Genomic DNA, 115,293 nt, shown 5'->3' on the forward strand with positions numbered 1-115,293 from the left:
GTGCTTTCAAAACCTTGTTGGTAGGTAACAGCTTTAATGGCCTTGCAAGCCTGCATTTGCTTTTTGATCACTGTGATTTGAAGGCACTCAGCACTCCGGTAGACACTCTCACTTCTTTCTCTCATGGAGAAATACATGATATTTTTTTTGATGTGAAGAAAAGCAGAAGCTAATTTTCCAGGATGGAATGTGCCTGAGGTGTGGTGACCACTTCAGAACTGTGCCATTAACAGTATCGGTCAGGATGTAATCCTGCAACACTGAAGTGAATGGGCACTTCAAGTACTAAGATAAGGTGGCCACTATTGAAGAGGGACCAACATTTCACTGTCAACAGTTGAAAGATGAAACAGAAAGGGCAATCGATGTACAGCAGTTCTTAAATACTTCTCAAATTGGTTAATGAGTTGTTCTGATCAAGTAGGGGTTTTTTGCTGCTTCTTGACCAGTGCTTTCTGTCAGGCAAAAATGAAACATTCTCAGAAAAGACCCTTGGGAATATTTTTTCCCCTTTTTTAAAATTTTTTTTTCTTTATCTTTCTTTTGTTTTAAATAAGCTATGAGACTTTTTCCCCCCTTCTTTGTTATTCTTTTAATATTAAAGTTATAAAATATTCATGTTGTGGGCTAGAGCAGTGGATGGTTTGAAATGCTTTCAAAGTATAATTTAGGCAAACAAAGTAAAAGTCTTTCCTCTTTCAGTAATAGTCATCTCAGTGATTAGTGGCAAAGAAGAATATGAAAACATTGTTTGAGTGGATTTTTATATAAATGGAGGGCCTGAGAGAAACTGTGGTAGATTTCCTTACCTAAAATTCCTAGAATCACAGAAGTGTTACTAGAAAGGGACTTTTAGATGGTTTTTTTCCCAGTCCATTACTGAAAGAGTAGCTGAACTCATTCCCTGAAAATGACAGCAATATTTCACAGATAAGCTCGATTTTGTAAGGTAAGTTGTTCATCCTCAATCCAAAAATATGAAAGAAGCTTTAAAACAACAGTGATGAACTAAATTGCAAACAGTATCTTTTACTGCTGAATTACAGTTTAATTTCACTCTACATAGGTACCATTCGATAAAATCCCCAGATCATATTCTTAAAACCATAAGAAAATGGAGGCACTGTACAGTTTCTGTGGAGGGAAAATCAATAGAAACAGGTTTCTAAAAAGCGGGAAGTTGACAAATACTGGCAAAATACATCTTCAAGTATGCTTTATTTGCAGGTGATTAAAAATATTTTTAGGCAAAAAACTAGTCAATCTTATCCAGTACAAGATAGAACATGATTTAGTGCCTAATGCCAGACAGACCGGAAAATGTGTCGATAGGACTGGTGATGCAGTTGTTGATGAATTACATGTGATTAAATGGCCCACATTCATATAGTAAAAAGAGACCTGATACATACATATGAGGAATTATAAGCACTTAATATTTCAACAATAAGCAGGAGATTTGGTACGAAAAACAAGGGACTCAAGGGGATGGGAAAGCTACAGACATCTTAGTAGTATCAGAAGCTGTCGACATTTTTTTTAAAGACATTAACTTGCTCCTGCAAATTACTGCACTCTTGAGAATATTATTTGCAATTTAAAACTTATCTAAAACATCACCAAAAGGTAACACGAATTCCTATTTTTTAAAAATTATTTTGTATTAAGAATTTTGCAAAGAACTGAAATATGGCATGGCCAAGAAGCATGAATTATCCACCATTTCAGAGACTTTGCATTCATCACATTTAAATACTAGGTGTCTGATTTCTGAAAGTCTCATGCAAAATCCAGCTATAAAAACTCACCACAGAATATTTTCAAGGATAAAAAGCTAATGTTTTTTAAAGCTCTGACAGACATCCAGTTGTGAAGGTGAATTTCAAAACTAATGATCCACATTTTCAGAGGACATTCAAAAATATAGTTGTTGAACTTCCTGTAAATGCCCAGCTCTTATCTACACTTTGCATGGAATATTTACCAAAGCTATAACATTGGACAGTTAATGGAATATATCACTGCCTAGAGTAGCGCCAGAGGTAACATCAGTATCTTTCCATAACTGCGTAATGAGAATTAAATAATCACAAAACAAATTCCTATTATGAAATGATTTTTTTTCCTCATGTACAATATATATATTCATTTATATTGAATATAAGTCCAGTAATACTATCACAGTAATGTGCTGTAGTAGTCTTTCATAGTGAGAAAACTGCCCTAATCATCTTTAACATGCAAAGCTTGGAAGAACCAGAAATTCACAGTAAGTAATACAATTTGTATATGCATCTTCTGCCATCCTAAAGTTAACCAGAACACTCAAGACTGTTGCTTATTTTTTTTTCTATGTTTAACAAAAGCTACAGTTCTGTATACTGTACATTCACAGTGGGATCCCAGCCCCCTGTACTATCTGCAAGAAAGATCAGGTTACCACCCTCCATCAGAGTAAACATTCTAGTATTTAATATAATAATCTTGTGATCAGTTGTTCCTAGCTTGAAGCTCAGCAGTTCAAGACTTGATAAAATTCTCCTTTTCATCTCTCTGCGAGGTTTCTTGCTAACGCATTTTGTAGTCATTAGATACTGACATTTCACACAGCTGTCCTTTAAAATCCAAATCTACTGTGAAATCCAGGTCACGCTGTAAAAAGATTTAAATGCAACATGTAAGTAAGACCATAAGTTTAGTGTATTAATTCAGTTATCATTGCTTGGGTTGAAAAGACCAGCAGATTCAAGAGATTCCTGTGGTGTTTTCTAACTTCTGGTTTTAAATGGTACTAACACTGAGAAAGCAGGCTGTAAGATGTTTAATAGCATTCACCATAGAATCTGTGCTTAGGTCCTATTTCTGTACTCTTCCTGAGGTGGATTTAATGTCCTGGTTACTTCCTGGTTCAGGAAGCTTCTGAAATGCTGTTATCATATGTATCCTATCAAAACTTTTATCTCCCACTGAGATGCTCTTAATTTAGGCTAAAGGGCTTTCCCACTAGGGGGTTGTTCCAGACTAGATCTAGTAAACTTTCCATTGTACAGTCATTTTTTATCTTATAATGATGCGTTTTTAGGGAAGAGGCACTACACAGCCCTACAGAAAGAAGCTGTGTCTATGCAAGCTTTTGAAAAACTCCATGTTTCAGAAGAACAAAGCAGTAGCAAATCCTTTTGAACCGAGGTGGTCTCTCTGTCTTATGACAACTATCAAGAGCACATTTATTTTAGCACCCAAATCTGCATTCAGGTGCTTACTGTTGTGTGAACAAATTTGAGATATTTTATTCCTTTTTCCCCTCACTGAAAATTGATACATTCACACTGAAAGAAAATATTCCAGTCCCCCTAGGACAACATAAGGGTGGGGAAACTGATTATTTTCCTCTTGCAGCAAGTAGCCTCAGGAGTAAATGTGTTTGTTTTAATGCCAAGTTTATTTTGTGTTTATTTCTCCCTCTATATCAACACTACCATATCTAATCTGTATTTGGTATAAAAATGGAAAAGCAATGAAAAAAGGGAAGACAATGAAATGTTAAGACTTGTTGCAATTAACAAATGCAGTTTTTCAACAATTACAACTGCATAGATGGATAACAGGTTATTTTAACTGCTGTTTACTGTAATAGAAAATGAAGAGATCCTGCTGAAGAGTTTTGGCAGACAATGGTCCAGTGTTTCTCCCAGAAGCCATAATTCTCATGTCTGGTTCTACCCAGCCATAGGTTGTCTATCAGACCATGTCTCGCAGTCTCCTTACCAATTAAAAGAAGCGCTAGAGGGATTCAGCCCATAGCAGGGAAACTGAGGAAGTTTTCAGCGGTCATGGTAGTGTGATATCCGTCATGATTTAGCTTTAGTCTTAAATAAAGCATCTGTATTTTCTATGGAAAGGCACAATTTTTAAACAATCCTTTCACTCAATTAGTGAGTTCAAGTACATTTGATCAATGAGTTTATACAAGCATTCCTGTGAAATGTGTTACCTAATTTCCTGTTGGACTGTCCTTGGGCACTCAGTGGCAAATCACTCAGTGCCCATAGATGTGGAACTGAAGTACTTACTCTTGATCACCCTGTGTTGGCAGAAGGGATCTTTCCACTGATTTCAGTGACACTGTGACAAAACCCTTGCCTGCTTGCGTCACAAAATGTGAGTAAAGTTGATTGCAGAGGGCAGCTGACTCAGTGATGTATCTGAATCCTTACTCCCTTCCCATGCTAGCCTGCTTGCAGGCTGACTTCTGTAACATTAGCACTGCTTTACCATTGCTGTCATCAGCTCTGGTGAGGCTGTGACTGGAGCTCTTCCTAATAAACATGAATGCCTTTAGCACACTTACTGTTTTACTCCTATGCATTTTCTTTATTGCTGATCATAGCTTGTGGTCAGTAGAGGTGGAATTAGGACCAGGGATGCTGACTTACCACATTTTTTGCATTTGGTTTCATGGATATAGTCCCATAGATTTCTTCTCCTCGTCTCACAGTTAAATAGTCCTCCAAGTAGAAGACAGTTTGCTTCCAGTGAGTATAAGGAGCATCAGGTGCTAAAAATATATATATATGGGTATCACTTATAGAAATTTCTTAAATGCCTTGCAAATCAAATTATTACTTGGAAACAATTGGGAAAAATCCTTTCTTTTCATAGAATACTTTATGTACTATATTAGCAAATATGCTTTAGAACAAAATTCTGTTGGCTGTCTGGGAGTTGTCTTCCAATTTTTACTGGAATGTGTCAGATGTGAATCACACCCAGCAAGAAAGATTCCACAAAAAGGGTTACAGGGCAGGATAGGCACATTTTTATGCTTTTCTTTCAACCCACACATGTTCAAATTGGGAAAATCTTTACCACTAAATGCTTTGAATTTCAGAAATCGAAATTAGTTCAAAAAGCAATGATACAAAAGCATGAAGGAAAGGTCCATCAAAAATTATTAATCACAGTATTGCAGATGAAACATTTGACTAGTGATCCCAAACCAGCAAATTTTTTAGTTTCCAGGATTGAGCAGATGAAAGGGCATTTGCACCTTGATCTCTTTTGGGACTATTAAAAGGCATTTTGGGCAATTTGCCAGAGATGGAAATTGGTCTAAATTAATTTCTACTCTTGCTTATCAAAATCACTTTGACAACCCTTTGCTATTTCAGGTTTTTAATTTACTTCTTTGGTTCTATTTCTGATTTAAGTTTCAATCTTTGGCAGTGCCTAATGAACTTGTACTGGTCACTTTTTGTTCCTACCATTCTTGCAGTGAAGAGCATCTAGGAACCTAAGAATAGCTGTAGGAGCTCAAAGACTTCCTAACTTGGCAAAAAAAGCCTCTGATAAATTTATTTTTCTTCTATTTGTATCCCCCAGTCACATGAGGTCACTGTATGGTATAATTATTAACACTTTAATAAAATAATGATTTTATTTCCTTTCAGCATCAATGAAAATTGTTTGTGACTGGGAAAATACTGATGCTTTTTTAAAAAACTGGCAGGACAGGAATTTTTAACTCTTTTATAAAATTCTAGAATCAGAAGACCTACATAAACCAACTTTTTTCAGAAACTGTGCTGGAAAATTGATATTGACGAAAGGAAAAGGATTTTTACCAGATAAATTCTGTCTATGTGTCCAGACAGTTTTAATGACTGTTAATCCCAATTGTTAAATGAGATATCTTCTTGTAGGAGTTCTGATCCAGACTGTTTACCATTTGGACATGGCTGTATAAAATTTCTAACTGAAAACATGTCAGACTAAAACGAAATTGAATTTATATTCTAAGTCATAACTGCTGCTTTGTACACACCCCCATAGTTGTACACATGCCCTTGTGTAGGGCCATGTTCCCTAAAAAAGCCTGACATAACTGAAAACTTGTGCCCTAACAACAGGAAGTGTGTGTAATGCAGGCCCAGGTCTCCAAGTCCACCCCAAATTCAACACTTATTCATAACTTATAAAAATACACATCAATGAAGCATGTTTTGACATGTCCTACAAACTGGTGAATTTTACTGAATTCAGTGCAGCTTTGCCAACAGACACCAGCTGAGAATCTTTACCAGTCTTCTAGAGAGTGGTGACCTTCAGCAGCAGATGGCCAAACAACCTTTTTATAGAGTAATTCTTCTGCACTGCACCTACCATATCATGGTAAACTGAACAGAGGCAGAGAAACACTTCACCCTCCTGTCTACACAAAGGCTGTCTACAGGATGAGGTTTGTGCATTTATTGCAAGACTCTCTGGTTTATTCAGTCTGGTAAATAATGCCTTAAGGGAATGCAGTTATTCTATTAAATATCTGCTCATCAAGGCAAGTTAGAGTTTCACATCTGGGTTGTTAGAGACAACTCACATAATCAGTATGTGTGTTTTTATAGCTTGGAAAAAAATGGTAGTTTTGTTCTAGGCTCTGGGGCAAGTTTTGTTGGGTTTTGGATTTGGGGAAAACTAGGATGCAGAGCTTCTATTTCTCTCTGAGACAATAATTCTCTGTCTAATCTGAGAAATTTGACATAGGATTTAGATATAACTGGTGAGGGATATATATTCACAGGTCGTATTCACATTCCTGCTGAGCTCTAAGCTTGATAGCCATTGTGAAATTCTGCCTCTGTTTCCACAGAATTCCTATAAGCTGTTGTCCTTTCCCCATCCTGCTCACATCCCCCAAAATTACAATAGTTTTTATCACTGAAATTCAAATGTGGTGATACATTAAACCTTCCTGTACCATCTAACCAGCAGCACTGATAGACTGATAGCAACAGATATGAAATTAAAAGAAATATAGATTACCTGTAGAAAATCCCATCTTCTTGTGGCACTTTGTAAATTCAATATTAAAATAGGTGACCAAAGCATGAATGTAATCATTGCGTTGAATTTGGAGGCAGAATGCAGAAGTAAATTCCAATTCTTCAGTCTTCACTGTATAAATATCTACTTCCTGTTTGGAGGAGAAAGAAATGACATTTACACGCAGATGTCTCTGACTCTCGGGTTAAGTGTTAAAATGAGGTACTTTAGTATTTCATTTAATGATCAGACACAAAGATGACTGGCAGCTTTTTAAAACTGTATGAAATCAGAGGTATATTCTAATATATCAAATCATAAGCAAATGAGGCAGTTATCTGACTAAGCTGACAGAGAGGGCACTCACTGAAGAGTGTGTGTTCTTGGGAATGGCAGGGAGGGGCTGTAGGAGCTGGAGAAAATCAGGGTAAAAAGGTGCTCTGATAAATACAGGTAGATGTTGAAATGGATATATAGGTCCAGTTCGAGTTCTTTTATCATCAGGGACTGTCAGCATGAGGAAAGATGCCAGAGTTGGGTTTTTAGTAAAAATAACCTTATTTGTTTTTGCATCTCTGGAAAGGAAAGTGATTTGACAGTGTCAAGCAGTCAAAACATTTGAGGCACAAGAGGGGCCTTCTTTTTGATGGTGATGCTTTCTAGTCCTGTGTCAGGTAACTGACTCCAAACAGTGAGCACAGGGATCCTGCTCTTGAACAAGACAAACAAATTATGTCAATCATACTATAGCTTGATTGCAGTAGTTGGAAGGGACAATGTAGTCTTCAGGATTGCTTATTTCCATCAATATTTAAATCCCACTGCTCAAGGCTTAAACTCTGTTTTTCAGATGGATCTGATTTTCCCAGCTAGGTACTGCTTTTATCTAGGTTGTTTCCAAAAGTTGTAGTGATGATAGGGAAGATGGCAAGTCAGAAGTACTATTCTAATGCTGTGGGAAATGTATGCACTTTCTGGTACCTTCATTACTCATTCTCATTGCTCTGGTACCCTTATTGCTCATGCACACAGGGAAACAGAATTTTTGTAGGCAGAAATCCAAATTTTCTCTACCAGCTGAAGTCAGGAATTGTTTCTCTGACCTCACCAGAATTTCTTAGGACTTGCACTACAAGAATGGAGAGCAGAGTCTAGACTGCCCATTAGAGGGCTCTTTTAGCCTCTTTTAGGGCTCTTGCAGAAATTGCCTTCTGTAATCTTTGTAGGACTGCAAAAAGAGACATAGAAAGATGCAGCCATATTTCAGTTACTAAGGTCTTTGCATGGACCACATATGTGTTTCTGAGACTTGGAAAACTTATGGGGAGACGATTTAAGCAAGCCATAGCTTTGGCCTGTCTGGTTAACATTATTGTTCAAGAACAACTTAACCATAATAAAAATTACTCTACTGCATTGCAATGACACCCTGAGGCATTAGTGTTTCTCCTATGTGACCTATGCATATAACCAGTCATTTAAAGCTGCAATAACCTTAAAATGTTTTTGGCTTTTCCCCCTCAAAAGAGTGTGAGAAAAAAGCATGGTAGGAATGAGAACTTCTGAGGTCTCCTGGCAGAGTTCCACAGCAGCCTGCAGAATTTGCTTTGCCAATTTGCTAAACTGGACTGGTGGGTAATAGCTGCAGACTTCTGTACTTTTTGGTGTCTTTTTAGTGATCTTACTGTGGGGAAATTGGGACTTAAGTGTAGTGGTGAGGCACTTAAAAGGGAGCTAGCTTCCTCTCTTTGAGCTGTGTTTGCTGTGCAGGGTAAAGTGGAATCAAAAGCGCTAGGAAATATTTTCATTAGAGAAGTCAGTAGAAATTTCTCAAAAATATTAAAAAGATATCCTAAATAAACTGTTGGTCATTTTTTCAGTCCTTTTTTTTAGGACAGAAACATAGCTTTTATACAACACAAGGTAAGAGATGTTTTTTATTAATTAATGTAATTCTGAGAATGGCGAAGTCTGGTTTTGGTGATCTCCTTGAATTGTACTCTGGCAACCATATATTCTTATATAAAATGGCAACACTCATCACAGCTAACTGCACAGGAGACAAATGATAGAAACTGGAGTTAAGGTTGCTTGTAGAGTGCCATGGCACCTCTTTCCTGTCTCCTTCCCAGTCAGGTTACTCAGCTAGGACTTTGTGAGCATGGAAATAAGCTAAGTGTGCAAATCTCAGTGGATGTCCAGGTTTGATGGAGTTCTTTCATTTGTTTCTTTGTTTGTTTTTGGATCAGAGAAGAAAACACAACTGTTTTACTAAGTATGAAACAAACTTTTCCATATTTTTGGCAGTGTTACTGAAAGCAGTAGGCCCCCAGCAGGACACCTCTACACTTATTCCTGAGTTCCCTTATTGATTCTGGTGGTTTGAAGATGTTTTGTTCTCACTGGCTGATTTGCTGTGGACATTAAACACAGGACTCCTATTTGGTAGGACAATTCCCGTGTCCCTCAGATGTATTTAAGAGGTCATGCAAAAGAGAATGGCTCTCACAGCAGAGAGGATGCTGCATTCCCTGCATGCACCACCCCTAGTGCATCTGTGGTCCAGTGCCTAAAGTTCCTTAAAGCATTCAGGACTTGGGTTACATTCAGTTTCTGAGGAGTAAAAAAGAGGAAATTTTACTCAAGTCTCCAGCATGTCTGGTAAGTGCCATGGCTACACAGCATGCACAGTTGATGACTTATTTTGCTGATTCTGTAGAACTGTTCAGAGCATCTAAATTAAAATTGAATAATTGAAATAACTGCAGACGCACAAGGCTCTGACTGGTCTCTGAGGAATGTATGTAGTGACTGGTCCATCCAATGACTAATGTAGACTCATCTGGTAGGCACCCTAAATTAGCTGGCTTTGGGTTGAATACAACCCTAAAAATCCCTCTGTGAATTTAATATGAACAAGCTGTGCTATCCAAAAGTGCTGTAATAAAACATTTGAATAATTAAACATTATGGCTTTGTTTATTCTCAAATGTTTTCTTAGGGTAATATTATTCTCTGAATTCACAAATATTTTCAGGAGAAAAGAAATGCATTTTATATAAATAAATCATGTGCAAAAATAAATTAAATTTAAAAATATATAGCTACAGAGTCTGTTTTTCCTGCTTTCATATTGCTATCTTGAAGATAAATCTCCCTCCTTCATGCTTTTCATTGACAATTTTCTCTTTGCTTAGTGATCAGTTTGTGAGATTAACGACTGATTCTGGAATGGAGGGTGGTTTGTGCTTGTGTACTTATTACCTGCTTTGCTCTCATGGTGCCTCTACATGGTACAGCACCATTCAGTTTATGGACAAAAATGTCAAAACTAAATATAAAACCAGAATAGAAACACTTGGAAAATTGTTGTCTGTCATCTTAAACGAAATTACTTTCAAAGACCTTCTAAATAAAGCGTTGGATTTGTGCTTCAATTAAGGGCGTGCAGCTTTTTATTCCAGAGCAGCCAGCCCATTTTGCTCCCTGATCTCTTTCTCTCTGGACATATTTCATAGAGTCTAAATAGCTGTTTCTTTTGTGTGTGCTGCAATTTTAAATTGCTCTGGTTGAGGCTGTTTTCAGGCACAGCCATCTTGTGTTCCCCTCAGTGCAGATGGACTGTGCATGCATCCGTACTCATGCAGAGTTTCTGCTTCTGTTCCTTTCTGCTGCTTCCAGTAAAGGTTTTGCATACTGGAGGCACCGCTTTCCCTTTTGCATATGGGAATATTTTATTTAATTGTTTTTCATTGGCAAAAAGTGAAAGGGAAAAGATAGAACTGTTTCTTTGGGATAAATGAGCTCTTGGATTCATGGACCTGGTACCACCAGTGCTATTGATGCAGACAGCCTTGTTCAGGACAGTTGTCCCACATGAGGATTCCTTCACCTGAAGGGAATTTTAGAGCTTTCAAGTGTTCCTGCAGGGAGTTCCTTCATTGTTAACATGATCTTGTGAACAGGGTTTAGTGACCTTTCTGTCTCGGATGTAGAGCAGGGTACCAGTTAAACTCTGGGTGCAGATGTTGGGGCTGAGAGAGAATTCTATATAAGGCTAAGAATTATGAAGTTAGAGAAATAAATTGAGTTCCAATTCTGATCACATGTTCTGCAGTTAGTTAATTCATCATCAATTCAGAACTGATGCTTCAGACTTTCTTACTGCAAACAGAATCATTTACCCCTTCTCCTCAGCAGCGCTCAATCAGTAATTTCCAACCTCTATTTACTAAAAGGCAGGGCAATTCAAATTCATATCTAAATATACCGTGTCTCTCTTCATCCAGTATTTGCACATGTAAAATTTGTAAGACACAAGGAACATCTTGCTTTGGGAAATTCCATAAGAAATCAAGGTATCAGTGTTCATGCTCAGGTCATGTGACAATATTGAGCATGTGAAACATGCAAGAACTGGCTAATCTAAAACTGCACAATTTTCCTTCATAGTGTGGCAGCATTCTGCAATGATGCCTTCTGCAGCTGCTTCAAAGTAAGCAAAACATAAGCAGCAGGTCCCAAAAGAACCCTGCAGTTAGGGGTAAACAGTCACAATGAGGTACATTCAGAATTACCAAACCTTTATTAAGCAGGCGTTGGTCACCACTTGCTTTGGATCTACTATGTCCACCAAGGGCTCCTTCATGGCAACATCCCTAATACAGGTCATGTCAAAGCCGTACACATTCTCCCACCCTGTCAGTGCAAATGGATTCATCAAGGTTAGCAGCAATAATAGAAAATATTTTTTGCTTCTCAAAGCATTTTTCTTTTGAAAGAATTTCTACCATCCCCTAATTTTCAGATGTCTCCTTCAGCTCTTTGCTCCCTGCTCCAGCTGGGGCATCTATGTCATCATTGCTGTTTTCCAGATAATGCAGTTCTGGCAAAATAAGCCCTCAATGTACATCTTTGAACAAGTGGCCCTTTATTTTTTGGTGTCTCCAAAACTGTTTTAAATGAGATTTGTCAAGGATTTTTGTGGCTTTAGACACTTGTGATTGTTGCCCAAAATCATCTGATGTCAGGCTGAGTGTTGGGGTTTGTTGTTGTTGTTGTTGTTTTTCTCATAGATTGCCACTCAACTGGCAGCTTACGTGCTCTTTTGATTATTTAAGTAGTTTTAGTTTCAGCAAGTAAATTACTGGCAGGAGTAGAATTGCAGGTGGGTTTCAATAGTTGGGACTCCAAGTTTAAATCTGCACATACCTCATGACAGAAAAGCAAAAGGTTCACTTTGAAAAGATTTAAAAGCCATGCCAATCCTCTATATTTGAATTGTTCTTCTGAGTGTTCCAATAGATGCTTCTTATCATGTTGAGGATTTTTTGCACAAAATTAAAACATTGAAAAATGAAGAAGTACACTGGCTTTGCTTTTAAGGTTGCTTAACAAAGTGAAAACAAGGACCTTCAAATAAGTGAAATCTTTGTCTTCTGAAGCATGTAAGTCAAGGTCCATTCAGTGCTTAATCTCAAAATCTAAACTGAATACCATGAGTGTTTTTATAAATGGCTTGAACAAAAAACAAAGTAAACAGATAAACACATTTGTGAGCATGTTTGAAGTGTCTCGTTTTTTTCAGAGCATAGCATTTGAGCTACTGGGGTTTCCAGAGGAGTATGACAGAAAATGTCATGTGATATAAAAATCTGCATATTCCTAAATTGGAAAAACATGGACATGAATGATTCTTTGGTATCTCTTTATCATCTCTTTATTGGGTTGCGAATTTCTCAACATTTCAGGGGAGCTGAAACTTTTGTTTCAGGCATCATGAGCATGTGAGAACTTCAGATTACATTTTAAGAAGTCATGTATTTCTATGTGATGACTCAGAAAAGATTAACTAGGAAACCCTGAAGAAACAACTTATTAATTCTTTATTTATTATTGAGGCCTCTATAATTTACCGCACCTCAGCCCACATGGGATACTTTTGAAATATGTGGCCCAATCTGTCTTAGGGACAGAGCTGTCACAAGAGGTAAAAAATAAAATTATATGTTTTACATTTTGCAGTAAATCACAGTAATTGACTGTAGTGGTACTCTCTGGCATTAATCTTCAGTTAGAAAATCAAAAGTTAGATTTTTTTTAGAAACCTCCTATTGCGTTATTTCTTTATCAATATAATCGTTCTTGAACACTCTTTAAAATGCTCAGGTCTGCATCTCATATGAAGCCAAGACTCTATCCTCCTTAAGAGAGAAAAAGATGAAAAATTGAAATGTAAGGAGACACCATCAAGGATTTATAAATGGAAAGGAGAGACAAGGTGGTGCAGATAGATAGTGGGACAGAAATAACTGCAGACACAGAGGTATATAAGGTAAGGAGGGGAAGGGAAATCGGAAGTGAAATCAGAAAGTAAGGTGTCCTAAAGGAAAACAACATTTTAGAAAAGGAAAAGATGACTGTACATTTTTTCACATGGCTCAAAATGAAACAATTTGAAAACAGATGTATTGTCTGTGAGAAAAGAAAAATATCAAAGTCTAGAAATGAAGGCGTTCAAAAGCAAAATGAAAGATTTTAGGCCAAAATGGCTCTGATTCCTTTACAGAATGGATGCCTCATACATCAATTTGAATCTGTACATTTTGTAAGGAGTTTAACTGTCAAGGTCATCACATAGCTGAGGAGAAAAATCTAGGCTGTGCTTGAGGGGGAGATATAATCCTTCCTGGCACCTACAGAGACTTCTTGTCACCTCCCCACTGCACTGGGCTCGCTTTTGACCTAAAATAACAATTTTGACCAACTGGCAGTTCTGTGTATTAGCACTGAATTTGTTTATAGAAACACCAAGCCTCTTTTCTGGGAGGAGGTGAGAGTCAAGGAATGAAGAGTTAGGCATTTTTATGTAAAGGTTGTCTGAACCCACTGATTTAACCCAAATTATCTTTGGTTAATAAAGCTGCTAAGGAATTTTATGGTTCTTTTTTTTCCCATAATGGAAAATACCTTTAAGTGAAGCTGCTCAGCTTTGAAAAATAAATAAAATCAAGAAATGTTGAAAGGAAAAGAAGAATGAAATAATGTAGAACTTGTTCATTTGATCACAGCAGGAGCCTGGACTAGGTCACTTGTAGATGTCACTAACAGCAGCAGTTATTCAATGATACTTCAAGAAAACTCTCCCAACATTTTAAAAGCAAAGGAAATGTCAATTTTATGCATCTATGAAGTATTAAAAACCCCAAAATTATAACCCTTTCTTAACATATAAGTGAAATTTAAATTTCTGATCCTTATTTTTAATTTAAAAATTCTCACATTAAATGTTTTTTAAAAACCTATACCTGTTGTGTGTTTTTTTCTTTTTGACAAGCAATCATGGAGATATAATTTTTTCTAGGTTTATTTCTTCACAGGTACAAATTATTTGCATCTTACTACTTTTATATTTTTCATTATGTTAAAAACAAAAATAAGGGCCTGAATGGCAAAACAATATTACTGGGCTTTGTGGCTGTTATGATGGATTATATATTTATCAAAACAACAACAAAACTAAATCTCCTTTAATCCACATTTTAAATATAGCTAGAGGTATTAATATAACTCTAAGCAAAGTCTTCATCAGTTTATACATGCATTTCTCCTTAGTGCTCTTTAAATTACTGCAAATTTCCTGAACTTATCAGGAGACCAACATTTTCTCAGAGTTCACATTCATATTGGAATTCTGGCCTGCAGAGATCACAGTATGCCACTGGAAATGAAAGATTTTAGGGAAATAACCACAGAAAATGTTACTGGCAGGTGCTTACTCACAGTGAATTTTGAAGTCCTTGTACTGTCTGTCTTCAATTGCTACCACGTACAAAGCAGCTCGGTCTGGAAACATTAGCCCTCCAGGTTTCTGTTGATGAATTGTGGGGAAATGGATCTCGTAATCTATTCACCTGACAAAGACATCACATTTTGAACTGCACATACAAAAACCAGACAAGCACCCCTTGCATGCCTTTATTGTTTTCCTTCAGATTTGCACACCAGCTTTAGCCTTGCAGCCTGCGGCAATGTCATTAGACAGTGTCTAGGCAAATTTGGCCGGCCAGCACTTAATCAAAAGCAAAGCTCTTTCAGTGAGGTTCCCTTTGTCATCTCCTCGTTAAAGCCTGGGAAATGGCACTTGGAGATGTGACTGTGTCTCGTTATGGCGACAGTAGGGAAGGGAAAGCTTGTAGTCAGAAAATAAATGGTGACTGCTCCAGCGAGGAGCACGACATGCAGAGCACCTACCAGCCACTTGTCTCGTGCGAAGATGACTGTGTTTAACATTGACTCATAGAACAGACAGTAACCCATCCACTCGCTGATGATGATGTCTACTTGATCCACAGGTAATTCAACTTCTTCCACTTTACCTTTAAATATTGTGATTACTGAAAAGAGAATCCAAAGAAATACGTTTCACATAATAAAACACCTGACTAAGATCCTTACTGGTGAATGTCAGGCTGACCTTTTCAATATGATTCTCTTCTTGAATGCCTGTCCATAAGGCATGACTTCACGTGACTCAATGCACTTCACACTTCAAAAACTATTCCGAGTATGTATAATAAATAACATTTTTAGTAGCAGTATAAAAGAAAAAAAAAACCAAAAACCAATGCAAAAACCAAAGGCCAAACAAAAAACCCCACCATGTCTAAAAACAACAGAAAAATAGGTCTTACCTGGTTACCTGTATGATCTCATTTTAAAATGCCCTTTAAAATTTGGCAGATTTCTAGATCATTGACCAAGTACAGCAAAGAATCCACTTAGAAGCATTTAAACATCCCTGCAGATTTACACACTAATGCTTGAATGTTGGGCCATATTTAGTTCACTTGTAACAAATAATTTTGTTTTAGGACCACTACACAAGTCATCACTCATTCCTGCTTAAAAAAAATATCCTATTTACAAATGTATTTTCAGCTTGTGCTAGATAATTTTCAGAGTATGTTTCTCTCATGTTTTTATTGCTTGTTGCAGTGGATAAAGTCTCATGGTTCTGGATACTTCCTTGAAAAAGGTTACACATGCACTTGAAATTTAGGAATTAGGTGAACATTTTACTTTCCATTACTAATTGATAAGATTACTTCACTACTCTTAATTAATGGCAATTTTTAATGACAGCAGTTTTTATTGATTAAATGGTCAACATTCAGTTTCAGAAAAATAAAGGTAATTTCATTTAATTTAATTTAACTTAGCTAGAACTAGGTTAGCTGGCTGAGTGTGGAAATGTGGGTTGGGTGATTTTTAGAACTCAGCCCAGGGAAAAGGAGGTTTTGTCTTTCCCAAATACATGCAGTACTAGTATCACTCTAACCAGATGTGGCCACTTTATTTGCATAGCAAATTTTTTAAACCAGACTGGCCCCCTAAGAAATTAAGAACACTCTGACTCAGACTGGTACCACAAAATATCAGCTATAAGAGGAACCTGACTGGAAAAGAGCAGGGTTCTCTTCTCTTTGCCATTATTTAAACTCATTTCTTTCACAGTTAGTAATTCAACAGTTCATCTCTTGTTATACTGAAGACTCTTCAAGTCTTTAAGCTCTAGACATGAGTTCTCTTTTCTCCCAAGAACTTCCACTGCCCCAATTCTTTTGGAGTGAATTTTGGCACTGTTGACAATTGCCAGAGTGACACACCTGACTTTGAAGCCCCCTGTTTACACCCAGAACAGTCACAGTGTAAGCAGCAGCGGCAGCAGCACTGGTTCCTCCCACCTCCCTTCACTTCATAGGGCATCATGTGGGGACAGATCATGCTGTCCCCAGATGTATTGCATGTATCTGTTCTGGAAGCAGTGGGTTTTCCCTTGGTTCAGCCCCTTTTGCTGACTCTGCATTGCTCAAAACATTTGGGGGGGTGGGGAAAGGAAAATTTCCATGAGCAGCAAGATCCTTTGGCTCAGTACCTGGCTGCGTTAAAATAGAAGTGAATGTGGGTCAGTGTGGAGTGTGAAAGTGTAAATGTTGGTTCAGGGGTGCAGTTTGCAGACCAAGCAGACTGCTGAACCTGCCAAGCCTCCCCTCAAAGGGAGGGGGCTCTGCTCCTGCCTCCACAGTTTCCCAGTGCCTTTCTCCTTGTAGAAATGGGAGGAAAAAGCAGAGATAAAAACCTTCTGGAGAACACTGGAACCTTCTAATTTATTCTGACAGTGGTTCCTTCACACACAACTCCTCTGCTGGAAATCCAAACACAAATTGATCTGCGGTGTGCTATTTCTGTCTCTAGCCAATGAAAGCTGTTCTGGGAACGCACAGCCTCTGCATCCAATGTTTAGGACAACCACAGAGGTCACACCTCACTGCTTTAGTGCCTTATCCCTACTGTGGAAAGAGTATTTTCTGCTCCTTTGCTTCCCTCTTTTCCTGAACCAAGAGCTGCATAGGTTGGCTGGCCCCTTGTATCCCACATCACTGCTGTTTCACACCACAACACCTGAATGCCCGTGATGTACAATAAATATTCCTCCCAGAGAGCTCGGGGTAGTCACAAACTGCCAGTGACAGCAAGAAAAATCAGAGCAGATGTGACCCAACACAGAAACTCATTCCTGCACATGTGCCAGCAGAGCATCAGCGCAGACACAGCTGAAAGTGGGGGCACTGGGTACAGCCCAGCCATGACCTGCTCTGCAGCAAAGGCAAGCTCTTCACAAAAAAGCACTTTAAACAGGAGCTGTCTCACGGCCTCAGTTAAAAAAAGGCTGACTTTTTAGGTTGTTACAAAGATATCTTGAGTGCTGTGATTTGGAGGAGGATTGAAGGCATGAAATAGAACTTGTTGGGGATTATTTTTTGCTAAGGGTTTTCAGCAGCTTGGGGTTACTTCTAGGTTTTTGTTGGTTTTTTGTTGTTGTTTTTTCTTTTTTTAATTTAGAGTTTCCACATACTTGGAAATTTCATCAGCTTTCTTTTCAATCAAAAAGAAGTTTTATATGATATTTTTATTTTATGATTTGGACATTTTCATTTGTGTAAGTGTGCGTTTTGATAAGGTTTTGAAAAAAGTATTTTCTTAAAGTGGGGAGTCAGAAAACTTAGCAAAAAATTTTTGCTTTAAACCTTATCTCAATTTGCATGTCAGTATGGGTGTTTGTATTTCTATTCTGCTTAAGAGAGAAGGTAGAATTCGAATGGCAGAATAATTTGATAAGTTCAGTTCTAGCATAGGGTCTTCCTTCTGCTTTGTTAAACCGAACTTCCCATTGATCATTTGTATTTCCTTTTTTTGTCTTTGATAAATACAGAATTGACAGTAATTCCTGTGAGGAATTGTTGTAGTGCCTAGAAAGAGGGGTTTAGTTTCGTATTTACATAAGTATATTCCGCAAAACTACCATTTACATGTAAAACACACAACATTAATTAATCAGAAAAAGCAAAACAGTTATCTTCTCTTTTTCCTGAAAAAAAAATTATATATGTCTTACTGTTGTCCAAGTGGTTGGCCTTGATAATTTTTTCTGAGTAGTCAGATATACTTGAGCATTCAATCTAGGAAAAAAAGAAAAGAAGAAAAGCAAGATAAAGAGCAATTTATGTGTTAGAGAGCTCAGCTGTGTGAATGAAAACTATCTACTGAAGGCAGCAAAGACTCTACAAAGCACGTAACCATTGATAAAGAGTAAATCAAACCTGTGGGGAGGATCATAATTAATGATGTTTTAATATTTAAATTGCAGTCTGTGTCTGAGTTAAAGTGGCTCCTGTGGAAAAGATTGATTTAAAAATTATTGAAATGTGAAAAAAGGGGTTTTACCTACAAAATGTACATTATTAATTATATTTAATTTACTCCTGATACTATAGAGTATTGCCTCCTCCCCCACAACAGTCTGCTGAATGGAATGAATTAGGATGATGCTACATTTCCATATATATTTTTAAACAAAATACATTCAAACTTTGTCAATAATATTAAAATTCAAACATGCCAATACTGGTCTATGCCAAGAAGCAATTGTTTTCTATGTGAAAAACCTATATCTTTTAGAAAAGTTGCTATTCCAACAGAATGCAATCATTTAACATACAAGAAAGGACTGGAAATTTTCTATTTAAAAGAACATCCAGATCTGCATGGCTTTTTCTCTGAGCAGTTCTGTGCTTTTTCTAGGAAAATAATTACAGAGTGCCTCGAAGTTTTAGATCTGCCCTTAAACTTGGTAAAATCTGCGTACTAGCATAAAAGCATGTTTGCAATGACCTCTAATATCTTTTAGAGAAAAACTACATTCCAAGAATCTCTCTGGGTTTTGTGGCCCTTGAAAATCATGAAAGCCAAAGTTGCTTGTAATCACTGAATCAGTTCCTAATTTACCTCTTCCAAATTTGGCATTAAACGGACGATACTACTTTGCATAATCCTTGTCTCCCTAATTCCCCTGTGGGAATGTCAAATAGAACTATATTATCTCTAATGAAGTGGTTTATATAGCCAGTGAATCCCATTTAATCTCTAAAAGCTAAATTGTGCTTGACCTCTGAGACAGCACTCACAGATGGCAGGACAGCAGACGCAAGGACACACAGATCCTTTATTCTTTTTATATTGTGTGTGAAACAGACATAATAGCAGCCATAATATCAATCCCAGTCCCCATGGGAGCACATTGATTCTGCTTAGCTTGCCTGCAGATGTAAACCATTCCTAAAATGTGTCTCAATGGCCTGAGCATAAACCAAAACTGGCTTGTGGAAAGGAGCACCTGAGTGCCGGTCCAGAGAGTTCAAGGAAGAAATCCTTCGGGGTGAGTGACATCCTTTGTTTCTTCCAAAGGAACCACATCCAGGTCCTTCCCTTACTGTACACTGTATGGACTGTATGCCCTGTCTATATTACTGCCATTATACTCATTTTCCCTGTCTTTATTCACATCTGTCTGGTATCTTCAAATCCATTGCCCATTTTGGATGGTTTTTAAATAAAGCAAGCGTAGGTAGGTGTTTGGAGGCTGCTTCCCAAACTTTCTAAAGAACAAGGTGCAAAGAAATAAAAAGTTCTCTCTCATGAATGACAACAAGTTTCCAAAAATCAGTTTCAGATGCAAAGAAGCAAAAGAATAAAACCCCCAACATTTAAATGTTTCATGAAGGAATGCATATTTCAGACAAAAAATTGCTTTAGGGTGGCCAAAGCTATTCATCTGCATTTTGAATCGGACTCCATTCTGTGGTTGAATTTTATTTTAAAAAGCAACCCATTTCAGAAAAAAGAAAACTGAATTCTGCAGGTGAAGAAATAGAGGAAAAATTGGTGTTGTCAGATTTTTTTTCTCAGTTTTCTTTCAAGTCAGTGATCTGCTCAAATCTGCCCTATTTAGCAAAGCATTTGGATTTTATGAAAAGCACATGTTCCAATAGAGAAAGTCTGTACCTGAGTTTATAATCACAGAATCATAGGACAGTTTGGGCTTGAAGAGATCTTCAAAGGATTGCCCTGATTCAAGCAAAAGCTCTTGTTCTTGGCCATGTTGAAAATCACAAGGTTCACACAGGCCCACTCCTCAAGCCTGACAAGATTCCTCTGTGTGGCCTATTTTCCTTCAAGTACATCAGCTGCACAAAGCAGTTTTGTGTCATCTGCAAACTTCCTGAGGGTGAACTCAATCCCACCATCTATTGTCCTTAATGAAGATCTTAAATAGCAGTGGTGCCAGCATGGACCCTTGAATTGCTTCAGCTGTGTCTGGTTCTGTGTGTGTATATTCACCTCTGCTTTCATTTTACTTCTCAGTCTTCAATCTACTGCTGCAAATGTCTCCTCATTTACTGTGGTCTCTTCCTGAAACAGTCACAAGATCCCCAGATTTCCCCTGGGCTGTGTCCTCATCACCACCTTTTTATACAAAGCAGCTGACATCTAACATCAGCCTTCATTTTCTGTGTCTGTTTAACTCCTTCCTTCTGCACTGTTGTTTGTCTGAAATAGCACAGAATTCACTGCAATGACTGTCCTGAATTTTGTATGACTAAATGTAGCAGATGAACCAAGGCTTCAAGGGATATTTTGTGTATTTCTGTGTCCCTCACTGACCCCTCCCAAGCAACAAGAGCTATGTGCCAATTCTATCTCTGCATTTCTTACAACAGCTCCCCTGCTAGATTAACATCACTGCATGGCACCCTCCCACAAGGGTTAGGGCTCAGAGCAGGTAAAGAAAAATGAAAAAGTGAAGTGGCTGGTTCTGCTCAGGTTGTAGAAGAGATCCCCCCATTCCAATAGGAATCTAAAAGTATCCCAAAAGGGCTTGCAAAGAAAGTAAAGTCAAACTCTTTTCTGAAATGCACAGGGATAAGACAAAGTCAGTAATCATGAGCTGTGGCAAGGGAAATTCCTGCTGATTGTAGGCCTGGAATAGGTGCTGAGAGAGTATTTAGAGTCTCTGTACTTGGAGATTTTCCAAATTGGACTGGACATGTCCTCGGCCAACTTGATACAGCTTTAAGTTAATGATTGTATGATTTACATCTCTTGAGGACCCAGAGATAATTCTAGCTGTTGGCTTAGGTAGTGGCAAGGAATAAGTTCCAGCGGTGGGTAAGAAGGGATAAGAAGAACCAGACAGAGTAGTGGATGAATTTGAACCCCAAGAGGGAAAGTGTGAGTAAGAGGAGAGTAATTTCTGTAGTCAAAAAACCAACACTCTGCATTTGTCAACAGTTTCTACATCATGCTATTTGAAAAATCACATTTAACTCTAGAGAAGAAACTGGAACATCGCAGCTCTATGTAATAACTCATAGCAAATGTTTGCTTTTTAAATGGAACACTCACAGTTTCCAATTGCAAATATGACCATAAATTCTCAATTTGACTATAAGATTGCCACTGCTAGGTCTGAAATGGCTGCTTGTCCAACACAAATCCACTCTGCAGCTTGCTGTGTTCAGGGTTCATGGTGAGACAGCTCATCTGACAAGAAGGTTGAAATTCTTTGGCTGTAGCACAAGTTTCACACCTAAGGGAGTTCCTCTGAGAGCTAAGTTCCATGGATTGCACACCCACCAGCTTCAGCGATGAACAGTCCATCGGTGAGCTGGCAGTCGTGTGCCACTCAGCTCTATAAAGTCCTGAGGTAAGGACTGAACTCTAAAGAAGTCCAAAGGGGAAAAAAACCCAGCAAGACCCAAACAGAAAAAAAACCCCTCACAACAACAACAAATGTGGAAAAGTATTTACTTTTCTTTTACTTGGTGAATTTTCTGCCAGTGAGCTGGCTCACTGTAGAATCAGATAAGCACCAGTGCCAGCGCAAGGGAGGGAGGAAGACCATATGGCCAGGGATCTGAGAGATGGGAAGGTGGGAGCACATCACCATCATTTTGTATATGCTTATACTTCTAGAGCACTGCAACATCTTTGCATGAGACATGCATTTCTGCATCACAGTAATCTGCTGGTTTATCCTCCCTGAGGCTTTGAGATAATAAATCATATTAACAAAAAATACTTGGTTTACAAGAAAATACCTTCCAGCTGCCTATTGCGGGCTTAAACTCCAAAACTTTTTCCAGCTATCTATAGTTTCAGGCTCTAGTCTGATAGTCAGATGAGATAATCAGAATTTACACTGGATTTTGAAAATATAAGCCTGAGAATTGAAATGGCATTTCTTGTATCATTACCAGTAATAAAGACACACAGTTTGGGTACTTAGTGACATCAGTATCCTCAAATGCACAGATGCACCCAATTAAGTTTTAGTAAACAATTTTGTTGAAGTACACTGAGAAACAGGATCTATTTCCCCTTTATCTATGTTGCATTATGTCTTCAGGGCAAACAGAAGTCCAAAGCAAAAAGAAACTGCATTTGTCATTTTAGAGTCAGTAAAAATAAGTTTGAATATACTTAGTAAGCAAATCTGTGCTCTCCATAATGACTTCTCTGCAGAGAACAGCACATTCATGCTCCTAAAGTTCAATGTATTTAAGGTAATAATTTCCTTCTGCCTCTGAAAAGTGTTATTGTTGGCACAGAAAACATGCACATGCTTTCTTGCACAATTTGCTGAGTTGTAATATGCAGGGAAAAGTGTATTAAGGAAATGTGTTTCCAAGACTACAAAGTTGCAGACCCTGAAAATTAAAATGCAAGATAGTTCCCTTAACCCCTCTGAGTAGGAGTGAGTCTCTTTAACATTTTTTTCAGCCAAGAAGAAATGTGAATATGTACCAGAACACCAAAGGTTCCACATATGAAAAGATATTTACATCCCCTTTTGGAAAAGGTGCACTAGTGCAAGTCATAGAATACAACAGAACTGCACTGAAGTCACTATAAACCAAGCCATAGATGAGCTTGGAGAGTAGAATTTCAAACCAAGACAAGTAAGAAAAGGTAAATCACAAAGCCAAATTGTCAGGCAAAATGCACAAACATTGAGAGAATGTGAGAGAAAGTCTTCTTACCCCATATACCTTCTTGGCTCCTGCCTTTGCAGCAAACATGGAGAGGATTCCCGTGCCACTTCCAACATCGAGGACAATCTTATCTTTAAAAACATGTTTATTGTGATACATTGAGTTTCTATAGGTTAATGTGCGCACTTCATCTTTTAACATTTCCTGTGATGAAAATAAAAGGATTGTGTCACTATTTGAAATGCTTATATGCTTTCCACAGTGCTGCTGAATGCATTCCCTTGCTGTCATTTAGGCATAATTAACACACAACATGAAGGGTTTCTCAAGAACTTTGGGGTGCACACATCAAAGCAACTGTTAAACGCCAGCTACTTAGAGCTGAATTATTAAGAAGCAGCATGATGTCCCTTGTATGATTTTATTCTGCTATTACTTCACTGTTGCAATCAACAAGCCGAATGTAATCTAACCACAGCACTGCCCTGGGAATAGACAGAAGCCATACAGAAATCCAAACTTTCCCTTCCTCCTAAATCATGCACAGCCCAGAGCCTCAGTGGAGGGACCTTCTGGGGTTCCTCTTCGAACAGAAAAGAAATGGCTTCAGAAGACATTATACAACAGCAGGCTTGACAACCTTGCCCAATGTGAGGCAGAAGCCCACAGCAGAGCTTAGAAATTCTGTATTCTAAGGTCCTCCCTCACTGCTCTTTCCACTCATTTTCCTGATCAATTTCCAGAAGATATTAATGTATCACCGAGACTACTATCTCACTAGTTTGAGGTATCATTGTTAGGGCCTGATTTTTGATACACTGATAGCAGCAGTAATTAATTTAATTCCACTGATACTTTGCTTTCTCTTGTACATCTGTCAGTCTACATCAAGAAAGAGGACCCAGCTCAAGACCCAGGTGCCATTTTTAAGAGAAGGGTAGACTATTCAACATAGACTTTAGTTTTCTGAAAATGCTTCTGTTATGTCTGGAAGGCTGAAGGTTTGCTTATTCTATTGCCTAATTTCATAGTTTAAGCAAGTAGACAAATGAGTTTTTCAGTTTCAGGATGAAAAGGATCTGTTCACTGCCCACCAGTCTGGGGCAATCATGAACTGGATTGTTACACGTATCAGCTGCTTACTTACCTGTCTTGGCAGGACACTATGTGTGCTCAGTAACTTCAGATGAATAAAAGGCCACTTTTATCATAAAGTATGGTTTGGTATCAGGCAAAGAGCAGTCCATCACCACTGGAAAGGTGTGAGTACACCTTTGTGTGTGGCAACTGTTTCCACACATATTAAGAACAAGAAGGTAACTGGGAGTGTTCAGCATGGATTTGGAGATGACTGAGCACTTGGTATCTTCCTATGGTGAAGTAATGGACCTTGTGAATGAGGGAAGAGGAATGAGGAAGAGAATGGTTTTTATCTTGATTTTTTGCAAAATTTTCAACATTTTTTCCCATAACATCCTCACTGAAAAATGGATGAACTATGGACCTAGTGCTGTAATGAGCAGCACAAGGTCCATTTGGAGGCCAGTCACTAGTGGTGGTGACAATATCTCCCCAGGTGTCAGTATTGATGCCTTTTAGCATGATTTTTCAGGTGGATTCATCTCTTCCTAGCAGAACTCAATCCTCAAAAAGGGTCCCATAGATATAAAAACGAAAAACTTTGTCATTGACACCAGCTGCACAAGCAATTGTGGAGCTGTGATAACATTTCTCCTCAAGTCCTTGTTTGTGCTGTTGAAATTGAAGCAAAAATCCACCTGGCACACCTTGCTGTTGATGATCATCCTGAGAGCTGCCCAGTGACACTTGCTATGCTCCAGGTCTCACTGGTGCTCATGTAGAACAGCAGCAGGCTCTAAAGGCTGGTCTAAGGGATGGACAAATGCCAGCAGCCTCTCCACAATGTCCCAGATCCTAATGCCTTGGCAGAAGGTCTTGTCAGCAGATGGGGCCTCTGTACCCAGCAGGTGAGAGCCTTTGCAGCTATCGCTTGTCACTTGCTCCCAGTGTCTCTGCCTGGCTCAGAGCCAGCTGGTCCTGGAGGCTTGTTGGACAGAACTTCCTGCCCCTCAGCTACAATGAAGACACTGACCCTGTTCTGTAGCCAGAGATCTGCAGGTGGATCAAGAGCCTCCCTCCTGTTCCCAGAAGGCACAAGTTTCCAGCCTTCACCATCAGAGGAGTCCCCACTTCCAAACCTGGTACGTACAGACTCTGCCTGCCTCTCCTTTCACTACAGTTGGGGTTTTAGGCTCTTGTACCTTCATGCTCTCAGAGAAGATCTAGTCAATCTCTTCCTCATGCCCCTGATGCTTCAAAGCCTGCCAGCCTCCTCTAGCAGCTCCTTTACTTGTTGACACAGATCCTTTACCAGTGCACACCTTCTGCAGGCAAGGAGGAAACTTCCCAGCCTCAGCAAGAAGCTCTCTGCACTCCCTGAGACCTACATGGCTGTATCCTTCCATCAGGAGCTCCATTTGACTTAAGGTCTCTGATGTATCTTCAAAATTTTCTCCTAGGTTTCCTTCCCACTCAATTGTTTCTCTATAGTCTTCCATTCCTGGACTGAATTTCTGAATGCTACAATGGCAAGACGTTATTGGCAGATAGAAATCTTTTATGTTTACACCCCACAACCAATTACTAGAGTAATGGAAATAGATATTGTTTGTTATGCTGTTTGTGAGGAATGCACTGAGTCATTTCACATTTGCTTTTTTGCTTCTAAAGATCTCATCCTCTTAAGTCACAAAAATATCAGCAGGGCAAGGTATCAGTGACTTCTTTAGAACTTGTCTACAGCCAACATTTTGATATTAAATGGTCCATCAAGTATTCTTGAAATTCTCAAGAAATTCTTTCCAGGAGTGTATTTAATGGAGGTGATTTGGCTTAATGTCCCCATCAATGCAACCTATGCATTCAAGTTACATACCAGGAGTCAAGAAACTGTTTGGCTTCCCATGTCAGCTGAGTGGCTGTTCTGTTGATGTCTGCGCTCAAACACCCAAGAGAACAAAATCTCCAACTTAGCAATGAGGGAGTGCCCATGGTTGTGGCTGGGCTGGTTTGCAGCCCTCATAAATGCACTGCACTGATGCACTTGTGAAATTCACCTCTGCACGGACAGCTGCAACAAGAATCTAAGTGGGACAGAGGTTTTGAGTGCAAGTCTCTAGAGAAATGGGTGATATCTTTGGCACTTAACCAGACTATACAATAGTCTGAGGAAAGGCAGAGGAATATAATCATGAGCAACTGGGATACAGATAAGTAAGTAAAATATAAAAGAATTAATAATAATTATTATTATATTGTTAGTTATTTAACAATTGCTGAAACAAAAAGAAAGGTTACCTCATGAATTCCAAAGTGAGCATACGAATCAAAGTAATAATCCCTGGATGTCATCTCTTCTGGATTGATGAGCTTTGCCATCTTGCCTCGGCCCGGGCAGCTGGGTTGCAATGGAGCATGGATGACAGACTGAACTGGCTTTGGAACAACAGCAGGCTGAGGAGGCTGGGATGGAATGGTGCAAACCTAGGAGAACATGGAATATTGTTAAGAGGCATCATTAAAATAAAACATTTCTCTCTATGTCTAGCATAGTGATGTTATCGTTAGTGCTATTATTGTAACTATCTAGTAGGTAACAAGTCCAAAGACACCTGGTGTATCGTAAGTGAAATTTAGGCTGCCTCCTTTCCTGGATCTTTAACTAATTTGATGTCCTGTAAAATTTCCTTAATGGATTTTTCCTTAATGTTTCTCTACAGATACCTAAATTAGTGCAGAGTAATGGTAAATTATGGGTGTTGGCTGAAGTGGGTTATTGCAAACATTGACACAAAGCAGTAAAGTGCTCCTTTTTCTCCATTAGTGTCCTATTCTGTCAAACTGCCACAGCTTTGTGAGAGGCAGGTTGCAATAAACACATAGTTCCCCTGCAAAGAAGAGCTCATGAAAAAAGGATTCCAGACACAGTGTTGCCAACAGGGGCAGAATTCACAATCGATTCTTAATTATCAGGTAAGGTGCCTGTTTATATTGATGAGCTAGGTCTGGGAAGGCCATCTGAAAGTCCCTGATGCTATCTGAAAGTCTCTCAGCATGTCCAGGAAGCACTACAGGGAGCTGTGTGGTCTCTTAATGAAGTTTCCTGTTGTTGGGAGATGCAGGAGTTATGCAATTCCAACACACCATGTCCCCCAACACCTAATTTTTTATTGAGTACTGCATCTCCAACACCAGCATTCTGACAGCCACAGAATTCTCACAACCCCTTGGTCCACATTTGATAGCTGTAGCACATAGGACAGAAGACAGAATGTTTTTCAAATATGAGGTAAAACACACTCTGGTCTGGCCCATGTGTGGATCTACATTTTGAATCCTTAATATGAAGCAAAATGCTGAAAACTGTGAAAGACTGAGCAATATCCTACACCTTCACCTATGGTGAAGTCACCTGCAAATTATGGGTCAACAACTTCATATATTAAGGTCAATCCTACTTAAAATATATCATATCCTTTTGTACTTTTGGGGGTTTTTATGACTCAGTAGTTTCTCAGTGGGGACCAGAGTTGCCTGAGCCTCTTCTCACTACTTTGATGAAGTTCATGCTGTCTTCTATAGCTTAGTACTGTGAGGCATCAATCCCCTGTACTGTCTCTGAATAGCATCAATTAGCCTAGTTCAGTTTGCTTCAATTAAAAAAAAAAAAAGAAGAAGAAGAAGAAAAAAGCCCCCACATTTTGTAGATTTCTATGTCTCATCTTTTGATGGCTTCTTTGGTCCATCTGTTAAAAAAGTAAATGCCATTGGTTTATGTTCCTGTAACATTTTTCATCCCCAAAGATACAGAAGTGCTTTATTTATGAGCCTTTTCTATTTCTGGTATTTTTTACCTTATCACCTCAGCCTGTTCACCTCAGCTAGTTCGCCTCCCACACAGAATACACTTGCTCCCAAGTGGGGTTTGTATTTCTGTTTGGTCTAGTTTCAAAAATGTCCATCTACAGTCAAGTAATTTCTCTTAAGACATTGCTTCATTGCCTGTTCATTGCAAGCAGTAATACTGATAACTTAGTCTGTCAAAGTGTTGCTCTTAATATTCAACTCTTTCAAATATAATCCTGGTACTTTTAATTACATACTTGAGGTTATATCTCAACCTTTTTCTCCATTGGCACACACCCTATGTAATTTCTGCAGTTACCTTTCTCAGCAGTCCTTTCTGTATTTGTCTGCTGGATTACAAAGACTTAAACTGTAGGTGTTTGAAATTCTGTTTTATTAGAATATGAAATCTGTAATATGAAATCCTACACTTTCCACTTACCCTCTGCATTTTACAAGCATTTTAGAAGAAAAATACATACATTTGTATAAATTAAAAATAAAATACTCACTGAATTCTGTTCCTGTCTTAGGTAAGAATGTCTCCAGACACATGACAGTGCATCACATGCAATTGCTCAAAAGATATGTAATGGACAGAAGTTGTAGCAGTTTTTGTAAAGGAAACCAGGGGGCTTCTAGCATTTCTGTTGCTGTCAAACTACAAATTTAGATGTGGTTTGCTGTACAACAGAGAGCACTTGCTACAGGAAAAGAGACTGATCTTGAAGGCAAATCTCCTCTCTGGATCTCAGGCAGTATCAATTCTACTCCTGGCTGCATGGAAGGGTCTAGACTGGATTATGAGAACCAGGTTACTCTGACTAAAGATACTGAATGAAATTAAACCTAAAACTTAAGCTAGGAAAGTTGTCTGAATTAATTTCTTTCCTGCAAAAGAATTAACATCACTGTTTCCTAGTCGGCAACTGAATTCTGCTATGGCCAAGGGGTGGCAAGATAACTTTTTATTAAGCTACTGAGTCAGTATTGCGTATTTGACTTACAATACTTTTCAGACGTATCCAAACTACCTGAAGACTTACTGCTCTCAACTGTGCATCTACATCCCTGTCAGGAAGAACATATCCCACCCAGCAGAAGAAGTAGAAGCCTATTAGTTCTGCTTCTCAGCTGCCTTAGTTTGTAGCCAAGCAGCCTGTGGAAAAATGTGTTGATGGTGGTTGTTTGACAACATTTGGCTCTGAGTGCCAACAGGTCCATCCTGTGATGTGGGTACCACAGCCTCATGCAGCAGGGGCAGTGGAAAACTGCATAGGGGTGGTGATCTCAGCCAGCAGCACTCAGTCACAGGGATCTTAAACCAGCTGCTTCATTTCTGTTTTAGGCATACTAACACAATATTAACTTCCTGATTCAAATGGTGTAAATTTTGCAGCATCTGTAATATCTCCTGCTGAAATTTCTATGTGTAGCACTGTAATTCTGAAATTCCAAAACCACATCACAATTTTAATTTTGTGAGTGGGGCTCAGGAAATCCCTCTTTCAGTAAGTTGCCATAGACTCTATGAAAAATTTCACTTGAAAGGGACTTATGCCCTATGACAACAAATATCTGGGAAAAACATAAACACAGTGGACAACTGCAGAATAAAGAATTGCAATGAAAGCTATTATTTGTATCAGAAACAATAAAGTCTTTCAGTGTGCAGCTCTGAAATTGTAAACCAGACACAACTATGCTTTTAGGGATATGGTATAATTGCTTAAGGAGAAAACATGCTTTTAAGACAACAGCTATCAAGGAAAGACAACTTCCTATATTCTTTCCAGAACTGAAAAGAATCCTTGATGTGATTTGCAAGCTTAGCATATATATATAGCCTACATGAGGAACAACTCATCTGTTGAATAACACCTGAAAAGGCAAAGCATCTGGGCTGGGGGCAAGCCTCACATCAGTGTAAAGAATCTAAAAAACTCTCTCTGCAGAACCCATGTATGGATTCTGGCCAGCTGCACACAATTCCAGAACACTGGCTTGCTGCTAATGCAGATGAAGTCTGAAAGAATGGAAGCAGCTGCTTCAGAATTCATTCTTCACTGTGCTAAACATGCAGCCCTCTATTTTTCCATCTCCCATGTGGTACTGAAGGTGGAAGTGGGGGTCTGAAGGATCTGAGAAGCAGTCTATTACTGCTTTGCGACTGAAGTCCTACCTTTGTGTACCATTTCAACATTTAAATCAAATTAAATTAGGGAAATTCTTCCCAACTTTTAAAAATCAAATAAAATTTATTTCCTCTTTCTTTGTGGCCAGGGTTGGTACGCTGCAGGTGATCAAATGTACTAGCACAGGACTGGTTTCCTTAAAAGCTTTGAATTCTCACAAAAGACAAGATTTGTAAGCCTCATTGTTTCTCAGAATCCCACAACTCACAAGCTCCTGATGTAGGCTTCTGAAACATATACAGGCACTTCAGTGACACCTCTGTGTGACTTTGAGACATACAGAGCTGCCCATGTGTGTCAATGGGTACTATTGAAGTTCTTCTTTGAAAACTGGACCTAATCCTACATGGACCCACAAGGCTGTCTGGGTGTACAACTTCCAAAATACAAAAGAGAACTGGGTATTCAAAAATCATGATCTATTTTTGAAAATTTGAGCCTTTTAGATATATCCATCTGTCTACAGAGAGACAAGATGGTGAAATATGCACAATTCATTTTCTAGGAGGTTTGTGACAAAAGCTGTGGTGTGTAGAGTAAAAATAAACTTGAATTTCAATTCTCCTTTCTGATATTACTATGGAGACATCGGGCTGGAGGTTAAAATTCCAATCCTTGCAAAACTGTTGTTCAAGATGCAGTATTTTATTCTTGACAAATTCTTAGTTATTTATGGCATTTTTATGACATTGAAGTGGTTAACTTCTGCTTGGAAGTGCTGAACTTTTCCTTAAGAAACTAATTAAAATGGAATTTTAACTTATTCAATTTCAGCATCATCTTCCTTTTAAACAAGAGGTTTTATCATATCTAAATGTCGATTTTATTTATTTTTTGAGCCAGATAGCTTTTTATGTCAGAACTACTAGAATAGAATGTGCCTAACACCATTTTAATTAGTCTGAATTTAATAATCAAGACTTCTGGAGTGCAAGAGACTATCAACTGGTATGCAATCACCATAGCGATTCCAACAATACAGCTTCTTCCTGCTGCAGATATGAAAGCACAGCCAAATATAAGAGGTATTTGCTATCCTCCTGCCAAAATTTAGGCTTCAACAAAAACTTCTTGGCAGTCATCATGCAAGTTAAAACCTCCTTTATCTTGTATTGTTTTGAAGTCTCTGTCCAAGCTTATCTTAAGTGATCTTTGAACAGGGCAAAGAATCTAATCCATTATCACAGAAGTTTTAACCTGATTTTCTGAGGAAATGAAGCTCTTACAGTATCTTGCCTATGCCTCTCATTAATGACTCCTGAGTTTGTTCAAGCCAGTCTGATTTGACAGAAGTGTGGAAATATCAAATACAATTATATTTTGGTACATTTCTTGAAAACCAGAAATTAGGCAGAAGGATAAGTGATTTGATGATCCACTGAAATTGAAGCAGATAGAATTCAGTTGTCATACTTTCTACCCGCTCTAGGTCGATTAAGCCACCTGGCTGGTGTTATATGTGCAGTGTGAGGCCTCTGGACTGGATGAGCAGTAATGAAGGTGTACAAAGAAGACCAGGCCTTGCTCAGAACTAAATTAAGACCTGGGGGCATAAAGAGGACATACTTGCAGGAAACCAGGCTTTTTTAGCTCCTCTGCACATGGGAAAACCTTTCCATGCTGAGGATAGGAAGTTCACAAGGAATGCAAAATGGCAGGAAATCAGGGAGTTCCAACATTCAACTACAGACAGATGCAGCTGTTTGGGAACAAGGATCCATCTATCTATCTATCTATCTATCTATCTATATATATATATAGATATATATTTTTATATATATGCCTGTATTAGGTGCATGCTTTCAGGACTAGGACCTCTGAAGACCAGTAAAGAACATTTACTTAGTGGAAGCTTTATGTTGTCTAAAAATCAGTATGAAAGTGCCAATTCTTCAGCAGCTATAAATCTGCTTTCTGCTTGATGAAAGTCAGGCTCAGTCTGTTTTAAGTTGCATGCAAGTATGAGTTCAATGCAAATGAAAATATATTGAAACTAAAACTGAATCAGGCAGACTCTGTAAGAAAACTGGGAGAGAGAACTGATTCTTAAAATTACTTGTTTTGAGGCTACCCCTTGTTCAGCCACTTCAAAGTGAGGCGCTGCTCTGAACTTTCTACATGGATTGTTTGGAATTCCAGATCAACCTGTCACAGACAAACCTGTCCATTTTTTATCAGCAGGAAATTCACTGTCTTCTGTACAGAGAAGCATAGCTCAGAGGGTATTACAACTGTGACACCCCTACGAAATGGTGATAGGAAAAATATTGTGAAAACACTGGTGCTTTAGAATAAAGCCTCTGTCCAGAACAACTGAGACTGATCAGTTGTACAAGGAACTAGATTATACCTTAGATGTCCAAATCCTCAAAAATTCAAAGGAAAAGATGCAAGCTGGTCATCAGTATGATAAAGTTGTGGTCAGCACACTTAGGCTGCAGCAGAAATAACACCAAGTAGCAAAAAAAGCAGGTAAAGATTATAATGTTTGCAAAGTTGTTACTTATTGTGCAGAAGCTAAAAAGAAATTTAGATATGTAAATGTAAAATGGGCTCAGTGATACCTTCATGGATCTGACCCAGGGTACTTCATACTGTAAAGATTTTTAATGGGGACTGTCTGTTGGGTAAAGCCAGAATTTTCTTAGTGACAGGTCATAAAATAAGCAATCCAGTTTCCAGTTTCCTATATTCCTGGGTATGCAGGAGTAATTCTTCTCCCTAATAAAGTTTAAGCACTGAAATGAATGATCTGTGGGGTCTCCAGCTGTGTAGATTGCAGAACTCAGCAGGAGAATATCCTTTACCAGCCTTTAAAGCTATCTTTTATCTGAGCAGCGTGCTGGACTAGATGGCCTCCAGAGATCCTTTCCACACATACTATTCTATGATATTAAGACATAGTTATATTTGCACTGTGCAGGAGATACAGGTGGCAAGCATAGTGCAAATTATGAGGTAGGTTATAAATTTTGGTTGATAGTTGTACACACAATAAGAACAGAACCTGCTTTCATGAGATTAAAGAATACACACTATAAGAAAATGACGACGTGTCACTCAGGAATGAAAACCTTCTAAAGCTACATGTAACAGAACAGAACTGAGATTACAGGAAATGAGTTGACAAAATTTAAGGACAGGAATGATACTAGGTATTTGTATTATTTATAAATGTGTGAGCAGTTCTAGACCATTCTGTGTGCATATAATTAAAATGCTCTTCATCTAATCTGTTCTTATGACTGCTTAGTGCACGGCGCCATCGGGAAAAAAACCAGCAACAAGTTACAGATGTTGACATTTAATTGAACATGTGTTACTTTTCATAAAGATGGAGATTTTGCAATGCATGTAGAGTAGAATGTCCCATGCAGGGCACGAAAAGACTAGTTCAGCACAGAACAAAAGGAAAAGATGAGAGAAATATATTAGTATTAGCTGAAATTTATTCTTTGTGAAGCACCTTGTGGAAGGATAGCAAAGAATTATTTTAAAAGTGTTGAAAGGCAGCTTTCTTTACGAGAAGGTTGCATTTTGATTATCTTTGGCATTTGGTAGATATAATGCCTATTATTATTTTAGATTTAATATCACAGCAACACCTTCTTGGTTTGCAAGATCCCTGCTACAAGGAACAGCTGGAGAAATGCCTTGTGTTTTCACCTGTACTCTGTGGTGTTGAGCAGATGGTGTGTCAGTAGACTCTGTTGTCCATCTGTTTGTTTGGAGCCCCCTGAGCCTCATTAGGAGTGAGGTAAGTTGCACAGTGAGGAGGTTCTCAAGCGCTGGTTGAAGCCTCAAACCCGCTTCTCTCACAGCCAGGGATTCACAGCTTCAGCTCAGCAGGGGATCGTGTTTTAGAAGCCTTGTCCTCTGGTGGATAATACCAAAAGCAAACTACAGCTGGCAGATGGCTAAATTCATTCTTCTTTTCATAGGGTAGAGACTAATCTAACTGCTATCAATAATCTGGAAACGGATCTCCGTGTATAACCGTGCTGTTGCCTCCACACTTGCGGCATATGGATTTGTTGTGGTTTAATGGTCTCTGCCACGTAAGTCAAGAATCTGAAAGCTGAAGATTTAAATAAAGGAGAACTATAGATAAATAAAGCAAGCTGTGATGATCTGTGGCTAGATGTCCTGTGGTTTTCTTTCAATTTTTCACCATAATTAGGAATAGAAGAGGTGGAAATATTCAAACATCCTGGTTATTTTGACACAAGATAGATACCAGTAATTAAATCTGGCAGGCTGGGAAATACAGGCTAGACCACCAGGGCTAGGTGTTTCTGAGAGACACTCCAGACTTCTCAGCTTTTTCCTGACTCAGTACCATATATCAGGGCTCCTAGGAAAAGCATGCTTTCTAACAGAGCTCTCCTGAATATAGCGCCTTTCTAAGATGTAAGAAGTTTTTGGTTGGTTTATGTTACAGCAGCCATTATCCTGTTCCAGAATCCAGTCTGAAAAGTTTATTCTGGTGTGTGGACCACAGAGCAGCACACCAGCAGCTTCACAAAGCCAGTGTCTCTTGCTGGTTGAAGCTTCTGGACTTACACAGATTTACAGCGACATCTGACATGGTAACACTGCAAGTCCCTGCTTTCTGTGGAACACCCTGACCCTTTTCAAGAATTCATGAAAGGCAAATAAAAACAAAAGATTAAAAAAAATCCTTCCTACCTTCTTGTAATTTTAAGTCTCTCCTTTTGCGACTGAAGAAGATGAGAATTAAATTAAATTTAATTAAATTTAATTTAATTCTTTATTCAGTTGGTAGAAGCTAACTTGGTAGTGAAAAAACAGAAAGTTTCCCTAATGTGTGGTCCCAAGCCTATCAATGTTGACTGTGAAATTCTGATATCATCACAGGAATTTTAAATTTAGAACCGAGGTCAACTGTGAGAGTTACAATTGCTATTGACAACCATATATTACATCATTCGTATCGCTTCTATCAAGATTTGAAGAGCACCTAACACCTAAAATAGCCAGTAAAGGCCAGGGAGCACTTAAATTGACTGATCACCATGGAACACTTTTCCTCTTTCATTCAATTATCCAGAAAAAAACAAGCAGTAGGTATAAACCATGTTGTATGTTCTCCTGGAACAAATTTTCCTTCTGAGATGTCTCCATTTTGGGAGTTTCAACTGATCTCTTGCCTTTAAAGTGCTACATCCAAAACTGTCTAGAACAAAAGAAATCAAGATGCACAGATATAAGAAGGGGAAACAGCCTGTTGTTCTGACAGAGCTATTAGAGGCTTATTTTTTTGTGGTTGTTCAGAGGGAAGGCTTGAGCTAAGACTACAGCCTGTCTATTGTTGAAACTGGAAAGAGGAAAAGCTGATAACAGTATTTTTCATTTGAAGTAGGCTACAGCCTCTGGGAAATAAAGAGCTTTTCCAAGTTTAATGTCATTTTATTTCTGATTTGCCTTTCAGGGAGTTACACAAGGGAAAGAAATATCTCTGCATTAATAAAATGCATCAGGTCTTCCAGATGATTTTAAAATATCAGTCCCAAATGGGAAGACTCTAAAAATAAACCATATCACTTTCATTCCTGGGCATTCATTGCAGAGTCACCTCTATATTTGGTAGTGATAATTGTTAATGTTATATGCTTACTAATTGCACTGATACTGATGTTTAATGTCCCACCTGGCCTGTCTGGGCAAGCACTTCTATGCCATCAACAAGTCGCACACAGCCATGGGGTGCTGTTCAGGGACTGAACTCTCCCTAACCATTTCCAAGACCCTTTCAGGTTTGGCATGGCAGAGAGAGAAGGCTGCAGAAGTGTCATATTGCTCAAACAGCACTGGCTTAAAACTGCAGCTGTGAAGTCTTTCCCTTCCCCTCGTATTCTGCAATACAAGTAGTCAAACTGCAGCAGCCTTGCCTCATTTTTTCAGACAGGACGGAAACACACTCAGCTTTATGTGTGGCTGAGAGGAGTCACCAAGACCTGTGAATCCAGCACCATTTCTAGGGTGGCTGAGTACTGTGAGGGAGTAGCTGGAACAAGGGTAAGTGGCTCTTCTTGTGTGCACATGAACAAAGTTCAGGGTTGCTGGTGAGTCATGTTCCCTGCTGCTTGGGTAGATTTGGCTATGCAATCATACAGAATGAAGAAATCATTCCACGCTATGTTTCCCTGGGAGTTGCTCAAAGCCTATATCATTATTTAGCAAGTCACGACTCAGCTCCTTGTTCCTCCTGTAATGTGGGGCTCAGTTTTCCAGGGCTGCCTTTGCACCAACTTGGACTAGCTGGAAGGAGGATCTAGGTTTCTCATTTCTCTGTCCTTCCTTCTGCATGCAACAGAGAGGACTCATCAGCATTGCCTGAATACTTCCACTGTGTAAATTGATTAAAAGGCTGCCCTTGCATTTCTCTGTGGAGTCCAACATTCAGTATGCAAGGCTCTATAGAGGAAGTTTCCATAATGTGTGCTGGGTCACCCAGGCAAGCTGATGTAATTCCACATGAATTCTGAATTGCAGACAATTTATCATCATGGCTGTGAAACCATGAATGGTGCATAAGGATCTACAGTCAGAGCATTAGGGGCCTGTTAACAGATGGTAATTAGTTCTATTTTAAGGATGGCTAGGCAAGTCAGCTCTTTTTGTGACAAGAAAAACAAAATAAGGACAAGGTCATCCTCTAAGACATGAAACCCTAGCAGTTGTTTTCACTTTGTGATCAGCTATAACCCAGGGAGGACATGCTCCTGTTATCTGGAAGCAGTACACAGAAATGTAAATGTGACTGAAGGTTTTTATTGATTTTCAAGTGAAGAGAGATATTCATGTGCCAGATCACTTTAAAACGCCTCACATCACAAGGCGCAGCTTGTTGTAGAAATAGCAACAGAAGTTACAGAAGCCTGCACTGAAAATATCAAAGTTGAATGCAGTGAAGAGGAAGAGTTTGTTGCAGATCATTGCATAAAGAGCTATGAAGATACAAAGCCAGACAAGTGTGAACTTTCCATTGTGATTTTCTTATTGGTTTTTACTATCATCGCTGCTGCATAAGTGCCTGCCTTGCTGAACAGGCAAGGCAATGGAAATGAATGGAAAGGAAACAAAAAGGACCTGGTACTCTCAAGCTACTTTAAATCACCCTGGCAAATGCATGAAAATCTGTTGAGGAGAGGTCAGGGGGAGCACCATCAATGCTCACAGCACCTTTCTTGTAGGGAAACTAGCTTATCACTGACTGGCCTCTTCCCCTCCCCAGCACAATTTCGACTGACTCTCCAGTGACAAAGAACAAGAACCAGAAAGTGCTAATCAACTATAAAACCAGTTATTTTTAGACCTTTTCTCAGTATCAGGCAGTAAGCTGAACTTCACATGAAAAAGTAGAGCTCTGCTATTTTTAGAGGCTAATTATTAACAAAAATAACCAGAGAATTCTATCTGTACAAATTATTTTCTTAAATTAGCAGAAAATTTAATGGAAGCCCTCCTCTGCCTAGCAAATTTCCAAGGCACTGATCTCTGAAAGTCACTTTGCAGCTGATATACCAGTCTTTTCTTCCCCTCTCACTGAGTTTCAGCTGTTTCACAACAGCTCTATAGGAAGTTCTTCAGGAAGACATGATATTCTGTAGGCTTTGCTGAGCCTTAGTATGGAGGAGGAAAAATATCCAACTGACCACCTACTCCTTGTCCTAGCCAAGCTTCTGATCTACACTCAGTGTAGTTTCAGATGTACTTCAGCTCTAGAGGAGGTCTCTGCCTAAGAAGTGTCCAGGGTTATTATTTCTTAATCTCTGCAGTGGGTAAGTGCAGAGACAGAAAGAAGAACAAGACTGAGAAATGACAGTTCCTGAGCTGAAGTGCCAGAGAAAATCAGCACAGTGAGTTACAGTTCAGTGCTGCTGCAGAGCTACCAGCAAACAAGCACCAACATTGAATAGAAGTCCCACATTTGTCACTTCCATTTGTCAACTGGCAAAAAATAACATTTCCCTGCACAGAGCAATGACACCCTGCCACTTCCTTCGGAGCTGTAGCTCACTGGATCTTAATATGTTATAGCACAGACTTTCTCTTCATCACCTGGCAGCTTTTCTGTCCTTTGTGTTGGTCTTAAGTCCATCTCACTGTGTGACCTTGAAGGAATCAGCCACTTCTTACTGTGGGTTACCAGAATGTTGCATCTTTTTGTGACAGATGAAACCCCCAGAGGTGGAATGTGGCCCTCCGAATCAACACTTACAATGGCTCACTGAAAATGAGCAGGGATGAAGTGCCTGTGAAACTCAGGGAAAAATGTGGCTGCCCACAGCTGTTGCAAAGAAGCTGATTTTAGGTGAATCAACTGCTAGTTTAAATGTTTCTCCCTGAGTTCATTAAAATAACATGATCACATTCCTGAGTTAGCCAGACTTGTAAAGGGGACAGTGTTGACATGACCCAACATAAAGTGTAAAAGTTGAAAAACTAATAGAATAATTTCAGTGAGAGCAATGGAGTTGAGCTGCCTTCAACTTACATTATCCTCAAAAAACACATTTGTATTATGATTTAACTACAATTCTTATATTTTTATAAGTCAAACTTTTGTTTATATTCCATTTTCAGTGTATTTTGTTCCCTCCCTGCTAAGTCAGAAATCCCATGTAATGTCAACTGTTTTCAAAAGAGACATTAATAAGACATTTGATATTTCACATTGCATCTTCCATGCAGGAATTTCTAGAAGAAACTGATCAAAAGCATATTGCACTGTGATGCCTCTTAGCAATTACTGTTTTCGTTTGTAGTCATTAGAATACAACTCCTGTGATGATATTCAAAGGTTTTGTTTTTTTTTTTTTAAATCAGATGTAATGGGTCCAACTGTAGTTAAATCACTAGGTAGAAATCTGGCAGAAAGCCATTTTAGCCTGTGCTCAGGATCCCCAGCTGCTAAAACTCAGTCAGTAGCTTTTTGGCCTCACAAACATGGTTAAGTCTATGAAAGGAGGAAAATTCTGACTCGGTTCTCTCTTGGGCACCTAAAGTCAGAGAAGACAGTTCCCCTGGAGATTTACAGTGAAGAGTGCATCTTCTCTTCTGCCTCCAGGAGTGAGAATGTATGAATTTTATACTGACAGGTTTCAGGTCAGTTAAAATATAACAAACAACCTACCCTGAGCCACCTCAATTTCTATACACCAAGGGGCTGTCTCCACCCTGGCTTTTGCTGCTGTAATTTGCCTTGCTTTTCTTGTTGCTGCCATTCTCATAAGGGATTGGCAGCACTTTCCCCTTGTGCCTCAGCACTTCTCTTGATGCTGATTCATAAGGCAGCATATGTTATTTTGAGATGAGAGTGGGTACACGCTTGGCTAAGACAGAATGGAAATCCTTGTCTGACTTATGGTCACAAAGCACAATGCTTTGTCCACAAAACACAACCTGTGGCTGCCCTGACAGTGCCTCTTTTGCAACAAGCAAGCGCTGCTTGCACGGCATGGGGTCAGCTGGAGCTGGGTCCTTCCTTCCTGCACGTCTCAGGCGTGCAAGGACAGTCTGCATCCTGCTCCCCCCTTTCTGCAGTGGCCACAGGCCCTTCCACGCTTTTCTGTTGACATCCTTCCTGGGCTCTGATTGTTTCTTGTTGTGTGAAAAGATCTGGCTCTGCCAAGAGCCTCCACAGGAGCAGCTGGGTAACGAGACGTCCTTGTGCATGCATGAGTGGCTCATCCTTCCCTCTGCTCAGGCAGTAATTGAGAAGCAATGGAAATGATTGGTGTAGAATCACTACAGACTGGAGAAGTGGCTCCACTCAGGAAAGCTGTAGAGCAAAAAGGAAATTACTAGCAACAACAAGAGCAGAAAATGTAACTGACAGCAGCAAGATCTGGATAACTGGGCTTCTGTTCAAATTAGTCTTCTGTTGATGCTGTGTAAATAGCTGGATGAGTGTGAAGACTGATGTTTTCTGATTAAAGTGCTTCTGACCCGTGAATTCCACTGATTCATGTGACTTTTCTTAACCTGGAAAGCTCAGAGAGTGGATCTCAGAAAGGTTTTTACTATTCACAGTTGTGAAGAAACCTTAAAAAGACTGAGTAAAAGTTTCTGGGAACAGAAAGGCCTATAAAAGTAACACATTGACGCAGATTCAGTGTCTTTTTTTAGCCAGTCTTATCACCTTTCCACATATAAGGTTGGCATTATTGTTCTTTAGCCACAGCATGGGCACAGCATGATGTACAGCAATGCAAAATGCACCAACCCTATTTGTGTTCTGATGGCAGAACAGACCTTCTGATTTTCTTGCCTTTTTGATGTGCTGTTGTACTGCCCTACAAACCTCTGAAATTAAAAAAAAAAAATTAAAAAGCTGCAAATTGCTGAAGATAACTTGGAGTTAAAGGAGAAGACTGAAAGTTTCACTTGCTGCTTATTTGAACATTAACTTGATCTCAGACACTGGAAGAAAAAGAACAGAGAAATAACAGAAGTAAAAATAGTGTTTCAATTCAAGGTGACTCAAGGTTTTATTGACATGGAGTGCTTTTTTTTTTTTTTTGGAACATATCAAGCTTCATGGGATCCTGTTTCTTTAAATATTTCTTCTGTTCATGGAATGACTGACAGTTGAGTGGGATAGAGGAGGAGAAGAAGCATCAGCTCTCACTTCTGAACTGGCTGCACATTCAGAATTAATGGGGAGGGAGAGCTTTCTGACAAGGAGAAAATTTTGAAAATGTAAAAAACACAGACAAAAATAAGATTTTTCATAGATATATAAATCAGGGGAGTATGCTCTCAGTACTGCCATACAAATCAAAAGCCACCGTGTTTGGTCTGTTAATATAACTGGAGTTTAGCCACCAAATTGCTCTAGGCCCTGTCTAGGATCAATAGAAAGAAAAAGGGTTTCTTTAAAGTATGTTTTGAGATGGGCAGAGTAGCCATTCAGAGGTGTTTGTCTCTGCTGCCTAGGCAGGACCAGCAGGCCAGCAGCTCAGATGCTTTGTTAAAGCATCTGAATTTATGTGAGCAGATTCCAGATCCTAGCTGATCCATTCAAAGTAAAATAGTAACAACAGAAAATAATAAAGATTTCTTGATTCAATGATAGAGAACATTAGGACTCTATCCAATGAGTTGCACATATGTCTTAAAATACCCTGGGAAACAAATTCCTGTCATCAAGATCTCCTAAAAAAGGATTGTAAAAATATTTGGGGTGACTTTTTTTTTGGGTTTTTTTTTTTGTTTGGTTGGTTTTGTTTTGTTTTTTGGTGGTTTTTTTGGGGGGGTGTTTTTTGAGCCACCAAATCTCTGGAGATAAAATCATTCTGCACCACATAAATGCAGCAGGTTTTATTTTTCTCCTTTTACTGACAACACAGTGATTTTCAGCAGAACTCTGAAGCATGTGGTAAGTCAGCAGAACGCAAGGTTCTGCCACCAGCAGCAAGACACATAGATTGTATCCCTCAAACAATAATGTTTCTTTGGAAGACAATACCATGGAGAAAGATCTGAATGGTTAAAAGATAAAGGAAGAATGATGGGAACTGGCAACAGCGTCTCCCCTAACTCCTTGGGAAATCCCAAATAAATAATACTATCTTTATTCAACCTAGGATTTCACACTAAAACCAGATTATTAAGAAGAATTTTGATTTTAAGTTGATGTCAAAGATAGCAAAATCATATCCAGCAGTCAAAAAACTAAAACCAATGCAAAGTGAAAAAAGCTAAACATAGAATTGTTGCCTAGCACATTAAGTTAATTGACTTGACTTCCTTTGTTCTGTACAGTCTGTACAATCCAGTGACTTCAATAAATCATTGGTCCTTTTCATTTTATTGAGACCTCAGTTCATCAAATGTAAAAAAACCCATAGTGAATAGAGATATGAACATACTCAGCATTTCACAGGACTGAATGTTTAAGAAAAAACAGAGACTGTGCTCCTTTGTTATAGATTCCTAAATTTACCAGATTTTAAAATATCAGCAAAGAAGACAAATGTGATGTGTGAAATAGACATATAAACCACTTAGATTTCCAAATTTATCTGTATGTTGTGTTTGATTTCACAGAACCACAGAGCAGCTGAGGTTGGAAGGGACCTCTGGAGGTTGTCTGGTCCAGCCCCTGTGTTCAAGCAGTACCACCTCAGGCCAGCTGCCTATGTGTATCCAGATGGCTTTTGATTATCTCCAAGTAAAGAGGCTCCACAATCAACCTGGGCAATCTGTGCCAGTGCTCAGTCATCCTTGCAGTAAAACAATATTTCCTGATTTGAAGATGGAACCTCTGGTGTTTCAGTTTGCACCCATTGCTTCTGATCCTGTCAGGGGGCACAGCTGGCACTGGGAGACCCTGTGGGGCAGGCAAGGGAGCCCAGGATCCAGGCGGGCATCTCTATGAGCTATGAGATGTGTAGGTGTTACAGAATTTAAGAAAACAGGACCAACTACATTTAATTGCTGAATCAAAGGTATGAATGCTCGTAAGTGATCTAAACTCAAAGTGACAAAAATATTTAAATGCTCCCTTTCTACACTGGGGGCTTGTATTACTAACAGCTCACCGAGTTAGTTGAATTTAAGCTTACTTCAGCTCAGGTGGTACTATATCTAAAATACGAAGTTGGTTTGGAACTTGAAATGGAAGGGTTCACCTTCCCGTGATTCTCCACATCTAAACGGAATTTTGTCACAACACCCATACAGAGGAACATAGTGAATACAAGGATGTAAAGAAATAAAAAGCTAGGATTTTCCATAAAACTGCTTTTTTAAACACAGAGTTTCTCTGTCAACATATAAATGTATATGTATACGTATATATACCAACACTGGATGTGGTATGAAACTTTAACCAGGATTTTATCACTTTACAGTGTTTGAGCCCATACAGGCATAGTTGTGTCTTTGACACAGTTTTAGTAAGACTAACACAGGTGCACAAAGAAATGGAAGTCATGACACAATATCCAGTTTGGATTTTATGTAAATACAAAACATTGCAAGTATATGTATGCACACACATATACCTGCTAAGGAATTTTGTAAGCAAGCATCTTAATGTGTCTTTAAGGAACTGCATGGCTGAAATGACAAATGATCACAATGTCAAGGCAGTTATTGAATTATGAAGTAGCATAGTCCCGCTCACTCAGAAGTAGGGTTATGTATCACATTTGCATTTTAGTTATAAGATGGGGAGTGGAGTAATTTTCTTGGTTTGGAATAGTGTTAGAGAAGAAACTGTTGTGTGACTGAATATCTTATGGCAGTTCATTAATTGTCAGATTTTGGAACTACACTGGGTATCAATGGATTTTTAATGGTGATGTTCTTTCATAACCATATTAAAGCAGCTAATTAAATCTGAGGTTTAAAATGCCCATGTAAAGGAAAGCTACTTGTAAGTCTTCCTCCTGGTTTCAGCTGGGACAGAGTACATTTTCTTAGTAGCTGGCACAGTGCTGTGTTTTGGATTTAGCGTGAGAACCATACTGATGTTTTGGTTGTTGCTTGCTCTAAGGCAAGGACTTTTCAGTGTCTCATGCCCTGTCAGTGAGCAGGTGCAAAAGAATCTGGGAGGAAGCACAGCCAGGACAGCTGACCCCAGCTGGCTGAAGGGATATTCCGCTGAACATCAGCTCAGTGCACAGACTGGGCTGAGATGGCTGGGAGCCACTGACTGCTGCTCAGGGATGGGCTGGGCAGCAGTCTGTGGTGAGAAACTACATTGTGCATCACTTGTTTGTCTCTCCCTCTCCATTTTATTAAAGTTATTATTATGTAGTAGTAGTAGTAGTAGCAGCAGCAGTATTAATAGCACTGTTGTTATTATTGTATTTTACATTCTTTCAATTATTAAATTCTTCTTAGCTCATGAGTTTTGCTTCCTTTTTTCTTCTCCTGATTCTCCTCCCCATCTCCCTGGGGAAGAAAAGGAGTGAAGGGGCAGCTGTGTGGTACTTAGTTGCCAACTGGGGTTAAACCATGCCAGTCTGCTTAGGAATGGACAAAGAAATACTAATCTTTCTGCAGACTACAAAGGCAGTGCTGTGTATTTGTGAGATGAGTCCCCATTTATAGCAAGGACAACATATATGCTCCTAACCACCCTGTAAATTTAGCCTAATGAACTACACTCGCTGATATTTGGCCATTAAGTGTTATTTAGTGTTAGTTTACGCAGTGCAAGAAATTTCATTGGAAGAGACTGAGATTAAAAACTTGTCAATTCCAGGCTTGGTAACACATTTTTTCCCAGGAGAGCTGCAAATGCCATAATTGACTTCAATGTGTTTTCAGCAGTCATTTAAGAAAATGGATACGTATCTAACGTGCAGAACAAAGGTAAAACCTCTAGTTTCAGCAGAATTACTCTTGCTGCATATTATACAAGGTAGATGAGGAGTGTTTTTAAATACCCTGCTGGTATGGATTTGATTCTACAATGAATAATCATGCTGAGTGCTACTGACACACATGAGCAAACCAGTGTGTTCAGCATTTCTTGCATTATTAATCAAACATTCATTGAAATGTTCAGAGATCTTCAGTGATTTATGTTAACTACAGTGGGTTCTGAAACACACCTGTTAAAAAGGTATCTACACTGTGCATTTCAAAAGCAGCAATTGATAATGGTGTTGATATAAATCAGGCTTTTGTAGCTTTGTGTTAATGATCAAATAAGCTTTTGGTATCTTACACCCATCTTTTAAATATGGTTAAGAAAGCAATACAAAAAAGTATGCTCTTAACATTTTTATACAATTGTGAAATAGAATGATGAAAATTCTATTCTTGAGCAAAACCACCAGTGATTCATCCTTTTAAATATAATTTTATATATAGACGTGAGCTGGTTTTGAATCTATATAAATCAAAAATAATTCTGCTGAAACTGATGGATTTACCTGAGGGTAAACCTATCTTGAGCTGAGAATACTTTTGTTTTCTAGTAGGCATGGTTAGAATACTCAGTTTTATCAGGTGGAGATAAGTCTTGCAAACATAAATACTTTTGCCTTCCCTTTTACACAGCAACAAAGAGATATTTTATGAGCACTGAGAAGCTTATTGTTTTTCTGTTGAGAAAGGAACAGACTGAAAAAGATAGAAAGATGGCATAGAGATTTTTTCATCAATAAAATAGTGGTATTGAGGCTATGAGGATAGTTTCACATTTTCATGAAAATCCCACAATAATAAGTGCAAGCACCTTCTTTATTTAAAATCCTTATACATCTTTGCCTTCCATTAATTTTATCTGATGAAAAATGTCTCTTAGAAAAGCAGGACAGAAACTGAATGTCAAATACAGAGAAAACAGAAATATAAACCCATTGGCCTAGTTTTACAATTTTGTTAGGCAAAATATACTTCATTAAGCAGTATACACACTGTCATGGTGATAGTATTATTAGTCATTAAAGTATGTTTGAAAAATCTAAGAAGTGTGAGATGGAGTTTGGCACTGGAGGCTTGAATTAATCTCTTGGTGCTGAATAAGAAATTCAGATAGGTAGCAGGACACATGCTTTGAACAGCCCCGGAAAGTGCAATCAGCTTTTGGATTTAATAGAATATAAAGATTCAGCAATTTAGATATTAATAGCAGGGTAATGTAGTTGAACAGCGAGCTAGGAAATGATCTGTACAGTAATATGTTAAGTTCAGCGATGACAATGTGCCTGTGAGGTGAGATGAGGTGAGCTGGAGCTGAGCTGCTGCTTAGAATCCTGGCATGGAGGCGAGTGAGGAATATTGCACTTTGTCCTGGTTCTACTCGATGGAGTGGAGATTGGGATGGGTCTCAGGTGTGTGTGCAAAGGTGTAAGAGTTGGTGACAAGTTTCCACTGGCAGAGTCTCTCTCACAGTATTGTAAATCCCTTATTTGTGAGATTACCAATTGATTTAATAATTAGTGAGACAATGCTGATAAAGGCAAATTTTAATGGAGAATTTCAAGGAAGCTTTAAAATGCATACTTTGATAACTAATTTAAAAGAGTCTTGTTTTTTTCTGTTTTGTTCTTTCTTTTTTTGTGGTTGGTGGGGGTGAATCACAGGCCTAGAACTACATACTGTCTCTTCTTATTTCATAACAGACTAATTTGTCAAAGAGCAGTGAATTTTGGGCTTATTCACTTTGACAAAGAAATTGAGATTCACATTAGACCTTACAGGCTATGGCAACCCCCCCCTGCTATTTCCTTATTGACAGGCTGTAAAAGGGTAAATTGATTCACTCCTCTGAAGGCCTCCTGCTACCTCTGCCTACAGCTCCTTGATTCCTGACATTTGTTAAACGTGACAATGGAATAACGATCTGCAAGTACACAGGCACCAAAAGGGGGGCTAAGGAAAATGTGGGCCTGAGGCTAAATGGAGCAGGGGCCCTGGGGACAATGGATGAGGAAAAGGCCAAGGTACTCAGTGCTTTCTTCACCTTGGCCTTTATTGATAAGAACAGTCTTCAAGGAGCCACAGAGTGATTCTGTGACTTTTTGATAATGAATGGAAGTATTTCTACTGTTCTTCTGTTTCTCTGTATTTTGACTCTATTTCCCCATCCCTCCCTCCCTTCCTCCCTTCCTCCCTTCCTCCCTTCCTTCCTTCCTTCCTTCCTTCCTTCCTTCCTTCCTTCCTTCCTTCCTTCCTTCCTTCCTTCCTTCCTTCCTTCCTTCCTTCCTTCCTTCCTTCCTTCCTTCCTTCCTTCCTTCCTTCCTTCCTTCCTTCCTTCCTTCCTTCCTTCCTTCCTTCCTTCCTTCCTTCCTTCCTTCCTTCCTTCCTTCCTCCCCACCTTCCCTTCCCTTCTCTTTTCACCCTCCCTTCTTTTTTACCTCCATCCACCTGCCCACCCACTTTCCTGACTGCCTTTTGTCTCCCTTGCCTTTTCCAACACCACAAAATAATTTCATTATATAGTTTGACCTCCAGTAAATTTGCAAAGCATTCCGTTACATGGCTAAATATAGTACTACATAAATACAATATTTTCCAGAACAGGGTTTTTAATTTAGGGTAACTTTGCATTTGTCTTTTCTAATCCAAAGAATCTAAGAGATCAGCAAATTTACACAGAGCTGAAAAGGATTTAGCTGAAATTTCAGTCTGCAACATACTTTCTTGCACACTAAAATCTGTTCCCTTTCTTTGTCTTCTTTGTCCAATAAGTGTTTCATATCTCAGTTTTTCTATTTTGCATCCTTGGTCTGCTTCAGGCTCACAGAGGGTTTACTGGGTTTTACCAAAGCAAATGAAACTGAAAGAGTAATGATCGCCCTTACCCTTTTTTAAGGCTCAACAACAGGCAAGCATCCCTAGCAAATGTGGAACACCCCCTGCTCCTACTAAATTTGGCTAATCTTAATTAGGTTTAAAACATTGTGCTTCCTAAGGAGACAACTATATTGTGATGTGGGTAACTCTATCTCATTTTATTTCCTCCTGAAACAGCTGTTCCACACTTAGACAAGATACAAACTGTGGGTAAGAAGCAGAGCTACTTTTTACATTTGACCTCTCTTTCTTGGGAAAATATGAAATTACTGACCCAAAATACTGAAGTAAAACATGCCAGATATAGAGCTGGGCTCTGTCACAGGGGATTTCTGCAAAATACACTTTGCTGGCACTACTTGGCCATGTGCATTAATCAGTTTGTCTTCTACTAAGTTCTTTCATTGAGGAAAATATTCTTCCTTTCCATTCTCATAACAATTTCTGCACAGCCTTTAGTTAAAAAGAGGTAAACAAGACACTATACAATGCAATGGTCATAGGCTTGAGAAGACGACCTGTAAGAAGAGATTACCATGCGCTGAACTTGATTTGTGGAAGAGGAGACGAAGGGACAATCTAACAGCAGCCTGCAAGTACTTGAAAGATAGTTACAAAGAATATGGAAGAGAACTCTTCTAAATAGCGGCAGATGAGATAATGAGGTGAAAATGTCACAAGCTGCAATTATTGAGGTTCAGATAGGACAACAAGAAAAACTTGTCCTCTGAGAGGTCTGCTGAGGGTGCAGCCCTGGAAGAAGTTACCCAGAGAGGCAGAGGAATCTCTGTGCTTGGAGATTTTTAAGACTTGGCCTGAGACAGCAATGGCCAACGTGATCTCATGCTGCTGACTGTTCTACCCTGGCTGTGAGGTTGCATGAGATGGTCTGCAGAAGTTTGTCCAAATCAACATGTTTGTTTCTGCCACATCACTGGGATCCCTATTTATATAGGACTCAGAGGTGTTACTCCTGATATATCCTAGTGTAAATCATATTAGAGTAAAATAAAAAAGTACAAATCCTGTACTTCAGACAAGTTAATGTCTACTATCAGGCACAATCATGAGATTTTTGGTCCTTCAATAGCAGTAGTTCAGAATGAGTTACAGGAAAGATAAATTACTTTGCTGTTCGTGACTAAGGAAAAGAATATCAGTAGCTGGTCTTTCTCCCAAGCTGGGGTCAAATTTCACAATAGATTGATGAACAGCACATGGACACAACTGAAAACTGAAACAGATGGCAACATCTCCTCTCTTCCTATCTAAATGAGAAATTAAGGTCCAAAGCAGAAATAAGTTTGAACTGCTGGACTGTTCTTGGAAGGCCCTGTCTAGGTCACATATTATTCTGGTCTCTGAGACCAGGTCTGAGCCTTCCTGGTCCCATTGGAAGCAATGAAGCATAAGCTGTCTGGCCAAAAAAGGACAAGCAGGACAGGAGAACTGGGAGGCCACACATGACCCCAAGTGTGCTTTGTGACCACTGAGGGAACACTTCAACACTACTTCTTGCACTATTACAACCCACTACTGCTTCCCAGCCAGTAGATGTTGACTTTCATCATACTGACACAAGAGATGGAGTGCTACTTTTTCTTCTAAAAAGTGGGACTGGGGAGGAACTGTGGCAGAATGTCTCAAATATGCTTGGTACCTTGGGACAGGACAAGGAGAACACTAGGAACTGAAGTGTGTGCTCTAGACCAAACAGAATGCTGAATGGGAAGCTTGCCAGCTGCACTATGGTGAAGAGTTTGGCACCAGGAAAAGCTGAGGAGGACAGTGGTATGAAACAATGTCTTAGAAAATATCCACCTCCATGCCTTTCTTCCAAGGTGGGTTCCCACTCCTCAAAAACAAAAAGGAAAAGCTTAAGAGCTTAAGGAACTCTTTTTTTTTTTGTGAGCAACGGTTAGAAAAAGCGGTAATGCCTCTTTTAAACAAGAATTCACTCTGTGAGGAAAGGACCCAGGTACAGTCCTTAATACTCACAAACTTCCAAAAGCAGGACAGGATATTTTAACTAAGGGAGAATGGTATTCTCTTCACCTTCTTTATTGTTTCTCTGTCAAAAATTTCAGATAAACAATTTTTTTCTCTCCTTAATATCCTTTCAAATATTTTATTACTAAAATATTCTGTTCATTTTGGAAACAAAAACATTGAGATTTTATTTATGATCACCTAGCATTTCACACTCAAAATACAAAGTTATCTTTAATTTCTGCACTTAACAGAATTTTCAGAAAAGTGAACTTGGCAGTGAGTGCTTTTGAAAATGAATCTGCCTTATTTCCAATTCTGGTTTTTAAATCTCTGAATTGTTGATGCAATAAAATGAAGATAAATAGATTTTCTGTTCCAGATTTTTAAAGTGAGTTTCCATTTTTGCAATTATGTAGATCATGGAAAAGACAGCATTTTACATGCCTTTTAAAATTTTGGTGTTCTTTATTTTTCAGAACTGGGACTTAGCAAATCTAGCACATAAGATACATGTAAAGCTATCATCCTTGACCTTACTGTACCTCTTAAATCATAGAATCAATCACAGAATTGTAGAGTCATAGCATTACAGAATAAGTTGAGTTGGAAGAGACCCATCAGGTCATCGAGTTCAGCTCCTGGCCCTGCACAGGACATCCCTAAAAATCACACCGTGTGCCCGGGAGTGTTGTCCAAACACTTCTTGAACTCTGTCAGGCTCGGTGGTGTGACCACTTCCCTGGAGAGCTGTTCCAGTGCCCAACCACCTTTTGGGTAGAAAACCTTTCCTGATATCCAGCCTAAGCCTTTCCTGACTCAGCTTCATGCTGTTCCTTCAAGTCCTGTCACTGATCACAAGAGTGAAGAGATCAGCACCTGCCCCTCCACAAGTTTAATCTCAGCTTAAAAGTGAAATAGTAAGAATTAAATAGTGCCCATCCTCTCACTGTCACTGTGAAGTGACTCAGCTCCCATGCAAGACCCTGAAAGAAATAACATGCCAAAGGACTTCATGAAACCAGCCAGGACCTGTTCAAGGACACAGGAAGGATCCAGGTAGGCTGTGATTAATCAACAATTGCTCCATTCTGGCATGGGGAAGACACCATTGTGGTCATCAACTCAGCCACTTATTGGGTAATCTCCTCTTTGCTTCCTTGAGATGAGCGATTTTTATTTCTGTTAATTAGAGATTACTCCCAAAGAAAAAAAGAAAAATATGGAAAAGACCCATTTTAACCAAAATTTCTAGATCAAAATAAAGACAGAATCAAAGCTAGTGATCAGGGCAGCAGGTACACAGAATTCTCTGTGGAATCAGAGGTAGGAGCAACAAATTTCATTATTTGCCTGCTTCAGCTGTTCATTATCTCACCTGTCCAGGCACTGAACTTTGTCGCAAACTCAGAAAGGCTGAGACAAAATCTTATGAAAAGAATAGGTTCAATACTTTTTTACCTTTAAGTATTTCTCTGCTCTGCCTTTACCAGTAAAGGCACAAGCCTTCATCTTTCACAATCAGGATGGAGCTCTGGAAGGCATGTGAATCACTCTTGCTAAGCTCACTTTTTGTATGGATGTAGAACAATTACAAAATCTATCATCTACAGAATATCTTGTGCTCTTCTGTGAAGAATTTTGTGCTTTTCACAAACTGAGATTGAAAAAAAAGTGTCACTAAAGCCTGCTTACTAGTATGGAAGTCCTCTTTTAGCATTGGCACAAGGACACAATGGGATTTGGCCCATGATGTCACCAATATGAACCAGACCCTTTCTAAAAATCCCAGTCTTCTTGACACTAAAGTGTTACTCCCTAAAACAACCCTATGCTGGGAGGGGATGAACCATGATAAGATATTTTTATCTTGAAACTCTGCTTTGAGTGATTGCTGTTACTCTTTACTTAAGCATGTGTTTCTTCATCCTATCTCTATTATTAATGCCAACTAAAATCTATTTCTTCAATGGGGCCAAAATATCATGATCAATACCTTGAACTTTTAGTATTAAATTTGAGAAAGGAGTGCAATGCATTTAGCTCTATCTTCAGCTGAGCTAAATTAATGTTCTGTACAGCTGAAGTTGTAGAAGGTGGCTCAGAGCCATATTTCTGCTCCCCCACTCTAGAATTGGCTAGAAACCAAAAAAAAGCCCCTATGACTATGCTAGAACTACCTTGTCCTAGTACCTTTTACTAGTTCTAATAGCATGGGCAACTCAGTTCTTGTAGGAGCATTGTAAAGGATCAAAATGTGTTGGAGGTGGAATATGCCCTGCTTTAACTCAGAGCTGCCTCTATAGCCCTTGGGAATTTGGCTACACCCTCAGTGAAGCCCTGACATCCTGGGTCAGCTTTCTGGCTGCCTTGTCAGCAGCACAACACATCTGGATCATGAGCCAGTGGTCTGGCCTCTGTAGCTCACCTACACCACTTGCACACACCCACAACCTTTCCTGTTCAAAGTTAAGTGACACAGGCATGTGGGCACCCAGTAAGGTTGAAATTTGTGTTACTAACTGCCTCCTCAGCTGGCTCTGGGACACTAAGTCCAGACCTCTTGTGACTTCTGTTAGTACAAGATGTGCACCATACAGCAGTGCCATTTCTCTCTTGGGTAAACCTCACCCACCCATTAGTGTTCATTCATATATGCTGTTCTAAGCAATTTAATAACACCAAATAAGAAATTTCTACAAGACCTCTCACTAATGAACCATACACTCCACTCGAATGAATGGAAAAGCTTAGAGAGAATTAATTCTATCTGCAAGATCACGCAGCACAATAATGAGGAGCAAAACTTTGGTTTAGAGAATAAATTCAGTCCAATTTTCTCTGTTACACACATTCTGCTCTGCTTCTGTTGATTTCTGCTTTGGTAGCTTATTAAGGAGAAATCCCTCTTCCTACTCATAAATCACAAATAGAAGCTCATGGTTTCAATAGATTCTATAATATCTTTTTTTCCCCCTCAGTAGTGGTATGACTGGATTTCATGCAGATAGAACACTTTAACCTCCCCACTTCTGACAACAGAACAGTCAGTAACCTTTGCTGACCCAGATCACATAATCCTGAATCCACTTTATTCATCTGTTTAGGGAAGAACGTCTATTAGGCATGTTACCCCAAATCTAACCAAAGCCCAAGGTTTGCATAATAGGTCATTCTGGGAGGACTCCATTATGCTACCATAAATAAATTAACTGATCTCTCTATTCTTAGCAATGAGACAAAAATCTTTTCTCTCTATAGACTGTGAAGTCTTCAGCACAAGAATAACTTTTTATAAAGTTACTGAGCAACTAGATTGTACAAAACCAGATCAGTTTCAAGTTCTAGTGTTGTTTCAGTCAGAAACTAGCCTGTCACAGGTAGATATCTTTTGGATGTGCACATAAGCCCTGGCACTTTGTGCTATTGCAGCACTTTGTGGTTATTGCACATTCTCGGTTCTTAAAGGGGGCCTATGAGAAAGATGGGGACAAACTTTGTAGCAGGACCTGTTGTGCCAGGACAAGGATAATGGTTTTAAACTAAAAGAGGGTCGATTTAGACTAGATTTATATATAGACAAGACATAAGGAAGAAATTTTTTACAACAAGGATGGTGAAACACTGGCGCAGGTTGCCCAGAGAGGTGATTAACACCCCATCCACGAAAACATTCAATGTCAGGTTGGATGGGGCTCTGAGCAATCTGGTCAAGTTGAAGATATCCTCCCCATGGCAAGGTAGGGGAGTAGATGATCTTAAATTTTCCTTCCAACTCAAATTATTCTATGATTTTATGGTTGTGTTCCCTTCACCTGGCACAGGTTCACAAGTTACAGTCAGGCACACTTCTTGTGAAATCACACTTTCAGATTTTTTTCTCCATCACTGATATCAGGCCTACTATTGATTAAGATTTCAAATAATACATTTAAAATTTAAAGAACCCAGAACCCAAAATCTACAGCAGGTCAGCACCATGAATTTTGCAGAACTTTTGTGCGTATGTTCTACAAAGAACAGTTTCTCTTTTACTTTGCTTTCTGTCAGAGTGTCTTTAATTATTTGCAGAGAAGATGCAATTCTGCATCTGTTATTTATGCAAACAGTCCTGTTTTATTTAGACAAGCCTCCTTTCATGACTAAAGATACAGAGGTTCATTCTTGTATCTTGAGGAGAGATTCTCAAGCTTTTGTTCCGGTGGAACATCTCTTAATATTCATGTGATGGCCATGGGCAATAAAGATTTTTGGCATCTTTTTTCCTTGTGTGCTGCAGACATGGATCTGAAACCATTCTGGCAAGTTTCCTACTAGTGAAACCCTGTGGCGTTTAGTGAGGGTCTACATAGAAAAATCTTAGGGTTTTTTGCCCCCTTGACTTTTATTTTTGTATAAAACCCTGTGTATTCTCAGGGTACTATAAACACATGCAACAAACCACTGGTCCTACGTAAACTCTGGCAGATAGACTGATATCAGGCTGTTATCAGTGAAATAAACTGCAAAACCATTTTGATGGTTCTGATATTCTGATCCAAGGCCCAACAGCACCTGTGGCAACACTTGGAGTCACTTGACTATGTTTTGTATCAAGATCTAAGGCTGTGGGGATACTAGTGATGTAAATGTCTGTACAGCTGGAACCATGGGAGCGCACTCCTCTAAATTTCCTGGTAACACAAGGTGTCTTCCTTGTCTGGAAAGTAATGCTAGTGAGCAATTGCTTTTCTATTCTGTATTTTTGCTTGAGGAAACAGTGAGTGCTGTCTTACTGTAGCTTTGTTTTTCCCTTGTCTGTGCCTGTTCTCATCATTTCTTTAAGCTCTTTAAGGTGAAGAGGTAGCATGGGCAACAGAGGGTAGTCAAGGCAATAAAAAGTTTTTCATGTAGTATCCATGTTCCTTGACTTAATGGATTGTTTTAAACTGCTCTACAACTGAAAGAGTATACTTGCCATATTTGAACAAAACTTTGGATAAATGCTCTCAGTTGTGGTAGATTAAAAAAAAAAACAAGCCTGAAACATGAAAAACATACTATGAAGCTGTAACACAAGTAAATTGGGTCAAATCCATCTAAGCGAGAACCAGAAGGTTGTTGGAATAATTTGGTAGTAGGGCATTCTGACAAGTCATTAAATGTTTTAATTCTTCATCTGCTGGTTTTGTTTATATCATGCCTATATGACTGTGACATCAAAATTCTTCAGAAATTTAATATCAAATAATGAGTATTACTGGTACCCCATTTGTTTCAAATGAAGCAAATTTATACCTATTCCTGATTTTCTGTGACACTGTGTTAAGCCCAAAAGTGAGATATTTTGTCCTGTATTCCTTCTGTCACACATATTTGTTAACTTCAGGAGAAAGTTAGAGAAATACAGGTTTGAAGGTCAAACTGGTATCATATGGCTTTGCTAAATATAGATGCTTGACGAGTAAAAGAGCTTCACAGGTCTTGGCATATTTTGCTTGGTGCACTTCTACCTCTGCACATATGCAGACAGACAACTTCTCTCAGACCATATCAGAAATATGAACATTAATAAAATAAAAAATATCTCGGCAGGGGTTACAAATGTATCCCTTCTGATTTTCTGAAGGTAGAAGTGGAGCAGGATATGCCTAATCTGCAATATTTTCACTCTCATTTCACAAGTCTGTCACTGATGGATACTCTGAGGAGACGAAGCACAGCATTTTAATATTCTCCTAACCTGTATGCAGCATTGGAATGAATCTGTTTTTATTTTAAAAAAATCTTTCTCCATAAAATGACATTGCAGCGTGTGCAGCATTGCACAAGCAGGAAAAATTGATTAAACAATAAAAATGTGCTAAGAGTGAATGAAATAGAAGACGAATCTTTAAAAAGCTCTTTTCACCTATTTTCCCTGTCTAAAAACAATTTCCATTGACAAAAATGGCTTTGAAAGGACTGTCTGTGCTTGTATGTTTCTTGTTGCAATCCTGTCCTGGGATCCTGGGACCTAAAATGCAATATGTGCTGTCAGGACTACGACAGTTTACAGATGTGCAGCCAGACTTCTTGCTATTTATAGATGCCTCTCTGCAAGCAGTACTCTATGGGGTTGTAGTGCAGTAGCAGGCATGTTCTTTGATTTAGTGCTTACATCATATTCATTTAAGAAAATTTGGCTCTTCACCTGGCATGGCAAAGGAGGCACATTTATGAAGGTCAAGCAGAGAGAACACTATTGTGAAGAGAAATGTGGATGGAATTCATGAGCGAGCAGGACACCTACTGGGAGGACTAACTGAAAGAAGGAGGCATTAGGCAGAGACGTGGAAATAATAAAGAATGGAACAGTCATGTGTTCACAGTAGGTTTTGCTCTTTATTCCCTCTGTGGGGTAACTGGGGAGAAGGTTCAGTGCTGCCCCTGCAAGGGCAAAGCTGTAAAGTTGTTTGGGCTGCAGTGTCCATGGGGTCTGTACATGGCTGTGCTGCATCTTGCTAAAGCATGTGTTAAGTGTTCAGTCAGAGTGCTAGGCACAGTCTATTAATAGAAACAGCGAGTTTGGCACACGCTCGCACTTTCGCCTGTCTCCTTCTCACATGCTCGCAGAGATGCTGGGACTGCATCCTGCATCCTTCTGCTTTTCCAGACCTGAGACTTCGCACACTGCTGTATGCCCTGAGAAGTCTCAGTGAGGTCAAGACAGCCCCAGACAAGTAAACAGGGGCTGCTCAACCCCAATGTTGAGGAAGCAGAAGGTAACGGGTGGGGGAGCGGCGGGGATGGGGTGGATTTCTTGCAGAAAACCTGAGACCTCGCAGGGTACCCTCCCGGCCTGAAGGCAGTGCAATGCTATTTTCGGCACTGCCCAGGCCGGCCGGACAGCCCCCACCTCCGGCAGCTCCGCTCTGGTAATATCCAGGATGCTGCAGAGACACTGATGCTCCTAAAGTGGCCCCAAACGATCCCAGCCAAGGCTGCCGGCGGAAAGCACGGGGAGCTGGCCAAGGTGCTGCCGCAAGAGACAGTCTGTCCCTTTCGGCGTGTCCAACACCCCAATTACCGCCGCCCTCCCCCGCTGCCCCCGGAGCCGGCGCCCCGCGGAGCCTCCGCTCCGCACGGCCGCCCAACTTCCCGGGAAGCGGCGGCCCCGGGCGGCCCCGAGCGCTCGGCGCCGGGCAAACTTCTCTGCCTAGGGGGAACGGAGGGATCCGGGGGGAGGGAATGGGGGGGAGAGGGGGGGCGAATGCAGGAAACCACAGCAGCACGGCAGGCAGGAGCTGGCCGGAGGGGCCGGGAAAGTTGTTCTGCACTTCCTGCTGCTCAGGGATCAGGGCTCGGGGCTGGGGGAGCGCGGCGCCGGCCCCGGCTCGCATCCTTACTCACCTCGGTGCTGTCGGCAGCGTTCTCCGCCATTTTCCTCCTTAGGAGCAGGCAGCGGGAGGAGTGTTTCATTCCCATAAGAGCTAGCCAAGGGGTTGGGGCTTCGGGGCTGGTGTTTTGGTTTGTGTTTTCAAAGATCTCCAAACACTGGTGTGCGCCAAAGGACAGGGAGATAAAAAAAAAATACGGAAAACAGCAATAAATCAGTCAGCTTTGTCCTTTCTGCGTCGTCCACAGGAATGTTTGTCTCCTCTTAGCATCGGGAGCTCCTCAGGCACTTTCAAGTCCTCCTCTTTCTCCCCTCTCCTCCACCTCCAGCGAGTTCTTGGGGTGGGCAGAGAGAGGCGGCACACACTCTTCAGGTTAAACTAAAAGGCTGTCGGGCTATGAGTCCTCCCCTTCAGAGAAAGCAGTCAGGCTAAACAGGAGAGAAGCACCAGCTAAACTGAACTTGGGCGTGCAGTGACCAGCTGGGCATCTTTGTGTCCTGTGGCTACTCTTCCAGAGGCAGAGGGAGCCAGAGACAAAGCAACAGGACAAGGAAATCATAGCCCTTTATTTTCCTTCTTTGGGCTTCTTTCTTTCTCTCTACGTCCCAGGACACTTCCTTTAAAGACGGTCACAGAATTTGCCACCCTCTTTCTATGAATGTCTTCTGAAATAGAAATCCCTTCTCCTCCTTCTTCTCCCTCCCTCCTCCCCCCCTCTCCCCTTCCCTCTCCTTTTCCCTTCCCTTCCTTCTCTTCTCCCTTTCCCTCTCCCTACCCCTTCTGCTCTTGGGCAGAGCTTCGTGCCCCTCACTGGGAATTGCATTCACGTGTCTTTCGTAGAAAAAAACCATAATTTCAAGCTCCCCCCACCCGTCGCCTACACCCTCTCACACACAAGCACGCATTCACACGTACGCGCACACACGTTGTCTCCCTCTCACACAGACATGCACAATTTTTTTTCTCTTCCCCATCCCTCCTCTTCTTTTGAATCAGCAACACTTTTCTTTGCAAGGACTCTCGGCAAGGCTCTTAGAGAGCAACCGAAGAAGTCTGCTCCAGCTTCTTTCCTCCGAGTTAAGTAGCAAACCTGCTTTCTTAATATATCTCCTCGTGTGTGTGTTCTCCCAGCTCCTGTTTTACTTGAAGTTTTTCAGGAGGATCCACGCTCCGTCAGAGAGCCGTGAACTGTAGGAATATAGTCCCGATCCGGCTGCAGCTCCTGCTGAAATGGGGGGAGGAGGAGCTGGGGGGAGGAGAGGGGAAGAGGCGGAGGGAGAGGTCTCGCTGGGGAGGGAAGGGAAAAGGCTAAAGGTGATTTGAACTTGTTTTTAGCCTTTTCCTAATGACATCTTCCTCTGTAGGAGTGCATCGCCACCTTCCCCACACGTTTATTTTGCTTTCACTCCTCCGGGCACTTTCTAGTTCTGAGTTGTCAGCTGGGAGGATTGGGTTTACCTCACTCGTGTTGCTGTGGGTAAGGGCGGGAGAGGGGGCGTATTACATAATTAATCCTTCCAACTTCACTTTCCGCAGCTCCATCTCCAGCCCACTGTTCTCACGTTTCTGTTTTGTTTTTATACGGAGGAGGTGAGAAAATAATGCTGGTGTGTGGGTGTGTGTTGCTCGAAGGATTTCAAGGACCAGAACAGGATTGCTGCTCTCTGAACAGTTTGAAATTATTTCCTTTGGGGGTGCCATTGGAGACCTGAAGAAGAGGTTTGAAAGATTACTTTTGATGCATATTTAAAGGATGTAGCCAGCTCAGATGCTTCATCAGTAACCGATTTTGATGGATTTGGGGTTTTGAATTTTTGTCCCTTGCAGCATATTTTAATATTTTTCAATTAGAGTTTATCCTCAGCTGACCTCTGGAATACTGACATATCATGAAGTACTGCCAAAAACCAGGAGGTCCCTGGGCACACAAGAGGTGGAAATATTCCTGGGGGTGGGGGAATGGAAATAGAGTATATGAATTAGAGAGTAGAGAGCAAAATCATTTTCCTGCCCCATGGAGATGAGGAGGTGGGGCCAAGAAAATTAAAGAGGCGAATTTCTCCTTTTTACTTGAACGACCCTCACAAATTCTTGCTCAGAAACAGATCGGTAAGTGTACATTAGATATCAGGAATTTGTAATAAATTGCAACATTTAAGTAAGAAACCTAGGGAAGCAGAAGGTGTGTGGTATGCTGAAATGTCAAGTGGCAATGAGAATATGCCATGTAGGGCACAATGGAACCATATGAAGCGGTTTCAGAACATGAAAATATGTTTTAGACACACGTTCCATACAGACTGGAACTGGACCTCTGTGCGACACTTCGCAGAGCCATTTGATCACTCAGTCTTTCAAAAGCTTCTGATTTGCCCCTATTCCCTTCATCTTACATTTATTTTGACACCTCAAGTTCTTTCATTAGCTCCACATCACCGCTAATTTTTTCAGTAGTCATCCACACCTCCTGTGTTTGTATAGTAGAATTTAATTTCACACCTTCTAGGCATGAGACTTAAGTAATGACAGAGGTAGAAGCAGTTCATCTCCTCTTTTCTTTGTGACATTCATAGAGCTTTTGAAAGTCTTAAAACCCTTCAAATATGAAAACATCTATAGTCATTGCAGAGTATTCCAAAGCTACTCTCATAATATTGAGCTGTGGGCCTCTTTCTCACCAAGTACTTCAGTTTCTATGTGAAGGGGTAAGGGAAAAAATAATCTGCAGATAAAAATCTAATGCCTCTGCAATCTTTGTCACAATGTTTTTCTCTGCTGGTGTGGATATGGTGTGAATATCTGGTGGTTAGTGAGTGCATGAAATTTTAGTCAGCATGCATTTGGACTAACCTGCATAGCTTTAGTGTGTCTTTTCTATTTTCAGGTGATACACACAGCTAAACTTAGCCTAATTAAACATTTTAAAATAAACCAGTGTTCTATATAGAGAAAAAGAATTTGATTTTGAAAAACTACTCCAGAACATATTTTCCAGTTTTCTCTGACAGCTGGGTTTGTATTTCTGGTACAGCTCAATCACTCTTTAGTCAGCTAAATGAGGCATCAGATTTTCAAAAGCACTCGGCAACTAGCAAAGTTGGCAGGCAGAGATTTAATATATCTTTCTCTCCTATGCTTCAGATACTGCATGACTTACCCTGGCACCTATTCTTGTCCTCCTCCACCTCTTTGTCAACACAGATGATACCTGACTGCTCATCCTTGAACGTGGTGCTGATGTTTTAGAGATACTGGGAAAGCCTTCCAGTCTCTTAGTTTCCAGCATAAGCATGAATGTTTTGGTCCTGAGCTTCTTTGGAAATCTGCCAGATGGTTGGTGTCTTCACTCCATTTATGTTCTGTATGTGATTGAGGAAACTGCTTTGAAAACATACACACAGATTTCTCTGATCTGCTTTATTCCAAAGGGAAGGTGACTGAACCTTTTTTTTAATCAGGTAGAAGTTTTTCCTTGTAATAATTTTTAAGACACTCAGAGCAGTTTGTTTACATAGACAGATGTCTGTGAGCACACAAAGACACTTGGCCAGTCCTTCCGTTTGAATATGAGGCTCAGTGCAAGTTCCTGAACTTGCAACACTGAACTTGAGGAATGTGAGCTTTCACACTGTTTAGGGGACAAATTATACTCTCATCATATGAATACAAATCCTGCTGACATCACCCATTACCCAAGGGTGATAACTGGTTATTGGAACTATCATGGGAACATATTTCTGAACCCCTGTTCTGTTAGATCTTGAGCAAAAGAAAACTGTCATGAAGAAAATGTCATGGCGATAGAAGTGCATCTGCAGCAAAGCCAGGAGATGTCAAAAGCATCTTCTGAATTTAAATATAACATGTGTAAGTACATGTGAAGGTCACCAAGTATTAGGAATTGAGTAGAGTGGTGCTGAAGGGAGAGTGGAAAGGGAAGCATTTCTTACTTCAGAATTCCAATAATAGCAGCTGTGGTTGAGGCTGCTGTGCTACTTGCTGAGTGTGGCAATAACACTGTGCTGGCCCTCAGAAGAGTCAGACTTATTGCCAGCTTTGTCATCAGCTTGGATGAAACCCAGATGTCTACATTTGAGGTGGGGTAATCCTGTGCATAGGTGCAGGCTGAGGAATTGCAGAGCAGCCCTGCTGGAAAGCAGCGGGGGTTGTGGGGTGGAGGTGCAGCCAGGCTGGGTGTGACTCATCACATGCTCTCCCTGCATGGGAGGCCAGCTGTGTCATTCATCTCCATCAAATGGAAAGGGGCCACTGGGGTGAGGGAAGTGTGACTCTCTCTCTGCTTGCAACTGCTGAGACTACACCATTGATCCTGTGTCCAGAGCTGGGTCCTCTGGTTCAGGAAGGCGGCTGATACACTGCAGATGGCTCAGTGAAAGACTGCTACAATGGTCACTTAGGAGCTAAGCTCTGAGGAAAACTATCAAAACCTGCCTTTTTAAGCCAATAATGTTCTATGACTAGCTTTAAGGATTGTAGCTAAGATGACCCAAGCTCCATTTGGTACAGTCAGATCATTTGAAAATGGGCAACAACTGCATGTTGTGGCTTTGGAAGTTCAGATTGCGTATTAGCCAATTCTTGGACTATAAATCCACTTCCTATTTGGATGGCAAAATATTGTAGCAAAAATCTATTCCAATATCCTCACCAAATTTTGTTATCCAATCAATTTTGTTTGTTGTCTGATTTGTTATTGGAAGGATCCTTCTGTAGCATCACTTTGCATTGTTTTTTACTGCTCAGGAAGTCACAGTGACTTCCTTTGTCTCAAAAGATACCTTTGGCAATCTTTCCAGTCTCTTCATGCACTTTAATCCCTACTGTGTTTCTCAAAGTTGCCAGTACTTTAAATATTACTCTTATTTCTGAAACTTGCCCATGTTAATTCTGAAGAATTTGAAGTGAATTCTAATTCACACAGCAGATTTAAAGATCTCATTTTATTTATGCTTTTCCTTCCTTGTCCTTTGGTTTTCCTCATTAACTTCTTCCCCCCAGTCTATCATCTTCTTATCCTTCTTCATTAACGCTGCACATTCCAGCCTTCTCCTGGGAATCATTGCAGTTTTCAACCATTGATGTTAGGTGTGAGTGAGGAAAGGTCTGTCAGAAGCTAAGCTGATCTGAGATACCCACTGCTGCAAGCCAAGAATATGTGTCCAGGGCTCATACCATTCAGTCTTAAATTATAGACACCTTCTTGCAAACTTAGCTATACTTACAGATAATGGAACATCCCAGAACTATTTCTGCAAGATATTTTAATTATTTTGTCTAAGACTTTAGACTTCATTTTATTTAAAAACAGAAGATTTATTTTGCAGTTGCAAACCTAAAAACTTAATCTAAACGGAACCAAAATGTTCCTTCATTTTTTTTCTTCCACTGAGAGTGCCAAACTCTGAATAAGCTGTAACTGGGTCAGTTGGAAGAAAGTTGTATTCTGACAATTTCTGTAAAGGTCACCAAAGTGTGTCTCCAGTCCTCTGTGGATTGGAGGAGCTAAGCAGGTTTTTGAGAATTGTGAATACTATGATGGCAGATAAATGGGCATAGTATCGTGATACATTTGTTGTACACTTACCTTGTTCTGTTCCCACCTAGCTTTTTGAGCATTTACAAGTCATGTACTCAGAACAGACAGCAAAATACTTCTGAAGTTGGATGTCAAAGTTATCTTAAATTTATGAGGTGCCTAAAAGTTTTGTTATGCAAAACTTTTCCCCTGAAGAAGAAAACAGAAGAAAAACACATCTGCATTGTGAATTAAGTAAGAAAAGCACGGGGATATTGGAGTGAAGGAACCACAACAATTACTAAGCAAGTGAGGAACTCTCTCTTGTGAAGGTAGGCTCAGAGTGCCTGATGTGGGAGGGGGTAAAAAAGGTTAAACCAGACTCTTCTCAGTGGTACTCAGCAAAAGGAGAAGAGGAAATGAGCATAAATTGAAATGAAGGACATGGAAGCATTAAAAATTATGATTTTTTTAACTGTGAAGGCATTCAAAGATATTTGTAGTTTTCTTCCTTAGATGGGTTAAAAACCTGGCTGCAAATGGCTCCAGCTGTAGCTGACAGTCCTTTGAATCGAGGCTGGACTAGATGATTTCCTGATATCTTTTATAACTTCAGTGATCATGTAATTCTGTGTGATTGTGGAAGAGCCATGAAAATCTCTTAGATAGTGCTGCCAGATCTGGCAATTGGGCATCTGCCTTTTTGCTTTCTCTTCTGTATTATTCCTGAATCCTTGAAAAGAAAAGATTATATATGTATAATCTCATACCATGGTGATTTGATATGTGCAGCCAATATTTTCACAGGAAAAATATGCCGAGAGAAGTGACAGACTGTTGCTTGTATTCTATTCTAGAGTTCTCACAGGAGAGAGAAGGTGTGTAATGTTGTTTGAAGAGCTAAATCTCATGAACCATCTCCCATAAGCTATCAGTGGATGCAGAATATTGTACCCAGGCACACAGCTCATCAGAAAGAAAGGGAAGTAATACTCTCGGAGTCATGAACTCAGTGAAAAGAAATGCAAATCACTCGAGTCCATCCTATCTTGTCACTTCTCTTGTGTGATATCTTTAAGAAACTTTCTTTTCCTGAGAAAAGCTCTGCCTTCTACCTTTTACTGTTTGCTGGAATCTGAGATGGAATTTCACTTAAAGACCCATTTCTTCTTCATCTGCTCTGCCTTTCTCTCCTAATGGATCATAGCATGATCAAAATTCTGGGATGACGAGCAAATATGTAAAAATGTCAATATTCATTCAAACAAGAGGTTTTCTTTCTTTCTAAATATCAAATCTTGCTTATTTCTTTGGTTCTTAGGGTACAGTCTGTGCCTAAACGTTTGAATTTCTATATCACATGAGGTTGGAGGAATTAAAGTACACCACAGATGAAGCTGCAATAATTGAAATTACACCTCTCTTTCATTTCTTTGCCCAATAGCAGGCATTCTGTCATCTTGGTTTCTGTTGCTTTCTGTTTTTCAGAAAATGGATGAGGCATTTATTTGCCTCCTTCAGTGATACACATAATGCTTTGGGAGCAGTCCTGTACAAGCATTTTAACTGGAAGATCTATGAAAATAACTTAGAAGGCTCTGTCAGGTCTGGCGAATAGCTGTCTGTCTTCTTGCTTTCGCTTCCATAACTGTCTTATACAGTAAGGCATTCTGCTACGTTCCTCACGTTTCCCTGTTGTGAACAATTTTCTTCATGTTCAGCTGTCACTGTTGACAAGCTACCAACGGTAACTATGATAGTGGGCTGGCAATTTTTTTCTCCCCAGTTTGGTATTTTCCTTCCTCTTCCAATAAGGAAAATTGCCAAATCCTGCTGCCTCCCACTAAAACATGAAAAATATGAAAGTGTGATCAGTGCTGTGTATTTCATGAGCTGAGAACAATGTAGCTATTTTTCCAGAACTGTCTATAACTTAGCAAAAGTGAGGTCATACCTCTTCAGAATGTTGCTTGATGATGTTCCCCAATAAATTAAATATAATCGGGCTTTGGCCAGGTTATAGCATGGAGTCAGCACTCTGAAGTGCCTAAGATGATGGTTTTTCTGGCTGCAAACAGAGCTCAGCCTCCTGGGTTATTGATCTGGGAGTAGACCTTGGCACCTGATGTGGCTGTGGACTTTGGCAGAATGAGGAGACTCTGCTAATTCATCTGTGATCGCTGCCAGGGAGAAGATCAACTTATTTATATTAAAATCTCCATAATACAGGTATAATTGTGTGACCTAGGTGTTAATGGTGTCCCTTTTCTCTATTTCTTCAAACTACATAAAATAGAAAGGGCTGTAATAAAGGAGCCAATATTGAGAATTACATGGACTTTATATGTGGTATGTTTGTATTTTCTTTCAGGAGGAAAAAAATACTTAAGTAGTATATAATGGTTTTGCTTGTAGTGTTCAGAAACCTCCTTGATACAATAAAAAGCCTCTGGAAATACAAATGTTTTGGCATAATTTATCAAGCTAGATAAATCAGTGTAGCAGAGTTCACAGTTTGGGTGAAACTTGCTTCTGAGAACATTGCTAGTATTTTTAAAGGCAAGGTGAAGGAAAGAGTTCTCTTCCTTAAGGAGAACTTAGACCAGTTATTTTTGTTACAGATGTGGCCTGGAGAAGCCCATCAATCTTCAAATCCCATTGTTCCAGGTATTGCCCTTCAGATCCTGCTTTGGTAGTTTGCCACAAAATAGATGACAGCAAAGCATTATTTCCCTGATTCTTGCTTTACAGTTTTGCCACAGAGCTCAAGTGAATTACATGAAACATAAAACAAATTCCAGGAGGGCTGGGCCAGAGCCAGTTTTCAGGTCTATTTCGGTAGCTGTCAGGATCTTTCTGTCCATAAACCTAAGAAATGGTATTCTGGAAAAAAATTGAAATGAAATTCAAGCTGCTCGATCAAAACAGTACATAATTAAAAACTGAGGATTTAGAAAAAAGAAATTACACAGAATTAGAACTCTTCTTGTGACTAAGTTAATTTGTGTGATCCATTCCTTTTCATTGGGAACACTACCTTCTTCAGTGTGGAAACAACAATAATAGAATAGATGGGTTTAACAAGAAGGGTACACCACTGCAACTCCAAATGAAAATATGCTAATCTTTACTGCAGTATTGGAGCCTGCAAGAGATTTGAAAAATATGTAATTTCTCAATGACAGAAAAACATAAGAAAGTTGCACATTCTCTCCCTTGCACCTAATATGTTCTGGAAATACATAAAATTATGACTTATAGGTAGTAAATACACGTGTGTATATCTTTTAAAGAATTACCAGCTTGGTGAGGAAGAAAAGGGAAATTGCAGCAATCTAAACCACAGAAGATTTAAATCATAAGCAAATGTGAGACATGTTTTTAAAATGGCATATGAAAGGTCATGTTCATTTTGTAGGAGTATGAGCTCAGTATGAATTTGAGCTGTTCTGTCTTTTGATGCCAGGATAAATAAAAATCTGAACACCAACAACCTTAAGCCACAATGGATCCCATAATGGTTCCTGGAAATTATGGTCAAATAGGAGTATAAACCTTGAATAACATTTTTTATGAGAAAGCATATTGAAATTTCTAATGCCTGTTAGAAATACACACATGGCTAGAAGCATTAGATTTTCCTTTTCCCCATTGTCTCTACCCCAAAAACTAGATGATTTTATCTTCAAGATTTGTGATCTGTTATATTAAGTTAATCTGTAATACTACCCTGCAATTTTAGGGTGTGGATGATCAACTAGCAGCACATGCTTTGTGTTGTACATATTTAGAGATAATATAAAATCTCCCTAAGTGCAAAGTATCACTTCTTATATGTGACACAAGAATGGGAGAGACCACCTGGATTGTTATTTCAGGGAGTGGATTTGAACACTGTCTAAATAGGTATTACAATAATATTTTTAATATTACTGTATCATATTACAATGATATTTGGAATATCATTACAAACACTCATAGACTTCAAATTAAAACTATACAAATAATTTCATGCACTGCAAACCAAAATGTTTCATTATCCAGTACAATCTTAAAATTTACAGTAACAAAGGACAAAAAGCTCTCAAACTGTTGTTTGCAGGAGGAAGAGCACTTAAAAGATTGAAGATATGGTCAAGTCCAGAACATTGTCAAATACAGTAGCCTAATCATGGTTACTCCATAAGTATGAGTGTACTTCATATATTTTTATATTAGATATTTTAAAAATTATTTTGTCTCTCTGAATGATTATTTTGCCTCTGCTATATTTAAGAACTATTTTATCTTCAGTACAAATATAGTAGTGAATGACTCAAAACCTCTCACATCTAAGAATGCCCCAAAAGAAAAGCAATCGTAATTCCCCTTGTGGAAAGAATTATGGATTTTAAGTTTTAATTGTGATGTAAGATTGAAATTCACATTTGGTCTATCATTTGGGATTATTGCAGAGGCCTTTGAAAACTATAACATATAATTGTACTAACAGGATATTCCAACATGCCCTGTACTGTGCTCTCAATCCTACTCATCCTGACCTCTGAGCCATCAGGTCCATGTGTACTCACAGAAATTTAAAATACAATTATTAAAGACTTAAGAGTTCTGTATATGAAGTGATTATGATTATGATCAGTATAAGAGAAACACTGACTGTAGCCAAGAAGTGAATTGCTGATTGATGAATTTAGAAAAAAATATGGTTTTCTCATTTAAAACTGGAACTTCTCACCTTGATCTCACAGTTTTCTAAACATTGCCATGCCATCAATTCCTTAACTGATATATAACATCCAGATGTACTTATTTGTGACCAGTTGCAGTCAGAGTGTAGCTGTGTATCCTGGCTGTGCCAATGTGCATACTCAGCACAATCACAAATTCCCTGGGTGGCTGAGAAACTCTGCAGGCTGATCCTGCTGTCTGAGACAACTCATTTGAGATAATGGACTGGCATGACATGAGGGGGGCCAACCAAACTCCTAGCTGCTTTCACAACAAAGTGAGAAACCACTGCCAAAGCTCTCCAAGAGAGAATTTCAGCTGGTCCTGGAGGTTTCCTCAGGCAGCTCCTGGTGTTTATAAGCTAAATGATGGCACTATTATCTCAGAGATGCTCCCAGGTAATTGATGCTGCAGGATTGGCCTAACTGTACAGAGATACTTGTAACCAGCCTTTAGAACTGCTCCTGTGGTTACAGAACACTTGAGACATCTAGACTAGGTTTGCACATAAGACTGTTTGCCAGCTGTATTATACGGATTCAGCCGAGAAGCAATTCAGCAAGTCTCACTAGACTCAGCTGAAGATGCTTTTACAAAGACATTTGCAACAGAGACTACAGGGTCACTGTTTAGATACCAGTTCACCAACCTGTTTTAGGGATTTAATTTCCTATGTCAATATTATCTTATGCAAAAAATGATATTTGTTTTTTAAACAAACAGTATATCTTATGATTGTATGTGCACCCGTTCTCAGGTACAACACCTCTGATGGAACCTTTAGCGGGAGGAATTGACAGAGGAGGGAATGTGGGGTGCTGAAACCCCATGAGAAACTGGGACTTGTCTCAAAAGCAAACTTTCTTATGGAGAGATAAATCCCTACTGAGCTGACATGCCTAGAATAATTAGATTGGTGCTGGCGGCCCAGAATTTGACCTTTGATATGCTGCTGTGGTGTTATTAGGGAAATAACTTTTATTAGTTAAATTGTAGTTAGATAGGTATTATGAAAACACATGTAAATGGAAAAATAACAACTTAACTATTCATATTTGCCTGGCAACATGCTACATTGATCAGCATATAACACCTCAGAACAGCCCATCAAGAATAGCATTAAAAGTCCAGAATTTGCTCATCCACCACTGTCTGAAGGGGGAGAATTTTACCTTCTGGAATACCTAACTCTGGATCCACTCCAGGGATACCTGGGACCAAGCTTATGCAGCCAGAACCTACCCTTAACAGCCTACTCCTCCAGAGCACTGACAGTCAGCGGCTGTCCTTGTCAACAAGGAGAGGGGAAATAGAAATAACCATGGCTCTGTAATGTTGTGGTGTTTTATGCATCAATAACCACTCTTTCACAAAGGCAATAAGTTCCCAAACTCCTTCATGTGGATATAATTATTCCTTAATAATTAAAACATGCTTTATTCTGTCCTGCTCTGAAGTGCAGCAAAATCCCATGCTCTGTATTCTGGAGAAAGTGACGGCTCGGGCTTTTCTGTTTTGTTTTTGCAAAATATGAAGACTTTCTGGAGAAGCTCTTTACTGACTATTTAGGGAAGATTTGTTTTCTGGAAAGGTAAGAAATTGCTTCCATTGAGACTCCTATTTCAACATCACAAGGATCCATTTGACAGTGACACAAGAAGTTGTTAAAGGAACACAGTTTTAATCCCAGATCACAGAACTAGAAATTTGCTGAAGCTGGTCGTTATAGAAGTAATTGTTCTCTAATGAGCATTTATGTGTACCAGTGTATGAAATTACTTGGTGAGTTCAAGATGCAGCTCAAGATGGCAATTTTCTCAACAGCAAGATCTGTTGCCAATTGTTGCATTTTTTTTTCTTGTTTGCAAACCCACTTGCCTGTGTGGATGCAAGTCGATCCAGATCAAGACACTGGTTAAAATTATGAACTAAGTTTTTTTTAGAGAGTGTGACATTGTTCTTTTGGAGGGCTTTCTTTTATTCCATTTCATTCACTGAACTAATTCATTGTACAGCTGAAAAAAAGAGCTGAACTAGCACAATACTGAGGCTATTGGAGGGCAAGTCCAAAGAGAAAGGGACAGAAATTTTGCCTTTAGCACTAAAAAAACCCTAATTATTAAAGACACAGCTTCAGTCCTGTGTTTATGGTGGAGGTAGTGATTCATAAATGCCTGTATTAGCAATTTTGGTATCACAGACAAATATAGGCCTCTCCAATCTGTGGTCTGACTTCAGTTGCTGTTCTCAGGGTTTCATACCTGTGGGGCTAATGGCCTGCCCCAGGAGAGGACATCCATTTCAGATGAGTCATTTGTAGAGAAGGGCCTTTGCAGGATTGCTGACTCTCCCGCCAAAGAGGCCAGAGGCTGTAGTGAAAACCCTTTATACTTGACAAAGGGCTTGGTGACCCTATCTCTAATGTCGCTGCTGATCTACGCTTTTACAAGCAACGCCTTCTTTACTTACAACTACTCTTCTATTAATAATTGTAATCACTTATTGAGCTGCAACGTGAAATATTTTGAAGCGGTAATCAAGAGATGTGATGACCTCCTGATCAAGAGATCAGTAGTGATTCCAGCTGAAAGGACACTGAGCTTGCATGCTGGGCATGGAGGCAGCACAGCCTCAAGGAGCATGGAGCACAATGCTGGCCAGTCAGGCATAGGAGTTGAGGGGGTCTGGGACTCTACCATGCCCTGAAGACACGGCAGTCTCAAAGGGAACTAGCCCCACCTGCCAGGCCAAGGACACTGGGCAGCTTCCCCTAAAAGGAATTGATCCAGACACAGAGCTGCCTTGAGGGACGCAGGACTCCTTGCTACAGCCTGGAGGTAGGGCGGCCTGGAGAGCCTTGGAGGATAACAGGGCTCTCTGATGGAACTCAAGGCAGGGCATCCTGAATGGGAGCAGGACACCTCTCCAGCCCACCAGACCCCAGAAGCAGGAGAGCTAGGAGGCAAATGAGACCACAGTGGGACTGGAGCACTATGCTGGCCCAAAATGCTCAGCCTTGAGGGGAGAGCGGCACCACAACAAACCAGTGGGTCTCAGAGGGAAGGTTCCCTGAGGGGCAGCAGAGCACCATGCCAGGCTTCCTTTGCCAGGAGGCACTCTGAGAGGAGCAGGGATGCCACCAGCCTTCCTGGTCCCACAGGTGGCAGTTGATCTTAAAGCTGGAGCTGAGTTTGTTCGTAATTACATGAAGGGCAGTTTAGGAGGATGACAGAGCAAAACTCTTCTCACTTAGGGTAGATGGTACAACAAGGGCCGCAGGGCTGCAAATGGCTTGGGAATTCCCAAAAACATGGGCAAAGCTGTTTTTATCTTAGAGGAAATGAAAGCATTCATTGCGTAGGGCAGTGCTGGAAGATGTCTCTCAGAGAGCCTGGGTAATCTCCATGTCTGAGCACTTTCAAGGTTCATCTCATAGAGTGTTGGCAACAGTCCCGCTCCAATAATGAAATTTGGATGGAGACCTCTGAGGTTCATTCCATTCACTGCTTCTCTGGTTCTTTAATTCTTGAATCATTAGCTGCTGTCTAAGTGCTTCATTTTTTCACTGATTCTTCTTGTTATATAACATTTATTATTAGTTGCTTTGAGCTTAACATTTTCTTACTTTGCATCACAAATTCTTGACAGAAGAATACTAGTCCACTGAGCTTAGCGTGGCATGAAAAATCATATTTGGTAGGCAGTGGTATAGACAAATTTTATTTATGAAACAGAAATAAACAGAAAAACAAGGGGAAATACTTAAGTTTTGAAGCTTGCATGTGTGGGAATTTCTAAATATTTTTGAGTATTAGGAAGATCTGGGCTACAAAATAACCACTGTTTATACATTTTAACACCAGGGTCTGGTGATATTTAATTTATGTGCCTAAGCTTTCTTCCTGGACTGAGTGCTCTGAATCAAGGCTTAAAAAAACCCCAATAGTTTAAGGGTTATGGACTTTATCTTGTATTACCTTATTATGAATTTAACATGTTTGTAAGTGAGACACTATTGGTCATCAGATCCACTGACCATGAGACCAATTTAGTAAATCACCTTGGTCCTATTGTTCACACACAGTAAATTGAGGAACATGGATTAGAATAAAAGCATGTAATGAGACATCTCTTTCAAACTGTTCTGCTTGTCTAACAAATTCTTATGGAATACCATAGAGACTAGCTTTTAAAATATGGCTAATAAAGCAAGGTATTCCAATATGATTTGAAATTGTGTTTTATCTACTTTGGTTTCTTGACACAAAATGTTTTAAAATTTGGCTTTTTGTTGTAGAAGGTTTCAGTATCAAAGATTTCTAAGTGAAAAGAGTAATCAGATCCTATGACAGAATAAAAAATCTGCCAATCTCACTACTTTAAATTTAGGAGTTTCCTCTGCCAGGTTGCAGTTTATATTCCATATTGGATCTTAAAACTCGTGATTTGCATTTTCTTAGCTAGACACACTCTGCTGCTAATGTATGTTAAGTAATGTCAGTGTATATTTACCCCAAAAAATAATACCAGACCACTAAAACTGAATTCCCAGAAGTGATGACAAGTCAGTTTGCACCTTAACAAGAGAACATCACATTCCCAAAAGCAATGAAAAATTAACTCTGCTCATCGTGCCATATGCACTGAAAAGTAGAGCTGTGTCATGGCAAATCTTATTATATACATTATCACATTATTTAATGGTATTACTATGATATTTTTCTTGATTCAGTCCAAGCCAGTAGGATATGGTTTTATTACTAAATTTTGATGCAAGCCCATTATCACTTCCTTCAGTCATGCCTCTTCAGTTTAGGACCTGCTAGGTATTTTCTGCTTTGTGTCAGCCTCTGCTCCTTCTCTTTCTCCAAGCTGCCCTTGTTCCTTGCAAAAACTCCAGCACCTGCAACAGTTTCTGTTCCAAAGGTAAATGAAAGTGGGTAGCCTGACTGTGAACAGAAATTGAAGATTAATAACTTCAAAGAATAATAAATGTCAATTTACACTCAATTTTAAATAAAAAAGAGACAAATGCAGCAATCCTAGTTAAACACGAAGGGCCTGATTCCCAGATCCATTGCACTAAAGATCCAAATTGCAGGTCAGACAGGACCAGAATTTTTCAAAGACAGCAAGCACTCCTGAGGAAATGCTATAATTGCAGCTAATAAGAGGTAGGGCTACAAAAGCTTTCCCCTGGAGGATGGTGGGAATGATTACTCTATTTCAGGATTACCATTTTAATGCAGTATTTTAAACACTGACCACTGGTTGTGTAAGGCCTTTTGCATCATAGGGAAGGTGAGGGAATCTCTCGGTGTCTTAAAAATTACAAATGAGTATTTCTTTATTATTTTTACTTTTTGATATTTTTGACTTATACACAGCTTATAAATCCCAAGAAATCTGTTTTATCTATTTATAAAGTGTGATATTTAAATCTATGCTAGAGTATGGAGACTAATTGATGGTGTCAGACATAGTAGATCTCTGTTCTGCTGATATGAAGGGGTTTAGTACTGGGAAGGCTTTTGTTTTCCCCTAGGAAACTTCAATGGGAATATATGTTTGAAGGAAAAAAAGGTCTAAAAATAAACTTAAGACTTGTTTGCTCTTGGAAAAAATGTAGATACTTCTGTCCCTTCTCCTTTTTAGTGGTGTCTCAGTCAAGCAAGGCATTTTTATATCCTTCTTCACATATTCTTTCCCCATAAATTAATCCCTCCAAACAGACCCATCAGATTTTTTTTCTTTCTTTCTTTTCTTTCATCTTTTATGAGATAATCCATCTTTAAGGACATGCCCAGAGGACAATTTTGTCAGCACCAGGAGAAGAGAGACTACTGCTGTGTGTTATCAAAGTTTAATACCACAGGCCTTTTTCACTGGCATATTCCTTTAAAAAAATCTCCTCTTCTCTAATTCTTCACTGTAATATTCTCAAATTTAACAATGTTGAACACTTTCTTTTTCCTGAATATTTCCTACCAATCATGCATCTGCCTTTTTTTTTCCAGAATACTGAGGTTTTTAAAGCATATTCCTTATCATAGTTCTAACAACTATAATTCCTTTCAAATCTTCAGGTTTTATCAGTATCTTGCAGCACCTCATAAAGCAGATCTACTTTTGAATTTGACCACATCCATTAACCTTTTCATACAAACATTATCAAGGATAATGAAGAATTTAATCACAGTAATGAAAACAAAGTCACTCTGAGACTCCCTTACCATCTTTCCTTTCAGAGTCTCTTAAGTTTCCTTCCCACACTACTACAGCACTTCCTTTCTGTATTTTAATCTCCATTTGAATGGAGAGTTGCTTCTTAAATAGGAACAGTGCAGAAGAGTCTACCTCAAAAGGACAACACAGACATGGCAGAGAAACATTCTACAGTCTTGAGGGTTCTACACACTACTGCTAATGATAAAGCTTTGACAGCCAGTGCTTGTCCAGTGAGCTGGAAAGATATACGTTAAATTTCTGTCGATGTCTATGCTTTCACAGTCATTGTGAGGTGATCTTCCCAGGTCTTTGAAATTTGTAATTTGTACTCCTGACTTTATGATTTCAGCAGAGGAAGTCCAGCCAATACTTCCCGTCTCTGTTAGGTGCTGAGGAGAGCTTTTTCTTCCCACAGTTTGGATACCTGTGTTGCAGTGTACTTGAAAGGCTCTCACTGCTATCTCACTTTAAACACAGCAAATGCTCTAGGTTGGGACAATTTCCAATCTGCTCCCTTTTTTCGTGTCAGAAATAATCACTTACTGCAGGTGAGTGAGAAAACATGAATTTTAAAGAAATTAATATGCAATTCTGCTCTAGAAATGGCTATGGAAAATTGCTTTTTCACAGCACACTCTTTCTGAGGATGTCACAGAAAAAAATGAGACTGATACTTTTGGCACAGATGTAAAATAAATAGCACGAGGAAGACTATCAGAGTCTCAAATCCTAAGACCCTTCAAGCCCTGTGTCAGAATCATTAGTGCCTTGGGCTATTTTAAACCCAAATAGACCTCAATATAACTTCAGCACTATTGTAAATTTGCATATTTGACAACAAGATTAAATTTGAATTCTTGGTTCTGAAAGAAAAAACAAGCTTACCCAAAAAAGCTGAGTTAGTTCTTAAACTAAGCCAATTTGCTAAATAATATCTGAGACAGAGCGTTTTTGTTTCTCAATAGCATCATGGAACTGTGGTCTGTGTGAGGATTGTGATACACAAACATGATTTGCGTATCACTGTCAGTGGGATGACTTCTGCAGATAATGATTGAACACAAACTCGCCTTTGCAGATGCAACTTACTATGCTTTTTGAGAGTATGAGTTTCCATCAGATTGTTCCATAAACAAAGCACATGACCCCAAAGGAACAGCAGTTTCTTAACACAGCAAATGAGCAAATCAAATTAGACACCCACCCACTTTGACATACTCAAGTGAATTTCAGAAAATTTTCCAAGCACTCTGCTTGTTCCTAATGCAAATATATACATCTTTGCTTTCAAAAGCACTGTGAGTTCTGTTTAAAGAACAGAAGTGCAATCTGCAGTACTAAACATCCAGCAAATAAATAAACAAACAACAAAAATTAGCCTATGTGCCATAAAAATCATCAGCTTGAGAAAAGGAGAAACTGGACAACCATAATAGAATACTTTCCTTTTTCAAGTTACTGCAAATGCAAAGTGACACCTAGTTACGACTTAGTTAATAACCTGTGTCTGCATAAGCAAGTTCTGGTGTTCCCTTTCTGAAGGAGCTTGCAGAGTTACTCAGCTGCCTTTTGTCCTTGCTGCTAGAAACTTTCCGCTCAACCACAGAAGAGAGAGAAAACAACCTCTGCTTTTCAAGCTCTCCAGTTCATGGCATGATATTTTAGACCAAAACACTTTTCCTGGCAGAATGTGCTATGTGATGAGATTTTCCGCTGCAGTGTTTCATGTGAAGGCTTGTGGTCCCTGTCATCTCCCTTACTCCCAGAACAGCCATAAGCAGCACAAGAGGGAGAGACACAGGCAGAAATCTCTTGAACTGCAAAACAATAGTCAGCAGATTGTTCTGTCATAGACCTTAGACTCCCCAAAGACTCGTTTCTGGAGTTTTTCAGCTCATGTAATGCCAAGTTCAGTGCATATTCAAAAACAGCAGCCTTTTACAAATGCATATATTCCTTTGTTTTAAAGAGTCTGCTCCCAGGATGTACTATCAGACATAAATCTAAGCAGCTTTTTACCTGGAGAGTTATTAGGAGCTGTTTGCGACTTCAAACATGCAAGCATTACCTAATGCGAATCTATTTCTATATACAGAGAAATCTGTTTGCTTTGCAAAAACAAATTAATCAATTAAAAATCACCTTTCTTGGGAAAATATGTTGGGAAGGGCTGTCTTTTTCACCAAAGGAAATTTTGCTTTTGACTATGTGTGCATCCCTAAATATGTAACTCTTGCAATTGTTAAAGGAAAACAATTTCACAAAAGTGAAAGTTGGAAACTAAGTATTAAGATTCTGTCAGGGGAAAAAAAAAGGTTGAGATTACATAATCCAAATAATGTTTTGCTTTCAATGTCATTAGAAAATGCATTTTCTCTTCAGGTGCAACCAGGCAAATGAAGCATTGATTCTAAAGATTCGCCCATGACAGTGGGGTTGGAATTAGATGGCCTTTAAGTCCCTTCTAACACAAACCATTCTATGACCCTGTGATATGTTTTCCAGATCTACTCTTTGAATATGTCCCTAAAAATAAAGTCTGACATTAAATCTTTCTTCATGAGTGTTATGTTATGCTTATGAACATTTTAAAATGAGATTAATTTTCTCATCACCTCATAAAAATCCATCAAAGCCAGTGATGATCAGATTTTGTGTAGCATACTTAAATGACAATGTACTATTCATGTGTCTCACTGTTTTCTGCTCAGGTTTCTCCTTTTCCCATCAATCCACCAGTTGCCTTTGGCAACTACTTCTGTATCTTATGGATACAGAAAGAGCACTCACTTCATTTAGGTTGATTTATCTGTGGCTGCTTGATATTTGATTTATCCAAAATGGAAAAACTGACAGATGTTCCAAAACAACAACAACAAAAAAAATCTCCAAATCTAGTTTTTCTTTTGTTAGATCAGACCAAAACAATTTATTTCTATTCTGTAACTGTACCTAATAGTTATCTTTCTCAGTAGAAAGATTCTTTTTCAGTGCAGGAAATTTGATAAGCTACTTTATTCTTGTATAGCCAACATCTTTACAGCAGCTTCACTGAAGAATAAAATCAATTAAAATCCTTTTGAGTTTTGACTTGAACTCCATTTCTTTACAAAAGCCTGCTTAACCTACACAATGAATGAGAAAGCTTTTCATCTACCAAATAGGAAAGTCACCATTTCTAAAGACAATAAAAATGACAAAAGTAAAAATCTGATTTGTGTGCTTCATTAGTCATGTTTTAATGCACAATTGATTCAGCAAATTTACAAAGGCAATGTCTCATTTTGTCTAGTGAAAGGACCATATTATACAAATCTAGAAAGAAATCATCTTTATAAAAGAAAATAGCTAAACATTACAGAATGAACAATAAGATCATATGAATCAAGCTTTCTTTCTTCCAGATACTTCAGACATACTCAAAATGAATTGTTTGATTTTCCTGGATTTAATTTCTTCTACTCTGCAAAACAAGATGAAACAGTCTTTACAGATCTCACTAAAGTGTTCTCAAATTTATTTATGTGAGCCTGTTTATGCTGATGTTGCAATTCTTACATGAAGCAAATTTGACCATTTGTAGCTGTGGATCAGCAGCACTGTCAGATAGAAAAAAGCATGTTAAAATTGGTTGAACCTCTTTAAGCTTTCTTTGGGAAGATCAGAAAAGGCCAATAAAGTTCCATGTACAGACTCCTGATAAATCTGTGCAACAGACACAGTGGAGTCAAGAGTTTGCACAGAGTAGGGACTAAATTTAAATTTAACTTGATTCTTATATAAGTTTTAAACAGTAATCACTCACAGGGTAAAGATGGATGAAAATCAATTTGCGTGTTCTCAGAAATTGCATATCGCTTTATTTACAAGAACATAAATATCTCAGCAGCAAACAGCACTCTCTACTCCCTCCTTAAGTCATGTGATTAAGCACAGCAAGAATCCTTGTGATGACAGGACTAGACCTTGAGTAGTCATCAAAAAAGCCTTGCATGAAACAGGCCTGGAGAATGAATGGAAGAATCTTGGGAGAGCTCTGAGAGGATAGAAACTAAACACTTTTGCAGGAAGAAGGTAGGGAAGTCTGCAGAGTTTCTTCCTTGTTTACTGTTGAGTGATTTCAGTCTCCAGATCTGTCAGGCCAATACATGGCACAAATCCTAAATTCACTTAGCCAGCTGATTTTGGTATAAGCATGCTTTTCCTTGACTTGCCAGGAGTACTGAGGAAGTCTCTTAATTAAGAAGCACAGTTCATTTGTTTTACAAAGACTCCTGTGGTTTTTTTACACTTGCTTTGTAAGGTCTCTCTCTCTAGGGAAAATCCAGCCAAAGCATTTTGTTCATTTTGAGTTCTACTTTAGAAGTTTCTGTATCACCTTGCAACATGCTGCAAAGTAACTTTTTAAAGACATATGGTCTTCTTTTCAACTCCACTCCATTCACTGCACTTAAAATAAACCTGTTGGGGTAATAATTAGCTATAGATTTTATCTTGGCATTCACAATTCCTACTTAGTTTGCTCAACATTTCTTTTCTATTCTCATGCATCAAGTCTCTATTGTCATATATGCATGTTTGATATAAGCATGAGGACAGGAAAGAAAATGAGCTTAAGGGCCTCAATTTTTTTTTGATGGTTCCTGCAGTTTTGTGAATGTGGAAAGCCATGAAGTAGTGAGCAACTGTTTAACCAAGAACACTCTCTACTCTGAGAAACCTTCCATGTTATCTTCATTAATAGAATCTCTTCCACATATTTGGGGGCTTTGAGGTTTTCTTATTATTTGCTTTTGCATATTCAATTCTGATGCTCTTAGAAATTCTGAAGTCATTATCTTTTAAAACTTATTTTTGAGATGCACCAAAATTTCTCTCCCAAGGACCATAAAATTTTGGATTAAGAGTCAAGAATCTTAGCTTTAAGGACTCTCATCATTATCTAGGAACAAGAAGTAGTAGAAAGATGATAACATTGATATCCAGAAGTAAACCCATCTAATTGAAGTGCTGTGCCAACGATCTTAGTTAGAAAATGCATACAATCTGTGTCTTTCATTAAGCACTTCTGTTTGGAAATTCTTAGGTATTTGGCCTTAGTACACTGACAAAATAACAACAACAAAAAATCTTCTGTAATCATGCATAATTAATCATCTTAAAAAGCTACAGAATGGCATATACAACTTGTCTTTTGTCATATACCATAATTTCTACCTTTAGGTAAAAGGATAGACAAAATCCCGCTGGTTACTTAGGCCTCAGTGCCTTTGAATGAGGCTTTGTGGGCTGCCTTGAAAGTTCTGCAAAGTATCTGAACTTATGCAGTCTTTGCTATCTCAAAGAATATTTTTATGCAAGGTCTGGAGGTAAACATCTCCTGTTATTGACAGAATTTAGGCTGGATTGATTTCGACCAAAGTCAGGTTTAACAAAAGAGAACAGAACAATTAAATACAAAAGGAAAGTACTTTTGCTTACCTCTTTGAACAGATAGTATGAGAGAGACATGAGAGGCAGAACTCTAACTGTTAGAGACTAAACATGTGCTAAGATTTAAAATAAAAGGCACTCAAAAGATCTGTGAAATATTTCTATGGTGTCTGACTAGCAGTAGCATTTATTATGCCTAAACCTTTATTATTTGCTCCCCAAAGTTTTTTAGAAAAAAACTGAAATTGAATGACTGATGTTATTTGTTGTGTACTGTGCTGGTGGACACTCCAAAAAGAAAGCGATCTCATAAAGACAAAGCTAATGGATGTTTAGAGAATCCCCAAAATTCTAAATGCATAATTCTGCAGGATATTTCTGCAAATACAAACTCCTCTCAGATGGTGCAACTGTTTGAGGGTACTTCTAGTCACCTGTATGTCTCGCAGAGTTTTGTTGAGCCTGTAAAAATATCTGAAACATGCTAGAATAAAATAGACCTTGCTCCCTACTCTTTTGGAGTTTTTCCATGAGAACTTCTTGGTGCACAGTAAGAGAGAAGAAAAGCCATACAGGTAGCCAGTACCAAGTGGAAGCTGCCTGGAGGCTCATCTGATACAATGGTTGTTCCGTGTCTGAGGAATTTGTGTCCAACACAAGCCTGAAGGCCACTTTGTATGTGTGGCACAGCACAAACCCGGCCCTATTCAGGAACCTGTTGTGTGCATCACTAACTCCTCAATGCATAGCAGTCTCACTGTCAGGATCACTGCAATAGAAATACATATTTTTATGAGACATTTATAAAAAAGATGTATTAAGATATGCTTACCTGAGGTTATCTCCTTCTTAAATTTATGTCTCTTCAGTTACAAACACATTTTAGATAGCTGAAATTACCATAATCACAGTTTACTTGCATTTTCCTCCTAGTTTTGAATTTCATAATGCATCCATAAATACGTGTCTTTTCATTCTTAAAGTTACCTCTGTTCTAACATCTGGCTACTCAACCGAAGTTAAGCTCCAGTCATTTCACAAGTAGATACACTTGGAAAGGACAAATTGCTTCCTTCTTGAAAGGCTAAAGTTTTATCAGAGATAGATTGTCTGATTTGGATTTATACTGAGTTCTCTTTACAATGCTTTGACTGTGAAGGAATCATAAAAGCAAGTGCAGATACAAGAGACTTTCTTTTACACCGTAGAAAAAACATGAGACTCAAAAGATGGTTCTTACTCCCCACAGGCAGAATGAGTAACAAAAAATTTGAAAAGAGGCAGGGAATAGAAAGAGGATAAAGCAAAAACTGCATTCATGAGCAAATGAAAAATAAGGAATTAATTCATTAATTGCAGTCAACAGGAAGCCATTTTGACACTTCCAGGAAAGTGGGGTTTAATGACACAGAATGGTTACTTGGAAAGACAAAGCCAGTAAATCTGAATTTCCACGCTCCCTCCTTTTCCCTGGATTTTTATGTTGAGCATGATGCCATATGTATGGAACATCCCTTTGGTCACTGGGGTCGGCTGTCATGGCTCTGTCCTCTCCCAACTTCTTCCGCACCCTCAGGCTACTCGTTGGCAGGGCTGTGTGAGAAACAGAAAAGGCCTTGATGTTATGTAAGTGCTGCTCAGCCATAACAGAAGTTTCATGTATTATTGACACTGTTCTGGTCACAAATCGAAAGCACAGCACCACATAACCTCTAGGAAAAAAATTAGCTGTGTCTCAGCCCAAATCAGCTCAGTGTGCCAGCAGGTACCTGGACGTACTATCCATGGTCCTCACAGTGAATTGGATTGAGAAGGTAAAGGCCAACTAGTTCCCAGAAAAGGCTCTGTCAAGGCACTGTCAATCACGGCCATGTGGTCTTGGAGCCTGTGTAATTTCTCCAGTCTGCTAGGGCCCCTTTGGAAGGCAGTTCTATCCACCATCATAATGCTCTAGATAATCCTTGTCCAGGTTATTCTCTCATGAAAGCAAAACTACTGCACGGAATTTTTAAAAAACCCTATCTAAATAAGAAACAAATAATTGCATTTACAAATTTAATTTATGTGTGTTTCACAGTGATTCTAATACTCTTTGCCTACACACAGTGATTTTAAACTGTATAAATAATTTAATTTTTCCCTCCAGAGAATTGCAGATTCCTTTGAGTAGACAGCCGGATAGATCAAAGGTATTTGGAATGTTTCATTTGGTAGAGGCAGATCAAGAAAGGAATGGTATAAGCCTTGTTCACATAAAAAACCCCCAAAAACTAACACATGAAAGATTCTGGTTAGTTGGCATAACATCTACTGGAGGAAGAGGAGAAGAAGAAGGAGGAGAAGGAGGAGAAAGAAGAAGAAGGAGGAGGAGGAAGAGAAGGAAAAAGAAGAAGAAGAAGAAGAAGAAGAAGAACAAGAAGAAGAAGAAGAAACAAAAGCAGCAGCAGAAGATGAAGCAGAAGCAAAAGAAGCAGAAGGAGAAAAAGGAGCAGAAATGCAGCAGCAGCAGCAGAACGAACAGGAGAGGAAGAAGCAGAAGCAGAAGAAATAAAATAAGTAGAAGCAGAAACAGAAGAAGCAGAAAAGATGAAGATAACCAGATGCAGAAGCAGAAGTAATGCACGAAGCAGCAGCGGAAGATGAAGAAGTGGAAGCAGAAGAAAAAGTAAAGGGAAAAGAAAAAGAAAAAAAAAAAGAAAAGGAAAAGAAAAAGAAAAATGAAAAAGAAAATATGAAAAAGAGTTATTGGAAGTACTCCTGGAAATTGTTACATACTGGTTTTCATTTTCCCTTTACCAGACTAAGCATCTCCTTTGCAGATCATGTGTTCTAGGCCCTACACCATTTTAGCATCGCTCTGCCAGACCCTTTCCAAATTTTTCCACATCCTTCATTTATCATGAGTTCTTCAGCTCAAAACTGTCTGAAGTTTCCCCAAGACATTTCCCTAATTAGATATATTTTAAGTTGTTAGAAAGCTAGGCAAGATCCTAGGGACCTAGCCTTCCAAGAGATGGATGTGTGTGCTGTAATTCATCCAAAGTAATATGATCAAAAGTGGCTTAGCTCTTATAGAAGGGTTCTAGCTCATAGCTCAAGATTGCATTTTCATAGGCTGATAGTAGCTAAAAAATGCAAAGTGGTGCCTTGCAGGTCTGTCACAGTTTCCTGTAGACAGATCTGCATGTTTTAACACACATGAAAGAGACTTCACTTTCAAGATGGTTTTCTTGAACCAATATATGCTCCAGCAGTTAAAAGACTCTGTGGTGGTAAAATAGATTTCTTTTGTCAAATGTGAGAATTCTCATTGGATTTTCTTGCCTTTGTAGCTTAACTAACCATCAGAATATGAGGTTTTGCATAATTTCCCCCTTCTTTGAAAAGCAGTATGCAGAGGAAACATGGACCCCGGTGTCTGGATTTTTACCAATGCTCTGAATTTTTGATGCTGCTGCATTTTGCAATCAAACTGGACCTCTCCCCAGTTCGTACTGTTCCTATGAAATGAAAACACTTTTATCACAAACCTCAGTCCCAAACTTAGTGCACTGAAATAATCCACACTGCAAAAGTGTTCCCCTTTGTCCTGTTTTATTCTGACACAAAATAGTTTATTACAGCCACAGAGTTGTCACATAATTAAGCAAACAGGTGCCTGTAAGATAATGGTGAAATCTTTATCTTGGCTGATGCTTGATTTTGTGTTCAGAGCAATGATGGCACTGTCACAGATTAACACACGTGACACAACGTGTTGTACAAAATAAGAGAAGGAGGTGGAGATGAGGACCTTGTAGGAGGATTGTTGTGTTCATATGCTAAAAGTGAGTTCTTCTGTTCCCCACCCTGATTTGTCTATTTTGACTGTAAATTCATCAGAGCACGGATTTTCTCTTACCTGGGGACAATGTACACTAATATAATCTGATTTTCCTCAATAAAAATTTAGAATAAATGATAAGCATAAGCATGGATGTAAAGTGTAGCTTGCTCAGGTAACAATAGAGTGAGTGTTTCGTACAGCATGTGCTACTCCTTCACTGACTACACTAAAGAGGTGCATGGTAGACTTGGAGAGAGTCCAAAGACATATGCTGGCGGAGAAGAGAGATTCCTCCCATTCTTAGCAGTGTGAGGGAGAACCTGGGAAGTTACTAGAGTACCTGTGGTCCTTCCAATCCACACTGAGGAGTGTTAGAGGAAAACATCTCTGGAGAGGTAGCAAAGTTTTGGTGTCAAGCTCTGCTTCATTTATTACATTTGCTACTGATATCAAAAAGGGAGTTTAGAACTTTTAAATCAAAAATCCTCCAGGACATGGCTCAAAAAATCAAACAAGAGTACTTCACAGGTTAAAGAAAAGGATGTTACAGTAAAGACGAAAAAGCAGAAAGGGGAAAATGGGGAACACTTGGAGAACATCTAGCTAATCTTAACACCTTGAATTTTAATTGGTATATGATTTCTTGCATTCTGTGCTATTTAATTCTCAGAACAAAGCTGGGGCATTTTAAAAAATATCATTACTCCTTACAAATGCTTCATGGACACAGAAACCAAGCAAACTATATTCACGAGTGATACCTAAAAGATTTTGTGGACAGCAAATTGATTGTATGCTTGAAATACGATGTAAGAGGAAAGCAATGAAAGAATGTAATGCTGAACAGCATTTTTCAACATATTATTTCTTACACAATTATGGGCTATAATTCTGCCAAGTTCATAAATCTATGCTTAGATTACAGGCCCAGTGTAGCTTTGACTAGAGTGGTATGTTAAGGTTTATCTGCAGGACTAGGTGCTGCAGTTTATTCCAGAAGTAAGGAATCTTATGCGATTGAAATTAACCAAACTAAGAAAATAAATGAAATAAATATTTCTTAGTGTGTCTAAGATCAGAACCCAGACCACCACACAACCAGATAGACAGCTCATGATAGACACTTCATGCTTCATTCTTGCATAGTTTTGTAGAATACATAAGGGGATATTTTTGTAGACTGTATAAGAGAAAAGTGAAGTTTGAAGCAACATTGACGTCACATGATGCTGATCGCACTTGTCCTAAAGCTGTTAGCTGCGTCCTGACTCCTGATTCAAATGAAAAACAAAATAAGATAAACCAAACAAGAAACCCAATACAGATGAGACCAACAAAACAAACACCTAGACACTCTCTTTGAAAACAATAATGTTACAATAACTTGAGGTTCAGAGATTCAATTTTTAATGCTGATACCACATGAACAGAGAAACAAATGATGTGATGTAATCTGGTTAATATTTGTTAAAGCAATGAGACTCATGACATTGTTTGAAAGAAGTATGAAAGATCTGACAACTGTGAGAAGGTGGGACTTTGAAAATATGCAAATTATCTGTCATGAAATATTAAATTTGGTTATCATCTTTTGAAAACCTCTGCATCAGTCAAGAAAAATCAAGAGAATGTGAATTTTTGATTCTACAAAAAGCTAATATTCTAATGTTCTGCTTTAATTAAAACATTAGGCTGGGCAGATATCCCCCACTCATACATCAGTATGTCAAGATGTTTAATGTAAGATTTCTTTTTGGCAGTTGTTTGTCACAAATTATAATGGTTAACAGCTCTTGCACTTTACTGCAGCAAAATAGGGGCAGGCATACATGAGTGTCAGTATTTTTCCAGTTACAAAAACACTGTTCAGTGAGAGGAAATTCCATAGGACATAGTGGCAAATTTGCATTTAAATGAATGCCTTCTATTTCTGCATTCTAAATAAAATGAACCATCTGCAGCTAGACAATATATCTAAAATTAGCATGATCCAAAGATCTCCAAGGTACAGTATAACAGTTCTCTTTGATAAAAACAAGCAGCAGACTAGGTTTGGTCAATAGTTAATATCTTTGATAGAAATGCAAAATCTGTCTATTTCTCCTTTCTGAGAAGAATTTGAGTCTTGAGGAACTGCTGGAAGAAAAGTCCATGATTTTTAGGAATATTCACTATTTGCAGATGTTCCACTAGCATCTAATAAGATTAAAATTTTATAAGTACTCATTGTTTGGGCTAAGGGAGAGTTAATTTTCTTCATAATAGGTTATGGTGCCATGCTTTGGATTTGTGACCAAAACAGTGTCAATAATACACCAAAGTTTTCGATACTGCTGAGTAGCAATTACACAATGTTGAAGCTTTTTTTGTTTCTCATACGGCCCTGCCCATGAGGAGGTTGAAAATGTTGAAGAAGTTGGGATAGGACAGAGCCAGGACAGCTGACCCCAATGACCAAAGGATGTCCATACCATATGGCATCATGGTGAGCAGTAAGAGCTGGGGAAAGAAGGAGAAAGAGGAAAGATCAGAGTGTTGACATTTGTCTTCCCAATACGTGTGATGGAGCACTGCTTGCCTGGAGACGGCAAAATATTTGCCTGTTGATGGGAAGTAATGAATGAACTCCTTATTTTCGCTATGCATGCAGCCTTTGCTTTACCTATTAAACCATCTTTATCTCAGCCCATGAGTTTTCACACTTCTACCCTTCCGTTCATCTCCCCCATCCCACTGCAGGGGAGTGAGCGTGTGGCTGGGTGGTGCTTAGCTGCCTACCCAGGTTATACCACAACAGTACATTTTTAGTTGTCTCTTCCCCCTCAACACCAATATTTCTTTCATAACTGTTCCCAATCCTGCATTATGTTCTTGCACCAAATATTCTTGGTATGCCACATATGCTTGGATAAGGACACTCATAAATACTAATTAATTAATCAGTTAGATGTGCTATTGAAATTTTATAATGAAAACAAGAACCCTTCCAAATCATCCTTCCAAGTTTATTGTATTAAACACTGTGGTTTCACAACTCCTTCTACAACTCTGTCTTCTAAGACAAGTGGGTCTAGCAGGTTAACTCCTTCTCATAAAGGAATATTCAGCCTGTGGTCCTCAACTTCCCATTGTTTTTATTGCATGCCTCTAGATATTGTAGATGTGCTATTTTGGGGTGACTAAATAATTCCTGAGAAATGTACACCACCATATTCCAAAGACACACTGTTGTCTCCAAGATGATCTTATAGATCACTCCTGATTCTATGTCCCTTTTAGAGGGCAGAAGTACAAATTTCACTTGAAATACTGTATGATCCTACATCTCCTATCGTACAATTCCAAACCCTTACATCACATATTTTTACACCTCCTGAAGAGAAATCCAAACCCATGTTCCTGTCACTGCCACTCAACTCACCCAAAAGATGAATTAACCTTATTCACCCTCACCTTGCACTGCTGCTTCCTCAATTCTCTATCCTGTGCTTCCCTGCTTCCATGTCTAGAATACTGCTGTGTTTTAATTCCAGCCACTCAGTAAGTATCACACAGCCACCTGCTCCCCCCTCTCCCCTCAGCAGGATGGGATGGGGAAGTAGAAAAAGGTAAAATTCACAGGTTAAGAAGGCTTTAATTATTTAAATAAAGTAAAAGATGATGATGATGATGATGATGATGATAGTGATAGTGAAAAACAATTTAAAAAGGGAAAAAGGAAAACAAGTGATGCACAATACAGTCACTCACCACTCGCTGACCAATGCCTAGCCCATCCCTGAGCAGCAATTGCTGGCTCACAGCCAACTCCCCTCCATTTAAATACTGAGAATAACATTGCATCATATGGAATGTGTCTTTGGCCAGTTCAGGTCAGCTGTTCTGGCCATGCTCCTTCCCAGTTCTTCTGCACCTGGTTGCTGGCAGAGCAAGAGAAATTGAAAAGGTCTTGATTTAGAGTAAGCACTACTTAGCAACCACTGAAACATCAGTGTGTTATCAACATTATTTCACACTAAATCCAAGACACAGCGCTGTGCCAGCTACTGAGAAGAAAATTAGTTCTATCCCATCTAAAACTTGTACTACATCACTTGTTCCATATAATATATGTCATGCCACCCTTCCAATACCCTATCTATCATCTTTCCTGTTTTTGGATATATGCACACAGATATATTCTCTTAGTGTATGGACCATTTATTGAGTTCATTTAGTTCGTGAAATTGGGCTCCATCTGTCATAACAATCTTTCATGGCAGCAAAGATGGTGTGTGAATTGTTGCATGTTGAAGTCAGTTCTGATTCCATCACTGCTGTGCTTGTCCAGTTGCATCAAAATTCAGTTTTCATTAATGTGACAATCAAAATGAAGTGGGGCTCAAATCTCAGTGTGATGAGCATACAGCCACTGCACAAGTGATAATATATAGTGTTATCTAGCAATTAATATCATGCAATTTAATTGATTGGTTATTCTTACCTGAAATCAATCCCCCTGAGGCACACACCAGACCTCACAATCCTCCCACTTTACCCACCAAGGGCACTCAGGCTCCTGAGTGAAAGCAATCCTATGGATGGATCAGTTTTTGCCTGAGGCAGGAATAACCCAGACTGTTTTCCCCAGAGCATTTTTTATGTCCATTACAGCAACTTTATCCCATTCTTCAGTCATAAAAGTTTGGGGAGAGCCAGATCAGTGGGCAGATTGCCTAGTGTTGACTAACCAGGTCGCCTTTGCCAAATGTGTGACCCAAAGTTTGAAGGTCCCCCCCATCCATTGCTTTCAGCGTAGTCTTTAACAGTCCATTGCATTGTTCAATTTTTCCAGAGGCTGGTGCATAAGAGGGGATGTAATACATCACTCAATACCATTTTCTTTGGATCAGGGGTCTGTAAGGTTCTGTTGGATGTGAGTCCATTGTCTGGAGTTCTTTCTGGAGTACCATGTTACAGGCATTTGCCTAGTCCTAAACAAGATCTGAATTGAATTCAACAGGTTTTTTTTGTTTTGTTTTGAGGTAATTCAAAGGATATCCAATACCTTTAAAAATCCCACATGCTACAGTAAACAGCCCAGAGGGAAGGAGGGAGGGAAGGGAGGGAAGGGAGGGAAGGGAGGGAGGGAGGAAGGAAGGAAGGAAGGAAGGAAGGAAGGAAGGAAGGAAGGAAGGAAGGAAGGAAGGAAGGAAGGAAGGAAGGAAGGAAGGAAGGAAGGAAGGAAGGAAGGAAGGAAGGAAGGAAGGAAGGAAGGAAGGAAGGAAGGAAGGAAGGAAGGAAGGAAGGAAGGAAGGGAGGAAGGGAGGGAGGGAGGGAGGGAGGGAGGAAGGGAGGAAGGAAGGAAGGAAGGAAGGAAGGAAGGAAGGAAGGAAGGAAGGAAGGAAGGGTTTGTCCCCTATATTGTCTCTGCAAGGAGGAAAGGTGGAGAGTGTAGTTATTAATAGTTCCCAATAGATGGCTCCCGAAACACAGAGGTGACAGCAATGCTGAGCACACAGATCACACGCACCAGATTAGTTTCACAACCAGTGATTCTATCTAATCATAAGCCAGTATTGCATAGAACAACAAAATGACAACCTTGGCCCAGACCTTGAGAAGGATAGACAACATAACAGGGAACACACACATTAAGTGAAGTATTATATGAACACACATGCAGAAACTCTGAGAGCAAATAAATCAGCAGTGTGGCCAGTGACTATTGAACTAATAAAGTGAATGTTTAAACCAATTTTGTTTTAATATGCTCTGGTCAGATCTGTTGTTTCCTCAACTCTTTTTGCCCCACACTGGGCACCAAGAAGGACTGTTGTGGTTTAACCCCTGCTGGCAACTAAGTACAACACAGCCACATGCTCATGCTTCTCCCACCCACAATGGAATAAAGAAGCAAATTGGAAAAACGTAAAATTCGTGGGTTGAGAAAAGAGCAGTTTAATAATAATAGTCTTGGTAAAAATAATTTTAAAAGGAAAAGGAGAAAGCAAATTAAAACCCAAAAAAACCAAGTGATGCACAATACTCACCACCCACTGACTCCCCAGCCTACACCTGTGCAGCATTTGGTGGCTTCTGGCAAAACTCTCCCCAGTGTATGTACTGGGCATGATGTTCTCTAGTACAGAATATCCCTCAGGCCAGTTTGTGTCAGCTGGCCATGCTCCCTCCCAACTTCTTGTGCATCTGCTCACTGACAGAGCATGGGAAACTGAAAAGTCCTTGATTTAGAGTAAGCTCTTCTTAGCAACAATGAAAACATCAGTGTGTTATCAACTTTATTCTCATACTAATTCAAAACACAGCACTGTGCCACCTACTAAGAAAATAATTCCCTCCCAGCTGAAATCAGGACAAATATCCCCCTCTGCCTGAACATCACCACTCTGTCCTTGCCTGGATGTTCAACACCATCTGAGTTCCTGCAGAGGCTTTAAGGGATTTAGAGATATCAGCTCACATTGTGAAAGATTAACAATGAGCAGTGACACCTTGTCTCCGAGAAGGCAGCCCCTACACTTCAACAGCTGAAAAAAGACAAAGTGATGCGGGACATGTATGGAGGTTTTTGGTGGCCCTTTCCAGGAAAAATACTCTAGAAACAAACCAGAATTTACCATACAATAAACAATTACATGTTGATTGCAATATTCTGCCATTTCCCCTTCCTTTCCACTGGCACTGTTATCCTGCACGTGGGAGACATCAGTTAAATACAAATTCAATGCATGTATTTGAAATTTCACACCAAAAAATAAACTAAAACCAACCCAATCCAAACCTTTACAAGAATTTTCTGGAAAATAAATACAGGGAAAATTTAAATATCTTTGCTAACTAAGGCACTGACTAATTTTTTAAGATTTTTTAAAAATTCCTGATTTGATATTTGGTGCAAGAAAGTTTTGGGCTGTTTATAGTGAAGGTAGGAGGTGTTAAAATTGGTTTCTGTGCTGAAACTCACCAACTACAGAACAAAGGGTCTTTCAATTCCTAGTAAGAGTTGCACTGTCAGAAAACTAGAGAAAATTCACGCAGGTATCCCTGCATGTATTGGCAAAGTTAGGAGTAAGGAAATTGATTGGGGTCCATGTGAAAGCCTGAAAACAGACTAGAAGTTATGGACAAGAGCTTTATGTTGTGTTTTGTGAGGGGAAAGCTAAAACTCCATTGACAGTTTATGCAAATTAGACCATGAAAATCAATTAATGTTGCAGCTAATAGAGAACAGGTGAAGTCAGCCAAGTCTAGAGAAATGAGGCAGACAAGCAGAGTCCAAAGAGGAATGTAATATCTCTTTGAGAGTTGTACACTTGAACAAAATAGATGCCCAAAAGTTAGATATGAACAGTTTTTACCTGTCAAATGTAGTGGGAAAGAGGAAGAATTGCATGCAGTGGAGCACTCTGGTTTTTAACTTCTGATCTAAGGCACACAGATCAGAGAAGGCAAGTGCAAAGAGTACTTCAAGAACACAGGGCTCTCAATCTCAATGGCAGTTTGTTGTTCTGCATGAGTTATGCGTTGCTTGAAAGACATTGTGCATCTTCAGTGGGCAAACAAAAACCAGAGAGCAAGCCAAACAAAGGGATAAAGAAAGAAGAAAGATACACTCTTCACATGAGACTCAGGAGATGAAGAGTCTTGACAAGTGATCAGGAAGAGATGACAGTGCTGAAGTAGTGAAACCCTAAAAAAGTTGACAGTAAAATTTAAATTTCTAATGTAAGAACAACGAGATATGAGATATGATGTTTATATTGAAAGTTCAAGTGGGAATGTTGAATGTATTATTTTACAGAAAAGAATTTGAATGGACATTAGGTACTTAAAGTCAGATTGTACTCACTTACTTAACTAAAAACTGGATAACTGGATAGAATATTGGAAGTTCTATTCCAAAAGTGATTACATAAAAATTACACCTTCCTACTCAACAGATTTTATTGCTGTGTTTATTCAGAGTCAGATCTATTTACCTCAAAGACAAAAATATGCCTTTACAACTTTTATTCCTGTCCTGTCTCCTTGCAGAACCCACACAATTCAGTCAGGGGTCTAGATGTTATTCATTCTTGTGCAACAGCTACATTACTTCACATCATTCCACCAAATATAAGAGCAATCAGAACAGATTCAGTGCAGATATCAGGGAAATAAGTTTTACATTCTGCATTGTGGAGTAGACCACAAAAGATTTTATTGGTTCCTCCTGGTCTTAAAAATCTGACAAATTTGACTAAACATCATTTCAAAATACTGACTTCCCTAAAAGTCTTGGGTTTTTCCACTGACTTCAGACAAACCTGGATCTATGAAGACATAAACTAATTCTCAATCATTTTCTGTCATTTATTGGTGTGAATTCAATTAGCCTCTAGTAAAAAAAATTCTTTGGTTGGTGGTGTTGCTGTTAAAGATGTTTCATGCAGATTCTCAAATATACATCACTTTTTATAATATACAAAGGTATATACATGTTTATATACATTTGTTATAAAAAGATACTTTCAGAAAATACCTAGAATTGACATCTCAGCAAGATTCTTTAATTCAGATTGTACTCTCATATTTAACTAAAAAATGGATAAGATGTAAGTACTCCAACTACCTATGCAATGTGAACCATATTCACCTCTTGATTCTCTCCATAATTCTCTGTTCAGTCTTTTAATCTTCCCAAAGTGAAAAGTGAGGTTTTTCAATTCAACTTACACAAAGTTCTGGTAGCGTGATATAAGCTGAAATTAAAGGTGAACAAATTTTGGCTCTTTCAGACAAAAACATCTGCTTAAGTCAGAACAGGTCAAAAAGGGCAAATTGAGCAAGTATCTGAAAATACTTCTCCCAAGAGCTAAAAAAAGCCAATAAAAAGCAAATCTAATAGGAAAACAACCTGTTCTCCCTCAACTTTACAGTAGAATTGTGCTTAAATGCAATCTATAGCCAAAAATACTGTAATTTAAATGGTAAAGAAAGTTTAAGACAATTTCAGTGAGTTTCCAGAAATAGGGATCTTTAAAGCAAAGTGAAGAAAAAAACTGTCTTAAGAAGCTCTCATATAAAATGTGGCTGAATTTACCTTTAAAGATATCTGAAAAGACCCTTGGTCACAGCCTCAGTGATGTAAACTGCAATAGCAATACTAGGAATCCAATCCATTACTATTTTTTTTTATTATACTATGTAGCATGCTATGGTCTATGACTGGTAAAGGTTTTGGGCTATGTATAAAGAAGGAATACGCATGAAGAGACCATGACGACCATAACACATTCATTAAAAAAATGTCTTATAGCTAATAACCTCTAGGCTTAAAAAAAAAATTATATAATTAATGAACTCAGAGAATATTCTAGTTAAAGAAGAATAGACACAAGTTCTACAGGATGGTGCCAATACACATCACAACTAAACAGCGAATTCTGCCAGCAACATGTAGGGACACTAAATATTGTTGAATGGAAACTCTACAGAAGCAGGCTAAGAAAATATAACAAATATATATATATATAACAAATATAACAAATACCATTTTGGTACCATTATCAAAATGGAATCTCATAATTTTAATAATATCCTAAGATGAATTTGGGCCAAAAAAAAGGGTGATGATTTTAAACAGGTTTTTTAGTGTCAGCACCGAGCATTTACTATTTTCATAGCACTCAGCTTAGACAATAAAAACAGGGCAGTGAGTCAGTCTTTACCTTCAGTCATTCAATGATGCAATAGTTCTGTTCAAAATGCCTACAGAAAAATGCTGAAATTGAACAAAACATTGCTCTTTAGCTTGATTACATCTCTGAAAATATATACCTTTTTAGAAAAACAAAATTAGACAAAGAAAAGGAAGAGAAAAAGAATAAAGGAAAAAACCTAAAAATATTCCTGTCCTAAAAATGCAATCTTTACCTTTTTAAAGGTTATTTTTAATTGACTACCTTAGCAACTGCTTTCATTTCATAGGGACTGAACTGGGAAACATTAGGGTTTATATTCACCATGGGAGGAATGAAATTTATATACTCCCTGCCCCTCACACAGGATGTGTTTAACATACAAAACTACTGTGGTTTAACCCCAGCCAGCAATGAGGTACTGCACAACTGCTCTCTCACACCCCAGCTGCCTTGGCCCCACCTTCCCCCTGGAGCAGGTGGATCAAGAAAAAATGAGATAGAAAAAGTTTTATAACTGAAACACAATGAAATTTATATACTCTATAAGTGATGCACAACACAGTCATTCACCACTTCCCGGTGGATGCCCAGCCCATCCCCGGGCAGCAATTAACAGCTCCTGGCCAGCTCTCCCTAGTTTATATGCTAAGCATGACATTCCATCGTGTGGAACATCCCTTTGGCCAATTCAGGTGAGCCCTGCTCCTTCCAAGCTTCTTGTGCATCTTCTTGCTGGCAGAGCATGGGAAGCAGAAAAGTTCTTGATTTAGAGTAAACACCACATATCAACAACTGAAACATCAGTGTGTTATCAATGTTTTTCTCATATAAACCTAAAACACAACACCCTCCCAGCTGCTGTGAGGAAAATGAACTCTTTCCCGTATGAAACCAGAACAAGAATTCATTTACTAAATGCCATACACTTCTCTGGTGTTGCTGAGTAACTGAAGACATTTAATTAATAACACAATAAAGCTGAACACTCCACAGCATAGGAATAACTTAAAGGAACTAGAAAAGAGCATAGCTGCAACCAGCAGCCTTTGGGATTGGGCAGAGATGAGTAAAGAACACCAATTTAATCTAATACTTAAAATCCTTGCAAGTCAATAAATAATGGTCAGCAGTACTGAAAACAATAATAGGAAGTATACTGCAGAGAACAATGCTGTAACATTGAAGAATGGAGTAATCCTCATGGTATAGGGTTTTTCCACGTATGATTTGTGGTATTCCATATCAAATTGAAAAGTGGATTCTGGATTCTTGGCCTAGAGCTGCAGTTTCTCATAGACGATTCACTGAAACAATACAACTGCTTTCTCTCAACACATTGAACTCCCAGTACTGACTAGAAGGCCTCTAAGATGCCAAGAAAGCTGAGTCTTTCTGGAGTCAGCCTGTTGCCATCCTCACACAGTAGCTCATCCAACAAGGATGAGGTAGTTGAGAACACATAAGCATTTTTTGAATTATGAGGGTGCACCAAGCTGAATATCACACAGTAACTATTGTCAGCTGCTCATTGTTGACCTTCTGAGATGTGTTGACCGTGTGATGTTGCAGCTCCCTATCAGAAGCAGTTCTGATGCAAGCTTACATAGAAACCATGGTATAAACAAGATGTTTTCCCTGAAGAGACATCACAGGCAAAAGACTGCTGTTCCCTGCTGCTGTCCCATATGCTGCAATCACCTCATTTTGTCAGTTATCATGTTCAAAATCCTGGTTCTTAGAACCATAGAATCAGAGAACCATAAAGGTTGGAAAAGACCTTCGGGACCATCAAGTCCTACCACCACCAGGCTGACTATTAAAACATGTTCTGAAGTGCCATATCCACACATTTTTTGGACACTTCCAGTGGTGATGACTTCACCACTTCCATGGGAAGTCTGTTCCAACGCTTTACAACCCCTTTGGTGAAGTTTTGGGGTTTTTTTGACTAATATCTAATCTAAACCTCCCTTGATGCAATTTAAGGCCATTTCCAGTAGTGGCAATACTTGCCAAAATTGCTCTTTTTCCTTTTTTTAGTTCTGCTGATTTGGTATTTCATTCTTTTGTTGGTCATAGTTAAGCAAACTGCAAAAACACTCCTTGCAGGGCTCAGAGACCTTTATAATTTACACTGCCAACAGTGACAGTAAACAGATAGCTACTTCCTGTCAGCACTCTCCGTGTGCTCTCTCACAGATGGAGCACTGTTTTCACCACAAGGTATAGAAAATTCACCATATGTTAGAAAGTTTTCAGGCATGAATCATGAAGTCAGAATAAAACATAAGAAAAAAAACCCCACCACCACCAAAAAACAAACAAACAAAAAAACCCCACCAAAATCTGAAAAAACTTTTGCTCTTCTTTTTGTTTATTAGAAGCTTGTATGGGCAGGAACAAAATGGGTAATTTCCACTACTAGATGTGTCCAAGAGTGAGCTGCCTGCAGAGGAAATTCCACCTGAACATGAGGAAGAACTTTGCTGTGCAGGTGACCGAGCACTTGATTGCTCAGAGAGGTTGTGGAATCTCCTTCACTGGAGATATTCCAGAACCATCTGGATGCAATCCTGTGCCATGTACTCTAGGATGACTCTGCTTAAGCAGGGGGTTTTGACCAGATTATTCACTGCTGTACCTTCCAAACTGACCCATTCTGTGATTCTGTGAACCCATGTCACTCTTGTGAAAGAACTTCTAGAATGTTCTTCTTTTGCTTTTCCATTGCCAAGCAGAATGGGTTGCAAAGGTACGGACTTCTCTCTTGGACTCTATAAAGGGCTATATGTATTGGTAATATGATACATTCACCAATATTAACAAGAATTGATTGATTCAACTATCCTTCATAAAGCTGTGTTGTATTCTAATTGCACAAAAAAATTATCAAGTACTAAGATTAAGCTTTAGGTGAAAGAATAGTCAAAATAGCTTATAGTTTAGGTGTCATTGCTTGAAATACGATCTGGACTCTGAACCAAACTGAGTTTCTTTTCTATTGCCACAAGCAATAAGATTCTACAGAATAAATTAGGATGCTCACTGGAATCTATGTAAATGTGTTACAGAAATGTCTTCACCATAGGTTTCCCACAGCAGAGTCTCAGATGTCTGATACCAGGAAGAAAATATTTAATATTTGAGTGGTACATCAATAGGATTGGCTCAAGCTGAGTACCCCAAACAAAGGAATCCACAGGAATTATGCTGTTGCAAACTAAGTTTCCCACCCCTCATGTGACAGTTTGCTCCAATATTTGCATGAGGGTCTGAGGTTCTTCTTCTTCTCTGCTGGTTGTCTTCACTGTCTCTAGGCAGACTATTTCTCCTCCTGTCTCTAAGGCTGCAGCCTCTGCTGATGGAGGTAGTGACCTTCCTTGCTTCCTTATCTTCCACTGTGAACTAGCTGTGGAGCACCCTTTTATCTAAGTACATAAAAAGCTCAGCATATTTAGGAAAAAGTTTACAACTTGTGGCCTGAGGCTTCAGCATGTGCACTTACTAATGCTAGTAAGTTACACAAAACGACTAATTCCCTTTCTTCCTTTACAAATGTACTACCTCGGTCCCGTTCTTGTAACAACTCTCAGGGAATTCTATTTAGTTTCTGCAGTAAGTGATTTTCTACTAGGTCAGAAAGACTGATAACATGAAAGAAAGCATATCATCACTCTTTCCAAATCTTTTCATTGTTCTCTTCAGGCATTGAAAGACAAATAGAGACAAAAACCAGCAATAGGAGATGTTTCAGTAAAAACAGGGAGGAAAGGAATATACACAGGGAACAAGTCCATTCAACAAGAAATCACCATCTTCACATAGACATTTATCATAGTAGATTTGCTACCTGAAAGACTTACAATAATACAACATAATGAGACTGCTGGGATGTGTGGAAATATAAAAAAAATAATTTTATGAATTCACACAGTAGGTAGTGATTTGTAGAGCAACCAGGATAGATATGAGCCTCAGACGCCCAAGTCTGTGGTCTGGTATCATAGCAAAATCCCATTTTAAGCTATATTTTAAGACAATATGCTAGACCATGAGACAAAGTGACTAAAATTGTGCCCATCCATTTCTACAGACTCTGTCAGAGAATGTTAATGTCAGTCAGAGGAGCATCATGTCTAACAATTTACATGTCACAGCTTGTTCATGAGAATTAGGAAAGGATGGTTCAGTCTTTCTTATCTTGACAAGGCAGTAATTTTAGTTAGATCACACTTGATGGGTGAAGCCAAAGTAGTGATAATTAGTCAGAGAATTACTTCTGGAACCACATAATTTAAAAATTATTAATGATGTCTGAAGTTTTAGCTGCTATGTGCAATGGAAACTGGGCATAGATTAAGTATTAAATAGGATAATAAATAAGGAACCTGCAAGGTATACTTGACAAGTGATGAACAGCCATAAAACCAACATTATGCTCCAAACCCTTTAAACAAAAATCTTATAAAGTGAATTTCTTTTTCACCATTAACATGGTGAAAGATAGCTCTTTATGCAGAGATTACCATTGTTTTTTTGTAAACAATCTCATATTACTCTTAAATTTCATGCAAACACAAAAAACCTCTTCTCCAATCCTTTGAAAAAGTTTTTAAAACTTGTATACTGATATTGTAAGTTCTTGTAGGATCTCAAAGAGCATTTCTCTATATCAGTCAGGCCAGGGTGCCTTTCTCTCTGACAGTAGTCACTGAAATCATTCTCCTCTGAGCAGACACCTTGCACTACCAGCTCCTCAAAGCCATATGAAATTTTTCAGAAGATCCCCTTGCCATTCTCTTGATACTCTGCTGTGGTGGGCATTGCAAGAGCGGTCCAGGGTTCCATTAAGATTTCATAAATGGGAACGCCAGTCCTTTATTCACCACTGATTTCATAATCATCCTTAGCACAAACACTTCACATAATGAACCTCTTTACAAAAACCTTAAATGTAAGCACTATGATTGCAAAGATGTCATGTTCCTAGAATACTGACTGCCCCCCATCTCTTTAAAAATAGTAAGGGAAGCCAGATGCAGTCACATTCCTCTCTGAATTTAGTGCTTGATTAAATCATAAGCAAATCATCAGACCATGATGAGCAAACCACCCTCTATACCAAATGATGTTGTAATCACCAAAGCAATGCAAAAAATTAAAATCTCAAAGCAAAGGCTGGCTGATTCTAGTATTTTCTAAACATGCATGGATTGTTGATTAATGTATCTTATACAACCACCAAAAGTAGACCAAAGCATATGATTCATTAAAGTCTGCTGGCTGGAACTGCTGATTGATTGCGCTCACATCCTGAGGATCACAAACTTTCTGAGGATTTATGGCAGCTGACTCTAACTCACTTTTTAAGTGATAATATTACAACTTTATTGGGTCAAGGAATAAATATTCAAAAGGCAGGAGGAATACCAAAACACAGGCATTGACATCAAAGTATAATGAATACATATCAGCATAAATAAAGGTACATAAAAAGATTTTTAAGCAACTGAAGTACATAAAGGTAGTAAAAAAAGCTAGGCAATTATTGGTGGAAAATATCAGTTATATGGCTTTATGACAGCTGCCTTTCAGTCACTAGACCTTCAAGAAGTTACATTAGAATAATATGTATTCAGACCTATATTCAGTGTATTTCAATTGTTGCAAAATATGAATTCAGTGTAATCAAACTATGCTCTCCAAAAGAAAACAATGAAAAAACGTTTATTATGCCTCTGCCTATTAGGAGTCATGTATATAAAGATCTCTGTAAAAGGAAAGATTAGGAACAAAAATTTGACAGTACTTATGGTATGAGTAGACTGCAACCTTATTGGTCAGGCTAGCCAGGTTTGCTGCAAACCTAAGCAATAAAAGAGCACCACAATGTGCACACAATATTATATTTTTTACAAATAAAATTTTGACAGGTGAACAAACTGAGGAACCGTGCATTTCTGTGGTGGAAGTAGATCAAACACACAAGTGATCAGAGAGGGTATATAATGCAAGAATTCTAGCACTCCATTTATTTAAAGGCTTCTTTATTGTTGCTTGTTTTTCTTCTCAAATAAACTCTTCTTTTGGTCTTTCATCACATACTCATAATCATGTTCATGTAACAAACATACATTTGTGAATCACAGCATTCTGCACAGCTGCATTTGGGCACCAGCTCTTTCATGCATTGCATCAGAGCAGGTGTTGGTTGAGAAGATTTTTTCATACAAGCCTGTGTTTTCATTTTGGTTGTTTGGAACACTCCTGCTAAGGAACAACTGCTAGAACTACCACAAAAATAATAAATACTCCATATTAATTTAAGCCTGCAGTCTAAATTAATTAGTATAAAATTAGTAATGAGTAACAATAATTTATTATTACTAATTTATTAATTTGTATTAATAATTCATTATTACTAATTTATTATTTACTAATATTAATTAACACTAAATTAGTTCTTTATATAAAATTAAGGCCTACAGCAGATTCCCAACAATGTTGACTATATAACATTCTTATATTCATAGGACACCCATGCTGTCACTCCTTGTTCCTTGCTTTTGTTTCTTTTTGGAACCCACTGCCGTAAACTGAATTTTATCAATGCCAGTATTTTATAAATGCTTCAGTGTTTCATTAAAATGCTTTCTCTGATCCTCTGTCTCCTTGCACCTCACTCTGCCCTGATTAGGAATTGCCCAAGCATAAAAAGTAATAGTCAGCCCCCAGGTCTTGAAGTCAGGGCTGGCTTCAGGTTTCTGCTGAGCTCTAAAGAGCAATCAAGCAAGGCAAAAAATTAAGCTTGGGAACTTCTTAGACTTTTTTTCAGATGAGCTTGTGGGAGAAATCTTCCTGCTTGCTGTGCATTCCTTTTTTACCCTGTTGAGTAAAAGGAAAATGCTACCAAACAAAAAGGAAGTGGAGTGTGGGGATACAGTACTATTCTTTCCTGATTTTTCTGAAGTAAAGCACAGGGGGAGTGTGGGAATCAATCACGTGGCACTTTCTGTCTAGTTGAAATGCTGCAGGGATTAAAGGGAGTTAACAGCTGTTCTCAAATTTTTGTTTTTAAGCATACCATCCTGAATGAAGGAAGCAGCAGCAAGGAATAAAGAGCTACATCAATACACGTGGAGAAACATACTTTGCCAAAGACATGGAGGCACAGTCTCCTCAATGCACAACCCTGCATAAAAAGTGTGATGGTTTTCTTGGCTCCAGAAAGTAGCTACTAAGAAAACAAATATTGAAGCTACCAGGAGAATATCCCATTAGTGATGTGCTTAAAATTAATTTTAAGTCAGGTCCCTCTGTTTCACTTGCCAAGAAAACCTAAGGCACCAAATGATCCTTCTGTTTCTGATGCATGCCTTTAATTTCATGTGGCCAGGCAATTGCAAACTGCCAATGCTAGAGAGCACAGAGCTCTGGAAGTCATAAAATATTCCTAGCAGTGATGTCTGGAGCTTTGAAGAGGATCAAAGTACAGGTGTTTTCTAAACATCCCCTGGGTTAATGGGTCTGAAGCAGAACATGATGGTTATTGTCTTCCTTCACTGCAAACTGAACATGGGATATCCACATAAATGTGGCAAGAATAAATGCAATTTTGCAGCAAAATATACTTGGCCTTTTTTTGTCTTTAACTCATACTTTGACACCTAAGGTGTCAGTTAAGACAGTATATTTGTGCTGTAATTAGGATGGTAAAGGAAGTAAATGCATGTTTCTTCCAGTTATTTTCAAACCTACAGCCAACCAGAAAGAGTTCATCACATCCTGAGGATAACACAGAAATAGTAGACTGGCCCTGAGGCCAGTACCTGGCGCTTCAGAAGGAGACGCAAGAAGCCTCAGATTAAACAGCTACAGAATGATTTTCTCAAAGGGAAAGTTGCCCTTCAACTTTTCTCTCATCCTGGATTAAAGATGACTTTCATCCAGAAACACATGGGCTTTTAACTCTTGTAGTTTCTGTTTCTTAAACCCTCCACATGTGTTAATCAAAGCCACTGCTTATCAAGGAAACAAATTTAGAAATCCTGTAACTCTTAATGTTTTGGTTTGGTGGTTTGGGGTGTTTGGGGTGGATTTTTTGCTCTTCATAGTTAAAGTCTGTTTCTGCTGGTCACTGTTGGCTGCAAATCTTGTGCCTTGACAGAGCCAATTTTTGTTTCCTGAGACACGATGCCTCTGACAGCTCCCTAGAAGAGCTGCAGCTGTGCACAGTTACACACCTGTGAGCAGGTATGTGAATATGTAAGTACATTGGCTCTGAAGAACATGATCTGTTTTTGTAAACATGGATATTGTCTTTGTAATCTTTTCATGATTTAAAAATAATGAAACATGGAAAGAAATTCTCCATTCACTATCAATGTTTGTGTTCTGCACTGGCATTAACATCAGCTTGACCAGACTGCTGACCAGAACTAAGAACAGTGTAGTCAGCCAAGAGAAGAGACTCAATAATCCTATCTGTCTGACTGTCAGATTCTCTTGACAGAGATGTCTGACTGAGAGACAGGGTAAAAAGTTTGTTTTATTTTATTCTAGTTTTTCAAATTAAAAACTAGAAAACTGGTGTGGGCTTGTGAAAAAATACCTTCCGTAACTGGGCAAATCCATGAAAACTTCTCATTTGAGGCCTGAAAAAGATACCAGGCATACCTGAGCTCTGAAAAACTGAGCTAACATGCAACAGGCTTTGATTTTTCTGCTATTTGGTCCAATTCAACTTCTCCTCCAGGGGAAGCCAAATTCTCCATTTGTCGTGGAAACCAACAGCATCAACAGAATGATTCTTAAGTAACATCAATGACAGGAGAAATATAAATCTTGTTTGATGTTCACTTCCTAGGTCTCTAGCCCTGTTTTAGTTGTCTTTGTCAGCCAGACAATTCAGAAGGTACACAGAGCACATGTGTGACATGCCTGTAAGATTTAATGGCTTTTAGATAGGTAACTGAGGAAAAGCCAAAGCAAAGATTTTCTTGGGTTCTTGAACTCATTCCTCTCTGGGGCTAGCTTGCAGCAAAAGTTTCTAATGGCTTAATAGTATAAATCAGTACATACGAATAATTTTATAAGTCTCAGGTTTCTGTGAATTCTCTGAATGGGTCCATCTTGTTTAAAACCTCAGGAAGTCATTGAGTCACCATGTGAAAGATCAAAGACCTTGTTCTGAGAAAGAGAAAAATGAAATAGTTTTTTTCTGCAGTAAAAAACTAGCAGAAAACTGAGAAAAGAGAAAGGAAAGCTGTTCTTAAAGAATATATATAAACATTCATTAGGAGCATATAAAGACTGGACAAAGTATAACTGACCCCTGACAAAAGCTGAATAATGTGCAGTAGTTACAGTAAAGGACTCTGTTTACTTGGCCAATTTCTGCTCTGAGTTTGACAAACGTAAAATGCATGCTATGAATGCAAGACATTGCAAACCACCTATCTAAGCATGCTCTACCTGTGACTACTAATAACAAGCTCTGGGGCTAAGTGGTAAGTTCCACCAAAAAATCATTGGCCATGCACTTTGCCATGCAGATGCATTTTACTGGGAGAGGTGGAAATACAACTATGCAAAATAAGTTGCTTTAAAATAAAGATTGATAGCAAGAAGAGCTTTTCTTAATTAGATGGTTTTAAGTCCTCTCTTGCTATGGACTGCCTCTGGATCAGAAGCTTTTTGCAGCCTTGAGACTAAGTTTCTGTGATCAGGCTCAGTCCTATGTAAACATGTATGAATGGTTTTGGGAGCAGATTTTGTTTCATGTCCTGCCAAGAGTACAGGCAAGCCAAGATAATTTTTGACCACTTATATCCAGCTGTGCAGGAAGCCACATGAATTTCTATATCAGTAAAACACCATCCTACTCAGAGAGCATCCAGAATGCCTCACATGATTCTAATTTTGTTTTGTTTACAGTTACAAAGAGATCCATTTTAGCATCCAGGAATGGGGAAATAAGTAGGGTAACAGAATGTAAAGAGAACACTCCAGAGACAAGCACACCAAAACATTACCACATTCATTGTCAACTGCAATAAAACATCATAGCAGTGCCCTTCAGTATGCCCCGAAGCTGCAGTATGCTGCACAATAAAATATTTAATAATTATCACTCTTAGTTTAAAAAAGGCTAGAATAACATCATGTGAAAGCCCGAACAGTGAGAGCAACTCAAATAAGAAAGAGCTCTGAAATCACAGGATGTGATACAGAGAGTATTTTTATTCCAAAGACATTAATGTATTGGTCAAACTGATTAAAGTATCATCTTCCTGCCAATGACTTCCTATGGACCTCAAATAACAGAAGTTCTGCCTGTTGTGTTGGGTTACAATACCATATAAACCCAATTATAGAACCTTGAAATCAATTCAGAGCTGTGAAGAACTTGTGCTGTCCAATAAGAATGATATTTCCAAGTCCCATGAGCACTAGCTCTTAATATAGCAATAGAGAGAGACAGGAATAATAAATACCCTCGAGCTTGATTCCACTGTTAACTGACCTGCACTTGCAGAATTGCAAATGGAAGTTTTGTCCCCTTCACAAGTGGCTTGCATCAAAGCATTGCCTTTCTGTATCTTTTTCGTCTGACTTCTAAGAGCGTTATCTACAACTTGCCTGTAGAGAATATAGAGTAGCTCTAAACAGTAGCTTTGCAACTCAGGATGCATGCTAGGGCTGATACAGCTTTTATACCTTAATATTACTCCTATCCTGAAGACTGAAATTGCATTGAATTAAAACTGTGGTCTTATTTAAGAAAATATACCATCCTTTGGAGGACAGAGAAAAGTGTCAAAAACTGTGTCAATCTTTTTTTCAGTGAAATTCATAGCAGAATTACATAGTAGTAGTAGTAGTAGTCTGTGTCTGTAAGACTATATATCAGTCAGACTTTGTGAATGGGATGCTCTCCTTATAGTAAATCCTTCCCCTCTGGGGTGCAGATCATGAGATGCATTCCAGAGGGGAAGGATTTACTTTTCACTAAGTTCAGCAGATGCAGAGGAGCTGTAGTCCCTTAATCAATTAGGTCTCGTGAACAGCCTTCACTATGCTCCTGTTAACCAAGTCATGGAGCTTGAAATAATCTCATAAACAGACTCTGGGGCTTGGAATTGTGTGGACTGGGATAAATATGACCTAAATAAGATTGTGTGAAACATTTGGTCTGTGACACAGCTGTTGAAGCCATTATCATTTAGCAATTATATCACCATAAAGCTGTCAACTGTGCAGTGCTTACTGGTAGCATTCCAGATTCTGGAAGCCCATGCCAAACACTTATCTTGCTTGCTTTGCCTCTGCAGCGGAAAGAATTTTATGTTGAGACACTCTTTTCGTGTAGTAGTTCAAGAGTGAACTGCCCAAAGAGACTTCTCAAAGAGACAGTGAAAAAAATAGGGAATAGCAAGGATCAGAATGGTTGAGCTAGGATTTTCATATCTATTCCCACAGAATCTTTCCTTCAAACCCTTCCTGGTTTCCTACACACTGGCTTCAGGAAGCAGTGCGATGAATTCTTCACAGCTCTGTTCTCTGTAGGAACTACAAACACTTTCAACTGTTTTTATTTTCCTCAGGCATTTTAACAAGATTAAAGAGGGAAAAAATGCAGAAGAGAAACAGAGAGGTGAAGAAAGAGAGAGCTGCTTAGTGAATGAATGGTGGCCCACAGGATAATTCTTCTTCCTGCTTAGAATTAATTTAGCTTTAATGGTTGTTAAGTGGGATTTGTATAATAGGTTGTGTCTTTTAAAGCATTTAATTTACACAGGCTCAGACATTTCAGAAGGACCATTACAGACTCAGCTGTCTCTTCTGTTTAGCTTCTTCAAGAGAAAGTAAAAAGTAAATTGGCATTATGATTTGAGGGGGACCTATCACTTGAAGTAGTCTGGGCTTAGATAGGCATAGATTCCAAAATTTGAGGACACTTTGTATGTCTACAGGGTCAAGGAAGAGTGAAGTTTTTACTTTGCAGTGGTCTGTGTCATTTGTATAGAACTAATGGTGACAGAAATTACAATCTTGCAGCTAAAATGACACATAAAATGTCTCCTAGTTGACTTTAAAGTCAGTAAATGGAATGTATATTCCTGGTAGCTTCAGCAGGTAATATAACTATTCCTATGAGACTAGGAGTATGATTTACTTCTTCCAACTTATTAAGAGTGCTAGGAGTGCAGGACCTCAATCATAAACCTATACAGTTTAATGGAACAATTTTATTGTTTTTAATGTATCTTAATTCAGTGCACTGCAGGCAGCATAACAGCAACTTCCAAAAGGAAAGTTGAAATGTAGTGCAGGTACAAAGAGTCAACTTATTTGGTACAGCAAAACACATCTTCCTCTTTCCTGGGTGTGTGAGAGTCAATTTAGAAATTATAATTTATTTATGCAAACATGTCAAAAATTAAAAGAATATTTAAGACTCTTCAGCTTTGAGATTCCATTTATGGAATCACGGTGAATATCTTGAGGTTGGAGGGAATATCTGGATATTGTCTAGGCTGACCTCTGCTCTTGAATAATAGTCAGCTAGAGCAGCTTGCTCAGTATTCAATCAGGTTTGAAACATCTCCAAAGATATTAAATATCCAAAGATATTCAAGGGCTATACAACATAGCTGGGCAACCTGTTCCTGCATTTGACTACCCTTACAGTAAAAAATGAGGGGGATTATTTTTAAACAGAATTTTCTGGAACTGAATTTATGCCTCTTACACAACTGAGAATAGCTGATATTGTTGTCTTTATTCACACATTTATACACATCAATAAGGTTCTTCCTGAACCTTCTTTTTTAAGACTAAATAAACCCAGATCTCTCAGCCTCTCCTCATATGGAAGGTGCTCCAGCCCCTTCATGATCTTAGTGGCCCTTTGCTGGACTTGCTCCAGCATGTCCCTATAATTCTTGTGCTGGGGAGTCCAGAACTGAATACATATCTCAGATGTGATCTTGCTGGTGCATAATGGGGTAATGACTTCCTTCATCTGGGAATACTTTTCTTAGTGCAGTCAGAAATGCTGTTGGACTTATATCCTGCAAGGGCATGTTACTGACTCATCTTCAACCTTTCCTTGAGGACTCCTACAGCCCTTTTCTTTTTGCAAAGCTGCTTTCCAACTTTGATACATGAGGTTATTCTTTCCCATGTACAGGATGTTCCCTTTCTCTCAACAGGTGTATCAATCAGTCCTCCCAGTTTTATATCATCTGCAAAATTGCTGAAGGTGGACTCTGTCCATCTGCCCAGCTCATTATTGAAAATGTTAACTTGTGCTGTACAAGAGATGGATGGCATCAATCATCATTTTCAGCCACTGCAGTGAAGAATGATATGTAACAATAGCAAAGGTTCTCCATAGCAAAGAGTATTTTAGCAAATATATCATCCATTTCACTGGCAAACATGTCTTCTGCAGCAACAGAGTTCTCTTGGGAACAGTCTTATAAATAAGAGCATATTCCTCTCAGGAAAAACAAACAAACAAACAAACAAACAACCCCCCCAAGAAACAACAACAAAAAAAAACACCCCCCAAACAAACCAAACCAAACCAAACCAAACCAAACCAACCAAACCAACAAAAAAAAAAAAAAATAAAAAAAACCCTCCCAAAAAACCACCAAACAAATTGGTGTGTGCAGAACAAAGAAACTGTGATAAAGAACAGACTTGCAGAAAAAAAGAAGTCAGCAGCAACTTTTCCAGGCACTGATGTCCTATGCCTACTTATGTATCTACACCAAAAAGGTATAAAATAGCTAATTGCTTACTTAAAACTAACCTCTCTGCAAGAGCTTCATTGCATGAGATTTCCCTGACAAGACAGGATCCTTGCTGGGGAAGCCTGGCTGACTCCAGACTCTGTGATTTTGGTAATCTTTAAAGTGAGACTTCTGCTCTTGATTAGCCTTACTCCCGAGAGAATTTTCTTGAGTGTCATACTAGTAACAGTTCATATAATATATAGTAAGTAGAAAGCAATTGTCTGAGTTTTAATTCCTAGTCCTTAGAAAGTTAATAAAACATTTGGGCAGGGGGAAGAAAATAGTGAAAAGGCCTCACAAATCCAGAAAAGTTTTCTGAATTAATTAAAAACTTAGGAAATTTGTCCTGCTGGAAATCATCCTAACCTCTCTGCAGATTTATACACTATAATAAATTACCAGCTGCATTTGAAGAGTTCCCTCTATCTCTACAACTCTAAAATGACATGTTATAGCTTTGCTGGAGCTGAGACACCAATGTTAAGTGTAAGGTCCACAAAACCCTTTCACCTTTAAATTGTATTGAAACCCAGAACATTTCAATACCACATTCATTTGCTGGTCTAAAGCAAGACAACTGGCTAATGAGGAGGAATCAGTCACAGGCATAAGAAGAGGCGGAGTGAGCAGCATGAGGACTAAAGTGCTGAACTAGTGACCCAAAGATCTGGTGGGGGATAAAAAGGGGTTGGGACTACATGGTCTTTAAGTCCATTCCAATCCCTTAACATTCTGTGATTGTATGCTTCTGTAATTCTATGATTCTGTGTTGTGTTTGACTGGAATTGATCCGGTTCTTGATTTCAGTCAAGAACCATATTTCCAGGCCATCATTTTCTGAAAGCTCTAGTTTTCACATGCCATAAGTGAGCTGGTGGCTTACTTACATTATCCTTCAGAGACAGAGGTTCCCCTGAAGCATCTGCAGGGAAAATGCACATGTGCTCCTCCCAATTCAGATGCTGGTGCTCCTCCCAAGAGGATGGATTTTTAAATCAATGCAATGTGTTTCAATGAAAATCTCCTGGATACATTACTTGATGTGCATGTCATGGAATGATTTCACTTTGTATGCGAGCAGCAGTAACAACAGACTCTAGTAAATTATTTGACTCTTGTCTTACTGGCTAATGAAAATGCTTGCACAACTATCACAGAATTGTTACTTGGACCTGCCCGTTCTCTCATGGATTTCAAACACCAGTGTTACTGGTCAACAAGCACATACTACAGAAATAATCTAGTATGCTGAGATGCTGTAATTATTATTTGTAGATAAAAACATCACATGTTCCAGGACACTGGCATTCAATAACAATTTAAATTTCTGGGAAGAATGCAAAATTTTTCTTACCCTGCTTCCTAGGCTAGGAAAAAAATTAGCTAAATTTCTTTTGCAACATGTAAAACTAGTGAAAAAATTATCCGTCCCTTCAATAATTAAGGGCAAGATGGATCATAGACTCTTTATCATTGCAAGGTCAATAGTACATCTACTATGTCATTAGGAAAAAGCATTTTTGCCCATTTTCAGCATGATCTGTGTTACTGACTTTGATGACAAACCCCTTCTGCTCCTTATGGAGAGCTGACTATTGTAAAGGGATGAATAAAGTCCAATTTTGTTCACACCTTCCCCTCCATGCAAAAGTAGTGTTAAATACCTGAGAATTTCCAGCAGATGGCAAACAAGTTGATTAGTGTCCAAGATGATCAGGTGGCACATGACATACAAGCAAAAATGAGAGACTTGCTATTCTTTGCTTGGAGAGAAGAAAGCTAAGGGCAGGTGGGTCTAGGGGAGGTGTAATTCCAACCTTTCACTACCAAAAAAGGCAGATGTAGGGAAATACAGTGCATGCCATAATGACAGGTTGCAATGATTAGGGAATGCAGGAATAAAAGGAAAAGAATTTGCCCTTGAGGGTCCTACTGTGCCAGAAAAGAGAATGCCCAGAAAGATTGTAGAATCTCCCTCCTTGCAGGTTTCCAATTCTCAGATGGGTAAGTCCCTAAGCAACCTCTTCTAGGTTACAAACTGGAATTGCTTTAAGTTGGAGGTTGGACCACAGACCTCCACCCTGTGGATGTTCCTTCAAGTAAAAAGTATTCTGTGATTCTATGAAATTGTCTCCTGATTGTCAAAGAGCACAAAGTACACAGACATTTAAACTGGATATGACACTTCAATACTACTTTTTGCTATAAACATCCCATTGTATTTCTTTCATGCTGGGCAAAGTGAAAATAACTAATGTAAAGTGTCCCAGTCTTAAGATCTCCAGTATGTATAGCTAAGACACACAAAGAAGGCAGGAAGTTAAATAGACAGAAGGGTAATGTTATTTACTCAAGGATCAGCAGAATAGTACAAGATTACTGTCAGAGGCAGAGTTAAGACATGTACCACTGAACAATATTCTAGGGAAAAAACCTATTTCTTTATGCTGTTAAAATGCCACACTTCTCTCACAGGCATAATTAAAAATATAAGTTTTCCAATGTAATCATTTGCCAATGAGCTGATACAGACATTCCTGTACAGTCATTATCAACTACAGTTATGATTATTGGGCTTGCCAATTACAGTTTCATTAGGATGTTTTGGAAATGTAGAAGAAAAGGAGGAAATGGTGGGAGAGCTGGCAGAAGCAAGGAGTGGCAGTGGGTAGCAGAAGGCCATAGAAGACCAGAAGGAGGAGGGAATGGAGAAGGTGACAAAAGAAGTTGCAAAGGGCTGCAGCAGAAGCAGAGAAGGAGGAGGTGACAGAGGAAGTGATGTAAGAAAGAAGGCAGAAGAAGGTGGTGGAAGAGAAGAAGATGGTGAATGAGATGACAGAGTAGGTGACATAAGAAGCTGGAAGAAGGTGGTGAATAAGAGAAAGTGGAGGGAGTGGAAGGTGGCAGAGGCCAAAGGTGGAGGTATACAGTGGCTAAAGGGTGGAAGTCATGGAATGGTGTGGTGGTAAAATGCAGTGGTAAAAGACAGTAAGACAGGAGGCAGCTTTGGCATATGGAGGCAGTGGCTGATTAATTCAGCAGTGGAAGGTGGCAGCAGTAGGAGGTGGCAGAAGGCAGCAATAGGAGGCAGTGATGAAATGTGACAGCAGACTGCAGTGACAGGAGCTGGTGGCAGCAGAAAGCAGTGGAGGAAGACAGCAGAGACAGGCGGTGCATGAAGGCAGCAGCGGTGGAAGGAGGCATCAAAAAATGGTGGTGAAAGAAGACAGAAGAAGGTGGAGGTGGCAGAAGGGAGGCATTTGCGTTGGAAGGTGGCTGTGGCAGATGAAGGCAACAGAAGCAGGCAGAAAAATAGAAGGAGGAGGCAATGGTGGAGGGAACAAAAAAAGGCAGAGGAAGAAAACCACAGAATAAAGAAGAAGGAAATGGAGGAGGCAAAGAAAAAATGTTGTAAGAACAGAAGGAGAAGGCTACAGACAAGGCAATGAAGGAAGGTGGCAGAAGACATTGGAAGAAGAGAAAAAGGAGGCTATGGAAGAAGACAGTGAAGGAGGGGGAGGAGGAGGCTGTGAAAGTAAAGAAGGAAGAAACAACTGAGGAGGCAGTAGAAGACAATGGTGAAGAAGGCAATGGAAGAAGAAGCAAGAGACAACATAGGAGGTGAAGGAAAAAGGTGGCAGAAGAAGTGAAGGAGGAGGCAATGGCAGTGGTGGAAAAAGGCAGTGAAGGAAAAGAGGGCAGACAGAATGCAGCAGAATGCAGCAGACGTGTGTGATGGAAGAAGGAAAGGAGGATGTGAAAGAAGGCAATGGAAGAAGGTGCTGAAATTAGGAATGAAGGAAGTGATGAAGAATGTGACGAGGTAATTGATGGAAGGAGACACCAGAAAAATGTGCTGGAAGAAAAGGAGGATGTGATAGTGTGGGTGACAAAAGAAGATGGCAGAGGAAAAGAAGGCAGAGGGAATGGAGAAGATGGTGGAATAAAGTCTCAGAAGACTGCAGCAAAAAAAGAGAAGGAAGAAGGTCTTGGGAAAAGAGCAAGAGGCAATGGAAGAAGGCAGTGTGAGGAGAAGGCCACAGAAGAAAGCAGAGGATGAAAGTGGTAGAAGAAGGTGATGTAAGAAGAAAAGAAGGAGAAGACAGAAGAGGTAGAATAGAATAAGGAAGTGGAAGAAGGGGGCAGCAGAAAGGAAGGAGGAGGCAATGGAAGAAAATATTGGAAGATTAGGAGAAGATGAAGGAGGAGATGGAGGAGGTGACTGTTCTTATTTTGGCTGACAGACTTAATTTTCTTCTTAGTAGTTGGTGCAGCACTATGTTTTTAATATGAGAATAATATTGATAACACACTGATGTTTTGGTCGTTCCTATGTAGTTCTTACTCCACGTCAAGGACTTTTCAGCTTTCCATGCTCTACCAGCAAGGAGGCGAACATGAAGCTGTGGGGGAGCATAGCTGGGACAACTGGCACTAACTGGCCAACAGGATATTCCACACCACAGAACGTCATCCTTAGAATACAAACTAGGAGGAGTTGGACAGACAGAACTAATCACTGCCCAGAGACAGGCTGAGCATCGCTCAGCAGGTGGTGAGCAATTGAACTTTTCCTGGTGTTTTCTTTTTCTATTATTGTTATACATTTTTTTTTAAGAGTTACACAGTTCTTATCTCAAGCCACAAAGGTTTTTTACATTTTTTTCTCTGGTTCTTCTCCCCATCCAGCTGGAGGAGTGGAAGTGAGGGAGTGAGTGAGCAGCTGCATTGTACCTAGATGCTGGCTGGGGTTAAAGCATAATGATCCATTTTTGGTGCCAATGTGGGGCACGAAGGATTGAGATAACTACAGATCTGACCAAAGCGTGATGAAGCAAAATAATTTTTTGCATGTTTTCAAACAAAACTAAAGCATTCATTTATATCAGCTTATGATATGATAGAACTGCTAGTCTTGAAACTAATCTGATCTGTGCGCTCAGCGTTGCTGTCATCTCTGTGTTTTGGGAGCCACCTATTGGGAACTACTAATAATTACATGCTTTGCCTTTTCTCCTTGCAGAGCCAATATAGGGGGGGAAATTCCTTCCTTCCTTCCTTCCTTCCTTCCTTCCTTCCTTCCTTCCTTCCTTCCTTCCTTCCTTCCTTCCTTCCTTCCTTCCTTCCTTCCCCTTCCTTCCCCCTTCCTCCTTCCTTCCTTCTCCTTCCTTCCTTCCTTCCTTCCTTCCTTCCTTCCTTCCTTCCTTCCTTCCTTCCTTCCTTCCTTCCTTCCTTCCTTCCTTCCTTCCTTCCTTCCTTCCTTCCTTCCTCCCTCCCTCCCTCCCTCCCTCCCTCCCTCCCTCCCTTGCAGAAAGCACTAAGGGAGACTCAAGATTGATCCCTAGGCTTTTGGAGTCAGGGATACTGAGGATCTGAGGACTGTATGCTCCACCAGAAAAACAGATACTGCCACTAGAAGAATAGAAAGGAGTTACAGTGGAAGAAGGTGGCAAAAGAAGGGAAAGGAAGATGAAAGCAGTAGAAGACAAGGAGAAGGGGATGAAGAAGAGAGTGGAATAAGGTAGCAGAAGAACACGTCAGAAGGTGGTATTGGAAGAACAGGAAGAAGAGGAGTAACAGGGATGTGGATGATGTGCAGTAGAAGATGACAGGAATAGACAGAAGGAGGCAGCAAAAGAAGGCAGTGGAAGAAGAAAGGCAGCGACTGAAGAAGGTGGGAAAAGAATATGGCAGAAGAATAGAAGGTGGTAATGGAAAAGGTAACAGACGATATCGCCGAAGGGTTGACAGTGGTGAAGAAAAGCAGCATAAATAGGGAAGGAAGAGATAGTAGACAATGGAAGAAGGCAGCAAGAGGAGTCGATGGAAGAGGTAGTGGACAAAGATGTTAGAAGAAGAAAAGGATGATTAGGTGACTTAAGGAGACCACAGCAGGTTGTAGCAGTAAACAGTAGTGGAAAAAGACAAGGAGCTCTCCTCGGGGAGTGTTTTTAACCATACCAAAGCCTCTCCCTCTCCTCTGACTCTGCCCTTCCTTCTACGTGAATGCAGGGGGGAGTGGGTTGGAGACAAAGAGAACCACTCACCTGATGTTCATGTGGCAACAGAGAGAGTTTATTCTTCAGCTCTTCTTTATAAAAGGCATTTGAAAAACTCAGTCTGGATAGCTCATATATCTTTTATGCCCCCCAAATCCTGGATATGCTTGCAGCTTAGGAAGGAACATAATTGGTTGAAGTTCCCGCCAGTTAACCCAGGGGCTAGCTTATGGAGCTGGCTGGGCAGCTGAATTCATTTGCCCAGTGCAAGCCAGCTTGTACAGTGATGTAAAGTGGCAACACTGCTACTTTCTCAGTTCCTTCTCCACCAAACTGGAAACTGTACCTTGGTTGCCACAGCCGTGCTTGGCCACACTCCTCACTGGATGCCTGGTTTCTCTGCCTCAGAAAAGGAAGCAAGAAGAGTGCAGGAAGAAATTATACCAAGGTGACTGGAGAATTTCCAGGACACAGGGAAATTTTGCTCAAAGGCTGGAGAAGAAAATGTGCATCACCATCAGTTGCTCTCTGGATCAGATTTAAATATGATGCAAGCAATACAGAAACCAGCTTTAGGGGAAGAAAGACATAAGCATCTCTATCTAGGTATCCTTTCTGAGAGAGAGAGAAGAGAAGTTGTGTGGAAAGCAATGTTCTGAGTAGTCTTTATGTTTCCCAGGAAAGACAGGTATTTTACTCCCCCAGCAAACCCTTTGAAACTCAGAATTATTAGGGTGAGTGTTCCCATCATTTAAGCCCTATCTCCACTTCCATATCTGCCTGAACAAGAACAGTCCAGCAGCACTGTCAGATAAATCCACCTTCTAACACACATCTTTGTCAGGTCAGACCTGACCTGTGCCCTCCAATGCTGCTCAAAAGGGGCTGAGATGCTCCCAGGAGACCTTCTATGCTGCAGTAAATGAAGGCATGAGTTTGGGTAACTCTCCAGACCCTTGCAGGATTTAAGCAACCATGACTTTCCTCCAGAGAGATTTGTAATAATCTTTGGTCCCTTGCTGGGCTGTAGTAGCAGGGAACATTCCAACACCAGGCCATTCCTGGGGACAAGGGAGATTGGATCGGATGTCCTTCAACTTCATAGACCTCCAAGGATTTTTTTTTCCTTGTGTCCCTTCTCTTTTTGAGGTAATGTAAATGCTTTGCATCCATGAAAACCTCTGGAAAGGACTTCATAGCATTCCTAAAATAGAGGAAGTTTCCTTTGCTCTGAACAAGCCACCCCCACCAAGTTTTGCATGCTACTCCCTAAGACACAATAAGCAATCCCATTGTTCCCCAGGCTCCTCAGGCTTCTCATAATTTTATAAATCCCTGTCATGTCCTACATCCAGTTTCTCTCCAGGACACTAAGAATCCATGTCTTTGCCAAGGGCAGAAATAGAAAAAAGGTATTGTGGCCATAGGTTAAAGAGAAATACAAGCATAGAGAACAATGCAAGAGGCTGTGACAGAAGTTTTGTTCAGGTGTGGAGAAATGGAGGATAAGAAGCTTTGGAGAATGTACCAGCTTCTCCCAGAAAGGAGACAGGTGGGAAGAGAGAATTAATGCAACCTCCACCACCAGGTTCTGTGAGGTATAAAAGGACTACCCTCAGAAACTCCTCCTGATTTATGTTCCTAGAAAGCTTTATCTCTGTCAGCCCACAGTTTTACCAGGTTTCTTTTTCCCAGGATCTTGCATCAGCCTGGACAAATGTATTTTCCTTTATCTGAGTCTAGTGTTGATACAGCTGACTGAAATATTTGAACTAGGAACATGAAGTTCTAGAAGTACAAGCTGCCATTGCTTTTCCATTGATAATACCTAACACAGCTGCTCTTCAGTCACCATCTCCCCCCCTTCCTGTGCCCCTAGAGCCACCAGCTTTCTTCTGCAGCAATACTGCATGAAATGAAAAACTTGTTTGTAATAATAGATGTACATCCTTGAGTGTATTCTTTGAAAGAGACTGCAAAAAAAATTACACTGTATCTATGGAATGTTCAGCAGCATATCTGATGACAGCCCTTGTCTATGCCAATGGCATGTTTTGGACAAAGAAAATAGAAATTTCAAACTAAACATTATTGTAAACTAGAAATTTTTCTTGTTCCACGTAGTTATGATACGATTGGACAGCTTTGGTAATTTTTGGCCCTCCTAGTCCTATTACGGACATTTTCCTTTCCCACAGGAAGCTTCTAATCCTTCTTTCTTTCACAGGATACAACATGCTTGTAAGAAAGCTGTGCACTAATACCAGTTTAAAGGCCAACAGAATTCATGCAACACCTTGGAGAAGGCCCTGGCCTTGGACTTGTACTTCAACATGAGGGAAAATTTCCCTCTGGAGAGTGACACTGTGTGTTACAGTACTCCAGGGTCTACAAAAATTTAATCAAGAAATGGAGAGGAAGAGTATTCCTATTTAGTGTCTCAAGCTATTCCAGCATTTCCAAACATATGGGTTCTCTTTAATGTCTCTAGAGAGAATCCTGTGTATTTCAGCACCTAACATGATGAAGTTGGCAGCGGCTTAGAGAATGAACATGATTATTTAGTAAAGCATTCAGCTTTAGTAAACTTTGCGTCATGACAGAAATCCCCACTCCTGCAGAGAGGGATTTCAGAAGATCTCACTATTTGTGTTCGCAGCATTATTGCTCATCTACATCACACTCATAAACATCAGCATTGTACTGAAATTCTTGTGCAGCAAAAATGAGTCTGTAGAACATTCCAAAGATGGAATGGTTTGGTTTGTTACTTAGGCAGATATTTTAATACCATTTAGGAGAGAGAAATGAGAAAAGGGAGATGCTGAACATTCCCACATTTGAACTATTTGACTTGGGAAACGTGGAGGGGGGGAGGAGGGGGAGGCACAGGATCGTTTTTCTATCCTCCCTTTTGAAATTACAATGGAGGAATTTGATTTAGGAAAACACTGTATTGCATATGGTAAAAACACACATTATTCAAGAAAAGGAATTTGCTAAAATAAATTTAACAAAGTTAACCACTGTCTTTGCTGGAGTTTTTTTTTTTTTTTTTTTTTCTTTTTCCCAAACAAAT

General features: G+C 39.2%; 1 protein-coding gene across 1 annotated transcript; it reads right to left on the reverse strand.

Annotated features, from left to right (window-relative positions):
* Positions 1–1,028: 1,028 nt before the first annotated feature.
* On the reverse strand, positions 1,029–57,607 carry PRMT8 (protein arginine methyltransferase 8). The gene is made up of 10 exons (XM_030949491.1): positions 56,984–57,607; positions 26,592–26,777; positions 23,262–23,417; positions 18,278–18,341; positions 15,073–15,215; positions 14,602–14,689; positions 11,402–11,517; positions 6,820–6,970; positions 4,437–4,558; positions 1,029–2,652 (listed from the first exon to the last, which is right to left on the reverse strand). The coding sequence occupies exons 1-10, from the start codon at positions 57,056–57,058 to the stop codon at positions 2,569–2,571; spliced, it is 1,185 nt and encodes a 394-aa protein (XP_030805351.1). The 5' UTR covers positions 57,059–57,607; the 3' UTR covers positions 1,029–2,568.
* Positions 57,608–115,293: the final 57,686 nt, after the last annotated feature.

Source organism: Camarhynchus parvulus, chromosome 1, assembly GCF_901933205.1.
Source record: "Camarhynchus parvulus chromosome 1, STF_HiC, whole genome shotgun sequence".
NCBI classification, from domain to species: Eukaryota; Metazoa; Chordata; class Aves; order Passeriformes; family Thraupidae; genus Camarhynchus; species Camarhynchus parvulus.

What these genes read in the sequence shown, in the direction of transcription:
- PRMT8 (XM_030949491.1), bottom strand. Translation starts at nt 57,058, where the DNA reads ATGGGAATGAAACACTCCTCCCGCTGCCTGCTCCTAAGGAGGAAAATG. An exon ending in CTCACTTTGGAATTCATGAG is followed by an intron (nt 23,418 to 26,591) that starts GTAACCTTTCTT and finishes TTTTCATCACAG; the next exon opens with GAAATGTTAAAAGATGAAGT. An exon ending in GAAGATGGGATTTTCTACAG is followed by an intron (nt 4,559 to 6,819) that starts GTAATCTATATT and finishes ATATATTTTTAG; the next exon opens with CACCTGATGCTCCTTATACT.